General features: G+C 43.0%; 1 protein-coding gene across 1 annotated transcript; it reads right to left on the bottom strand.

Annotated features, from left to right (window-relative positions):
* Nucleotides 1–45,228: 45,228 nt before the first annotated feature.
* LOC118388332 (contactin-3-like) lies at nucleotides 45,229–121,009 on the bottom strand. The gene is made up of 23 exons (XM_035777276.2): nucleotides 120,557–121,009; nucleotides 104,758–104,893; nucleotides 102,521–102,656; nucleotides 89,948–90,123; nucleotides 87,591–87,689; nucleotides 78,589–78,792; nucleotides 77,934–78,036; nucleotides 77,320–77,504; nucleotides 72,748–72,884; nucleotides 72,199–72,328; nucleotides 71,414–71,564; nucleotides 70,807–70,934; nucleotides 68,385–68,560; nucleotides 59,491–59,608; nucleotides 58,110–58,268; nucleotides 57,868–58,017; nucleotides 55,573–55,643; nucleotides 54,120–54,354; nucleotides 53,627–53,736; nucleotides 51,490–51,676; nucleotides 51,104–51,216; nucleotides 50,673–50,838; nucleotides 45,229–50,151 (listed from the first exon to the last, which is right to left on the bottom strand). The coding sequence occupies exons 1-23, from the start codon at nucleotides 120,569–120,571 to the stop codon at nucleotides 50,045–50,047; spliced, it is 3,192 nt and encodes a 1,063-aa protein (XP_035633169.1). The 5' UTR covers nucleotides 120,572–121,009; the 3' UTR covers nucleotides 45,229–50,044.
* Nucleotides 121,010–144,179: the final 23,170 nt, after the last annotated feature.

Here is a 144,179-nt window from a genome sequence, read left to right as displayed (position 1 = left end):
CAAGCCACGGTTTCTGGTTTGAGAATGTTTTAATAGTTGCTGTGGGTATGACATCGCCGATGCACTTGCTAATAAACTCACTCAACGAATCAGCGTATTTGTCAATGTTGTTGTTTGACGCAATGCAGAACATATCCCAATCCACGTGATCGAAGCAATCTTGAAGCGTGGAATCAGATTGGTCGGACCAGCGTTGAACAGACCTGAGCGCGGGAGCTTCCTGTTTTAGTCTCTGTCGATAGGTAGGGAGCAACAAAATGGAGTCGTGGTCAGCTTTTCCAAAAGGAGGGCGGGGGAGGGCTTTATATGCGTCTCAGAAGTTTGAATAACAATGATCCAGGGTTTTACCAGCCCTGGTTGCACAATCGATATACTGATAGAATTTAATGAGTTTTGTTTTCAGATTAGCCTTGTTAAATCCCCAGCTACAATGAATGCAGCCTCAGGATATGTGGTTTCGAGTTTACATAGAGTCAAATAAAGTTTGTTCAGGGCCATCGATGTGTTTGCTTGGGGAGGAATATATGCGGCTGTGATTATAATCGAAGAGAATTCTCTTGGTAGATAATGAGGTCGCCATTTGATTGTGAGGAATTCTAAGTCAGGTAAACAGAAGAACTTGAGTTCCTGTATGTTGTTATGATCATACCACGTCTCGTTAATCATAAGGCATACCCCCCCGCCCCTCTTCTTACCAGAAAGATGCTTGTTTCTGTCGGCGCGATGCGTGATAAACCAGCTGGCTGTACCAACTCCGATATCGTGTCTCGAGTGAGCCATGTTTCTGTGAAGCAAAGAATGTTACAGTTTCTGATATCTCTCTGGAATGCTACCCTTGCTCGGATTTCATCAACCTTGTTGTCAAGAGACTGGACATTGGCGAGTAGTATCCTCGGGAGCAGTGCTCGATGTGCCCGCCTCCGGAGCCTGACCAGAAGATTGCTTCGTCTGCCCCTTTTACAGGATTGTTGTTCTGGTTCACTGGCTGGGATCTGATCCATTATCCTGGGTGGTGGGCAAAGCAGAGGATCCGCTTCGGGAAAATCGTATTCCTGGTCGTAATGATGGTGAGTTGACGTTGCTCTTATATCCAGTAGTTCCTCCCAACTGTATGTAATAAAACCTAAGATTACCTGGGGTACCAATGTAAGAAATAACACTTAAAAAAACGAAATACTGCATAGTTTCCTAGGAATGTGAAGCGAGGCGACCATCTCTCAACAGTGTTTAAACCCTTTACAATTAATATATGTGAGGTTATTTGGATTTTTATAAATTATCTTTGAAAGACTGGGTCCTGGAAAAGGGACTTTCTTTTTTTAGATAACAGTCTTCAGATTAATGAAAGTAAAGTCACAACAGTTATATTATGCTGCCAAAAGACAATATATATATATATTTCAACAATATTTTACAATATTATTTGACATTTTGTGAGAAATGCATCTGAATGATTTCACATTAGCGTGAATGATTTCACACCAGCGTGAATTCTTTCATTGAATATTTGACCAGCAAATATACACAGTTTTTCCTTAAGTCTTACCTCTCAGCATTACGCATTTGTCATGAATGCATAATCCTTTAAAAGTGTGAAGAACATTAAACACCATTTTTTAGAACCTGAATAGCCTTCCTCTGCATTCATTTCAAGCCACACAGATGCAGAGTTTGCAATGCCACTTAGGAGACGATAATTGCTGAAATCCAGGGCTCAGGAAGCATAAAAGTGCTTGGCTTGTTTGATAAATGGATGTTCCGGTTGAACTTTATTTATGTTGAGTGGGCTGAGGTCAAAGCAATATTTCACATGCTTGAGCATGAAAATCAGCATTGACAAGGAATTTTGAGAGTGGTGCACTTTGCATGGAGGCTGTGCTATTTTACAGTCTAAGATGCACACTGAATGTAAATGTGTGCTTGTGATAGTAGCCTCAAGAAATCTTGAGAGCATAAAAAGTTCTCTCTATCTTAAAGATATCTTGGTTCTGGAATACAAAATGATTGCAACGGACAAATGCTTGAAATCTACACAGATGTACAGCATTCCAATCTTCATCATCACACGCATATCTCAACAAACATATTTTTGTTCACCAGATGAGACGGTCAAATTAATCGTCATATTCCTTCCCTGACCTACAAAGGCACATTCCAATCCATTCATTTGACCCTCCCTTTCATGCCTTTACACTTGGTCATCTCACACAACTCCCATATTCATTTCATTCTTTATCATTTTCATGGTCTGCAGAATGTCCCTATGGATACAGAATGTTGCCTGTCCATAGACGACTGAAAATTACAATGAGGCCACCGTTGAATGGACAACAAAAGCTGCTCGTCTGGAAACGCTTGTTGCTGTCTCTTAGAAGAGATATGATTTGGCATGCTCTGTCAAAGCCTGAACTCTGGAAACAAACAATATGTGAGTCTATGACTCAAAAAATCAATGCACTTACACACACGCACACGCACGCACACACGCACACACACACACACAGATACACACGCACACACGTGCACACACGCACACACGAGCATGCACACACACATGACAATCATATCTTAAAAAGGGTACTTTAGATGGGCGGATCGAGCACATAGTTGTTATCACGTGGACATTTGAAGTGTATTCAAAGTGTATTGAAGTGTATTCAGCCCTCTTCAAGTCCCATAGAGACTTGTCTATTGATGGCAAATGCCAGCAAGTACTTCCAAGGCCTCTGCAGTATAACGGAAAAAATATAAAATGCAGCTATCTTAGTGATTCACATGGAAATGCCAGCCAAATATGTTGAAAACTACCAGCATGTGTTGAAGTGTAATATGTATATTTAACAGAATGAGAAAGTTCACAGTGTGGTAAAGGTCAGGTAGCATAGAGTCTAGAGGCCAACACCATGACAGAATTCTAATTCTACTGTTGCTACTAGCACTGCTGCTGGAACACTGCTCATATAGCAGGGGGAACATCCCTGCACTGACAAAAGGAATAAATACTGTCCTAATTGTAGTCCGGGTCATATCATTTAATCTAATTGCAAATACAGCAGGAGAATAAACCTGCAAGGTGCAACACCACCAGGACCAAAGGAAGACAAAGGGCCGTGATGGCAGTGAGCCAACTGTCTCACACACACAAGAACAAGATAACATACTGTGTTGCCTGTTCATTTCCCTACTGGTTGGTGCCTCGAGGGCGCAGCAGCGGCAGTTGGGCAGCCTGATCTAAAGCCATGACCTGGGCCCCAGCTAAACTCTTGGGCAGAGCAGGAACGGGCAGGCTAAACAGCCTCTGCATGCCAAGAGAGATGCATCCCCATTCTGACTACAGCAGGGAGCCTGATAATGGCAGGCTGGAGCAGGTCTCCTCTGTTTACTTTCTCCTGAGCACCTGCTGTCCCTCCGCCTGTAAATTAGGTGGCGAAGCAGAGGTGCCAAACCAGAGGAACTGGAAATGTGTGGGAGCTCAACCCACCAGGATTAATCGCCAGGGTCGTGATACGAGTCTGCAACTCTCTCTTTATCCTTACTACATGCCACATCAGCAACACTTCACACATCCCTCCCCTTGTCCCTGTCTCCCCACCATGAGAACGCAGGTCCTAAAAATAGATGAGCAAAAACGTGTGATGACAGTACTAAAGAGCAGGTCTTCATTCTTTCCTCTTTATTTATCTATCAATTGGACATCTGCTCACTAATTTTGCACAAAGAGAAATAGGCAGATGTAGTGAGAATGGGATGGCTACAGCGGGGTGAATAAAACAAGCCATGGGATAAACACACAGATCCCTCCTCTGTGAAGACTTGTCATCATCCACTCTCAGGGGGATTGAACATTCAAGTCTTTGTTGGCTTTATTTCACCACTCACCAAGCCATGAAAACATCCAAAAGGTGATTTCTCAGATGCACTCACTATGAATAATGGGGAAGTCATTACCGAGTGAAACAAAGAAGAGCAATCCGTAACTCTGATGTTTAAAGTTGAACAATAGGATACACCTATTCAGTGATATCTCACCAAGTTACTCAAAATACAACCCCCTCCTCAGTATATCTGCCTTTGTATTTCATTAGACAGTCATTTGGTGAAGGTATATTACAACCTTTCAGAGAATTGTCAATCAAAAGACTCCCTCTCATCTTTTCCCTCAAGCAAGGCCATGCAGCCTTTTTGTGTGTAGCCACTTAATACGAATGGAGTCACTCAGCCTGAAAATGTATACCAGGACTAATATTTACAAAATGCCAGTTATCTGTAATGCATGCTGCATCTAGCAAAATAGTGTCTGAACATTGGGCTTAAGACTGTCTCTGCATTACAAACATGCCTTTCAGCATACACCACTGTGCCTGATGAATTTACCAGTCTTAATGGAGATCCAATGTTTGGGAATGGACACTCAACCATGTTTGACAGTAATCAAATGAAGCCGTAATAATGGTGTAATCGAAGACAGTATTTCTGCCAATGGGATCTATTCCAAGATAATGTCAAATATACCTAATAGGCCATGGCAACCCAACAGAAATACTCTGTTGCTGTGGTTGTTGCTACCGTGAGCATCAATATATGGGCCAGGAATAAATGCACATAAATATTATTTTGTTGCACATCATCTCAAGGGTATGACTGATAATATAATATGTCTTTCCAAATAATAAACACTAGCAATGCTTCTGCCATGCAACTGAACAAGGTCAATGACAAATAATCGGATAATTGAACTTCGCATTTTTCTCTTATCGTTGCACTGTAAAACCCCACTGAGAATTCCGCTTGGTGTACAGGCAGACCTATTGTTGCTATACTGGTACATTAGTAGCAGTGATTTCTCTGGTGGTGAGGAGAGGATCATAGAGATCCTGATAGTGACCTGGTGCTCATACCAAGATTCATTATTTACAGTCAAAAGCAATTAGGTTTCAAAGGCAGCAGGTGAAATCTCTTCTCTTTGTCTGCTTTGCTCTTTGAAAAAGTGTACTCCCCCTAATGGTTGTTCAATGTGCTCTTCAAAGTCACATAAATATAAATCTAGTGATTTGGTGCAGACATGTTGATGTGTTTACAGAGATAGATGTCTATGAACATAGAGGGGGGTCTGTGGAGCCTTATTAGACAAATCTGTCACTTGACCCGGGGTGGTAGGTACCCTAGTTGTTAAGAGCGTTAACCCATTCATTGAAAGGTTACTGGTTTGAATCCTCATGCTGACTAGATAAAACATCTTCTGATGTGCCCTTGAGCAAGGCACTTAACCCAAGTTGCTCTGGACAAGAGTGTCTGCTAAATGACTGAAATGTAAACTTTAATTACCATGAAGAGCAAACTGCTCCGTAATTAGAATGATAACTAACTCAGCAAAACAATTTCCCTAGCAAACATAGTTAAACCCTTAAGGTGCAATAATATGGAGTGGACTAGACTGCATTGTTTCGGTTGAGACACATTGTCTTGTTGTATAGTAAGCGTTATAATTTCCGAAAGAAAATATCCCCAGTCATGAATGTAGATCAACATGTCATTGATTGTATCTGTATATGTGGGGGAGCCAGGCTCAAATTAACTAATTAATTAACCAAGCTCGTCTCATAACTCAGTGCTTTAATTAGCTGTGAATTACACAATGCAGCCCTATGTCATTTATGTCTGATCAGTGGAATAGATTTCAGCGCCTTCCAATCAGGAGGGGAGAGTAAAAGCATGCTTAAGACACTGTTATAAATCTTTCTATTGATTTGGAGAGGGGATCATGGGGATTCAACAAGGCAGTCCTGAATCATTCTGTTGGCACTGCTCAAACTGTGGAGTTTTTCACACCTGGATGATGGGGTGGGGTGGTGTGATGGAGCGTGCAGATATTTAATTGTTATGTTAATGGTCGTATGAGCCCAAACAGAATCATAATATAGCTTTTGTGCTTTATGAGTACATGGGAAGGACTGCAACTCCTGTTAGAGAGGAAGTGTTAAAGAAACACCTCAGGCTTTTGAACGTGTACTGCACTCTTCAGATCTCTACAGAGTAAGAACAAAGCTGTTTCTGAAGGAGTAGTAAAGATTTTTAAAGAAGAGGGTGTGGTTCAAAGTGAATCTCTGCTGTCCGGTCAGCACCGCAGCATATCAGGATATCTAGGATATCAGGCCCATGGACAGAGTCAATCCAGTCCATTGCTCTGTTCACACTATTGTCCTTACTCTATCTGCAGTAACCTATTCAGTGAAGTGAGACAAAATAATTATATGTCCTTTAAAAATGTGCCAGACTGCCAGGCCAAATTCCAGACAGTGGGTTGGTAGTGGGAGGTGTTACCTTCCACCTGGAACATTTTCTGAACACCTCTGTAGCTCACCAGCCACAATTCAACATAATTTGACAACCTCCACTTCATTCTGTTTTGCCTTCAGGCACTCAAACTGGGGAACAATCGTTGCATGCATTCCGTGCTGTTTAGATCAGACTGCACATTCCCTGCTGATGGAGAATGTGTTTAATTCTAAACCTCCTATGAAAGCATTTTGTTTTGAGGCATTGCCTGGTTATTGTCTAAAACGTAGTAGTATCCTCTGTATATGTGAAGCTTTTTTTCTCTCATTGTAGTGGGTTTTAAGTTTGAGGTCAGTATTGTGTTATCCTTTTAAAATATAAAGAAGAACGTAAAATACAAATGGGGTGTGAGGACAAAATGTAAGTTGTGCCACAGAATTCTGGGTCTGGAGTTCACTCAAATATTTAGTTACATAAAATGGGAAAACATTACAATGCTCAGAGTAATCCTTCACAAGCTGTTCATACAAAAATGTGTGTCTCTTGTGAGTGGCCTTACTTGAAGGAAATACTTTTCAATCTCTGCATTGTAAGCCCAGACTAGACTGGTAGTGCTGGGTAAATGCTAAACCCTGGAATTAAGTCCTTATTCGTCTGCCTGATCTGCAGTCATAGCTAGCACTCTGGAGTGGGATAGCAGTAGTGTCTGTCTCAGCCTCCAGTATTTATGCTGCAGTAGTTTATGTGTCGGGGGGCTAGGGTCAGTTTGTTATATCTGGAGTACTTCTCCTGTCCTATCCGGTGTCCTGTGTGAATTTAAGTATGCTCTCTCTAATTCTCTCTTTCTCTCTTTCTTTCTCTCTCTCGGAGGACCTGAGAATTCAGTGTCTGTGTAATCTTGGTGAAACCAACAACAGCAACATTAACAATTCTTGAATACAGATAAAGAGGAAAGTCAAATTGCTAACTGTGATGGGAAGTTGGCTCTCCTCCCATCAACACAATGAGTTAAAACCAGATCTAAATATCCTTTTGTAACAAGGGCAATTTTCAGTAAACAAAGGACTACCTGACATGATGACTCCTGCTGTCCCCAGTCCACCTGGCCGTGCTGCTGCTCCAGTTTCAACTGTTCTGCCTGTGATTATTATTATTTGACCATGCTGGTCATTTATGAACATTTGAACATCTTGGCCATGATCTGTTATAATCTCCACCCGGCACAGCCAGAACAGGACTGGCCAAACCCAGACTAAAACCCCAAACAGCAAGCAATGCAGGTGTAGAAGCACGGTGGCTAGGAAAAACTCCCTAGAAAGGCCAAAACCTAGGAAGAAACCTAGAGAGGAACTAGCCTGGTTCTTCCTAGGTTTTGGCCTTTCTAGGGAGTTTTTCCTAGCCACCGTGCTTCTATACCTGCATTGCTTGCTGTTTGGGGTTTTAGTCTGGGTTTCTGTACAGCACTTTGAGATATCAGCTGATGTACGAAGGGCTATATAAATACATTTGATTTGATTTGGAGTTTGAGACTCTGTCCGTACCCACCGCGGTGAGCTATTTACCGGCAAACAATGATTCTGTGGTCTACCACAAGCTGCCCCTCTTACACGTCAAGTGAAGTGTTATTAGAGACTGGGGGTCTGGGGGGCTGGGGAGTCTGCTAGCTACAGGAATAGTGCTGACCGAGCTCTTTTGATAGACAGGCTGTGTCTCTGGTCAGACCTCAGGGAAGCTCAGGGACCCTATGGGATAGCAGTAGTGTTTGCCCAGGGAAAAGGCAACAGCAAAACCAAACCCACTGCATTGCTGCTTCACTTACTGCCTTACTATAACCTGGGAACAGTCGCTGCATGGAGACCACATCCCCTTGATCACATTTCCCATTTTGTAAGGAAAGATGAAATAGAGTTTGTTTAAAGAAAGTAAGAAAATGCTTGGGCAATTGACCTCACAGAAAAATGGTATATATCAGGACATTTTTCTCTTGGCTCCATTTTCACTCTCGTTTAATCTGTCTAGTAGGCTGAAGTTTCACTCTTGACACCAACGTTTAAGCATGAAATATGAAATAGATTGGAGTGTAGAGGAAACCTTTGAAGTACCATTCAGACAGACAGACATGCATAATGTCGCTTACAGACAGAGCAGCACTTGACTGTGGGCATAATAGACTCATCGGTGGTGAAAACTGACATTTTGCCAGGAGACAAAAAGGCAGAATCTTCCTCTCTGGCCTATTACCAGAGAATGACTTGTCAGTGAACTGTCTGCCTTTCTATCAAAACTCTCAATACAATGTGCCATCTAACTAAATCTCACACCGCCATATTTCTTCTTTGAATGCTGGAAATAATGAAAATGACGGGTCGGCTTAAAAATCTCCACACCAAAACAGCTTTACGCACAACTATTGTTCATATCTAATCTGCAGTAGGTCACTTACCATCTGCACTGTTCCAAAAAAGACTATTCACCAAACTTCTTACACTTGGTCCACGTGTCGGTCTACCTCCCATAGTATGTGTGTATTCATTAAAGATCTCTGTTGGGAGTGACAGCAGTGTAGCCTCATTGTGTCAGTTCACAGCAGCACACTGAACTGGGAATCTACTGAGTGAATCAGACACCGTTTTCAGTCCTCGTAAGAACAAAATGTTTACATTCATACCTCCCACAGAAGAAAAACTAAAAGACATTTTCAGAAGACTGTGGACGTGGGTCATCGTATGACGCAGTACCTGGTAGATTTAGACGATCCGCAACACACACTGCTCCCCTCAAAGCATTATATTGTCTTAGTGACGGTTGGTGTTCCCTGGGGAGAAAGCATACATTCTGGGTAAAACAGCACTAATCAACACCTTTCACACTTGCAGCAGACGCTGTCATTGGGAAGAATGTTCCACTCGTAGGGTCAATTGCTATTGTAAGGAGTCTGTCAAAACAAAGTACCCATATACCTTCAATTAATAGCTGGGGCGTTTATTGTCCTCAATCACTGAACACGGCCTGCACTTATTATAGACTATTAGCCCTGTGTGGCTCAGTTGGTAGAGCATGGCACTTGCATGGTTGTGGGTTCAATTCCCACGGGGGACTAGTATGGAGGGACAAAAAGTATTAAATGTTTGCACTCACTACTGTAAGGTGCTCTGGATAAGAGTGTCTGCTAAATGACTCAAATGTAAAATGGATCAGAGACTATTTGAGCCAGGTGTCTATTTGTAACGTAGATGCAGGGAGTCAGGAAGCAAGTGCAGTTAGTGAGTTTAATAAAAAGAACATGAAGATATGCAGAATAAGAGACGCGTACTGGACATGTAAAGAAAACCAATACTGCCTGAAGACTGAAGCTACTGAGGGCTAAATCAAGGGGAAGTAATCAAGGTATTGATGAAGTCCAGGTGTGCATAACGATAGGGAGCAGGTATGCGTAGTGATGGTTGCCAGGTATGCAGAATGTGGGTTGCCAGTACCGGTTGTTGGTGGACCGGCGACGTTGAGTGGTAGAGTGGGTGTAGGCGTGACACTATTACCTTAATGCACACAGCTTTTGTGCAATAAAATGTTGAAAAGACTACCACATTGTTTATTGTGACCAGTATGAACATTATAATACCAAATCCATCTCAGAGCAGACTTGCAAAGACTAGGCTGCCTATCATACACCCCTGATTTCGCACTTCAGCACCATGGAGAGTGCTACCATTACTCACTGAAGTTTTGTTTAGCTTTGGGCAGTCTGGTTCCTTATGTCGATGTTAGATTTTTTTTTTCTAATATCAGAGCTGTGTCCATGGTAAGCTCGTAAAAATAGTATTTATTTGAATGGGATTTATTTGCTGAAATATGTGCTGATGCCCGGCTATTAAAAGCGACAGTTTGCTATTTGAGACTGTGTTTGATTTAGGTTTTACGGTACTCTAAAATGATTTAGGTTTTACGGTACTCTAAAATGATTTAGGTTTTACGGTACTCTAAAATGATTTAGGTTTTACGGTACTCTAAAATGATTTAGGTTTTACGGTACTCTAAAATGATTTAGGTTTTACGGTACTCTAAAATGATTTAGGTTTTACGGTACTCTAAAATGATTTAGGTTTTACGGTACTCTAAAATGATTTAGGTTTTACGGTACTCTAAAATGCACAAAATGTTTTAATGCGTCAAATGTCCCTTGACTACCCAAGTGGAAATGCTTGGCATCTCTTCTTCTTTTTTAACATAACTTTGTCGCCCAAAAATGATTTCACCTAATTTGAACATTTTGTCATAAAGACCACATGTTCAACTTAAGAAAAACATGTTTTCCCACCTCAAGAAGTTAAATTAAAAAAATAATATAGTGGGTGTCTATTAAGTGCCAAATAAAGTAACAGGGTTGACGACTTCATCTTAAATCAGACATAAATACCATTGTGACAGTGAGAGTGGAAGCTTGTTGTGTGCAACAAGGAGTGGCAATAGAATGGTATCTTCACAAAATGCAACAAGCTCTCCTGCAACAAGCTCTCCTGCTTTTATACTATGACACTTTGACTATAAGATGCTCAATGTTTCTTTAGAATAAAAAAAGGAATAGTTTAACCATATTAAAATGAGAGTCCAGTTCACGTAACAGGATTAATCTTAAAATGAAAGACAGACATTTCATGTGATTAAATCACTAATCACAATTAAATAAATAATCTTCTTCAGAAATGACTTTGTCAGTGAAAGAAAAATAACTAGGGCTTTACAACGATAGTAAAAACTTGGAGAAAGTTGTGGTTAAGTGGGTTAAAATCTTTCTAGAAGTCACAGAGGGTACGCAGAGGGACGTGTCAAATCCATGAAATTTGGCACTTTAGAAAGTCCTTATTCATATAAAAAAAATCGTATGAATTGAATTTCCCATGTATTCTCTATTAAAGGGCACTTTATTTAATTTAACAGGATTTTAAAATTCAATATTGGTGGACAATTTCTACTTAAAATATCAGCTATTCTTTTCATGGAACGACCCATTTGCCTTGTGCTTTTGTGGTCTGCTTTAAACAATCTGAGACTTTGGTGTTAATATGTAAGACCAAATAAATGTAGTGCAGTGTGTAGCCAAACACTTCTTTAAATATATTCTGGCATTTCATATCTTCTTCTCCTTCACACATTTGTTCAGTGACTATATTCATTAGGCAGGTCAGGTGTGTGTGTTTCTGTTGGACTAGCATCTCTATTTCTGTACATATCTGCGATTGCCCTTAATAATTCATTGCAACTCCATGTTTCCAACCCAGCGGATTAAAGCCAAAATACAAAGATCATGTATAGCTCGAAGGCCAGTGAATTCGGTGTCAGTGAGTCATGTGTGGTGGCTAGGGTCTGTTTCACATACAGAATGCCAGTCCTCCTGAATCCCATGGCCCTTTCTGGCAGGGCAATACATTTCAGACTTGGCATACATATTGACAGCGATTGAATATTTGAAGATATTTATGAGTTGGAGGGGAGAAGTCAAAGTAGTGAGGGGTAATGAAAGTTGATGCTGCTTCTCTGTCAGAACAGAAAACTGTTGAGGTGAATAATGTTACTGACTTACTTGAAGTAGCCTAATCTAGTTTTATGAAATAGAATATATATGGATAAAAAACAAAAACAGGATAAATATGGTAGATATACTATCTATTACGCTTTGTGATAGATATCCATCTTAGGGGGAAGTTAATTCAATTCTCCAGAGGTCAAGTCATGATGATGTGAAATGAAAAAGAGTAGACAGGCTGGAGGCTGGAGATCTGGAGACTAGAGATCTTATCCTTACTGGCAGCCAAGGAAGAGAGCTTCCAGAGGACAGAACCACACAATGGCTTGGATAAATCCCAGGACTCGGTATCTCTCCTGGACATTGTTCAGCACATGCTTGTCCTGAACAGATTCTGGATGTATGTTTGTCTGTCTGAAACAAACATCACAAATTGTGTACACAGCATCAAGTCAAATGTTCATAGCATTGGTACAATTAATTTTCCTTGCTGATTTTCCATCGTGGAAATATTTTAGATTTTTAGCAACCCGGTGTCACAGGTAGAGTGCAATAATGTATAATGTAAATAATTTCAGTTGAATTATGATAAAACCAACATGTTAGAATTCAATGATAGTTACACTGATGTACAACTGAAAATCAATGTGGTATTTGTCTCATTTTATAAGTTTCCCACAACTTGTATAATATAAGAATCCCAGAGCATAAAATCAATTGTAACCTTCATTAGTGTGCAGAAAAGACATTTGTGACACTTTCCCAGTACATGTAGATCACACTGTATTGAATTGGAGATGGATATGAACAGGCTCCATATTATATCTTTGTGGGGGTGTATGCCTCCCACAACATGCCAATAGTAGAGACTCGTGTTTCTAACTAATGAGATTAGAGCATATCTGCTTCAGACATGCTGCTCTCACCCTTCTACCTCCACAGGGCTCTCAGAGCAATCCTGATAAGGTGTAGTAGGATAGATAACATTCTCTCCATCACACATACTCTCATTCTCTCACTCTCCCTCCTCCCCGCTTTGTATCTCCGTCTCTTGTGTAATGCACAGACAAACGTACACTCATTCATTTGCAGTAACTTCCTTTCAAACCACAGCACTTACAATATCAAGCAGCAAAGTGATACAGATAGCTACTCTTACAAATGATGTGTCACGTTCTGACCTTAGTTCCTTTATTATGTCTTTGTGTTAGTTTGGTCAGGGCGTGAGTTGGGGTGGGTAGTCTATGTTATTTTTTCTTTGTTGTATTTCTGTGTTTGGCCTGGTATGGTTCTCAATCAGAGGCAGCTGTTGATCGTTGTCTCTGATTGAGAATCATACTTAGGTAGCCTGTTTTCCCCATTTTGGTTGTGAGTGATTATTTTCTGTTTAGTGTTTTTCATCATCTTACAGGACTGTTCGTTTGACGTTTTGTTCAGTGTTCAGTTGTTTTATTAAAATAATGGACACTTACCACGCTGCGCATTGGTCCGATCTGTCATACTCCTCGTCAGAGGAAGACGAATTTCGTTACATGATGTTACTATATGATGAGCGCTATATCAAATCAAATTTTATTGGTCACATACACATATTTAGCAGATGTTATTGCAGGCGTAGTGAAATGCTATTTAGCAAACAACTAGACCTGCATGAACACATATTGTGGAGCTTTAATCTAAGAAATGATAACCATGACCTGTTTGGAACCTCTTAATGTGTATTGTAATGGAAGCACTCTAAATGCTACGTATCTTAATGCTACAAAATAACATCCATCCAGTACACATGTAATACATGGAGCAAACAGCAACTGGCGGCAAGTAGCCAACACTATCTCCTCAATACGGATTTGAGCTGGGTCTGTCAAGGTCTGGTGCATCTTTTATACTTCTACCTTTAGTCCTAGCAGTCTGGTATCTGTTGTGGGCTTTGTTGGCAGTAGATTGGTGTTTGTGTGGGCATGTGAACTTGGCAGGGCAGGGGGTGAGAGAATGCACAGCTACATTCCATTTTCTTTTCAGTCCCAAGACTGTGCTAGGCAGTTCATCTTGGGTGGTATGTGTTTCTAAGCTCTGCTGTGTACTTATCATCCAAAGGCAGGATTAGAGAAGTACATGCAACAGGATTTGGATTTCCTTTGAGTGGCTCAATTTTCCTATCTCTTAGACCAAGACGTCAGTCTCAGGGTTCAAGACAAGGCACAGATCACAAATGCACACATTGATTTCTGGGGACTTGTCTATCCCATGGTGATTGTGTTCAAAATATATATTTATTTTGCACTGTAGCCTTTAGGCTACTTAAGCTTGACAACAATTATTTCAAAGAAAAGTGTAATTTTCAAGATGCCGATACTCTATAGCCATTGATTTATGACCTACTAGAAACATCCCTGAAATTAATTCGCACCTATAGAAATATGACAGGGATATAAAACATGCATAGACAAGAAACAACACAGAGGACAGAACTTGGGTTCATTACCCCCATCATGTCTCCTGTTGTTTTTTTCTCACAAGGGCGTGTCAGCCAGCTTACTACACCGACGTAACCTACGTACTGCATGACAACTCGCTGGTCTAACCTACCTCTGGGATAGACCAGGGGCAAGGGGATGGGGTCAGCTGATGCTGCACGAGGCTCCTTTATGTCTCCATAATTCACATTGTCAGCTGAACCCAGCGCCAACCCATAGCTGTGTCATCATCACACACAGTCAAGGGCCTGGCCTGTCGCTGCAGATGAAGCCACCAGCTCACCACTGTCCAGGAACATTGAGACCTATTTCACGTTCACGTGTAGACAGTGCTCACCAAAGCCTTGTTCACATTGGCAGTTTGAAATATTTTTTCCCCATATCTGATTCTAATCTGTTATTTTTCCTGCAGTCTGAACAGCCAAACCATATGGAATTTGATATTTCAAGCCACATTTATGATGTCAGATACAAATCTGATTCCTGACCATGCAAACGGTCAAATCTGATTCCTGACCATGCAAACGGTCAAATCTGATTCCTGACCATGCAAACGGTCAAATCTGATTCCTGACCATGCAAACGGTCAAATCTGATTCCTGACCATGCAAACGGTCAAATCTGATTCCTGACCATGCAAACGGTCAAATCTGATTCCTGACTATGCAAACGGTCAAATCTGATTCCTGACCATGCAAACGGTCAAATCTGATTCCTGACCATGCAAACGGTCAAATCTGATTCCTGACCATGCAAACGGTCAAATCTGATTCCTGACCATGCAAACGGTCAAATCTGATTCCTGACCATGCAAACGGTCAAATCTGATTCCTGACCATGCAAACGGTCAAATCTGATTCCTGACCATGCAAACGGTCAAATCTGATTTATTTGCCCTCAAGTGGTTTTTAGACTGTTATTTGGCAATATTTAACAATCTGACAACAACATGTGGTAACTAACTGGCTTGTTAATTGTTTACAAACAAATTAGTGAATGGCTAGAAAGCTAAACAACTACCTTGCTGGCTAGTTGACTGCTGTGGCAAGATAAAAATGACTTGTTTTGAAAGATGGATCATCTTATCATCTTAACTTATCCTTTGATGCTTTAATAAACGTTAATAAATGTTCTTAAACTATGATTTCTTTACACTATAATGTTGAACATTCAAAGCAACTGAGAAATGTTTATGGCAGGCATTGTTGTCACCTTAGCTTGCTTCATACAGTACCAGTCAAAAGTTTGGACACACCTACTCATTCAAGGATTTTATTTTATTTTACGATTTTCTACATAGTAGAATAATAGTGAAGACATCAACACCACTAAATATCACATTTGAAATCATGAAGTAACAAAAGAATTGTTCAACAAATTCAACAAGATTCTTCAAAGATGCTACCCTTTTCCTTGAAGACAGCTATGCACACTCTTGGCATTCTCTCAACCAGCTTCACCTGAAATTCTTGAAGGAGTCTTGAAGGAGTTACCACATATGCTGAGCACTTGTTGGCTGCTTTTTCTTCACTCTGCGGTCCAACTCATCGCAAACCATCTCAATTGGGTTGAGGTCAGGTCATCTGATACAGCACTATATCACTCTCCTTCTTACATTTACATTTACATTTAAGTCATTTAGCAGACGCTCTTATCCAGAGCGACTTACAAATTGTTGCATTCACCTTATGACATCCAGTGGAACAGTCACTTTACAATAGTGCATCTAAATCTTAAAAGGGGGAGAGAAGGATTACTTATCCTATCCTAGGTATTCCTTAAAGAGGTGGGGTTTCAGGTGTCTCCGGAAGGTGGTGATTGACTCCGCTGTCCTGGCGTCGTGAGGGAGTTTGTTCCACCATTGGGGGGCCAGAGCAGCGAACAGTTTTGACTGGGCTGAGCGGGAACTGTACTTCTTCAGTGGTAGGGAGGCGAGCAGGCCAGAGGTGGATGAACGCAGTGCCCTTGTTTGGGTGTAGGGCCTGATCAGAGCCTGGAGGTACTGAGGTGCCGTTCCCCTCACAGCTCCGTAGGCAAGCACCATGGTCTTGTAGCGGATGCGAGCTTCAACTGGAAGCCAGTGGAGAGAGCGGAGGAGCGGGGTGACGTGAGAGAACTTGGGAAGGTTGAACACCAGACGGGCTGCGGCGTTCTGGATGAGTTGTAGGGGTTTAATGGCACAGGCAGGAAGCCCAGCCAACAGCGAGTTGCAGTAGTCCAGACGGGAGATGACAAGTGCCTGGATTAGGACCTGCGCCGCTTCCTGTGTGAGGCAGGGTCGTACTCTGCGGATGTTGTAGAGCATGAACCTACAGGAACGGGCCACCGCCTTGATGTTAGTTGAGAACGACAGGGTGTTGTCCAGGATCACGCCAAGGTTCTTAGCGCTCTGGGAGGAGGACACAGTGGAGTTGTCAACCGTGATGGCGAGATTATGGAACGGGCAGTCCTTCCCCGGGAGGAAGAGCAGCTCCGTCTTGCCGAGGTTCAGCTTGAGGTGGTGATCCGTCATCCACACTGATATGTCTGCCAGACATGCAGAGATGCGATTCGCCACCTGGTCATCAGAAGGGGGAAAGGAGAAGATTAATTGTGTGTCGTCTGCATAGCAATGATAGGAGAGACCATGTGAGGTTATGACAGAGCCAAGTGACTTGGTGTATAGCGAGAATAGGAGAGGGCCTAGAACAGAGCCCTGGGGGACACCAGTGGTGAGAGCGAGTGGTGAGGAGACAGATTCTCGCCACGCCACCTGGTAGGAGCGACCTGTCAGGTAGGACGCAATCCAAGCGTGGGCCGCGCCGGAGATGCCCAACTCGGAGAGGGTGGAGAGGAGGATCTGATGGTTCACAGTATCGAAGGCAGCCGATAGGTCTAGAAGGATGAGAGCAGAGGAGAGAGAGTTAGCTTTAGCGGTGCGGAGCGCCTCCGTGATACAGAGAAGAGCAGTCTCAGTTGAATGACTAGTCTTGAAACCTGACTGATTTGGATCAAGAAGGTCATTCTGAGAGAGATAGCGGGAGAGCTGGCCAAGGACGGCACGTTCAAGAGTTTTGGAGAGAAAAGAAAGAAGGGATACTGGTCTGTAGTTGTTGACATCGGAGGGATCGAGTGTAGGTTTTTTCAGAAGGGGGTGCAACTCTCGCTCTCTTGAAGACGGAAGGGACATAGCCAGCGGTCAGGGATGAGTTGATGAGCGAGGTGAGGTAAGGGAGAAGGTCTCCGGAAATGGTCTGGAGAAGAGAGGAGGGGATAGGGTCAAGCGGGCAGGTTGTTGGGCGGCCGGCCGTCACAAGACGCGAGATTTCATCTGGAGAGAGAGGGGAGAAAGAGGTCAGAGCACAGGGTAGGGCAGTGTGAGCAGAACCAGCGGTGTCGTTTGACTTAGCAAACGAGGATCGGATGTTGTCGACCTTCTTTTCAAAATGGTTGACGAAGTCATCTGCAGAGAGGGAGGAGGGGGGGAGGAGGATTCAGGAGGGAGGAGAAGGTGGCAAAGAGCTTCCTAGGGTTAGAGGCAGAAGCTTGGAATTTAGAGTGGTAGAAAGTGGCTTTAGCAGCAGAGACAGAAGAGGAAAATGTAGAGAGGAGGGAGCGAAAGGATGCCAGGTCCGCAGGGAGGCGAGTTTTCCTCCATTTCCGCTCGGCTGCCCGGGGCCCTGTTCTGTGAGCTCGCAATGAGTCGTCGAGCCACGGAGCGGGAGGGGAGGACCGAGCCGGCCTGGAGGATAGGGGGCATAGAGAGTCAAAGGATGCAGAAAGGGAGGAGAGGAGGTTTGATGAGGCAGAATCAGGAGATAGGTTGGAGAAGGTTTGAGCAGAGGGAAGAGATGATAGGATGGAAGAGGAGAGAGTAGTGGGGGAGAGAGAGCGAAGGTTGGGACGGCGCGATACCATCCGAGTAGGGGCAGTGTGGGAAGTGTTGCATGAGAGCGAGAGGGAAAAGGATACAAGGTAGTGGTCGGAGACTTGGAGGGGAGTTTCAATGAGGTTAGTGGAAGAACAGCATCTAGTAAAGATGAGGTTGAGCGTATTGCCTGCCTTGTGAGTAGGGGGGGAAGGTGAGAGGGTGAGGTCAAAAGAGGAGAGGAGTGGAAAGAAGGAGGCAGAGAGGAATGAGTCAAAGGTAGACGTGGGGAGGTTAAAGTCGCCCAGAACTGTGAGAGGTGAGCCGTCCTCAGGAAAGGAGCTTATCAAGGCATCAAACTCATTGATGAACTCTCCGAGGGAACCTGGAGGGCGATAAATGATAAGGATGTTAAGCTTGAAAGGGCTGGTAACTGTGACAGCATGGAATTCAAAGGAGGCGATAGACAGATGGGTAAGGGAGAAAGAGAGAATGACCACTTGGGAGAGATGAGGATCCCGGTGCCACCACCCCGCTGACCAGAAGCTCTCGGGGTGTGCGAGAACACGTGGGCGGACGAAGAGAGAGCAGTAGGAGTGGCAGTGTTATCTGTGGTGATCCATGTTTCCGTCAGTGCCAAGAAGTCGAGGGACTGGAGGGAGGCATAGGCTGAGATGAACTCTGCCTTGTTGGCCGCAGATCGGCAGTTCCAGAGGCTACCGGAGACCTGGAACTCCACGTGGGTCGTGCGCGCTGGGACCACCAGATTAGGGTGGCCGCGGCCACGCGGTGTGGAGCGTTTGTATGGTCTGTGCAGAGAGGAGAGAACAGGGATAGACAGACACATAGTTATATAATATAATAATAATATATGCCATTTAGCAGACGCTTTTATCCAAAGCGACTTACAGTCATGTGTGCATACATTCTACGTATGGGTGGTCCCGGGGATCGAACCCACTACCCTGGCGTTACAAGCGCCATGCTCTACCAACTGAGCTACAGAGTTGACAGGCTACAGAAGAGGCTACGCTAATGCAAAGGAGATTGGAATGACAAGTGGACTACACGTCTCGAATGTTCAGAAAGTTAAGCTTACGTAGCAAGAATCTTATTGACTAAAATGATTAAAATGATACAGTACTGCTGTAGTAGGCTAGCTGGCAGTGGCTGCGTTGTTGACACTACACTAATCAAGTCGTTCCGTTGAGTGAAATAGTTTCTACAGTGCTGCTATTCGGGGGCTAGCTGGCTAGCTAGCAGTGTTGATTACGTTACGTTGCGTTAAAAGAACGACAATAGCTGGCTAGCTAACCTAGAAAATCGCTCTAGACTACACAATTATCTTGGTCAAATAACCCTTAAACACCATGGAGGTGAGTTCGGTCATTGTACTGTAGAAAAACAAATGATAGTCCCACTAAGCACAAACATGATGGGATAGCATATCGCTCCATCTCAAAAACCAAAAATCTCAAATTTGGACTCATCAGGCCAAAGGACATATTTCCACCAGTCTAATGTCCATTGCTCGTGATTCTTGGCTCAAGCAAGTCTCTTCTTCTTATTGGTGTCCTTAGTAGAGGTTTCTTTGTTACTTCAACTCCGTGAAGCATTTATTTGGGCTGCAATTTCTGAGGCTGGTAACTCTAATGAACTTATCCTCAGCAGCAGAGGTAACTCTTGGTCTTCCTTTCCTGTGGTGGTCCTCATGAGAACCAGTTTCATCATAGCGCTTGATGGTTTATGTGACTGCACTTGAAGAAACGTTCAACATTTTTTAAATGTTCCGGGTTGACTGACCTTCATGTCTTAAAATAAATGATTGACTGTCATGTCTCTTTGCTTATTTGAGCTGTTCTTAACATGATATGGACTTTCGTCTGTATACCACCCCTACCTTGTCACAACACAACTGATCAAACGCATTAAGGAGGAAAGAAATTCCACATATTAACACAAGACACACCTGTTCATTGAAATGCATTCCAGATGACTACCTCGTGAAGCTGTTTGAGAGAATGCCAAGAGTGTGCAAATCTGTCATCAGGCAAAGGGTGGCTACTTTGAAGAATCTGAAATATAAAATACATTTTGATTTGTTTTTTTTGGTTACTAAATGAGATGTTTCTCCAACTTGATTGGAGTCCACCTGTGCTAAACTGACTTGATTGGACATGATTTAGAAAGGCACACACCTGTCTATATAAGCTCCCACAGTAAGAGCAAAAACCAAGCCATCAGGTCAGAGGAATTGTCCATAGAGTTCCGAGACAGGATTGTGTCAAGACACAGATCTGGGAAAGGGTACCAAAACATTTCTGCAGTATTGAAGGTCCCCAAGAACACAGTGGCCTCCATCATTCTAAAAATGAAGAAGCCTCAATAAAGTACTGAGTAAAGTACTGAATACTTCTGTAAATGTATTGCAAAGATGTAAAAATATAATCGATGACCTATGATCAAGATTATCCTACCAAAGGGACATTAAAAACTGTAATATCTTGTCTTTCACTGAGTCGTGGCTGAACTACGACAAGGTTAATATAAAGCTGACAGGATGTTCCATGCACCGGCAGAGCAGAGAAGCTATGACTGGTAAGATGAGGGGTGGGGTTGTGTGTCCAATTGTCAATAACAGCTGGTGCGCTATGTCTAATGTTAAAGAAGTCTCGAGGTATTGCCGGCCTGAGGTAGAGTACCTTATGATAAGCCACACTATCTACCAAGAGAGTTCTCATCTATATTATTCGTAGCCGTTTATAACTACTACAGAACGATGCTGGTACTAAGACAGCAGTCAACCAACTCTGTAAGGCCATAAGCAAACAAGAAAACGTTCATCCAGAAGCGGCACTCCCAGTTCCCAGGGACTTCACTGCAGGCAAACATAAATCCGTTTTACCAAATATCTACCAGCATGTCACATGTGCAACCAGAGGGAAAAAAACTCTAGATAACCTTTACTCCACACACAGACATGCAAATAAAGATCTCCCCCGCCCTCCATTTGGAAAATCTGACCATGAATCTATCTTGATTCCTTCTTACAAGCAAAAACTAAAGCAGGGAGTACAAGTGACTCGCTCAATACGGAAGGGGTCAGATGATGCGGATGTTACATTACAGGACTGTTTTGCTAGCACAGACTGGAATATGTTCTGGGATTCATTCAATGGCATTGAGTAGTATACCACCTCAGTCATCGGCTTCATCAATAAGTGCATCAATGACGTCGTCCCCACAGTGACCGTACATACATATCCCAACCATAAGCTATGGATTAGAGGCAACATCCGCATCGAGCTAAAGGCTAGAGCTGCCACTTTCAAGGAGCGGGACACTAATCCGGATGCCTATAAGAAATCCCGCTCTGCCCTCAGATGAACCTGTAACGTCGTTCTTCGTTTGTAGAAAGAGAGTCGGACCGAAATGCAGCGTGGTGGTTACTCATGACTTTAATGAAAAAAGTGACACATGAAATAACTATACAAATACAAAAACAACAAATGGAATGTGAAACCTAATTACAGGCTATCTGGTGAAACTACACAGAGACAGGAACAATCACCCACGAAATACACAGTGAAACCCCGGCTACCTAAATACGGTTCCCAATCAGAGACAACGAGAATCACCTGACTCTGATTGAGAACCGCCTCAGGCAGCCAAGCCTAACAACACCCCTACTCAGCCGCGATCCCAAATACTACAAACCCCAATACGAAAATACAATAACCCCATGTCACACCCTGGCCTGAACAAATAATAAAGAAAACACAAAATACTAAGACCAAGGCATGACAGAACCATCAAACAAGCAGCGCGTCAATACAGGATTAAGATTGAATCCCACTATACCGGCTCTGATGCTGGTCGGATGTGGCACGGCTTGAAAAGTATTATGGACTACAAAGGGAAACTCAGACGTGAGCTGCCGAGTGACGCGTGCCTACCAGACGAGCTAAATGCCTTTTATGCTCGCTTCGTTGCAAGCAACACTGAAGCATGCATGAGAGCACCAGCTGTCTGGACGACTGTGTGATCACGCTCTCGGTAGCCGATGTTAGCAAGGCCTTTAACCTGTTACTCCTACCCCCTACTTTTTCGAACATTCTGTTAAAAATCGCGCAACATTTCAGCGCCCTGCTGCTCATGCCAGGAATATAGTATATGCATATGATTAGTATGTGTGGATAGAAAACACTCAGACGTTTATAAAACTGGTTAAATCACGGCTGTGACTATAACAGAACGTGCGTTTCATCAAAAAGTGCAGGAAAATCTGATCACTGAAAATGGAAAAATATATCCATGCGCGACTTGAACCCATTGATAAAGGTGAACCACATTTAATGGGGCTGAGGTTGCAATACCTACAGCTTCCACACGTTGTCTAGAGTCTTGTCATTTGCCTACTATTTGTTTCTTGTTCAAAACAGATGCAAGGCAGCGCAGTTCTTCCGGTCTCCGACCGGATATTTTGGTTGAGATTTACACAGACATTATTTCCAGACGGACAGCTAAAGAATATACTTCGCCTCGTGATCAATTTGATCGCTTATTAACGTTTACTAATACCTAAAGTTGCATTACAAAAGTATTTCGAAGTGTTTTGTGAAAGTTTATCGTCGACTTTTTTAATTAAGAAAAATGACGTTACGTTACAAGACGCTATTTTTTTTCGTTTATCACACAGTCTTCATAGATCGATATCTAGGCTATATATGGACCGATTTAATTGAAAAAAATACCCAATGGTGATTATGGGACATCTAGGAGTGCCAACAAAGAAGATGGTCAAAGGTAATGAATGTTTTATATTTTATTTGTGAGGTTTGTGTAGCGACGACTATGCTAATTATTTTGTTTACGTCCCCTGCGGGTCTTTTGGGGTGTTACATGCTATCAGATAATAGCTTCTCATGCTTTCGCCGAAAAGCATTTTAAAAATCTGACTTGTTGCCTGGATTCACAACGAGTGTAGCTTTAATTCAATACCCTGCATGTGTATTTTAATGAACGTTTGAGTTTTAACTAGTACTATTAGCATTTAGCGTAGCGCATTTGCATTTCCAGATGTCTAGATGGGACGCCTGCGTGTCAGGTAGGAGCAAGAGGTTAAACAAGTCAACATTCACAAAGCCGCGGGGCCAGACATATTACCAGGATGTGTACTCAAAGCATGCGCAGGCCAACTGGCAAGTGTCTTCACTGACATGTTCAACCTCTCCCTGATCGAGTCTGTAATACCTGCATGTTTCAAGCAGAACACCATAGCCCCTGTCCCCAAGGAAGTGAAGGTACTAAACACCTACCTCTGCAACTAGATACTGGACTTCCTGACGGGTCGCCCCCAGGTGGTATGGGTAGGCAACCACATGTCTGCCACACTGATCCTCAACACTAGGGCCCCTCAGGGGTGTTTACTTAGTCCCCTCCTGTACTCCGTGTTCACCCACAACTGTGTTGCCAAACACGAATCCAACACCTGACAACACAAGTGATAGGCCTGATCAGCGACAACGATGAAACAGCCTATAGGGAAGCAGTGTGGTGCCAGGACAACAACCTCTCCCTCAATGTGAGCAAGACAAAGGAGTTGATCGTGGACTACAGGAAAAGGCAGGCCGAACGGGCCCCCATTCAAAACCGACAGGGCTGTAGTGGAGCGGGTCGAGAGTTTCAAGTTCCTTGGTGTCCACATCACCAACAAACTATGGTCCAAACACACAGACAGTCGTGAAGAGGGCACGACAACACCTTTTCCCCCTCAAGAAACTGAAAAGATCCTCAAAAAGTTCTACAGCTGCACCATCGAGAGCATGACCGGTTGCATCACTGCCTGGTATGGCAACTGCTCGGCATTGGACTGTAAGGCGCTACAGAGGGTAGTGCGTATGGCCCAGTACATCACTGGGGCCAACCTTCCTGCCATCCAGGACCTGTATAATAGGCTGTGTCAGAGGGAAGCCCAAAAATTTGTCAGAAACTCCAGTCACACAAGTCATAGACTGTTTTCTCAGCAAGCTGTACCAGAGCACCGAGTCTAGGACCAAAAGGCTCGTTGTACACTGCTGCTACTCGCTGTTTATTATCTATGCATAGTCAATTCACCCTAAAGAACAAGAGGTGGGAGGTTGATCATTAGATTTTGGAGCATTAGATTTTTTGAGCTATTTTAGATTAACTGTCTTCAAAATAATGACTCGGGACGTTGGGTTTGATATGAAAGCTTCTTTTAGTAATAATACTTGTTCACGTTACATTTAACAACTTTAGATTCTACAGAGCAATGCAGGTAAGATGCTAGCGGAAAGGTCAGCTTAACCACTTTGCACCTGCACATAACTGGCGCGTTATCTCTCTCATTCCTGTCGCAAGGCATTCTGGAACTTGCAGACAAAAGCGTAGTTCAATACTAACCAATACAATTACATATGTAAATAACTGTAAAGAAATATCTTTAGATACCTCTCAATTAATTAACTTAAACATTAACTCTGTAACACATTAAAGTTACAACAAGAAGTAATAATGGGCGAATTCATGGAAATACATATTTTCTCTTCTCTCCTCTAATTATTAATTAACTGCCTGCAATACCATAGGGATGTATGAGAATGACCCTGAAATGCCATAAAAAAACACATCTCCCCAGTTGCAAAAGCGTAAAATAGATTGTTAGGAATGGCAGATTTTTAAAAATCACAACTCGCTATTAGAGGGAAGAGAACAGCTGGGGTTGCAAACACTGAAGTCCTGCATACATACATGTCACATTCCTCTGCCCAGGAGATGCTGACACCTGTCAGATCTTACAATGCCTGTCTTTAGTCAATAACTATTCAACCCCTTTGTTATGGCAAGCCTAAATAAGTTCCTTGCACAAGTCAAGGAAATCATGCTGCTTGCTTAGTGAGTACCGCTTCTTCCTGATTCTTCTCATACCGACGCTTGAACCCAGGATCTCTTCCTCGCAAACACGTGACTGCCTTACTGAAGGTCTATACCCAGTCACGCCACCTAAATGCTAGCAATTATGGCAACGCAAATGGAGAGAAAGAAGGCTGAAGAGTGAGTTTTTCACCTTTCCCCATCACCGCTACCCGTAAGGTCATCAGCTGAGGTTCAACATAAAGCTGGTTGATTGTTTAACATAAGCTCACAAATATATAAAGTATTTGTTTTGGAGTATCTTCAAATTAAAAACTATCAGTGAACAAAAGCTTTGAAGAAGTCATGTTGAAAGAGTTGCATCTGTTGAATAGGTTGGTCTATGATGATACCCCATGACTATGCCTGTTGTAACTTGTGGTAAATGGTGTTATTATTATTGAATGCTCCCAGACACAACACTTCAAAGCAGCCAGATAAATACCAACTGCTGTGAAGAAGGTGATACTACCTTCTACTAAGCAAACTTCTTTTAAATTCCCAACTCAACAGCTACTGTACATTATATAGGCTGATTCTATCAACAATAATCCAATTTGATTGGTCACAAACACGTGTTTAGCAGATGTTATTGTGGGTGTAGTGAAATGCTTGTAATATTATATTGTAATTTTTATATTGCTGAAGTAATCATATTGTTTATTCTTAAACCATTGTTAACTGGCAGACGACGTTCATAATATCAATGATTCAAGAAGTCTTAACGTGAACACATTAACCAATTAAGAAAAACTGTGTTGCAAATCATTATTTGTAAAGAGATGACTGATTTGAGAGACCCATCTCCCCTTTGGCTTGACACAGAGAGGAATACTGCTCTTTGCAACAAGAGGCACAGGTGCATTTGAAATAAGTCACTGTAAAAAATAAATAGCAAAACAATTATGAAGTTGGCAAACATGGCCACTCCTGAGGGCTCTTGAATTTATGAGGCCGATCCAATTTGTGGCTTATCGATGTACAAGTTCCCTCTCTGCCACAATGCTCTCATTTTTATTGATCCAAGAGCTAGAAACTATTCCCTTAAGGTCATATAAATGTAAAATATTGCCATAGTTTGACCTGTAGCCCACAACTCAGTGCCAAGATCTCAATATTCATTGTCGGAAGCTTCTTTGTTACAGATTACATTTCACTCCTTCAAGTCACCATGATCTGCAACACCTATTTGCCTGACAACAATGGCTTTGTTGAAGAGAAGCAGTACAAATTAATGCTAATGCTAGTATAGAGCCAACATAAAACAGTCATGAATTTGTCTCATCATAGAGGACCAGAGAAATCTGTGTAATCCTGCACCTCAAAAGCAAACATATTTTATATCTTATAATATAATACATTATAACACAAGAACAAGCTGTGTAGGGCTGTCAACGAACTGCATAACGCCATAAGCAAACAACAAAATTCAAACAGAAGCCATGGATTAAATGCAACGTCCTCAATCCTACCAGGTGAGCAAAATGCCTTCTATGCTGGTTTCGAGGCAAGTAACACTGAGCCATGCATGAGAGCACTAGCTGTTCAGGACAACTGTATGATCTTGCTCTCAGTAGCCAATGTGAGTAAGACCTTTAAATAGGTCAACATATACAAGGCCGTGAGGCCAGATGAATTACCAGGACGCGCTGACCACCTGGCAAGTGTCTTCAGTGACATTTTCAGCCTGTCCCTGACCCAGTCTGTAATACCTACATGCTTCAAGAAGACCACCATAGTCCCTGTGCCCAAAGAAAGCAAAGGTAACCTGTCTAAAACACTATTGCTCAACACGGGGGCCCCTCAGTGGTGCATGCTTAATCCCCTCCTGTACTCCTTGTTTAACCACGGCAGCGTGGCTGCCTTCGACTCCAACATCATAAGTTTGCAGACAACCTGACGGTGGTAGGCTTGATCACTTTCGACGATGAGACAGCCTATAGGGAGCAGGTCAGTGACCAGGCAGTGTGATGCCAGGACACCAACCACTCCCTCAACGTCAGCAAGACAAATAAGATGATCGTGGACTACAGGAAATGGAGGGTCGAGCACGCCCCCATCCATATCGACGGGGTTGAAAAGTTTTGGCCTGGGTCCTGAGATCCTCAAAAAGTTATGCAGCTGCGCAAATTGAGAGCATATTGACTGGTTGCATTACCACTTGGTATGGCATCTGATCGCAAGGATCTACAGAGGGTAATGTGTGTGGAACAGTACAACAATGGAGCCAAGCTCCCTGCCATCCATGACCTGAGGCAGTGTCAGAGGAAGGCCCTACAAATTGTAAAAGACTCCGGCCATCCAAGTCATAGACTGCTCTCTCTGCTACCGCACGGCAAGCGGTACCAATGTACCAAGTCTGGAACCAATAGGAGGCTGAACAGCTTCTACCCCCAAGCCATAATATCCCTAAATAGTTAAACAAATAGCTATCTGGACAATCTGGATCTGACAATCCTTTTGCACTAACTCTTTCGAATGATGAAGTAGGCTGCTGCTACTGCTTATTGTCCATCCTGTTGCCTATCACTTTACCCCTACCTATATATACATATCTACCTCAATTATCTCATACCCCTGCACATCGACTCGGTACTGTACCCCGTGTACAATGCCTTCAGAAAGTATTCATACCCCTTGACTATTCCACATTTTGTTGCATTACTGCCTGAATTCAAAATGGATTACATGTATTTTTTTCTCACCCATCGACACTGTACAGGCTTCCTTCTTTTCACTCTGTCATTTAGGTTAGTATTGTGAAGTAACTACAATGTTATTGATCCATCCTCAGTTCTCTCATCACAGCCATTAAACTCTGTAACTGTTTTAAAGTCACCATTTGCCGCATGGAGAAATCGCTGAGGGGTTTCCTTCCTTTCCGACAAGTGAGTTTGGAAGGACGCCTGTATCTTTGTAGTGACTGGAGAAATGATACACTATCCAAAGTGTAATTGCCCGGCTTTGCATTGGAAAATCTCCCTGGTCTTTGTAGTTTAATCTGTCTGAAATACACTTCTCGACTGAGGGACCTTACAGATAATTGTAGGTGAGGGGTACAGAGATGAGGTAGTCATTAAAAATTCATGTTAAACACCATTATTGCACATGGATACGAGTCCATGCAACTTATTATGGGACTTGTTAAGCAAATGTTTACTCTGAACTTATTTAGGCTTGCCATAACAAAGGGGTTGAATAGTTATTGACTAAAGACATTTCAGCTTTTCATTAGTGTTAATTTGTCAAGTAAAAATGTAAAAATAAAACATAATAGCACTTTTTCCACATTTTGTTGTGGTACAGCCTGAATTTAAATTGGGATTTTGTGTCACTGGCCTACAACCAATACCACATAATGTCAAAGTCAAGGGCTGTAAATACTTTAAGGGAAAGACAAGTTATTTTTACTCACTGTGTATTTCTTCTTCATTATTGTTTTTCTATTACTTTTCTATTTTTCTCTCTGCATTTTTGGTAGGTAAGGAAGCATTTCACTGTTAGTCTACATTTGTTGTTTACAAAGCATGTGATAAATAAAATTTGAATTGATTTAAACAATACTATTAGGTTTAGATTTGTAGCGATTCTTATGGTCTACATGACCCAAAGGCCTTTGCTCAACATGGGATTAACTTTTACATTCACACAATGAAACACATTCATAATGACTTATTCAGTTGGAATACCAGCTTCAAAAATAATTGTTTGTTGAGCGTGGTCATATCTATCAGTTTTGACATGCCCTCAAGAGCTGTGTTTAACTTATTACCCATGGGACTATGGCACCTGAACAATCAAACACATTCATCATGGGTTTGCTGGGAGACCCACAACACTACCTTAGAGGAGAATGCTAAAGACAATAATATATAGGCCTCTATGATTCCTGTCAAAATTCCACTAAACCTAGTCACAAGGAAAAGCGTAGAAAAAGACTGGGCTTACAAGAGACATGGATAAGATCACTGAGACATAGTAGTGGTCCTTCTGTAGCTCAGTTGGTAGAGCATGGCGCTTGTAACGCCAGGGTAGTGGGTTCGATTCCTGGGACCACCCATACGTAGAATGTATGCACACATGACTGTAAGTCGCTTTGGATAAAAGCGTCTGCTAAATGCCATATATTATTATATTATTATTATTATTATTATATTATAGCTCAGAGCTACTTACTGTATATCTGTTACAATAATTGATGTATTCAGTCCCTTACACACACACTACATATTAAGCTTAGACATGTCCTTGGACTGTTTTATTGAGTTAGGTCTTTGCTTGTCATTGTTCTGCAGATGACGCCAACAGAAATGGTCGCCTCCCTTCGCGTTCTTAGGAAACTATGCAGTATTTATTTTTTTATGTATTATTTCTTACATTGTTACCCCAGCAAATCTTAAGTCTTATTACATACAGCCGGGAAGAACTATTGGATATAAGAGCAACGTCAACTTACCAACATTACAACCAGGTATACGACTTTCCCGAAGCGGATCCTCTGCATGGAACATCACCCAGGACTATGGATTTCATCCCAGTAACAGACCCAAAACAACAGCGCCGCAGAAGGGGCAGACGGAGCGGCCTCCTGGTCAAGCTCCATAGACATGCACATCGCTCACCTCTCCCGAGTATACTACTCGCCAATGTCCAGTCTCTTGACAACAAGGTAGATGAAATTTGAGCAAGGGTTGGCTTCCAGAGAGACATCAGAGATTGTAACATTCTCTGGTTCACGGAAACATGGCTCACTCTGGAAATGTTATCAGAGTCGGTACAGCCACCCGGTTTCGTCACGCATCGCGCCGACAGAAATAAACATCTCTCTGGTAACAATTTGTGGTGTAATCATAACAACATACAGGAAATCAAGTCCTTTTGTTCACATGACCTGGAATTCCATACAATCAAATACCGACCGCATTATATACCAAGAGAATTCTCTTTGATTATAATCACAGCGGTGTATACTGTATCTCCCCCAAGCAGACACCTCAACGGCCCTGAAAGAACTTCATTGGACTCTATGTAAACTGGAAACCACATATCCTGAGGCTGCATTTATTGTAGCTGGGGATTTTAACAAAGCTAAACTGAAAACAAGGCTCCCTAAATTTTAACAGCATATCGAATGCGCGACTTGAGCTGGCAGCATTCTGGATCATTGCTACTCTAACTTCCACGATGCATACAAAACATACCCCTGCCCTGCTTTCGGCAAATCTGACTACGACTCCATTTTGTTGCTCCCTGCCTATAGACAGAGACTAAAACAGGAAACGACCGTGCTCAGGTCTGTTTAACGCTGGTCCGACCAATCGGATTCCACGCTTCAAGATTGCTTCGATCACGTGGACTGGGATATAGCCTCAGACAACAACATTGATGTATACGCTGACTCGTGAGCGTTTTTATTAGAAAGTGCATCGGTGATGTTCCGGCGGTGACTATTAAAACTTTCCTTAACCAGAAACCATAGATTGATGGCAGCATTTGCGCAAAACTGAAAGTGAGAACCACTTCTTTTAATCATGGGAAGGCAACTGGAAACATGACCGAATACAAACAGTGTAGCTATTCTCTCTGCAAGGCAATCAAACAAGCTAAGCGTCAGTATAGAGACAAAGTAGAGTCGCAATTCAACGGCTCAAACATGTGGAAGGGTCTACAGTCAATCACAAATTACAAAAAGAGAACCAGCCCTGTTACGGACACCAACTTCTTGCTCCCAGACAAATTTAACAACTTCTTTGCTCACTTTGAGGACAATACAGTGCCACTGACACTGCCCTCTACCAAAAGCTGTGGGCTCTCCTTCACCGTGGCCAACGTGAGTAAAACATTTAATCATGTTAGACCTCGCAAGGCTGCCGGCCCAGACGGCATCCCTAGCCGTGTCCTCAGAGCATGCAAAGACCAGCTGGTTGATGTGTTTACGGACATATTCAATCAATCCCTATCCCAGTCTGCTGTTCCCACATGCTTCAAGAGAGCCATCATTTTTCCTGTTCCCAAGAAAGCTAAGGCAACTGAGCTAAATGACTATCGCCCCGTAGCATTCACTTCTGTCACCATGAAGTGCTTTGATAGACTAGCCAAGGATCATATCACCTCCACCCTACCTGTTACCCTAGACCCACTCCACAGATGACACAATTGCAATCACACTGCACACTGCCCCAACCCATCTAGACAAGAGGAATACCTTTGTAAGAATGCTGTTCATCGACTACAGCTCAGCACTTAACACCATAGTACCCTCCAAACTCGTCATTAAGCTTGAGACCCTGGGTCTCGACCCCGCCCTGTGCAACTGCGTCCTGGACTTCCTGACAGTCTGCCCCCAGGTGGTGAGGGTAGGAAATAATATCTCCATCTGCTGATCCTCAACACTGGGGCCCCACAAGGGTACGTTCTCAGCCCTCTCCTGTACTCCCTGTTCACCCATTACTGAGTGGCCATGCACGCCTCCAACACAATCATGTTTGCAGACGACACTACAGTAGTAGGCATGATTACCAACAATGACGAGACGGCCTACAGGGACATGGTGAGGGCCCTCAGAGTGTGGTGTCAGGAAAATAACCTCACACTCAACGTCAACAAACAAAGAAGTTGATTGTGGACTTCAGGAAACAGCCGAGGGATCACCCCCCTATCCACATTGACGGGACAGTAGTTGAGAAGATGTAAAGTTTTAAGTTCTTCGGCGTGCACATCACGGACAAACTGAAATTGTCCACCCTCAGGAGGTTGAAGAAATGTTGCTTGTCACCGAAAACGTTAGAAACATTCCAGATGCACAATCGAGAGCATCCTGTCGGGCTGTATCACAGCCTGGTTTGGCAACTTCTCCGCCCACAACTGTAAGGCTCTCCAGAGGATCACGGGCAAACGTCCTGCTCTCCAGGACACCTACATCACCCAATGTCACAGGAAGGCCAAAAAGATCGTCAAGGACAACAACCACCCGAGCCACTGCCTGTTCTCCCCGCTATCATCCAGAAGGTGGTCAGTACAAGTGCATCAAAGCTGGGACCGAGAGACTGAAAATCAGCTTCTATCTCAAGGCCATCAGACTGTTAAATATCAACATACAGACTCAAATCTCAAGCCACTTTAATAATTGGATGTAATAAATGTGTCACTAGTCACTTTAAACAATGCCAATTTATATAATGTTTACATACCCTAGATTACTCATCTCATGAGTATATACTGTACTCTATACCATCTACTGCATCTTGCCTATGCCGCACGGCCATCGCTCATCCATATATTTCTATGTACATATTCTTATTCATCCCTTTACACTTAAGGTAGTATAAGGTAGTTGTTGTGAAATTGTTAGATTACTTGTTAGATATTACTGCACTGTCGGAACTAGAATCATAAGCATTTAGCTACACTCACATTAATAACATCTGCTAACCATGTATATGTGACCAATCACATTTGATTTGATTTGACTTCAAGACGGGAGAATCAAGGCAATCCACTTGTACCCATATTCAAGGTGCTGCGAAGTTATTATTTTCTCTGCCACCTGTAACGTCGTTCGTCTGTAGTAAGAAGAGAGTCAGACCGAAATGCAGCGTGTAGGTTACTCATGACTTTAATGAAATATATCGTGGTACATGAAATAACTGAATACGAAAACAACAAACGAAACGTGAAACTAATTACTGCCTATCTGGTGACTACTACACAGAGACAGGAACAAACACCCACAAAAACAACGCAAACTCAGGCTACCTAAATACGGTTCCCAATCCGAGACAACGAGAATCACCTGACTCCAATTGGGAATCGCCTCAGGCAGCCAAGCCTAACTAGACACACCCCTAATCATACACAATCCCAATTAATACAAACCCCAATACGAAACACAACATATAAACCCATGTCACACCCTGGCCTACCCAAACATATACCAAAACCACAAAATACAATGACCAAGGCGTGACAGAACCCCCACCCCAAGGTGCGGACTCCCGGACGCACCTCAAGAATCATAGGGAGGGTCCGGGTGGGCGTCTGTCCATGGTGGCGGTTCTGGCTCGGGACGTGGACCCCACTCCATTAATGTCCTAGTTCCTCCCCTTCGCGTCCTGGGATCATCCACCTTCTCCGCCGACCATGGCCTAATAGTCCTCATCCAGATCCCCACATAACTGAGGGGCAGCTCGGGACAGAGGGGCAGCTCGGGACAGAGGGGCAGCTCGGGACAGGCACAGACAGAGGGGCAGCTCGGGACAGAGGGGCAGCTCGGGACAGAGGGGCATCTCAGGACAGAGGGGCATCTCAGGACAGAGGGGCATCTCAGGACAGAGGGGCATCTCAGGACAGAGGGGCAGCCCGAGACTGAGGGGCAGCTCGGGACAGAGGGGCAGCTCAGGACAGAGGGGCAGCTCAGGACAGAGGGGCATCTCAGGACAGAGGGGCATCTCAGGACAGAGGGGCATCTCGGGACAGAGGGACAGCCCGGGACAGAGGGGCAGCTCGGGACCGAAGCAGCCCGGGACTGAGGGGAAGCCCGGTACTGAGGGGAAGCCCGGTACTGAAGGGAAGCCCAGTACTGAGAGGAAGCCCAGTACTGAGATGAAGCTCAGGCAGGTAGTAGGCTCCGGTAAATCCTGGCTGGCTGGCAGATCTGGAAGAGACTGGTTGTCGAGCAGATCTGGAAGAGACCGGTTGTCGGGCAGATCTGGAAGAGACTGGTTGTCGGGCAGATCTGGAAGAGACTGGTTGTCGGGCAGCGCTGGGATGACTGGGAGCACTGGTGGCGCTGGGCAGACTGGGAGCACTGGCGGAGCTGGGCAGACTGGGAGCACTGGCCGCGCTGGGCAGACTGGGAGCACTGGCCGCGCTGGGCAGACTGGGAGCACTGGCGGAGCTGGGCCGACTGGGAGCACTGGCGGCGCTGGACAGACAGGAGACTCCGGCAGGGCAGGAGAGGAGAAAAGCGCTGGCTGCGCTGAACAGGCGAGGCGCACTGGAGGCCTGGTGCGTGGTGCTGGAACTGGTGGCACTGGCTCGAGGACACGCACAGGAAGCCTGGTGCGGGGAGCTGCTATCGGAGGACTGGTGTGTAGAGGTGGCTCTGGATAGACCGGACCGTGCAGGCGCACTGGAGCTCTTGAGCACCGAGCCTGCCCAAGCTTACCTGGCTCGATGCCCACTCTAGCCCGGCCAATAGGAAGGGCTGGTATGTGCCGCAGCTGGCTCTGCACCCGCACTGGAAACACCGTGCGCTCCATAGCATAACACAGTGCCTGCCCGGTCTCTCTAGCCCAACGGTGAGCACAGGGAGTATGCGCAGGTCTCCTACCTGGCATAACTATTCTCCCTTCTAGCCCCCCCCCAATAATTTTTTGGGGGTGACTTTCTGGTTTCCAACCGCGTCGCCTTGCTGCCTCCTCATACCTGCGCCTCTCCGCTTTAGCTTCTTCTATTTCCTCCTTGGGACGGCGATATTCTCCCGGCTGCGCCCAGGGTCCTTTACCGTCTAATTCCTCCTCCCATGTCCAAATCTCCAAGTGGTGCAGCCTCTCCCACTGCAACTGCTCTTCACGATTAACAGGGAGAGTAGGCTCAGGTCTGACTCCTGACTCAGCCACTCTCTCTCTGCGCTTTCCCCGTTACTTTCGGTTTTCGCTCTGCATCGCCGTGCTTTCCTTTTCGACTCCATACGTCTATAGCCCTCTTCGCATTGCTGTAGGGAATCCCAGGCGGGCTCCTGCACTCGCTCTGGGTCGGCCGCCCACCTGTCGATTTCTTCCCACGTCGTATAATGCATGCCTCTACCGTCCATAACGTGGTCCTTTAGCTCCTGCCAGTTTATACACTGCTCGGTCTGTGAGTGGTGGGTGTTTCTGTAATGTCGTTTGTCTGTTGTAAGAAGAGAGTCAGACCGAAATGCAGCATGTAGGTTACTCATGACTTTAATGAAATATATCGTGGTACATGAAATAACTGAATACGAAAACAACAAACGAAACGTGAAACTAATTACAGCCTATCTGGTGACTACTACACAGAGCAGGAACAAACACCCACAAAAACAACGCAAACTCAGGCTACCTAAATACGGTTCCCAATCCGAGACAACGAGAATCACCTGACTCCAATTGGGAATCGCCTCAGGCAGCCAAGCCTAACTAGACACACCCCTAATCATACACAATCCCAATTAATACAAACCCCAATACGAAACACAACATATAAACCCATGTCACACCCTGGCCTACCCAAACATATACCAAAACCACAAAATACAATGACCAAGGCGTGACACCACCAAGCTGCAGTTGGTTCAGATGAAGAAAAATAACTATTTTAATTTAGATTATATCATTATCGATGTAGTTATGGTGTAAATTAAATTCATACTGCATTGATTTATCGAGACCCAGGGCCTGGATGTTGTAGGTGGGCATTGGAATCAGGAGTCTTGTGGCAATCTCAAACATAATTATCCCGGTGGGTAGTTACATCCTACTCAGTATGGTAAACTGTCTACGCACGTCAAGAGAAATCACAAGCCTATGCACAGAAAAAGTGCTTACTCCTTGATGATAGTATTTAAGGAAGGACACACATGCTCATTCTGTATGTCAGAATCATACCACTGGCTGTGGAGCTCTTTTACATGGCATTATTATTTTTTAAGGATCTTCAACCTAGCTAGGCCTATGTTTAATTCAACAACTAGTTTACGTTTGTAGTGCGTCACATATACATTTGGTGAAAGTTAGTTTGCATGAAAATATAGTTGATGTCGCCTATAGATGGGTTGACAACGTCACGAAAACAATGCATTTGCTTCAATGGGGCAGATGTCTGTTCCTGTGATTCTAGATATCCAGATAGCTAGTAACAATGACAAGAAGCTGCCTTGTGGGGAATTGTAAGTGACTCGTTTTAGCTTGTATCTTGTAATTGACATCACGTCTTGTTTTGAGGTGTTTTGATTGATGTCATGTTTATGCTAATATGGCTGAAATTCACTAGCTAAACAACAACTGTAACTCTGTTCACAACATTGACATCTGAAAACCGTTCACTCACACGACGCCATATACGCTGTCTGCCATCTGCCCGGTACAGTTGAAACTGGGATTCATCTGTGAAGAACACACTTCTCCAGCATGCCAGTGGCCATCGAAAGTGAGCATTTGCCCATTGAAGTTGGTTACGAAGCCGAACTGCAGTCAGGTCAAAATCCTGGTGAGGATGATGAGTACGCAGATGAGCTTCCCTGGGATGAAATGCTTTCATTCTTTCATCAGCTGTCCGAGTGGCTGGTCTCAGACAATCCCACAGGTGAAGAAGCCGGATGTAGAGGTCCTGGGCTGGCGTGGTTAAACGTGGTCTGCGGTTGTGAGGCCAGTTGGGCATATTGCCAAATTCTCTATAATAACGTTGGAGGCAGCTTATGGTAGAGAAATAAACATCTGTAGTCAGCATGCCAATTGTAAGCTCTCAAACTTGAGACATCGGTTGCATTGTGTTGTGTGACAAAACTGCACATTTATAGTGGACTTTTATTGTCCCCAGCACAAAGTGCACCTGTGTAATGGCCATGCTGTTTAATCAGCTTCTTGATATACCACACCTCAGGTGGATGAATTATCTTGGCAAAGTATAAATGCTCACTAACAGGGATGTAAACAAATTTGTACACAACATTTGAGAAAAATAAGCTTTTTGTACTTTTGGAAAATTTATGGGATCTCCTGAAACATGGGACCAACACTTTACATGTTACGTTTACATAGTTCCACACATCTCTGTTTTGTTGCTAAGCAACAAACCACTCTATGGTAAATTTGAATATTGTGATGAAAAGAAACATGTTATTGTTCTTATAACAGTGTAATCTCATGACTCACATCCCTAACGAGCAGACCACTTCAACCTCAACCCCTCTTCATTAACATAATTGTATTACCATTACCTGCCAGTGTAGCGTGAACAGATTGATGCCTTTTTATTATAAGATTTATGTCATTCAATCTCGTTGGGTTTCATATCTGTTTTAGGCATACCTAATTTAGGCATACCTAATTGAGTTTGTTAACAAACTTCCATGTCTATTCCGTTCTTCAATTCCCACAAATAAAGATGGTTTCCAAAAGCTGGGCCCAATTTATGTCTACAGTTTAGTGATTGATGAAGCTAACCTCTGATAGTTCACGTCTCATAATGTTGTCTGGCGATACAGAGCAGATAACCTATTAATAAACCTGAGTGATTCATTTCAAAACCTCCCTCCTGTCTCCCCTCCCTTGTAATGTGTTGAAAAGGTGCCCTCCTAATTAGTAAAGCCTGATTGAGTGTCCGTCCTCCCAGAGTCAAAATTCATATTCAGCCTTTTGTGTTGTGAAAATTGGATATTCACACTAGAGGAGAAATGCAGTAAACTCAGAAGCCAAACTGAAATAGAGGATGAATTTGTTCTTCAGGAACAATCATGTCCTTACACATGGACTCCCACAGATTGGATGATTTCATATGTAGAGGGATCATAACATGTCTTTATCCATATATTTTTATGTATTTATTTATTTTATTTAACCAGGATAGTCATTATCCATGTATGACTAGCTAGGGATGCTGGAAAATGTCATACTTCCGTGTCCACTGAGACTACATTCTCAATCATGCATAAACCATATTTGTGATATACTGTAGCTAGTTTAAGTTATAACTAGTATAATACCTGCTAGTTAGTGTTTTAACAACCTAGTAATATGCTGGTAGAGTCCTGCCTGGGCTTAAATATTATTTTATCAAATTCATGAAGACTATAATCGTATTTGTGGATTAGTTTCCTTCTACCTGATGCCTTGCATGAAGGTTTTTTATTGCATTTTCTTTTTGTTAATTGAAAACCTTCATAAAAGGCATTGAGTAGAAGTAAATTAAACCATGAATTGGAATATCATTTTTTACCTGCAGTGCAAATTTTGTTGTGTTACAGCCTGAATAAAAAATTACAAAAATTGATCAACACATAATGTCAAAATTGATTTTTTTTGGTCGAAAATCTTCTAAATTAATAAAAATGAAAACCTGAAATGTATTTTAAGTCGATAAGGATTCAAACCCCTTTGTTATGGCAAGCCTACAAAAGTTCAGGAATAAAAATGTGCTTAACAAGTCACATAATAAGTTGAATGGACTCATTATGTGTTCAATAATACTGGTAACATGATTTTTAATGACTACCCCTTCTCTGTACCCCACACATGTCCCTCAGTCAAGTAGTGAATTCTAAGCACAGATTCAGCCACAAAGACCAGTTTTTTTTCTATGCCTCGCAAAGAAGTGCACCGATTGGTAGATGTGTAAAAAAAAAAGTTTTAAAAAATTACTGAATATTACTTTGAGCATGGTGAAGTTATTAAAAATCTTTTGATAGTGTATCAATTCGCCCAGTCACTACAAAGTTACAGGTGTCCTTCCCAACTCAGTTGCATTAGAGAAAGGAAACTGTTCAGGGATTTCACTATGAGGCCAATGCTGCTTTTATAAACAGTTGCAGAGTTGAATTGTTGTGCTATGAGAAAACTGAGGATGTATCAACAACATTGTAGTTACTCCACAATAATGACAGAGTAAAAAGAAGGAAGCCGGTGTCATGCTGTTGGCCTGGGGGTAGGTTTATGACAGTCAAAAATACCTCTTTCCCCCCCTTTTCCTCTCTCTAACCTACTGATGTGACATTTGAAAATACCTTGGTTAACATAGAGATTCTGGGAACATCAGAAGGTGGGGGGTAAATTAACTATATTCTGGTAATCCGAGCAATTGAACATCTATGCGGTGGTACTAATGAATATGATGTCAGTTCAGTTGTCATCGGAGACATTCTCATCGATGATAGGATGACAAACTCTACAGTGGAAAGTCTACACATCAGAGTTATCGGATTCACATGGAATTGTTGTTCAATTTAAATGTTTGAATATAAAATTATTGGTGAAAAGATTAAATGTCATTTCAGCTTCCAAATGAGAGATTTGGGTTTTCATAAGGTTAGGGCTCTGCTCAATCAGTGGCCCGCCCCTGTGAAGAGACATGGGTTATAAAACTTTTCAAATACACCCTTCTCGCTCCACAATATAAAGCCTTGACAAAAATGTAACCTCCTGTTCCAAGTACGTGAGGTCTGCAGCCTCTGCGTTAAAAGGACTAACATGTCAACTACAGAACTAAGCCAACCTCAGTGTGAGCTTGGGTTGCGACTGGTATGAACTCTTATTCCCTACAGAAGTGATACCTCCTAGCCGTTGAGTTAGCAACAGCAGCTGCAAACGTGGTCTAGGAAAGAACAGACAGAGTATCTAGTCTACCACACAATGACGTTACTACAACATATCCAATTGACCACCAGAGACATTCATCAAAGGACAAAGGACTTGGTTTGGCAACACGGCCTTCCATCTATCACCACCCTACCGAAGAGCAGCTCAGAGTAAATATTTATTGCACTTTCCTTTTCCAAATGGGCGGTAATTTAGAATGCATAAGATACTGTATTTATGATAGCACAGCTTCTCCCTTTGTCCCTCAGTCTTTCCACTCTTTCACTAACACCCAGCCCCTTTTCTTTCGTGTAACCAGCTGTCATATAATTAAACACACTTTTGTATTGCTGATTCAACTTGTTAGCCAGGGTTCGTGAAGATAACCAAGAAATTACAACTTTCAGATGAGACTGATTAAGGTGACGATTAATATTGACTGCTATTGATGTAAAATATTTCTAGGTCTTTAAGAGTTTATTCGGAAGATAACAGCTCTATAAATATTATTTTGTGGTGCCCCGACTCTCTAGTTAATTACATTTACATGATTAGCTCAATCAGGTAATATTATGCTTTCGCTGTAAATATATGCTTTCGCTGTAAAGCATATTTTCAAAATCTGACACAACAGGTGGATTAACAAAAGGCTAAGCTGTGTTTTGCTACATTGCACTTGTGATTTCATGAATATAAATATTTGTAGTAATAGTATTTGAATGTGGCGCTATGCAATTCAGCGGTTGTTGATGACAATTATCCTGTTAACAGGATGGCAGCCATAAGAAGTTAAACACAAGGCCAAATCTACACTGGAGTTGCTTACCAAGATGACATTGAGTGTTCCTGAGTGGTCTAGTTCCAGTGTTGACTGAAACCAGCTTCAAATCTATGGTAAGACTTGAAAATGGCTTTCTAACAATGATAAACAGCCAACTTGACAGAGCTTGAAGAATATTAAAAATAATAATGTGCAAAATATTGTACAATCCAGGTGTGCAAAGCTCTAAACCTCTCTGGGCTAGATGGAATGGTACGTCCCACCTGGCCAACATCTGGTGAAATTGCAAAATAATATTAAACATTCATGAAAATACAAGTGTCTTACATTGTTTAAAAGCTTAACTTCTTGTTAATCCAGATGCTGTGTCAGATTTCAAAAAGGCTTTACGGCGAATGCACACCATGCAATTATCTGAGGACAGTACACAGCATACAAAAGCATTACATACCGTTTTTTCACCACACTAAATGTTATGCATTTAGTTAAGCGAAATGCATAACAATAAATAGCGATAAATAGCGATAAAATAAATCACTTACCTTTGAAGATCTTCCTCTGGTTGCAATCAAAAGGGTCCCAGCTACATAACAAATGGTCCCTTTGTTCGATAAAGTCCTTCTTTATATCCCAAAAAAGTCAGTTTATTTGGCGTGCTTGACTCAGTAATCCACCGGTTTCCCTCGTTCAAAATGCATACAAATGAATCCCGAAAGTTAGCAATAAACTTAGTCGAAACAAGTCAAACAAAGTTTCTAATCAGTCCTCAGGTACCCTAATATGTAAATAAACGATAACATTTAAGATGGAGAATAGTATGTTTATTACCGGAGATAAATAACGAAGTGTGCGCCCTCACCGACTCACCACAACAATACAGCCAAAATGGGAGCCACTTAGAAAAAATACAAATTCTATCAAATTTTTCTAAAAACAAGGTTGAAACTCTTTCTAAAGACTGTTGACATTACTGGAAGCCATATGAACTACAATCTGGGAGGTATTCCATTGATTTCCCCATAGAGAGGCATTTTAAATGGTGTTACCTCCCCAAAAAATAATTCAGGATGGATTCCCCTTGGGTTTTTGCCTGCTATATCAGTTCTGTTATACTCACAGACATTATTTTAACAGTTGTGGAAACGTACAAGTGTTTTCTATTCAATACTACCAATTATATGCATATCCTAGCTTCTGGGCCTGAGTAACAGGCAGTTTACTTTGGGAAACTCATTCATCCAAACTTCCGAATACTGCCCCCTAGCCAAAAAGAGGATTTATCCCGAAAGACTCACAGTTGTAATCAATTCCAAAGGTGTTTCTAACATGTATTTTGTCTCAGGGGGGTGAATACTTATCTAATCAAGATATTAGTGTTTTATTTTCCATTATCTTTAATAAATCTTATAATTTTTCTTGCACTTTGACATTACAGAGTATTTTGTGCACTTTGTAACACTACGAAATGGGGAAAAGGTCAAAGGGTGTGAATACTTTATGAATGCACTGTATATCTTAAAATGACTTTCCCAACATATTACTCTTAAATAAATTAAGCAGACCTGTGATCTATAAGAAAATGTTACAAACAACTTTGTTAGAAAGCTATATTAAGATGCTAAAAACAACTAGCAAGCTAAGTTAAGATAGTCTGCTACCAAATCATGTAAAAATTTGTCAAATGACTCACCTCAGCAAGCCAAAAATACTTGAGTCAGCTTTCTAATTCTTGGTTTGTTAGTTGACAGTTCATCCATTGCACAATCATCTCTTTTTGCGACAAAATCTAAATTACTTTTGAAGCGTTGGAGCCCCCATTGTCTTGCGTGAGCATGAGCATTAGGTAGAAGTGAAGCTATCTGACATAAGACAATGTCGAGCCCCCTCAGACGGTGAGTGATGATGTCACAGCTCCATATTATTGGTCGATAGACCAATCAATCAAGCATAAAGAGCAGATGATGGTAGCCTACCGTATATGCATGTAGTCTAAAAAGTACCATGGGAGATCATATGTGTCTGAGATCATACCTCTGAAGGTACATTATGTGTACCTTCAACCCGGGGAACAAAACTGTGACCTAATTTTTGAATGTGTAAGAGCAAACTATTTCAACCTTTTGGGCAGGCTACTACTTTTAAGTATTACTTCATGCCCAAATAAGAATCAATCATAAGTGAGTTTTTTCACCACACTAAATGTTATGCATTTAGTTAAGCGAAATGCATAACAATAAGTTTAGCTAAAACAGAAACATTCTAAATAAATTGCTTGTGCAATAAGCAAAAGCTAAAGTGAAAGCTGTGAACGTGTATTTAAGGACAGGCCCACTTTACTGACACTTTATTTACAAATAGCTTCAGTGGTTGGCATTCAAACGTTGCGTTGGCCACTGTCTGACGAGCTTGGCATTTCTATTTAATTAGGAAAATGCTCAGTGCTGTTCAACCCCTAATTACACACTATTCAGAGCATTAGGCTGGTGTGAGTGGCAAGGCGATAGCAACCGACTGTAGACGAAAGTCTCTGAGTGAAGTCGGGGGAGGTGCATCTGCGACAGCCGAAAGTCAGACAATGATGTGGTTTTCCAACAGAAAGGCTCAGTACAACATGGTAGTGTTGCCATCGTTTATAAAAGTTGTTCTTTATAATGTAGAAATAAACTCCAACCCTATATCACACACTCCCAAACTGAAGATACATGTGTGTACATTGTACAATCAATAAATTGCATCGAAGTTGGTTCCTGTTTCAGTTACTTCTTTGGTCACGTTCGCGTGGGTTAATCAAAAACATCCTAATGATTGGTTGCTAATAGTACCTTCCACAAAGCAGGTGATGGCGAGAGGATGAAGTTGGTGAAGAGCAACTGCAGAAACTTGCAGTCCATGACAATAAAAACTTCATGACCTTTGATCACATGATGTTTTTGTAAAGTTCATGCAGTTGACATGTAGGCTCAAGTTGGACCATTTTTATCCTCATAATGAAACACACTTTGAAAGGCGGTGAGCAACGATGGTCAATAACTATACAAAAGTGATCTGCTCAAAATTATCTGTAATCTCCCAAAGCCCTCCAAATGTCACAGGGTAAAACGATGCACCAACCTTAAATCAATGTTCAGAATCCACCTGTTTTTCTTATGTTGTTTAAAGTGAAACCAACAAGAAAATGTGCAATTACGTGAAGAGATTCAAATGTAATGACATACACTATATATACTGTAGCTTCTGTACATACTGTACAGGTAACTGCCAAAATAATGAAAACAGTTGAGTAAATGAGGGATAAAATGTATATTGATGTCAGGTGCTTCCACACAGGTGTGGTACCTGAGTTAATTAAGCAATTAACATCGCATCATGCTTAGTTATGTATAAAAATGCTGGGCAGGCCATTATTTTGGCTACCATAGCTATGCCCACATAGGATGATAATGCACCCATCCACCTGGTACAAGTGATCACTGAATGGTTTGATGAGCATGAAAATGATGTAAATCATATGCCATGGCCGTCTCAGTCACCAGATCTCAACTCAATTGAACACTTATGGGAGATTCTGTAGAGCCGCCTGAGACCGTGTTTTCCACCATAATCAACAATTGGGTTGAGAAATTTCTCATGGAAGAATGGTATCACATCCCTCCAATAGAGTTCCAGACACTTGAAAAAACTATGCCATGGTGCATGATAGTTGTTCTGGATTGTGGTGGTCCAATGCTCTATTAAGATACTTTCCACTGGGCACAGACTTCAATTCAATGTTAATTCCGCGTTGGTTCAATGTCATTTCATTAAAATGATGTGGAAACAGCGTTAATTCAACCAGTGTGTGTGTGTGCCCAGTGGGCTTACGTTGCTGTTCCTTTATTTTGGCAGTTACCTGTATGTCTGCATAGATTTTATTCCACTCGTCCGTAACGGACTGTCACGCCCTGACAATTGAGAGCCATTGTTTCTCTATGGTGAAGTGGGTCAGGGCGTGACTGGGGGTGATCTAGTTTGTGTATTTCTATGTGGTGTTCTAGTTTGTTTTCTATGTTGGTGATTTGTATGATTCCCAATTAGAGGCAGCTGGTATCGTTGTCTCTAATTGGGAATCATATTTAAGTCGCTGTTTTTCCCACTTGTGTTTATGGGATATTGTTTTGAGTTAGTGCACGTAGCATCTCTGTAGTCACGGTTCGTTGTTAGTTTGTTCATTTGTTTTTGTCTTTGCTAAGTTTCACATTATTATTAAAATGATGTGGAAACCAAATCGCGCTGCAGCTTGGTCCGACATTGGTCCGATCGTGACAGCCACGTTATGTTCATTAGGTTAGGAATGTCTAGAAATAAGGCTTGAGCATGCATACAGCAGGCTGCATGAATTGCATGCACTGGTTTATAGTTATAATTCAAACTAATTAAGATTAAGGAATATATTGGGCCTGTGTGTGTGTGGTCTTCTAGTTAATATGAGCAGCAGTGAAAGCTCTTGAACACTACTCTCTCTCTGATGTTGAAAAGTGATTACACGCAGCAGCAGTGCTTTGTTCTACAAACTGATATGGCAAAAAGTAATCCTTTCTGGATCCCACTGACTAAAAAGCCTTGCTTATCATTGACGTGTGAATCCCGGGAGCACAGCTTTCCCAAGACGTATTGAACTTTGCAATCCCTGCATGAGATTACATGAGGGAACTGTCTTCGACCCAATTAGGCATTACTATGTGTTACCCATGCATGTAAAAAAATCAACTGCATAATACAGCACTTACATATCTGTAATTCTGTCACCCCTCTCTGAAATTTTGCCAAGTTGTCAAAATGATTTACAATAGCTGTGTTGACAACACTCTCAGAGTGGGGATGCTGGAAACCATCAAAGCTCAAATGGTTGTCAAGAATAAATCCCAGCCTGTAGGCTGCTTTTATATACTAGATGTGCCTTATTATGAATATTAAAAGGTCAAATGGTGCTGGGAAACCTTTATCTGTCTGATGTGGCAGTTGAAAAGACCATACTGTAGGTCACATACTGTATGTGTGAAGAGAGAGAAAAAAGTGGCTCTTTAAAGCAAACAACTTGCTGCAGTTAACGTTTTATTAAGTTAGTTTTAGAAAATTCAACACAAAAGCACAAAACAATGATTCACATGCACAATTTTAGTATACAAGACAAAACAGTTACTTTTCAATATGAAACGCAGTTCTATAGGTCAGTTATCTCATGGAGATCATGGATTAATACATCAGTATTAAAATCAAGGGCCACAAGTTGTATAAAATATCAGTAAATTGTCTTTGTAGGCCATCTTTAAAAATATATATGCAAGCTATTTACATTTGACCAAGCATATTTGTCAGAACTAAAGCGCACTCTAAGTAACCAACATCAGTGTTTATCATGTCATGTTGTAAAAATGTAAACTCAAACGCAACTGACCTGATGGCTACAATAATTTTCTTGGATTGCATTTTGTACTAATTCACAAAGTACAATCCCAAAAAAGGTACATTATTTCTCCTATATTTTACAGTCAGCAGGGTGTAACATACATGTATATAGCTATGTAAATTATAGGATAGTCTGGCCAAATTTGACAAAGGACTTATTTGTAAATCCACATACTCTAGCGCTGCGTGATGTGAAGGTGAACTGGTAAGTATATACTATTCTACTAACCAGCATACAGAAATAATGAGCAGGGAATTGGGCATAGGAATTAGGAAAAAGGTCTAAGAGTTATACTATTTCAATTAGACACTGTTACTGTGTTGTATCCTTACACTTTTTGGACACCTCGCTGTACTTTTGTTTTACAGTAGTATTATTACACAGGCTAAGTCCTCAGACAGTTTGACACCTAAAAAGCCATTGTTCATCATTTGTAGAAAAAGAAAAGATTAGAGTTTTTCAAAAAAGAGCTCAACAGTCAAAAATACATTACAAAAAAGGAACATGACAATTTCCTCTCTTAACCAACTCATAACCTTTAATGATGAACAAAATGCTGTTAATTTTCATATGAATTTCAGTAAGGGAATTTATAAATGTGCAGCACTTAAAAGCCATTAAAGGTAGTCAGAACTAGTAGGGGGATGTTACCTAAAACATCAGTTTGTCACTGTAGCTCTTGTAAAAAAAACATGTAATGTATATTACATTGTATTATTATGATTTTGACTTGTCTCCTCTGGATGGGGTGAACACACAGACAGAGAAAGACTAGGGGAGGACATCTCAAATAGTAACCAACAAAAAAATGTGCAATAGGAAGCCCCAGCATCAGTCAATCAAGCAGCCCAATAGTGACAGGTGCAATAATGGGACAGAGGAAATCAATATCCCATTGACTGGGCTGCAGCAGTCTAATCAATGAGCACAGGCCGTTATGAAACCACTGTAGGAGCAGATAGGTCAGGCTGATTGCGTTCACTGTTTGAGCTTTACGGGCCTCTGGGGCCTGCACACCTCTTCTGGTGGCTAAGCAGGGACAGAGTCACAGTTACCTTGGATCACTTCCTTCTGCTTTCATTGGACGTTGCAGATGACGGGAACAGTCCCACAACCACCTGATCCTAGGTCAGCCAGCCCTAATCAGTAACAAAGTTCAGTGAAGGCACAATACCTTATAGCAGTAGACCCATGTGGACCCATGATGATGGACCCATCGTACAATAACATGAACAGGAAACAGTTTCTCCCTCACCATAAGGCTTGTCACAGTTCTTTAAAAGAGTACTGTAGCAGTTCTCTAGTCTTGTACTTTATACACTCTTAAAAAAGAATGTGCCATCTAGAACCTAAAATGCTTATTTGGCTGTCCCCATGGGATAACCCTTTGAAGAACCCTTTTGGGTTCTGTGTAAAACCCTTTCCACAGAGGGTTCTACATGGAACCAAAAATATTTCTACCTTGAACCAAAAAGGGTTCTCCTATGGGGACTGCCGAAGAACCCTTTTTTCTCAGAGTGAAGTTTGAGAAAGGGACATGACAGCAGCCAACTTTTCCCTTAATTTCCAGTCATGGCTCCATTGACATGACATCATTTATTTAGATGCTTTAATAACTGCTAAATTATGCTGCAGATTCAATCATACATTTATTATGCCCGGGATCTCTCAGGAATTAGGAAAAGTATAGACCCCCCCCACTGATTAATTTTCCAAAAACTGATCCAGAAAGAGTGGATATGTCCGTCAACTTGTAAGACGTTCCAGTGAAGGCACTCATATATGTCCTTTACTTAAACATGTATGATTTATATATATTTTGCCGACTGATGGTCGGAATTCTGAATAATCAGGAGGTCAAATGATAGACGTATTTAGCATTTAGAGATAATTTAAATGCAGAAAATTACAAGTGGGATTTGTTTGACACAATAACTCTACATGATTCTATTCTCGGGAACCTTAACATTTCAGTGTGTGCTGAATGCAGAGTGTGATATGCATCAATTATTAAGAGGAGCATGAGATACAGAACAAAATGTCAAGTCCCATCAGATTGTTTTAAATAGGGGTCTAAAGCTCAGGAGCCAACAGCTCTGTAAGGCACCTAATACTATTTCACTATGCAGAGATGAGTGGCTTAGAGGGACAGGTGACCAAACTGGTATTCAGTTAACACAGCTCAAACACAAATCATTCAAGGTAATGGTTTAGCTACAGCTATAAAATCACTTGATCAAATTATTATGATTCAAACAGTTATCATGTAAAACTGGTTTTATCTGTTATATATTGGCCAATTTGACATTAGTTTGGGCATGTTGTCAGTTAGATAATTAGTTGTACTTCTTCAACCTCATAATAATAACTCAAGATGCCATGTACAGTTAGTTATATCAAAGGACGTCCAACCCATATAAACCACAACACATCTCTCCATTGAGCAGCTGACACCACAATTATGGAACATACCTTCATTAGAAACTCACATTACTTTGAGAACACAAGATAACTAAATATTTTTTTTGTCAACTACTTTGGTATGTAAATGGGTTTAAGGCATTAGTAATCTTCAAGGATCAGTGTCAAACATATATACAGTCGATGTCGGACGTTTACATACACAACTTGGAGTCATTAAAACTCGTTTTTCAACCACAAATTCTAGTTTTGGCAAGTCGGTTAGGACATATACTTTGTGCATGACAAGTAATTGTTTACAGACAGATTATTTCACTTAATCACAATTCCAGTGGGTCAGAAGTTTACATACACTAAGTTGACTGTGCCTTTAGACAGCGTGGTTTTAGAAACTTCTGATAGGCAAATTGACATAATTTGAGTCAATTGGAGGTGTACCTGTGGATGGATTTCAAGGCCTACCTTCAAACCCAGTGCCTCTTTGCATGAAATCATGGGGAAAAAATAAATAAATAAAAATCACCCAATATTTTTTTTGTAGACCTCCACAAGTCTGGTTCATCCTTGGAAGCAATGTCCAAATGCTTGAAGGTACCACATTCATCTGTACAAACAATAGTACGCAAGTATAAACTCCATGGGACCACGCAGCCGTCATACCGCTCAGGAAGGTGACGCGTTCTGTCTCCTAGAGATGAACGTACATTGGTGCGAAAAGTGCGAATCAATCCCAGAACAACAGCAAAGGACCTTGTGAAGATGCTGGAGGAAACAGGTTCAAAAGTATTTATATCCACAGTAAAATAAGTCCTATATCGACATAACCTGAAAGGCCGCTCAGCAAGGAAGAAGCCACTGCTCCAAAACCGCCATAAAAAAAGCCAGACTACGGTTTGCAACTGCACATGGGGACAAAGATCGTACTTTTTGGAGAAATGTCCTCTGGTCTGATAAAACAAAAATAGAACTGTTTGGCCATAATGACCATTGTTATGTTTGGAGAGAAAAGGGGGAGGCATGCAAGCCGAATAACACCATCCCAACCGTTGAGCACGGCAGCGTCATGTTGTGGAGGTGCTTTGCTGCAGGAGGGACTGGTGCACTTCACAAAACCGATGATATCATGAGGAAGGAAAATTATGTGGATATATTGAAGCAACATCTTAAGACATCAGTCAGGAAGTTGAAGCTTGGTTGCAAATGGGTCTTCCAAATGGACAATGATCCCAAGCATACTTCCAAAGTTGTGGCAAAATTGCTTAAGGACAACAAAGTCAAGGTACTGTAGTGGCCATCACAAAGCCCTGACCTCAATCCTATAGAAAATGTGTGGGCAGAACTGAAAATGTGTGTTCGAGCAAGGAGGCCTACAAACCTGACTCAGTTACACCAGCTCTGTCAGGAGGAATGGGCCAAAACTCACCCAATTTAATGTGAGAAGCTTGTGGAAGGCTACCCAAAACATTTGACCCAAGTTAAACATTTTAAAGGCAATGCTAACAAATACTAATTGAGTGTATGTAAACTTCTGACCTACTGGGAATGTGATGAAATAAATAAAAGCTGAAATAAAGAATTCTCTCTACTATTATTCTGACATTTCACATTCTTAAAATAAAGTGGTGATCCTAACTGACTTAAGACAGGGAATTTTTACTCTGATTAAATGTCAGGAATTGTGAAAAAATATATTTGGCTAAACTTCCGACTTCAACTGTACATATATAATGTAGACATCAGTACTCCCAAATAGAAGTATATTCCATTGGAAAAAAAAGATTTCCAAAATAGTTTTACAGCATGACAGCACTTATGATATGAGAGGAAACTGTTAAATATCATGCACACAAATTCATGTTTTCTACAGAACATAATTTATATCCTCAATGCATGGCCCCTTCAAAATTCCTGTTCTGTTCAGCCCTGCCACAGAGGGTTGCATCCATGCCTATCTGAATGCAGGAGCAGGCTGCTAGAGGAGAGGGAGTGAGGAGGGCCACTAGGAGGGCTGTGACTGTGTCCAGACATCACCAGGAGGACTTGAGGAGGAGGAGAGCGCTGATGAGGAATGCGGAGAGATGAGACATCGATAGCGGATTGAGACTAGATGCTCCCGAACCTCGTGCGCCCATGCCTGAAACCACAAACCAGCAGTCAAAGAAGCTCTTCAAGAACTGAAAATTCCACTTTTCAAAAAAAGCAAAAAAACGAAGTCGGGGCAGTTTCTGTCTCTATCTGCTAAATTTGATGACAAGTCGTTGTAAATCAAAGGGCAACTGTGAATTACATAGTGCTTTCCATATCTCTGTTTTAATGGCTTTCAACAGGATAGACCAAGTACACAGAGATGATGAGGCTTATATCACATCAGAGGAGCAGATCTCTTTGGGGGAGGGGGGCATTGTTCTATTTCATATGCCGCAGAACCGGAAAGTCAACAAGGAATAATAACCCAATAGCAGAGATGGATTGCACCACACATGCATTTCTAAAAAGGTCGCATTTCTTGCACCCGAAAGAAGTCTATTACACATGGTTGAAGAGGGATGCAAGAGCCAAAAATAAATGTTCTGTTTGGCTGATTTAATCATCATTAAAGCTTCATCAAGGAACACAGGGAGAGGAGAGGGGAGAGAGAGGAAATGGCAAACGTACTTAATTTGTGGATGTGGATGGGTTCGCTGCCCACACCTTCACCACCCTCACTCAGGGCCTTGATCTGGATCAGGTAGTTGTCGTTGGGAGACAGCGTCAGCTCCATCCTGGTTTTGTTTGTTATGATGCTGTTTACCTCATTGTACCGGTGTCTTCTCAACAGCACCTAGAAACGGCAATGCAAAACACACAATCAAAAATGAAAGATCGCCTGAAATGAGCAGTGAGGAGTGAGGGATTTTAAACTTAATTTGCTGGTTGGATGATAAAATGGCTCCTAATGCTTGGTGACAGTACAGTGAGGTTTGCTGGTTGGAGCTATGGATGTTTTGTCCCTGTGGAAAACCTTACCAAAATGATGGAAAGAGTGGGTTTGAGATGGTCGTGTTGTGCTTGACAAAAGAATAGAGCCACAGTGACATGAGACATACAAGATATCCGATGACCTCTGCCTCTGTCTCCATGGCTATCACAGGACCCCAGTGTAGAGTGAGAAGAGAGCCAATCATGGTCCACTCTACATTCAAAGGAGGCTGGCCTGGTGCTAAGAGAGAGAAGTGATGATGAAAGAGAGATGTTCATATAATACTTGTATAGTTTTACAAAATAATGAGTTTCTGTTCCCCCTAATTGTTTAAGTAAAAATGTATATACAGTACAATCCTCCAAACAGCTGAAGGAAAATGTACTTACTACGACCGTGATAATTGTAGATTCTCACCTAGCTATCTTAAGATAAATGCACTTATTGTAAGTCGTTCTGGATAAGAGCAACTGCTAAATGACTAAAACGTACATGGAAATGAGATTCACTCACCTGGCTTCTTGGTGGTGGCGTTGATGTGTGTAGACTGTGGCCCTGTCCCTGCAGTGTTAAAGGCGCACACAGCTAGATAATACTGTGTGTTAGCGCTCAGTCCAGTCACATTAACCGCCGAGTAGTTTCCAGAGGTTCTGACTTTGCCTACTGTGTCAGGCTTGGTGTCATCTTCCCAGTACACCACCTGTTAACCGATGGAAAGAAAACAACAAGAGGTTGAGATATCAGACACAAGCAATTTAATTCTAGCCAAAGGGACTTTTTTTAAACTCACATTATTAGAACAGCCTCATCATTCAATCTGTAATGCCATTTGGTGTGCAGTGGAGGACTGGCTTCCCAATCAATGATATATGGGTCTTCAGTTTTTTGATACAAATAATCTCTAGCCCATGGTCATTCTACAAAGGCACCCAAGAGTAACCTCAATAAGTCAAATGACAAAGGGCTTGTTTAACACAGTATAGGGATATTCTTGTCACAATAATGTCTTTAAGATCCACTGTTTTTGGTTCAATAAAATGTATTCCCCTTACAAATCTGTATTTTCAATGATAAAAGTACAGTTTCTGTACTTAGAAATGAACACATCCAGCTACAGCATGGAGGAATATCGTATTCTCTTTAACACTCGACAGAGCAATTCATTACTTTCCTTGGGGGTATTAGCTTTCAATTAACGGTGCAGGTGAAGAGATATTTGATGAAGCAAATTAAATAATACAATGCTAGCTTAGGGTCATTTTCAATATTTATGTTTCGGGTATTAAGTGACATAAGAGTAAAGTAAATAATTAGAGAGAAAATGTGAAGTCTGCTCTTGGGATAGGCGCATCTATATTCATGTTATTGGCCATGCAACAAAATTAACCTATCAGATACAAATTTTTCATGCAAAAAACTTAACAATATACCATACTGGAGTAAAAAACTAGATCCATACTCTCTGCTGCCAGTGACTGGAACGAATTGCAAAAATTGCTAAAGCTGGAGACTTACATTTCCCTAACTTTAAACATCAGCTATCTGAGCAGCTAACAGATTGCTGCAGCTGTACATAGTCCATCTGTAAATAGCCCACTCAATCTACCTACCTCATCCCCATATTGTTTTTATTTACTTTGCTGCTCTTTTGCACACCAGTATCACTACTTACAAACCATCATCTGCTCATCTACCACTCCAGTGTTAATCTGCTAAATTTTAAATTACTTTTCTACTATGTCATTTACATTTACTATGTCCTATTTATTGTCATACCTCCTCATGCCATTTGCACACACTGTATATAGACTTTCTTTTTTTTCTATTGTGTTATTGACTGTACGCTTGCTTATTCCATGTGTAACTGTGTTGTTGTTTCTGTTGCACTGCTCTGCTTTATCTTGGTCAGGTCACAGTTGTAAATGAGAACTTGTTCTCAACTAGCTTACCTGGTTAAATAAAGGTTAAATGAAATATATATATATATATTTTTTGAAATTAGATGATGGGCATATTATCAGTTTAGACCTATCCTGCCAGTTTGGCTACTAACACAAACAATACTAATGCATCTGTCTGTAAAAGGTGTCATCTCTTTCAGAATCCTATGACCTCCACTGTACCCAACCTCTAAGGCTCAAGATGAATACTAACAGCTTACCCCCATAAAAGCCCCTCTCTCTCCAATCCTGTTTGCTGACCTGATAGCACTATTGTATCAACACAATAAAGCCAGTGCCATGGCAACCAAAGGGTTTTGTTCCAGGGGGCAGAGGTGAGCAGGATTGAAAGAGCACTGGGAGAAAAGGAAAATCTCTTCTTGCGTACTTAAATGGATGGATGAGAGCTTTTCTCAACCAGCTTTAAAAGCTGCTGCAGCTAAATGGTGGTGGTCGTTAGACACAGCTACTCTAAGCAGTGCTGGGACAAATACAGAACGTATAGGAAGCAACATATTAATAAAATGTTGTCAAGGTTACAGAACTCCTCATGATATCTTATAACGTGAGATGTTACAGTACACAGCACCCCAGGTGATATTTCAAGAACTGTGTTCAAATAGAATAAATTAAGCTACTGCTTTACATATAAACACTAGAAATGGCAATGTGCATGTGTTGTTTTATTGAGGAAATTGAGTGAATCCTACCTCATAACCCAGCACTCTTTCAGGGGTGAAGGGGAGGGCTTCCCAAATCACTTCAACTGTAGCTGCAGATACACTCCTGCCCCAAACCCTCTTAGGAGCCTCACTGGGGACTGCAGAAATAGAGAGCTGGTGAGCACCCCACAGACTCATTCAACACCATCAAACAAACTACTGGGGAAGAGAGGAAAGCAGAGAATAGACCTGTAGATTCACTGGATAGAGCTTTTGCCTCCGCTTGGTTGTTAATGGGATCTGACTTGCATGGCAAATTCAAATAACACAGTACCTCACTGACAGCCCAGTGTAGTAAGTGTCTGCTAGGATTTCCTGTAATCTACCCCTGCAATAACTAATATCAAGTTGACACTCCCAGTTTGAGGGGGAATGTGTCTGAACCAACGTTTTACATCTTTACTATGGAAGGTTGTGCCTCCAGAATGAAAAGATTAGGCGCGGTTTCAGCGTGACTTCCACTGGCATCCGTTTCCTTTACCTTCCTCTGCTGAGAACACTGTGGCTATGGAACTGAAGGGGCCTTCCCCACGGTTGTTGTACGCCCCAACCTTCACATCGAACGGCGAGAAAGGCGGGATGGTGTCGTTGCGGAAGATGTATCGGGCCACCCCGGGCGTGGAGATGACCACTCGTGTCCAGGTGATGGCACCGAGCGGCCGGAAGGCGATGATGTAACCAAAGCCCTCTCCATTCTGCAGTTCCTCAGGCACGGGCTGGGAGCGAAACACAAAACTATAGTGATATTAAAACGCATACAGACAAATACACTGACACTCCTGCGTTTGTCATCAAGCACCTGCCAAAGAGGTCTTCAACCTTGGTTGCAATGATTAGATGTAGTGTTTAAACAATGGTTCCCCAAATGGCTGTGATTTTATTTGGCCCCCTAGTTTTCTGAGCAAATAATTATGAAATGTATTTTTATTTATAAAAAAGACTAAAAACACTAGCAAATCAGCTCCAAGTGATTTTAATTTAGGAAATGTGTTCCAAAGTACTCCCACGCATAATAGAGAGATATATGTGATCATATACAAATCTAAGCAAGGTTTGAAATGATTATGTTTTAGTCAAATATGATATCTGTTTGGGCTTCTTGCTGTCAATTTGCAGTCCACAAATGATTTGTAATGATGTTCAGGCCCCCTGACCATTGGCCGGCGGCTGAATGTAGTTGATGATCCGAAATCACTGATTGTTTAATTTTTTCTCTCCCTGCATTAGCACATAATTGTGGATGAAGTGGGCTTCAAAGAAACAATCGCTGTCCCTCAGTTGAATCACATTGGAAGGGAGAAATGGCACTCAATGGCCAGCACAGAAGAGAGGGCTGGCTCTAGTGCCGATCATAATATTGCTCCATTCAATTCTGCACAATTAAGCAAAACAATTACCTGGCTGTGGAGAGAACAGTAAAACCATTACCTGCCTATGGAGAGAACAGTAAAACCATTACCTGGTTATGGAGAGAACATTAAAACCATTACCTGGCTATGGCGAGAACAGTAAAACCATTACCTGGCTATGGAGAGAACAGTAACACCATTACCTGGCTATGGAGAGAACAGTAAAACCATTACCTGGTTATGGAGAGAACAGTAAAACCATTATCCAGCTATGGAGAGAACAGTAAAATCATTACCTGGCTATGGAGAGAACAGTAAAACCATTACCTGGTTATGGAGAGAACAGTAAAACCATTACCCAGCTATGGAGAGAACAGTAAAACCATTACCTGGTTATGGAGAGAACAGTAAAACCATGACCTGGCTATGGAGAGAACAGTAAAACCATTACCTGGTTATGGAGAGAACAGTAAAACCATGACCTGGCTATGGAGAGAACAGTAAAACCATGACCTGGCTATGGAGAGAACAGTACAACCATTATCCAGCTATGGAGAGAACAGTAAAACCTGACAGATATCTTACCTCCCAAGTTATCACTAATTCCGATTTTGTGCCTCCTCCGCCTCCAACATCAGTGGGAGCTGTATCAGGCACTGTAAGGCAAATCCCAGAAGAGAGCAATTTTCAGGCTTTTAACATAGCTGAAATACAGGACTATATGCCATACGTCTAGTCTCATGACACAGCTTTACAGATTTTCCCAATTGTTTACACACTAAAACTGGCCCATGAGGCACAATGACCCAAACCTGTAACTAATTTAGTTGAACCAGACACCAGATCTGCAATACTATTGGCACATGTTTTGCTTTACACTCAGATTGCATTTCCATAACATTTGACAAAACACAACACACAATTCTCTACCTTTGACACAATATTCACAACTAAAATGTCTTGTGTGCAGATGAAATGCAACAATGTTCAACAAGCTAAGCTCAATTACCAATTGATCTCTTTCTCTTTTCAAACACTAATTGCGATATGTGACCTCTGGCATGGATAAAAAGGCCACAGGTGAGTACTCATGTGTTTGGAGAACAATGGAAGCAAACTTGGCAGAGAAAAGTAGAGGTAGATGTGGAGGTGGAGGTAGAGGTGGAGGAAGACCAAGAACAAGTAGAGTAATCTCTGATGAAATTCGGGCAACTATGGTGGACCATGTGGAGTGGCTGACCTTGAGAGAGGCTGGGCAGAGAGTGCAGCCCAATCTGAGCCACTTCACCGTAGCATCAATCATCCGGACATTCCAAAATGAGAATAGTTATGTACTGCAGACATTGGACCTATCTACGACTTTTACTATTTGACAGTAGTACCACATAAAGCCCAGTAAAGACTGTACATTCCAATACATACTGTAAGGGGAAACAAAGTACATGTTTGGCGTATTAATGTATGTATGAAATTGAGAGCTATACTACTTTGTAACATGTTTATCTTGTGTACTGTACGACTGTAGTGTTTACTGTACTGCATGCTATTTTGTTTTTGTAGAACTGAAAGACGACTATTTACAGACGAATAGGAGGCTGCCATTGTGCAAATGGTAGTTAAAAATTATGCCATAAGACTGCAGGAAATCTAGCAACAGATTATTGAAAACCCTACCATCTTCCACAACAACAGTGAGCTTATCAACCATAGCCCGCATCCTTCAGAAACACCATCTTCCTATAAAGCAAATCAACAGAAACCCATTCGAAAGGAATTCCCAAAGAGTAAAGGATAAATGGTACGAATATGTGCAAGTAAGTGATGTAGTAGTATTACACTCTTGAAACATTAGAGACTCACTGATGTTGACAGTGAACTTTACTATACAGCAATTACAGTATTTACTGTCATATCAGAGAACAATGGAGTTGGATGCAAGTCCCATGCCCCCTGAACTCATATTCATAGATGAGGCTGGATTACACCTGCATTGCTTGCTGTTTGGGGTTTTAGGCTGCGTTTCTGTACAGCACTTTGAGATATCAGCTGATGTACGAAGGGCTAAATAAATACATTTGATTTGATTTGATTAAATTTAGCAAAGAAGAGGAGGAGAGGAAGGAACATCCATGGTCTACGCGCCATCATTGAGGTATTGTACCTGGCCAGCGTGGGGAAAATGTCGCCATATGTTCAGCTATGAGCCACAATGGGGTCCTCTACAGAACACTGCCTATCTCCTTAATTTCCTGAACACCTTACATGACAATCTTTTTCAGCTAGAGCAAAGAGGGCCAGGTGATCCTGAGGGGCAAATGTATGTTCTAGTTTGGGACAACGTGCATTTCCATCTGGCAGCTCTGGTCCGCAACTGCTTCCATGAGTACCTGAGATGTAGTATCAGCAAACGTGTGTTAACAATTGGGAAAAATTGTAAAATGCATTCACAATATTATTTTATTTTACACCCAAGAAACTTCTCCCTTGATATTATCAACCCGGCATGTTTTGGACTACATTGTCCAACTCAAATGCCAAATGTCACAAAGAATAAAACACTTTTTTTAGATTTAGCTGTTCAGTTTAATATTCAGAAAATGCCATTTTACTTGACAACTGTTTCGTGCATAACACTGCAGACCGCGCATGTGCATCCTGATTCCAGCCCAAACTAAATGATCCATCACAAGACATCTGGTTCAAGCAGCCTTTCATGTAAGATGTCAGGGGTCTGTGTATACTGTATCTACAGTATTTATGTGCATGTGTGTGTTAGTGTATGTTAGTGTGTGTGTGTGTATGTGTGTTAGTGTGTGTATGTGTTTGTTAGTGTGTGTGTCTGCGTATGTATTTTAGAAAGACTAGAGGAGAAACACTCACTGGTATCCTCTGTCCTGGTCTTGGCTGAGGCTGGACTGGGCTCTCCCATGCCCACACTGTTGCGGGCCACCACCCTGAACTCATACTCCACCCAGGCGTTCAGGCCCACCACAGTGGCTGTCAGTGTGTTGCCATTGATCACCTCAGGAACTGGAAGTGGAAAGTAGACCAGTATTATCATGATGGATAAACGTAGTTATGGTGTGCTTTGTTATGTACTGTATGGTAGATGTATAAACTACCTGTGTCCACAGCCTGCCAGCCCACAGTGAAGGGGGTCCGGGCCTGGATGATGTAGCCAGTGATAGGACTGCCGTTGTCCCTGCCGGGGCTCCAAGAGAGCTGGGCCGTGCTATCTGTGATCTCCTCCACTGCTACTGTGTCCGGGGGCCCGGGGGGACCTGACTCAATCAGACAATTAGCAAAGTGAGCCTCCACACCGCACCACCACTCCCACCATAAACACCACGCCCCCATTACCAACTCATCACCCTCTTGCCTTTACAGCTGGTCCAATGCCATCACACTCCCTCTTATTAAGCTCTGTGTCCTTTATCCGGCTTCACAGGGACATTTAATGCAGACATGGGATATGTGAGGCTGAGAAGTGATTAAGAGCATGGGATCACTAACGCCAGACAGGAACATGGGAGGGGACAATTTGTGAAACATATGCGTGTGTTAGAAAGATGGACAGTGAGAGGAAGTGATAGAGAAAGAGCGATAGAGAGCGAGAGACGGATTGAGTGAGAGAGACCGCAACACTAAGAGGCAAAGAATAACAGACAGTGTTCATGGATATCTACTCCAAAGATGGTTGCATGTCATGATGTTGTTGTTTGCTCCACTGTTCCATTATTCAGATGTTTCTATGGTATTTTGTCAGTATGTAAATGAGCCAATTAAAGTTCTATGTAATAAACAATGGCTTTCCAAAACACCTGGGACTGCTATTATAGGGTGTTATGGGTGTGCATACCAATGTAAATCACTACAGATAAGCTACAATAATGAGAGATGATACACTACTCCAAACACATATCAACTACCACTGTGGAAGCTGCGTTCACAAAATGTGTGCCTTTTTCAAATTCAGAGATGTCAAATATTGTCTTTCCATTATTTCACAAATATGTCATAAAAATGTTGTTTTCATTACACAAATACAACATGCCATGTCATGAAATGTAAAAAGAAATATGTAAGATATTTATAGATATTATATACATGTACATTTGTCTGCACAGTTCTCACCAAAATATGAATACAGCATCATATTTGTAATAAAGGTTGCTTGACAGCAAGTTTAATTAACCATAATTCTTCATATAGGCCTATAAAATTAAGTATGCCTTCCAGATTCCAATTTCAGCTCCAATTTATTGCATGAATCAATTTGAATTCTGTCCAAGTTCTTACAAGATTTTTCATTGCAAGCTCTAAGGTCAAGTATTCACAGCCGACACTATATTGTATTTCAACATTCAGACTTTTCTAAAGAACTTAAAATGTCATCACTTTTGAGAAATTAGTCACTGTACAAATGTGAATCTCATAGCCAGAGTGAATTGAACATGAATTCCATAAAGGACCCCATCCAACCTTTACAGTCGGTTCTCTTACCTTTCACAACCAAGATGGCCGAAGCGGACAAGCTCTCTACGTCGGTGTCGATAACACAGACATATTTCCCCCCGTGATTCAGCTGGATGTTACGAATCATCAGATCTCCTGAAATGCTCTACAAGGGATAACAAAAACACAATAATAAGAATATCTGGTGTAAGATCAAGAAATCTAAAGGAAATACACTCTGAACTGTTTCATCATTCTCTCTGAGCAATTGCATGTGTGATCCTACTGTAGGTTGACTAATAAATAGATGTATTACATCAGAACAATAGGGGGTGGCGTCCCTACCTTATTTTTCTTTCTAAGTGTGACTGTAGCTTTAACATTGAGGAAGCTCTGTACACAGAGCTGCATGTGGTCCTCAGGCCACTGAGTCTTGTGACACACAGGAACCAACAAGAATGTCAGCTGTGTTCTAATCAAACAATCCTGTCGGCTACCCTTCAGGCACTGCATGTTCCCCTACTCAGCCTCGCACAGGACCCACAAAACAAACAAACACATTTCGGCTAATTGGCAAGATGATCCTAATTATTCCATAATTACATAAACCAGATTAGATAAGAAATTAGTATGTCTCACAGACTAGGAGCTAATATTGTTCTATATAAAACTGTGTGCTCTTTGAGATCCTAAAACTGATAAACTGTTGAAAAACCCAAAGATGAGCAAGATGTGATGAAACAGCTTCTGTACATTTTCCCGTCTGCCATGGAGGTTTAGTATAGTTACATAAATGAATGTGGAAGAGCGATACAAGTAATAGTATTCATATTTTAAAACCTCTTAAGGATCATGCAAATTTTCGCAGCTTTTTGTTAAAAATCGCGCAACATTTCAAAGTCCTGCTACTCATGCCAGGAATATAGTATATGCAAATGATAAGTATGTGTGTATAGAAAACACTCTGAAGTCTCTAAAACTGGTTAGATCGTGTCTGTGGCTATAACACAACGTGTTTAGGAGTAAAAATCCCTCGAAAAACTGTTCCCCAAAAACACAAAAAAATATATTAATCCGCCAGTCAATGTATTGTTTAAGGCGACTGCAAATACATGAAGATGTTCTGTAAACAAGTGAGTGATATGGATCATATTTACAGTGTCTTCAGAATGTATTCATAACTCTTGACTTATTACACATTTTGCTGTTACAGACGGAATAAAAAATGTATTAAATATATATATATTTATCCATCTACACATAATACCCCATAATGACAAAGTGAATTTTTTTTTTAGAAATGATAGCTAATTTATTGAAAAAATATATCATTTACATAAGCATTCACAACCCTTTATTATGACACTTCAAATTCAGCTCAGGTACATCCAATATCCTTGAGATGTCATTACAACAACAAAAAATCCAAGATGGTGTAGCAGTCAGACGTCTTTGTCTTTGTCCTGTCGTGTCCCTTGTATATATATTTTTATTCGCATATATTTAAAAAACAACAACTTCTAAATGCTATCCTGCAACCTGCCTCACCCAATGCGGCGTGGATCTATTTTTTTCTAAAGGATTTCTACTTACTTCAGATCAGGAATCCCTCAACTGAAGCTAGCCAGCTAACTACCTACCAGCTATCAGTCAGGAAACCATTGCTAGTGGTCATCAGCTAACCTTTAGCTCGGAAAGCTCTCGCCAGTTTCGTACAACGTGACTCAAACCAGAGCATAACGGACCTATTTTTTTTCTCGCCATATCCCCGGATTCCTACCGCAAACTCTGAACATTTTCATCTGGATTTTCACAACTACCTAACCGTAATCCCAGGTGACTACTCCTGGCCAGCGTCTCCATCACGGAGCAAGCAAAGGTTTGCTTGAAGCTAGACGGGCTAGGGCTCCTAGGCTACCACTGAAGACCACTCCTGGGCTACAATATCCGGACCCCTTCTACTGCTGGTTCGGGGCACGGAACCCCACCGATCCTCTACGACTGGAATATCGACAATCTGCCCGAGGATTCCAACAGGCCCCTCAGGCACGACGTCCGCTGAAGGCCCATACTGCTGGCCGCGGCCTGCTAGCTACCTAGAGCTACTTGGAACCCTACTAATCCACAACTGGTCTATCGACGTCACCGCACAAAGAGGCAAAAACAGACTTACCTCCATCGCTACGTCCCCCAAAGGCCCTTCTGTTAACTTGCTTGCCCCGGTCTGCTAACTGCTAGCTTGCTTGCCCCAGTCTGCTAACTGCTAGCTTGCTTGCCCCGGTCTGCTATCTGCTTGCTTGTTAGCCCCGGCCTACTAACTGCTAGATTTTTAGCCCCGGCCTGCTAACTGTCAGAATCGCCATGTCCCTAGCCAGCCCAACCACTCACTGGACCCATATGTTCACTTGGCTATGCATGCCTCTCTCTAATATCAATATGCTTCGTCCATTACTGTCCTGGTTAGTGATTACTGTCTTATTTCCCTGTAGAGCCTCTAGAATTGCTCAATATGCCTTAACCAACCATGTTGTTCCACCTCCTACATTTTCGATGACATCACCTGGTTTAAATGTCTCTAGGGACAATATCGCTCTCATCAATGCCTAGGTCTACCTCCAATGTACTCACATCCTACCTTACCTTTGTCTGTACACTATGCCTTGAATCTATGCTATCGTTCCCAGAAACCTGCTTCTTTAACTCTCTGTTCTGAACCGGCTAGGCGGCCAGTTCGTATAGCCTTTTGCCGTACCCTTATCCTACTTCTCCTCTGTTCTTCTGGTGATGTAGAAGTTAATCCAGGACCTGCAGTGCCTTGCTCCACTCCCACTCCCCAGGTGCTCTCATTTGTTGACTTCTGTAACCGTAAAAGCCTTCGTTTCATGCATGTTTACATTAGAAGCTGGTTTTAATCACTGCTTTAGCACACTCTGCCAACCCGGATGTCTTAGCCATGTCTGAATCCTGGCTTAGGAAAACCACCAAAAACCCTGAAATCTCCATTCCTAACTAACATTTTCCACCAAGATAGAACTCCCAAAGGGGGCGGTGTTGCAATCTACTGCAAAGATAGCCTGCAGAGTTCTATCTTACTATCCAGGTCTGTACCCAAACTATTTGAGTTTCTACTTCTAAAAATGAACCTTTCCAGAAACAAGTCTCTCACTGTTGCCGCTTGCTATAGACCACCCTCTGTCCCCAGCTGTGCCCTTTAACCATATGTGAACTGATTGCCCGCCATCTATCTTCTGAGCTTGTGCTACTAGGTGACCTAAACTGGGACATGTTTAACACCCCGGACATCCTACAATCTAAGCTTGATGCCCTCAATCTCACACAAATGATCAATGAACCTTCCAGGTACAACCCCAAATCCGTAAACACGGGCACCCTCATAGATATCAACTAACTCCCACTCCAAAAACACCTCTGCTGTTTTCAATCAAGATCTCAGCGATCACTGCCTCATTCCCTGCATCAGTAATGGGTCTGCGACCAAACGACCACATCTCTTCACTGTCAAATGCTCCCTAAAACACTTCTACGAGCAGGCCTTTCTAATCGACCTGGCTGGGGTATACTGGAATGACATTGACCTCATCCCATCAGTAGAGGATGCCTGGTTATTCTTTAAAAGTGCCTTCCTCACTATCTTAAATAAGCATGCCCCGTTAAAAAATGTAGAACTAGGAATAGATATAGTCCTTGGTTCACTCAGACCGGTCTGCCCTTGACCAGCACAAAAACTTCCTATGGCATTCTGCATTAGCACCTCCCCCCAGCTGCCCAGTGCTCTGAGGCTCGGAAACACTTACCACCGATAAACCCACTATAATTGAGAATTTCAATAATCATTTCTCTACATGCTTTCTACCCCTACCTCGGTCAACTGCCCAGGACACTCCACAGCAACCCGCCAAAGCCCCCACCATTTCTCCTTCACCCACATCCAGATAGCAGATGTTCTAAAAGAGCTGAAAAATCTGGACCCCTACAAATCAGCCGGGCTAGACAATCTGGACCTTCTCTTTCTAAAATCATCTGCCAAAATTGTTGCAACCCCTATTACTAGCCTGTTCAACCTCTCTTTTGTATCGTCTAAGATTCCCAAAGATTGGAAAGCTGCTGCGGTCATCCTACTCTTCAAAGGGGGTGACACTAGATCCAAACTGCTACAGACCTATAGCTATCCTACCATGTCTTTCTAAGGTCTTTGAAAGCCAAGTTAACAAACAGATTACCGACCATTTCGAATCCCACCGTACCTTCTCCGCTATGCAATCTGGTTTCAGAGCTGGTCATGGGTGCACCTCAGCCACACTCATGGTCCTAAGCGACATCATAACCGCCATCGATAAGAGACATTACTGTGCAGCCCTATTCATCGACCTGGCCAAGGCTTTCGACTCTGTCAATCACCACATTCTTATTGGCAGACTCAACAGCCTTGGTTTCTCAAATGATTGCCTCGCCTGGTTTACCAACTACTTCTCTGATAGAGTTCAGTGTGTCAAATGGGAGGGCCTGTTGTCCGGATCTCTGGCAGTCTCTATGGGGGTGCCACAGGGTTCAATTCTCAGGCCGACTCTCTTCTCTGTATACATCAATGATGTCGGTCTTGCTGCTGGTGATTCTCTGAACCACCTCTACGCAGACGACACCATTCTGTATACTTCTGGCCCCTCTTTGGACACTGTGTTAACTAACCTCCAGATTAGCTTCAATGCCATACAACTATCCTTCCGTGGCCTCCAACTGCTCTTAAATGCAAGTAAAACGAAATGCATGCTATTCAATCGATCACTGCCCGCCTGTCCAGCATCACTACTCTGGACGGCTCTGACTTAGAATACGTGGACAACTACAAATACCTAGGTGTCTGGCTAGACTGTAAACTCTCCTTCCAGACTCACATTAAGCATCTCCAATCCAAAATTAAATCTAGAATCGGCTTGCTACATCGCAACAAAGCATCCTTCACTCATGCTGCCAAACATACCCTCGTAAAACTGACCATCCTACCGTTCCGCGACTTTGGCGATGTCATCTATAGAATAGCCTCCAACACTCTACTCAACAAATTGGATGCAGTCTATCACAGTGCCATCCGTTTTTTTACCAAAGCCCCATACACTGCGACCTGTCTGCTCTCGTTGGTTGGCCCTCACTTCATACTCGTCGCCAAACCCACTGGCTACAGGTAATCTACAAGTCTCTGCTAGGTAAAGCCCTGTCTTATCTCAGCTCACTGGTCACCAAAGCAGCACCCACTCGTAGCACGCGTTCCAGCAGGTATATCTCACTGGTCACCCCCAAAGCCAATTCCTCCTTTGGTCGCCTTTCCTTCCAGTTCTCTGCAGTTCTCTGACTGGAATGAACTGCAAAAATCACTGAAGCTGGAGACTCACATCTCCCTCACTAGCTTTAAGCACCAGCTGTCAGTGCAGCTTACAGATCACTGCACCTGTACATAGCCCATCTATCTACCTCATCCCCAAACTGTGTTTATTTATTTATCTTGCTCTTTTGCACCCCAGTATCTCTACTTCATCTTCTGCACATCTACCATTCCAGTGTTTAATTGCTCTATTGTAATTACTTCGCCACCATGGCCTATTTATTGCCTTAACTCCCTTATCTTACCTCATTTGCACTCACTGTATACAGACTTTTGTTTTCTTTTTTCTACTGTATTATTGACTGTATGTTTTGTTTATTCCATGTGTAACACTGTGTTGTTGTATGTCTCAAATAGCTATGCTTTATCTTGGCCAGGTCGCAGTTGCAATGAGAACTTGTTCTCAACTAACCTACCTGGCTAAATAAAGGTGAAATAAAAATGAAAAACTTGTTTGTAGTCCACCTGTCGCCAATTCAATTGTTTGCGCATGATTTAGAAAGAAACACAAATATCTACACAAGGTCCCGTAGTTAACAGTTGAAGTCAGAGCCGAAACTGTACCATGAAGTCCGAGGAACTGTCCGTATATCTCTGAGATATAATTCCGATGAGGCACATGTCTCTGGAAGGTTATAAAACCATTTCTAGAGTGTTGAAAGTTTCCAAGAGCATAGTGGTTTCCAACATCGGGAAATGGAAAAAATATGGAACTACCCAGACTCTGCCTAGAGCTGGCCGTCCGACCAAACTGAGCAACCGGCAAGAAGGACCACTGACAGAAAATCTGAGTTCCTTGGCTGAAATAGGAGAACCTGCCAGAAGGACAAAAGTCTCTACAACACTTCACCATTCTGGGCTTTATTGGAGAGTGGCCATACAGAGACCACTCCTGAGAAAAAGGCACATGAAAGACTATGAGAGCATAAGGCAAATGATTCAGTGGTCTGATGAGCTAAACATGTTACTCTTTGGCCTGTATGCAGCTCATCACCTGTCTAACACCATCCCAACCGTGAAGCATGGCAGTGGCAGCATCATGCTATGGGGATGCTTTTCAGCGACAGGGACTGGGAGACTGGTAGGGATAGAGGGAACAATGAAAGGAGTCAAATACAGGCAAATGCTTGAAGAGAACCTGCTTTCAGAGTGCAAAAATGTAAGTTCCCAACAGGACAATGACCCCAAGCATACAGTCAAAGCAAGACTTACATGGCTTCAGAACAAGAATGTGAAAGTCCTTGAGTGGCCCATACAAAGCCCACACTTGCATCTCACTAAAAATCTGTGGAAAGACTTGAAGACATCTAACTTAACAGAGCTTGAGAAAATCTGCAAGGAAGAATGGGAGAAAATCCCCAAATCCAAAATCCCCAAATCCAGATGTGTAAAGCTGATACAGACATACACAAGACGACTCAAAGCTGTATTCGCAGTCAAAGGTGCTTCTATAAAGTATTGACTCAGGGGTGTGAATACTTATGGAAATGAGATATTTCTGTATTTCATTTTCAATACATTTGCAAAAATGTCTAAAAACATGTTTTCACTTTGTCATTATGGAGTATTGTGTGTAGACGGGTGAGAGAAAAAAAAGAGGTTCTACCTGGACCACTGTATCTGCAGTTAATTATTAGGCACATATCAAGGCTACCATCACTCTCCAAAAATCACATTCCAAAAATCCAGGGCCAATGTTCACTTGGTGAAGTGGTCTGTTACACATACACAGCATGTCATCCTTTAGGACATGGAGTGTGCTTGTGCAGAGATGATTCACCTGAGGGCTAGCCAGGTTAGACACACTCAAGTCACGCCAGATTTCATCAACTCACTGGGCAGTGACCACAACTTGGCTTGGCTGCAATTGGGTATGAACACTAGAGGTCTTCATAGGTCCAAAAAGTTAGACCTCTTCCGAAATGGACCTGGGGCTTTCCCACCCGGACCCGATATGCATAAATATTTGTTTATAGAGAACCATTCTAAAAGGACCTGAAGACACATACCTGAGACCCGTATCAGATCCGACCTAGACCCGGTTCTCGGGTATTCTTGTACAGGTGGATCTGTGAAGACCCGCTAATGAACGGCCTGAGGATCCTCACGTTTCAGAGTCAAAGACCAACCGGAGCAGAGTGGCACTTATGTGAAGATAAGGGATGGCATGGCACTACTCTCCTCTGAGAGGTTAACATGCTTATGCCATGTCTACGTCTGACATACCAGCCAGCAGATGTCTGACCGGAGTACGAGGGGTTAAATCCCATGCTTTGGCAGGCAGGAAGCTATGAGGCAGATCTGGTTTAATTATGTTAATTCATTCATTAGAAGCTGTTGAGAGGAGCTGGTAATCTCCTTGGGCATTGGGATATGGAATCTGTGAAAACTCTTTCTCATTATGTGTGTGTCCACATGTCAATGCCATTTGTAATTTCCACGCAGGAGTGAACTTAGCATGACCACAACATTGGAGGGGTTCAACTCCAATTCCAACCTCAACTTTTATTCTTTCATTAAGTTTTTTTCCAACTATATCCACACAATGAACCTGGGGTGAGGAATGATTCCATAAAACAGTGAAAACATTTCCCTAAAACTATTTGGCAGAGACAAGTGCAGAACAAATGAATATCAAAACTGAACACATATTTTCAACAAAGAGTAGTCTCTTATCGTTAATTCAAGGAATGAGGAATTTTACAGGTGCCAAGGCTTGCCCTTGGTTAATGCCAGCCAACTCATTATAAAACTCTTTCAGGGCACAAGATTCATAAATAGGTATGCAAATTAAATTACAGCAAAGAGAGATGATAACAAAATGTTCTCCCTTGAGGTGGATGGATGAAAAGTAAAAATACTTTTAATTAATCAGGCTTATTCCACCATAGAAACATTTTAAATGATTAGCATGATCTCCTACGAAATACTATGGCTTTTCACCTTTATATTGTCTGATGGATAACATTGCAATTGATATGAGCTGTCCAATAGACAGGGAGACGAAATATGCATGGCAGATTCATTGAAAAAGAGAAACTATAGCTTGAAACAATGGAAATTAAATACAGCCTATTGAAGCAACACTTCAATGAGACTGCTGCGAATATTTGATCCCAACACATCCTTAATTTTGTACTCTTCTTGAATACACATTTAATAAAGTAGCCTACTGTGTGACGATAGGGCTTTTAGATGTTTTTAAGATGTAGCCAACCTATTATACAGAGATTATACAGTTTCCAAATAAGCCATATTGTTTTGCATAGTCTGCCACACTGTGTGAAAAAAATATCCCACACTCTTATAAACAAGGGTACTATCTAGAACCTAAAAGGGTTCTTCAGCTTTCCCAGTAGGAGAACCTTTGAAAAAGCCTTTTGGGTTCCATGTAGAACCATTTCTACAGAGGGTTCTACATGGATCCCAAAATGGTTCTACCTGGAACCAAAAAGGGTTCTCCTATGGGGACAGCCGAATAACTCTTTTTTCTAAGAGTGTAGAATAGCCTCACAGCGGTTGTCCAATGCTGCTGATGACTTACCCCTCCTACTCTGTCGAAATGGTCGGCATCCCCGTGGAAGTCTATGAGCTGCCCGTTGAATTCCCAGGAGAAAGACACATCCAAGGCTGGATCGCTGGCTATCTGGCAGGGCAGCACGATACTCTCGCCAACAATGATCTCCATGTTAGCAGGCCTCTGGGTGATTCTGGTGGGCTCTGTCCAAGCAACGACCATTTAGTATGCATCTTAATACTCTCTGGGTGGGAACCACTAAATTCAAACAACTCTAGTGTTTAAGATTATAACTATATCAAACTATTATTATGACAAGGATCACCATAGCTACATGTATCTAGCTTCTAGAACTTAACTTTCAAACTATTGTTCCCTAACTAACATTTAACCTTTTTGGGATAGGGGGCAGCATTTTCACTTTTGGATGAATAGCATGCCCAGAGTGAACTGCCTCCTATGTCCCAGATGCTAATATATGCATATTATTATTAGTCATTCAAACAGTTTCTAAAACTGTTTGAATGATGTCTGTGAGTATAACAGAACTCATATAGCAGGCAAAAACCGGAGAAAAAATCCAACCAGGAAGTGGGAAATCTGAGGTTTGTAGTTTTTCAAATCAGCCCCCATTGAAGATACAGGGTGATATTAGTTATGTTTGACTTCCCAAGGCTTCCACTAGATGTCAACAGTATTTAGAACCTGTTTTGAGGATTCTACTCTAAAGGAGGGGCTCATAAGGGCTCTTTGAGTGAGCGGTCTGGCAGAGTGCCACAGCCTCGGTCTGGCGCACTCACGTGAAAAGTAGCTATGTTCCACTTCATTTGTACAGACAAAGGAATTGTCCGTTTGGAACATTAATGAAGTTTTGTGTTAAAAACATCCTAAAGATTGATTCCATACTTAGGTTGGCATGTTTCTACGGGCTGTAACGGAACTTTTTGAACTTTTCGTCCGACGTTCGTCGCGACCTGAACACGCTTTTGGATTTGTTTACCAAACGCCCTAACAAAAGAAGATATTTGGACATAACTGATGGACATTATCGAACAAATCAAACATTTATGGTCGAACTGGGATTCCCGGGAGTGCATTCTGATGAAGATCATCAAAGGTAAGTGAATATTTAAAATGCTATTTTTGAGTAATGTTGACTACCCAATATGGCAGGTATCTTTTAGGCTGCTTTGTTGTCTAAAGGCTGTACTCAGATTATTGCATGGTTTGCTTTCTCCGTAAATTAAAAAAAAATAATCTGACACAGCGGTTGCATTAAGGAGAAGTTTATCTAAAGTTTCATGTATAATAGTCGTATCTTTATCAATGTTTATTATGAGTATTTCTGTAAATTGATGTGGCTCTCTGCAATATCAACGCATGTTTTAGAACTACTGAACGTAACGCGCCAATGTAAATCAGATTTCTTTTATATAAATATTAACTTTATCAAACAAAACATACACGTATTGTGTAACATCAAGTCCTATGAGTGTCATCTGATGAAGATCATCAAAGGTTAGTGATTAATTTTATCTTTATTTCTGCTTTTTGTGACTCCTCTCTTTGGCTGGAAAACATGGTTGTGTTTTTCTGTGGCTTGTTGGTGACCTAACAATCGTTTGTGGTGCTTTCACTGTAAATCATTTTTGAAATCAGACACTGTGGCTGGATTAACGAGAATTATATCTTTAAAATGGTGTGAAATACTTGTATGCTTGAGGAATTTTAATTATGAGATGTTTGTTGTTTTGAATTTGCCGCCCTGCACTTTCTCTGGCTGTTGCTAGCGGAACCCCAGTCCTAGACAGGTTAACAACATTTCTGGTTAACACTTCATATTTGCATGGTCAAATTGGGGGAAAATGTTTGAAGTAGGATTATGCAAGCAGAATACATTCCCAATGGTGGCTGCAGTGGAGTATGGGCATTGTAAGAGAAAGGTCAGGATAATTAAATTCCATTAGATTAAAGGGTTCAGTTGTTGGCGTATGACCTAAAAAAGCTAATGAGAAAAACAATGGAAGTAGTGACGGACGCTTACAATACATGTACCCGATAACTGCACCAACACACTACGTCACCACACTCATAAATAAAGACCTTCACTTAATTGCTGTATAATAACTTGTCTATTTCACCACTCTCTCTAGTGAAATCAATTCCAATTGCTTTAATTGCAAAATTACAACCTTGTCTATGTACAGACAAAATAGTAATGACCAATCGAAGTAGTATGGACAAAATTATAACGATCACTTTCATTAAATGTTAGGCTGGAATTACAGTATTGGTACAATAATCAGTACAAGACAGTAGATAAAAATGTCCGACAGTAATGACAGCGGTTGATGTTAAAAATGGCAATTACGTTAAAATCATGAACCAAAATTAATATTTTTTGGGAGATGCATCGGGCTTATTGTGAGAACACGTTATGATATCATACCTGTGATAAGGAGTCTTCCGGTGGCGCTTGCAGTCCCAAACTGATTTTTAGCGATGCATGTGTAGCTCCCTGCATCCCTTCTGGTTGCGTTGACAATCTTCAGTGTCCCGTTGGCAAGCAGAGTAATCCTAGGAGATAAATAACACAGGTTCTGAGCTGTTGCTTGGGTAGAGAATAGAAGAGCCATTTTTGAATACAGTCCAAGTGCTAGGATGCATAATAGCCTTCCGTTTCAACATAATTTCCATTTTTCCTTGTATTCCAACAGAGAAAACTGAAAATTGACTTTGCATTTAGCAATTTCCTGTGAAATTGGTGTCCTAATGCCAATCCTTCTACCCAGGCTTGCCATCCAAGAGATGGTTATCTGCATGTGAATTTTTGAATTTAAACAAAATAAGCATGACTGAAACCTGAATGACTGAAATGTAGGTATTTGCATATGCTAAGCATTCAATAATGCACAGACTCCGCATACAACATTTACTATCTACATCTACATTTTCCAGGGGTTTGTTTTCTTCTCATAGGCCCCTATTCATCCACACATCTGCAAATATTCTAATCACACATAGCTGCCCTTTGTTCATGCTGGGTTTCACTCTACCTCTCGTTTTTCTGCACGATCTCATTGCTTTTCTTCCACAGGCTAATTGCCCGGGGCGAGGCTTGGGGCTTGCACTCCAGAACCACTTCACTGCCTGAGCGAGCTTTCAGCAGGGGCTTCAGTGGATTCTTGGAGAAACTGGGAGGTGATGCTTTAGGAGACACATGGGGGGAAGTGAAGAAGACAACTTGAACCAACTCACAGATCAACTGTGCTGAGCTGAGATTGACTGTCATTCCCTCCCTCCCTTATCCAATGGCATCAAAACCAGGATCTCCATAGGAACTGCTCCAGAGCTTCAGTGATGAAGCCATGTCAGCGATGAAGCCATTTCCCCCTCCCCCATAGAGACCAGTCCTCACTACACACTATGGGCTTCTCTAAACGTTGGGCTTTGTCTGTCATCATCACATTTTGTCAGTCATCATCTGAGACCCCCAGTGTCATTAAATATCAAGACAGAATTGGATTTCTCATCCAGTCAGTCAGATAGAACTCAGCAAAGCTCTCTGAATAAATCGATATGTAATCTACATGAGAAAGCCCTCTGATACCACTGTGCAATGCGTTTGTAGTATCAAAATCAATATGGTGAAATGATTGAAAGTAAAATGAGACACTCCATCAGATTCATATTTTCTTCTCTGGAGCCGAAGTGGCATTAAATGAGGCTGCGAGTGAATGTTGAAAAGGGCAACGGCAGGGTGCTAGTTTTATCTTTAAGAATATGATCAAACACACAGCAATCTAGACACACATAAAAGCAGAGGGGAAAGCTATCTTACCTAACACCATTAGCTCAGCGCTGGAATAAATAATGCCATGTTTGTTTTCAGCCACACACTGATACATTCCGGCGTCTGACAGGTTTAATGCTGCTATGGAGAGAGCCCCGTTTTCGATTTGCACCCGGCCCTGTGGACGAGAAAGCAAGCAGATCTGCATATGTATTGCTGGAGCAGTCTATTATGTCCACAGGCGCAAATGCAATTACTTGTACACTATGAAGAGACAAGAGAGGGGAAGAAATAACACTTTATAGCACCCTGTTCTGGTATGTATGCTCAGGTTGGGACTGGGATAGGGTGAGGGGGTAGAAAATGCTGACCTGCTGCTTCAACAAAAACAAAGAAAGTGATATTGTCAATAGCAGTAGACCACTAATAAGCTATGTATTTAACATGGCCATCAAGTTGGAAAAGCCACTAAAACATTTTGCTGCTGATGTATTACCCAGACTGAATTTGGACCCCATCAGCTGTTCAGAGATCCTGAAGCACAGCACACTATGTGGAGATGCTGATGTGGTTTAACATGCAAAACTCCATACATACCTCTGCCATTAGGTTGTCTCCATTCCTCAGCCAACTGTAGGAGGGCTTGGGTTTTCCGTTTGCCTTACACTCCCAGAACAGGTTCTCCTCAATGGACAGGGCCCCGTCGATCATTGTTTGCAGCCAATGGGGTTTTGCTATGAAAAGAGGGAATATGCAGATGTCAGGGACATGATGTGTCAAAGAAATAATGATGATAACAAGGACAACAGACTGAGCCAAGACTGAAAATAAATTGTTATCGTGGACCGCTGACATAATATCAGAATTGATATCCATTCTCCATTCACCGAGCTGCCAGGACAGTAGACTCAGGGAAATTGAGGGGCATAGGGGTATGCCTCTTCATCAACAGCAAATTGTGTGCTGACTTGAGTACAGTGAAAGTCTCGACACATTGTTCACCCATCTTGGAATGCCTGATGGTCAAATACCGACCCTTCTACCTCCCAAGGGAGCTTTCAGCTGCTATCGTGACTGCTGTATACATCCCACCTCAAGACAAGAAATATAACAAGTTGGCAATTAATGAATTGTTATATACAAGCAGGAAACGCACATCCGGGGTCATTAAGACACAACTTGCCCAACATCCATCAACACGTCAGCTTCACCTCTAGGGGCAATTAAGTCCTGTGCAACTGGGTCCTGGACCTCCTGATGGGCCGCCCCCCAGGTGGTGAAGGTAGGAAACAACACCTCCACTTCACTGATCCTCAACACAGGGGCCCCACAAGGGTGCATACTCATCCCCCTCCTGTAATCCCTGTTCACTCATGATTGCATTGCCACAAATGCCTCCAACGCAATCATCAAGTTTGCAGACAACACAACCATAGTAGGCCCGATTAGCAACAATGACAAGACAGAGTACAGGAAGTAAGTGAGGGACCTGGCAGAGTGGTGCAAGGAAAATAACCTCTCCCTTAACATTAACAAAACGAAGTAGCTAATCGAGTACTTCAGGAAAAAGAGGGAGCACACTCCTATCCACATTGATGGGACTGCAGTGGAGAAGGTGGAAAGCTTAATGTTCCTCTGCGTACACATCACTGACGATCTGAAATGGTCCACCCACACAGACAGTGTTGTGAGGAGGCAGAAGAAATTTGGCTTGGCCCCCAAGACTCACAAACATTTGTATCACTGCCTTGTACGGCAACTGCACCGCCCGCAACCGCAGAGCTCTCCAAAGGGTGGTGCGGTCTGCCCAATGCATCACCGGGGGCACACTGCCTGCCCTCCAGAACACCTACTGCACCCGATGTCACAAGAAGGCCAAAAAGATCATCAAGGACATCAACCACTGAGCCCTGGCCTGTTCACCCCACTATCATCCAGAAGGCAAAGTCAGCACACGTGCATCAAAGTTGGGACCAAGAGACTGAAAAACAGCTTCTATCTATAGGCCATCAGACTGTTAAATAGCCATCACTAGCCGGCTACCACCCAGTTACTGAACCCTGCACCTTAGAGAATCACTGGTCACTTTAATAATGGAACACTAGTCATTTGAATAATGTTTAGATACTGCTTTACTCATTTCAAATGTATATACTGTATTCTATTGTACTGTATTTTAGTCAATGCCACTCCGACATTCCTTATCCTAATATTTATATATTTCTTAATTCCATTGTTTTACTTTTAGATTAGTCTTTGTGAATTTTTAGATATTACTGCACTGTTGAGCTAGGAACACAAGCATTTAGCTACACCCGCAATAACAACTGCTAAATATTCATATGTGACCAATACAATTTGATTTGAACAGATCCATATACGATGGAATCTCAATTGCACTCCACACTGCCCTCACCCACCTAGATAAGAGTGTCATGACTGTCCTGACCAGGTCAGCTTACAGGAGACCACAACCCTACAGATTATCTCTCAACCCCAATAGAGGAGGAGAGATCTAGGGGTCTGAAGATGTGGGGTGTTTTATGAACCCTCACACCCCTAGTAAATCTTAGGCCACAGACAAATTCCTTTGTCCTGTTACTATGGAGAACCAGCCTCAGAACATTAAACATTAAATACAGGGACTTTGGAACAATGGTTACCCATCAGCCACAATGGTGGTCATGACGATAGATGGAATATGAAAATGTATGTCATTTTTGTTTTGTTATTAAAGGTTAATAGATGACGTTATTACGAAAACATTGTAACGTAAAGAGTTTTCCTAGTATATGTTTGATGTTTATACATTGTACATTGTGTGGAAAATGTCCAAATCAAAGGGAATGTTTTGGTAACGATGAAATGTTAAGTTAGTTGTCTAAAATTGGATTTGAGTGAAATCTAGACCTTGCCCTCATTAACTTCGTATGCCCAGAGAATTGCCCTAAAGGCGGTTACGCCCACTTCTGACCCAAGGGTATAAAACCTGTGAGTATAGAATTTACATAGAGGACGACATGACCCAAGCTGCAGCAAAAGTCTAAAAAGTCAACGAACCCAGAACGCAACGCAAGTTTGAAGACAAAGAAATCCTCTTCTACCCAAGCTACGGATGAGTAGCTGTGTCTAAGCGGGTGAATTCAAGTCGAACCACCAAGCCTCCATCTCCCATCGAATCGTGGTATCAAGGGTTTCATTCCTATGCTGTGAGCTCTGAGCTACAGAGCTGTCTGTCCACAGAAGACCCCTTCCAGAGCACAGGGTGAGGGAACAGACTCCTAAGCCAAAAGGACACTGACATCGGGAGGACGATCAGAGAGGTGCGCCGGAGTAGTGCGTCATCGAGCAGCCTGGACGGTCCATGCAGAGAATCCTCTGAGATCATCCCCACGTAATACATCATTATATTCTGACCCATAAGAGCGGCAGTTTGGGGCAAGGCTAGGGTTAGAATAGCATAGCTGACAAATTCACCCAAATGTATATTTCTCTCGTGTACTTTCTTTTTTCTCTCTCTCTTTGAAATCCCCCTTTTGGGGAACACGCACCATAGTGTGTTGGCCCGTTATACTAAGTTCTAATCAATAGCCTATAATGTGTTTTGTCTATGTGTATCTTCTATCATCATTTTACCTTTTTAGTAAATAAATATTCAACTAAGATTGGTGTGGTTTGGCTTGGGAATATGACATTGGAGCTAACCCAGCTTTTTACTTTCTTGTGTTCTTCTTTTTTTCTTGTGTGTTTTTGTTCTATCTTATGTTATTTTTAGTGGTATATTGATATTGATTACTGCATTGTTGGGTTTGGAGCTTGCAAGAAAGGCATTTCACTGTACTTTTGCACGTGACATTAAAACTTGACATTTCACACAGCCAAGTTTTCTAACAGATAACCAAGGCCAAAGCCAGTATTCTGACTCATTGGTGAGACCCGGGTCCGTGCAGATTCACGGGCTATATGACGTTCAGAACGAGTTTGGTAGAGGTAACTGGTTAATTAGCGGCTGTTGTAAAATCGATATTCTGATATTCTGAGTTAATTTGGGAAATAGAAACTCAATAAAAACTAGTTTTCCCATGGTGCACCAGGTTAATGAGTTAATAATTGCTTGATTCAGTTAATCACGCCATTAGAAACTTGTAATCATTCAATGGGCAACAGTCATCACATTAACTAATACAACGTCACGACAAGAGGAGTACTTATAACAGAATGCTGTTCATTTTGTACAGCTCAGAGTTCAACACCATTGTCCCCTCCAAGCTTGTCACCAAGTTTATGACTCTGGGACTGAACATATTCCCTCTGCTACTAGATCCTGGACTTCCTGATGGGCCGATCCCAGGTGGTAAGAGTATCACCTCTGCCACGTTGACCTTCAACACGGGAGCCCCACAGGGGTGTGTGCTTAGTCCCCTCCTGTACTCCTTGTTCACCCACGACTGCGTGGTAACATACAACTCCAACACCATCATCAAGCTTGCTGACGCCACGACGGTGGTAGGCCTGATCACCGGAGACAATGAGACAGGGAGGAGGTCAGCCTACAGGGAGGAGGTCAGTGATCTGGCAGTGTGGTGCTGGAACAACAACCTCTCCCTCAACGTTAGTAAGACCAAGGAGCTGATAGTGGATTACAGGAAACTGGGGGGCGAGCATGCCCCCATCCACAGCGACGGGGCTGCAGTGGAGCGGGTCGAGAGCTTCAAGTACCTCTGTGTCCAAATCACTAAGGACTTAAAATGGTCCACTCACATGTGCACACTCATGAAGACGGTGCAACAGCACCTCTTCCTCCTCAGGAAGTTGAAAAGGTTTGGCTTGGGAATATGACATTGGAGCTAACCCAGCTTCTTACTTTCTTGTGTTCTTCTTCTTTTTTTTCTTGTGTGTTTTTGTTCTATCTTATGTTATTTTTAGTGGTATATTGATATTGATTACTGCATTGTTGGGTTTGGAGCTTGCAAGAGAGGCATTTCACTGTACTTTTGCACGTGAGATTAAAACTTCAAATTTCACACAGCCAAGTTTTCTAACAGATAACCAAGGCCAAAGCCATTATTCTGACTCCAAGCCTTCATTTACAAATGTGGGTATCTATTACAACAGCACATTGACTCATAAGTGTCTCTGGATTCCTTCAATGTAAAATGGATCACTTACCCTGGAAGGCGATACGACCTCGTGCAGCATTTTTCCCCCGGCTATTTTCTGCCACGCACTCATACATCCCTGTGTCTTCCTGCTGGAAATGTGGAATTTCAAGAACAGCGTTGGAGTTCTTCATCTTCACCTTACTGGGAAATGGGACACCGCTGGTTCTCCTCCAACTTATTTCTGGGACTGGGCTGCAACACAATGATGAGAAAAAATCCCTTATGACGACACTCTGTCAGTCTGAGGTGAAAAAATGTTGATTAACTGTACAGAAGCTTCTTCTGTGTAATGGAATTCAATTTTTCACTAAAGAGGAGGCTGCCAAAGCCTTTAGAATTAATGTAACCATACAAATCTGGAAATCTGGCTTTCATCCATTTTCACTGTATCAAATTTCAACAGCTTTGCCTTCCTGGACATATGAAAGGATGCTTGATTTTCACATCCTCACAATGTGCTACTGCTTTCTTTACTCCTCTGTAAGTCTGTGATACTTGACTTCAAGACGATGAGTGATATCACTAATATTCCAGCATCCTATGAACAGCAAACCTTCTAATTACAAAGACCTGCATAACAAATAAACCTGCACTCTCACAAACACATGCACATTCACTTACTTTCCCAGTGCGAAGCATTCTAGTTTTACCGTGGATCCCTTCGCAGCTGGAACAGTGTCAGGGAAATTAACTTCTATTTTCGGTTCGTATTCACCCATTGCTCCTATGAAAGGGAGACAATACACAAACAGCATTTTGACATCAATGATTAATGGCATACACACTTTACGCCTTGGAAGACAAGGCTCAACAATAACATGGGCCCAGAAACACAAAGGTCTTTGTGTGTGGAACAGAAACGATCACTGAGAGGTTGGTTAGAAGGAGAGAAAGGGAAAAGGTTTATTAAAGATTCAAAGAAGAATACACCTGGGGGAGGGGATGGGATGTATTCATCTCCTGTGGAGATGTGACTTCTTTTCAGACTGAATCTAATATTCAAGCTGCTAGGAGGGCAGCAACTCCACCTAATGACTTTTCCCTTTGAGGAGGTAAGGTTACTCTGTCTTTTACCAAGTACAATTAGCATTATAGACTATCAGGAAAGAATGGTCTATTGTAGACTGTGTATAGTCTGCCAATGCTATACACGTTGAGCGAGGTAGACTATTGATGTTGTAGCCTGTGTAGCGCCTATCTCTTTACAAGGGGCTTAATCTGGGTAGCTTGTGCAGTCTGATCAGCGTGTATGTTTACATAAAGGATGGGATCTTACCGTCATTCCTCAGGACCAGTGGTGTAGGAAAGCTGAGGACTTTGCCCTTAGTGATGCTATTGTTGACCACACAGGTGTAGTTGCCCACATCAGAAGGCTCCACTTTAGCGATGTACAGACTTCCTGTCTCCTGGGAGATGAATCGACGACTATCTTGCTGGACAAAGTAGGGGTACTCATTGAAGATCCATGCAAACGTCAGCTCTAGGAGGGAGAGGAATGTGACAGAGGTAAATACAGTTGTAGTACTGAACAGTAACATACATGTATGTAGACGTAGTAGTCAACATTGAAAAATGCCCTTTTGAAAATATAATTTAGCATGTATGTGAAATGTTTGTGTAGATATATCCTATTGTTGAAATACTGTACTAGAAATCAAAATACATTTTAATCTCTATATTTAAAGTTTAAAGATACCAGGCGAATGCAGTAGAACAGCTATTGCTGCACAAGAAAGAGCGTCCAAAGGAAAGAGAGCAAACCAAAATGGATTACAGCACCGCACTGGCACTCTCATGACACATGCCCTGTTCTCTACTCTGAGTGACTCAGGACAGGGCTTTCTTCCAGGCTTGTCTCATGCATGCCATGCTTCTCCTCAGCCAACAGGCCTACCATAATTAAGAACACAGAACACAGCATTACTGACTCATCTTGAAGAGAGCACAGATTCACAGACGTGAGGTACTGTAGCAGTAGCCTATCCAATGTGGTGTGGAGGCGAGAGTGTGTAGGGAGCTACAAGGTGTGTAAGTACTGTCACTCATTTCCTGTCCCCCTGGGAGCAGAACGCCTTGCAACCTTGGCTGCTGGGATCACGCTTTGGCAGTCGGTTCAATGAAGCCAAAACTAATTCATTCTGATGAAGCAAAGCAAGAACGGGTATCCCTGACTCTAAGCTATGTGGCCAGTGATGAACAGTGATAGCATTTGTCAAGCAAATACAAGTAGAGAGGAAAATGAAAATATAGTGCAACAACCTCTTTTCTTATTGAACACAATAGCCATTTATGTAACATGCACAACGTTACAAACATGCCATAGCTGCAACACAAAAGGAAACCATCCCATAATTGAGCCCTCGAGAATAAACAAACATTTATGATGGAGCCCTAATGCAGTCACTTTAGCTAGCAACAATATTTAATTTGTGGCCATGTCTATGTAACATGAGATATAATGTGTCATTTGGGAAAACATCTATTCCAACACTTGAAGCCGCTGAGGCAGAATAAAAACCTGCAGGGATTATAGTCAGTGGGTAACAATGGGCCCAACGAGTTCAAGGTTGTGCGTCACATTCATGCTTCACAATGCAATGAGAGCAGTGCTACGTTTACTGGGTCGTATTCTCTTGTTCAAATAGGAAAACCAAACAAAACACAATACTGCTATGGTGACAACAACATGCCTGGCATAAGATATTTCTGAGCAAGAGGCTGTCGCAGTGTGTTTCAAACTGGCTACACAAGGCCATTATCACCTCCTCCAGCTGTACAGGCCTGTACACACACACACACACACACACACACACACACACACACACACACACACACACACACACACACACACACACACACACACACACACACACACACACACACACACACACACACACACACACACACACACACACACACAATGTGTACTATACAAAATAGAGGAACCTCTAATGGGTCACGTTTAAAAGGATACTTCAGATTTTTGGCAATGAGGCCCTTTATCTACTTCCCCAGAGTCATAGGAACCATGTATACCATTTTTTTTGTCTCTCTAGTATGAAGGAAGTTAGAGTTGGTTCGCGAGCCGTTAGCGCCATGATACCCATAGACTTCCAGTCATGGAGCTAACGCTAGTAAGCAATTACGCTAGAGTTAGTTAGCAACGTCTTAAACTGCACACAGAGATACAAATGATATCCACAAGTTCAAATCAAATTATATTGGTCACATACACATATTTAGCAGATGTTATTGCAGGTGTAGCGAAATGCTTGTGTTCCTATCTCCAACAGTGCAGTAGTATCTAACAATTCACAACAATAAACAAACATCTAAAAGTAAAAGAATGCAATTAAGAAATATATACATCTTAGGACGAGCAATGTCTGCGTGGCATGGACTAAAATACAGTAGAATAGAATAGAGTATATACATATGAAATGAGTAAAGCAGTATGTAAACATTATTCAAGTGAATAGTGTTCCATTATGAAAGTCCATTTCTATGTGCAGTGGCAAGACAAAGTATGTGAACCATTTGGAATTACCAGGATTTCTGCATAAATTGGTCATAAAATTTGATCTGATCTTCATCTAAGTCACAACAATAGACAAACACAGTGTGCCTAAACTGATAACACACAAATTATTGTATTTTTCATGCCTATATTGAATATATCATTTAAACATTAATAGTGTAGGTTGGAAAAAGTATGGAGTCAGAAGTCAGCAAACGTGGAGTCCAATCAATGAGACGAGATTGGAGATGTTGGTTAGAGCTGCCCTGACCTATAAAAAAACTCACAAAATTAGAGTTTGCTATTCACAAGAAGCATTGCCTGATGTGAACCATGCCTCGAACAAAAGAGATCTCAGAAGACCTAAGATTAAGAATTGTTGACTTGCATTAAGCTGGAAAGGGTTACAAAATAATCTCTAAAAGCCTTTATGTTCATCAGTCCACGGTGAACAAATTGTCTACAAATGGAGAAAGCTAAGCACTGTTGCTACTCTCCCTAGGAGTGTCCGTCCTGCAAAGATGACTGCAAGAGCACAGCACATAATTCTCATTGAGGTTAAGAAGAATCCTAGAGTGCCAGCTAAAGAGATACAGAAATCTATGGAACATCCTAACATCTCTGTTGACGAGTCTACGATACGTGAAACACTAAACAAGAATGGTGTTAATGGGACGACACCACAGAAGAAGCCACTACTGTCCCCAAAAAACATTGCTGCAAGTCTGAAGTTCATATAAGAGCACCTGGATGTTCCACAGCGCTACTGGCAAAATATTCTGTGGATAGATGAAACTAAAGTTGAGTTGTTTGGAAGGAACACAACACTACGTGGGGAGAAAAAAAGACACAGCACACCAACATCAAAACCTCATCCCAACTGTAAAGTATGGTTTGGGGCTGCTTTGCTGTCACAGGGCCTGGAAAGCTTGCCATCATTGACAGAAAAATGAATTCCCAAGTTTATCAACACATTATGCAGGAGAACGTAAGGCTATCTGTCCGCCAACTGAGCTCATCAGAAGTTGGGTGATGCAACAGGACAATGACCTAAAACACAGAAGTAAATCAACAACAGAATGGCTTCAACAGAAGAAAATATGCCTTCTGGAGAGCCCCAGTCAGTCCTGACCTCAACCCGATTGAGATGCTGTGGCATGACCTCAAGAAAGAAGCCTCCTCCCTAAGTTATTTTTACTCACTTCTTTAGCACACTCCACCAACCCTGATGTCCTTGCCGTGTCTGAATCCGGGCTTAGGAAGGCCACCAACAATTCTGAGATTTCCATACCCAGCTACAACCTTTCCAATCAAGACAGAACTGCCAAAGGGGGAGGAGTTGCAATCTACTGCAGAGAAAGCCTCCAAAGTTCTGTCATACTTTCCAGGTCTATACCCAAACAGTTTGAACTTCTAATTTAAAAAATGAACCTCTCCAGAAATAAGTATCTCACTGTTGCCGCCTGCTATCGATCCCCCTCCGCTCCCAGCTGTGCCCTGGACACCATTTGTGAATTCATCGCCCCGCATCTAGCTTCAGAGTTTGTTCTGTTAGGTGACCTAAACTGGGATATGCTTAACACCCCGGCAGTCCTACAATCTAAGCTAGATGCCCTCATTCTCACACAAATCATCCAGGAACCAACCAGGTACAACCCTAAATCTGTAAACATGGGCACCCTCATAGACATTATCCTGACCAACTTGCCCTCCAAATACACCTCCGCTGTTTTCAATCAGGATCTCAGCGATCACTGCCTCATTGCCTGTATCCGCGGTCAGATGACCACCCCTCATCACTGTCAAACGCTCCCTAAAACACTTCTGCGAGCAGGCCTTTCTAATCGACCAGGCCCGGGTATCCTGGAAGGATATTGACCTCATCCCGTCAGTCGAGGATGCCTGGTCATTCTTTAAAAGTAATTTCCTCACCATCTTAGATAAGCATGCCCGTTCAAAAAATGCAGAACTAAGATATAGCCCTTGGTTCACTCCAGATCTGACTGCACTTGACCAGCACAAAAACATCATGTGGCGGACTGCAATAGCATCGAATAGTCCCCACGATATGCAACTGTTCAGGGAAGTCAGGAACCAATACACGCAGTCAGTTAGGAAAGCGAATGCTAGCTTTTTCAAGCAGAAATTCGCATCCTGTAACTCCAAAATGTTTTGGGACACTAAAGTCCATGGAGAACAAGAGCACTTCCTCCCAGCTGCCCACTGCACTGAGGCTAGGTAACACGGTCACCACTGATAAGTCCATGATAATCAAACATTTCAGTAAGCATTTCTCAACGGATGGCCATGCATTCTTCCTGGCTACTCCAACCCTCGCCAACAGCTCCACATCCCCCGCAGCTACTCGCCCAAGCCTCCCCAGCTTCTCCTTCACCCAAATCCAGACAGCAGATGTTCTGAAAGAGCTGCAAAACCTGGACCCGTACAAATCAGCTGGGCGAGACAATCTGGGCCCTCTCTTTCTAAAACCATCCGCCGCCATTGTTGCAACCTCTATTACCAGCCTGTTCAACCTCTCTTTCGTATCGTCCAAGATCCCTAAAGATTGGAAAGCTGCCATGGTCATCCCCCTCTTCAAACGGGGTGACACCCTAGACCCAAACTGTTACAGACGTATATCCATCCTGCCCTGCCTATCTAAAGTCTTCGAAAACCAAGTTATTAAACAGATCACTGACCATTTCGAATCCCACCGTACCTTCTCCGCTGTGCAATCCGGGTTCCGAGCCGGTCGCGGGTGCACCGCAGCCACGCTCAAGGTACTAAATGATATCATAACTGCCATCGATAAAATATATACCGTCTTCATCGACGTGGCCAAGGCTTTCGACTCTGTCAATCACCGTATTCTTATCGGCAGACTCAATAGCCTTGGTTTTTTCTCATGACTTCCTCGCCTGGTTCACCAATTACTTTGCAGACAGAGTTCAGTGTGTGAAATCGGAGGGCATGTTGTCCGGACCTCTGGCAGTCTCTAAGGGGGTACCACAGGGTTCAATTCTCGGGCCGACTCTTTGATCTGTTTATATCAACGATGTCGCTCTTGCTCTGGGCGATTCCCTGATCCACCTCTACGCAGATGACACCATTCTGTATACTTCTGGCCCTTCCTTGGACACTGTGCTAACTAACCTCCAAATGAGCTTCAATGCCATACAACACTCCTTCCGTGGCCTCCAACTGCTCTTAAACGCTAGTAAAACCAAATGCATGCTTTTCAACCATTTGCTGCTCGCACCCGCCCGCCCGACTAGCATCACCACCCTGGACGGTTCTGAACTAGAATATGTGGACAACTATAAATACCTAGGTGTCTGGCGAGACTGTAAACTCTCCTTCCAGACTCATATTAAACATCTCCAATCCAAAACAAAATCTAGAATCGTCTTTCTATTTCGCAACAAAGCCTCCTTCACTCCTTCACAGCCACCAAACTTACCCTAGTAAAACTGACTATCCTACTGATCTTCGACTTCGGCGATGTCATCTACAAAATAGGTTCCGACACTCTACTCAGCAAACTGGATGCAGTCTATCTGTCACGCCCTGGTCGTAATATATTGTGTTTGTCTTCATTTATTTGGTCAGGCCAGGGTGTGACATGGGTTTATTGTGGTGTGATTTGTCTTGGGGTTTTGTGGGGTGTTGGGTGTGTGGCTCAGTGGGGTTATCTAGCAAAGTCTATGGCTGTCTGGAGTGGTTCTCAATCAGAGGCAGGTGTGTATCGTTGTCTCTGATTGGGAACCATATTTAGGCAGCCATATTCTTTGAGTGTTTTGTGGGTGATTGTTCCTGTCTTAGTGTTTGCACCAGATAGGGCTGTTTCGGTTTTCACATTTCATTATTTTGTAGTTTCTGCATGTATAGCTTTTTCCTTCATTAAAATATCATGAATCATCATCACGCTGCATTTTGGTCCGATCCTTGTTCCACCTCTTCGTCAGAGGAGGAGATAGAAGAGAACCGTTACACTATCATAGTGCAATCCGTTTTGTTAGCAAATCACCTTATACCACCCGCCACTGCGACCTGTATGCTCTAGTCGGCTGGCCCTCGCTGCATATTAGTCACCAGACCCACTGGCTCCAGGTCATCTACAAGTCCATGCTAGATAAAGCTCCGCCTTATCTCAGTTCACTGGTCACGATAACAACACCCATCCGTAGCACACGTTCCAGCAGGTTTATCTCACTGATCATCCCCAAAGCCAACACCTCTTTAGGCCGTCTTTCCTTCCAGTTCTCTGCTGCCAGTGACTGGAACGAATTGCAAAAATCGCTGAAGTTGGAGACTTTTATTTCCCTCACCAACTTTAACCTGTTAAGTCGACCCTCTACTTTTTCGAACATTCTGTTAAAAATCGCGCAACATTTCAGCGCCCTGCTACTCAGGCCAGGAATACAGTATATGCATATGATTAGTATGTGTGGATAGAAAACACTCAGACGTTTATAAAACTGGTTAAATCACGGCTGTGACTATAACAGAACGTGCGTTTCATCGAAAAGTGCAGGAATATCTGATCACTGAAAATGGAAAAAAATATCTATCCGCGACTTCAAGGAATTGTTCAAAGTGAATCGAATTAAATGAGGCCGAGGTTGCAGTGCCTACAGCTTCCACACGTTGTCTAGAGTCTTGTCATTTGATTCGCAATTGATTCTTGGTCTAACCGAATCAAGTGAATCGATTCCCTCCGGTCTCCGACCGGATGTTTTGGTCGAGCTCTCTCCAAGACATTTTTTCGAAACAGACACCTATAGAATTGACATCGCCTCCTGATGAATTTTATCGCTTATTAACGTGTACTAATACCTAAAGTTGCATTACAAAAGTATTTCGAAGTGTTTTGTGAAAGTTTATCGTCGACTTTTTGAATTTTAAAAAATGACGTTACGTTATGAAACGCTATTTTTTTCTGTTTATCACACAGTCTTCATAGATCGATATCTAGGCTATATATGGACCAATTTAATCGAAAAAAAAGACCCAATAGTGATTATGGGACATCTAGGAGTGCCAACAAAGAAGATGGTCAAAGGTAATGAATGTTTTATATTTTATTTGTGTGGTTTGTGTAGCGACGACTATGCTAATTATTTTGTTTACGTCCCCTGCGGGTCTTTTGGGGTGTTACATGCTATCAGATAATAGCTTCTCATGCTTTCGCCGAAAAGCATTTTAAAAATCTGACTTGTTGCCTGGATTCACAACGAGTGTAGCTTTAATTCAATACCCTGCATGTGTATTTTAATGAACGTTTGAGTTTTAACTAATACTATTAGCATTTAGCGTAGCGCATTTGCATTTCCAGAGCTCTAGATGGGACGCCTGCGTGCCAGGTAGGACCAAGAGGTTAAACATCAACTATCTGAGCAGCTAACCAATCGCTGCAGCTGTACATAGTCCATGTGTAAATAGCCCAGCCAATCTACCTACCTCATCCCCATACTGTTTTCATTTTATTTACTTTTCTGCTCTTTTGCACACATGTATTTCTACTTGCACATCATCATCTGCTCATTTATCACTCCAGTATTGACTTGTTGATGCTACCCATCCCGGTAGCGGGATAATTGTCATCAGCAACTGCTGAATAGCATAGTGCCACAGTCAAATAATATTACAAAAAAACATTTATATTCATGAAATCACAAGTGCAAAATATAGGAAGTTTAGCCTTTTGTTAATCCACCTGTCATCTCAGAATTTGAAATGATGCTTTACAGCTAAAGCAATCCAAGCGTTTGTGTAAGTTTATCGATAGCACAACATAACATTATGTACACTAAGCATTAGGTAGCTAGGTCACAGAAATCAGAAAAGCAATCAAAAAAATTGTTTACCTTTGATGATCTTCGGATGTTTTCACTCACGAGACTCCCAGTTACACAACAAATGTTCCTTTTGTTCCATAAAGATTATTTTTATACCCAAAATACCAACGTTTGTTTGTCGGGTTATGTTCAGAAATCCACAGGAAAGAGCAGCGTAGATCAGTTGGTAGAGCATGGCGCTTCTAATGCAAGGGTAGTGGGTTTGATTCCTGGGACCATCCATACGTAAAATGTATGCACGCATGACTAAGTCGCTTTGGATAAAAGCGTTTGCTAAATTGCAAAGTCCATTATTCAATTCCAAGGAAAGTTTAACTGAGTAGGGTTGCGATCACACACACTTCAATAGCAATCTCAAATGTGCAGAGTCATTCATCTGTACAAGTTGAAAATAGCATGAAAGATAAACAAGATATCCCAGAAAGTTTTTTTGTTTGTTTTTCCTCTAGGGTATAGAATAAATGAGTTTGAAAAATCACTTTGAATTCTACATTCCATTTGAGTTGGGATAAGTTACAATTGATTATGTGATCCAGGTTTTAAAATCACTTTGCTGGGAACGTATTGCCTAAGGATCAGGTTAAGCCTCCAATTTGAGGAACATCTTTTCATTTGCCCCCAGATTTGTCTCTAATTGAAGGAAATAGTTCAGAATGAAAAACAAACAGAGGCCAATCACGCACGGCTTTATTCTGCAGACATCTGTGTGCAATAAGTTTCATTTGAGGTTGCTAGCTGGAATGATTGCTTTGAGGGCTAACAAATACGGTGTTATGAATAAACATATTGTGAACCCCCCGAATAACTTCTGTATATAATACTTAATCAAAGATTTTAATGGGATACAGAAGAGCGGTACCTTTCCAGTTATTCATAGATATCTCTGATAAGGAAAAAACATACCTCCAGAATGCATGGGTGGTCCACATAGCAAAACCACTCCTTGGCTCTCTCGGACATTCACAGCACTCCGTGCAGTTTGGGTCTTGAAGTTATCTAGGTCTAATCAACACAAAAATCAAGCTTTAGTGTTACTACAGAATGGATGAATATGCATAATAAAGCATAATGGACAGTAAGCACTAACATGAGTATGCCTAAATACAGCTGACAACTCAATCAGTATCAGCCAATGTGTTTCCCACTGTGGTTTGAGTTTCACCAATACATGCATCCATTCATTATATTGGTTTCTTCAAAGCTCTAAAATCCATGTGGTGCAGGAAACCATTCACAGGTACAGTGATTGATTGCTTTAGAACACACCCAATGCTATACAATACTTTGAAAGGCAACTGTAACATTGAACATTATTGATGGACTTGAGTATGTGATGTATACCTCACAACACACCGTGGTTATGATAGCAGCAGGAGATTAACTTGCAAAGGGATAATAGAGAGAGGAGGAAACTTGGAAGAACTTAACAAAACACAGAGCACATGACGAAAAACAGGATTCAGTGCCAAGAGCAATAACCAACATCATTATTAAATGCAGTGTAATCTTGCACTTAGCTTCCCCATTGATACTCTGGGCGGCATTCATCCCTGCAAATGAAAGGGGAAAAAGCTGACAGACTGAGCTTGTACCTGGGATGATGAAACGTTACTGTTTCAGTGAGTGATGGGCAAACCACTGTACCCCTGTGCCTAATGACTCCGCACCCTTGGGCTGGCAGCCCTGCAGTCAGGCCCCGAACACAAACAAAAGAAAGTCAATGTGACCGTTAAGACAAATTGGGAAAAGAGAAGGATTATAGAGGGGAGTGGGAGAGCGAAGGGAAGATTAATGAGCCAGTCTCTGATGACCGTGGTGAAATCCAACACGGCCAAGTCATAGCAGGATTCTGTCCAGGCCACGCGGTGGGTGGCCATCTTCCAACAGAGCAGTGGAGAATTAGAACTCTCAGCCAAGGTGCTGATTCTAAAGCAGGAGGAGGTAGGCTAGCTAGGCTATCTACAGACAGGTGGTGCAGGCTGGTTGGAAAGCATAATCACACAGCTGCAGCTGATCATGACGGTAATATTAATTTCTAACAGTGGGGGTTGGTACTGAAATGTAGTAATCAGTTAAGGTAGGGAGAGGAGGCCCTCCTATTCTCCTCACACAGAAAGTCACAGCAGGGACTGGTGCTAAAATGCAGCACTCTGCAGGCTGGCTCTACCCTGTCTGTAGTAGAATGAGTGCTTCCTCTAGGCTAATATGTCTCCTCTGCACAGACTCCAACTCTGAGAGCCAACAAGAATGTGTCGGGAGGGAATCCAGAAAAATATATATAGATAGGTATCTTATCCAACGTATCCAGTTGTGTTACAGTTGTTCAAAAATTCAATGTAAATAGGATGAAGTTGATGGCCATAACACATCACAAAAAAAGAAACACATCGTCAAAATGACGGTTGAATGGTGGAGACAGGAAATGGAGGAAGCAAGCCATCCCGTGGTCCTTCTGTAGCACAGTTGGTAGAGCATGGCGCTTGTAACGCCAGGGTAGTGGGTTCGATTCCCGGGACCACCCATACGTAGAATGTATGCACACATGACTGTAAGTCACTTTGGATAAAAGCGTCTGCTAAATGGCATATATTATATTATTATTGTCTATGGCAGCTTCTTCATTACAAGGAAAAGCTAGCAGCCTATGCAGCAACCTTCATGTATTGCCAATACCTCCTCTGTGCATTCCCCTACTAGACAATAAATATCAAGCAGCTTCCCTCCTCACCTAGGACCCACAAGTGAGATTCATTATCCAGCCCATGAGGGTAAAGGCAGTCAATCTCTTAAGGGGAAGGAAAGGCTCTCTATCTCTAGGACATGATCAATAGTGAGACGGCATGATCAGTGAGAGGGGAGAGGTGTCTCTACACTGTCTGTCTGTTGGCTCTCTATATGGTAGAGAATCATGCCAAAGCTTCATATTCATATAAATGATTGTGTCTGGTTTGCAAAGTCTTAAGCTTTATTTGTGTTGTTTTCCTTTCAAGTCCAGAACGCAGACGCTGGCATAGATTTGCAAAGTATCAGTCAATAACGAGTGAGCTCAGATGCTGTCAAACCTGGAAACACAGCGACAAATGAGAATCAATGGAGTCAGAAGCTGCCTTACCCATTTTGTTGCATCTGACATTTCATTCAATTAACCCTTAAAAAGATATACTTGAAGAACACCAAAAAAGAAATCAGAATGCTAAGGCCACAGCAACAATACTCACACAGAAACACACAGATGTGTTAAAAATAGCCCAATCACTTACATGCAAATTGTAGAGTGGCTCGGCAGCTGAGGATGATCCCCCATGTGTTGAAGGCAGTGCACTGGTATATCCCTGTGTCTTGGTCCCTGTCCAGACTGTTAATGATCAGGTTGCCTCCAGACATGTGACGCCGGTAGTCACTCCCCAGATCAATGAGTGTTCCGTTAAGTGACCATCTGGAAAGACGCAAACACAATCAGCAGTCGGGCCTCTGGAGATGCACACACACAAACATGTATCATATCAATCGATTTGATGGGTGCAGGTGACCATTATTCTGTGAACACCACGAGATAGGAAATATCAAAACATTAGTTTGAATCTTTATGATTCCCTCATGATAAAGACAATTGAATCAAATGAAAGATATTGGATATAATCACCCTGTAATTGTTGGTGTTTTTAGCATGAGATTTTTCATAGTGTATTGGGTTAGCCTAGCTAGCTGCCTTGGCATTTCAAAGACTGGCCTAATTGTTTCTATTGTACATAATTGAATTATGGGAAAAATGTACTTCACATCTCACATTAATGATATAAAATAATTATGATATAAAATTATGTAAAATATATTCTTTGTTTTGAGTCATAGCTCAAAACAAATAATATTTTCAAGTTGTCCAAAAACACCAATCACCAGCTAAGATAAATACAGGGATATACACTGAGTGAGGTCAAATAAAGTAAAATATAAAATGTTTTGGATGGTTTAGTACTAATGATTTGCTGCAATAAACAATTTACAAATAGGAAAACTAATTTTTGTTTTTCCAAAGTGAGACAGAAACCTAAAAACGAAAAAGGAAAATGAACGAAGCTGAGCGGCATGACAAGTATGGATTATTTTCCACTTAAGAAAGCAAGTAATTGTGAATGATTAGGATGAGACTTTGAGCCAGCTAGCTTGAACAATGCCATTCTGGTACAGTGAAATGACAATTCCAATGATGAGCAAAAAAATCTATATTGTTTTCCCCCTTTTCTGTAAACTAACGAGCAGAGAAAATGATTCTTCACACAGCCTTAAAACCAGCCATGACTCTCCCCAGACTCCCGCCTGACAGACTACAAAAGATATAGCTGTCTTTCATGTTGTTGACTGCATTATTCATCTATCACAGTGTGGTTTTCACTTAATCAGACATATTTTGTCATCATTCCAGATACCAAAATTATTTTCAAAATGTTTGAAGTTACAGTGTGTGATGAAGCCTATGTTTCGTGGGCGCACAAATATGAATGCAAAAAACTAGGGAGTTTGATGACTTATTGAATCTCAATTGCTTTAAAAAAAAATGCTTGTTTCTACATGTTCCAAACTGCTCTGTTGATACAGTATGATACATCATGTTACCATAGGTATACAGTCTATAGAAGGAGGATCTCACGTGTAATCTCGTCCTAATATTTATATATTTCTTAATTCCATTCTTTTACTTTTAGATTTGTGTGTATTGTTGTAAATTGATACTACTGCACTGTTGGAGCTAGGAACCCAAGCATTTTGCTACACCTTCAATAACATCTACTAAATATGTGTATGTGACCAATAAGATTTGATTTGATTTATAATAAAGTGGAGAGGGGGAGAGGGGGAGGTGGTCTGGTGGCTAATTATATTCGCAGCCACCCCAGAATATCTGAAGTTAATGGGAGAGGACAGTAGGCAGGCTGAGCAGATCAGACACCCCTGGAGCAGATGGCTGAGCTCTGCCTCTGCTGGGTGTGATGGTGTCTATGCACGACACAGCCAGTCACATTGCCAGCCACCCAATCTAGCAGCAGTAGCAGCAACACCTTAAACTGCAAGCCTGAACAGTGGGACAAGTTGTCAGAGAGACCCCTCACCTGCCACCACTAAATAGCCACCAGAAAAGGCCTGGTATGAAACCCCCCTGAGGGTGAAGGCTAGGTGACAGAGCATGAAACTCCTGTCACATATAGAGCACCCATTCCATGAGAGTAAGAGTTAAGAACAAGGATATAGACCACAGTGCTGCAGCTAGTGTAATTTCACTACAAAACCAGCAGATGTGGAGTTATTTAACCTGAACCAATATAATTGAAATCACACAAATTACCAAGCAGTCATCACACTGAGATGTTATTATCACTCCACCACTTAAACCCCATGCGGACATAACTATCCTTTGCCATCCACTATCCAAAACATGAATTATCCATGTTAGCATAGTCATATTGTATTTGAGTCGTCACCATCATCATCATATGCAGTGATGTGTATCTCTCTAACAGTCAGTAAAATGGTTCTCATCACCTGTGAGGTTGTGAGCAAAACCTCAACTATAGCAAAAACATTAAATTAGACATATTTTTACTGTGAGAGTATAAGATTATTGCAAGCAGCATGCTGTGTATAGAAGTCTGACCTGTATAGAAGTCTGTGCCCTCAAACCTGTTGCCAGCTCCGGACTAATGAGGACTAGGGTTGCAAAGGGTAGGAAACTTTTTGGTAAATTTCCAGAATTCTTCCATGGGAAGTTAAACCCTGGAATTTGGGGTATTTTGCTTAAATTCATCAAAAAAGTTAGCTTATAACAGTGAACCTTTTTTGTTGGGATACACATAAGGCAATTCTAGATCTTGTGGCATATTTTGGTTAAACTATCCACAATTCAAAGGAATTGCAACCCTCTGCAAGGCACAATGAGTTCTTCCATCACATGTGCAGTGAACTCTTTCATCACATGTACAGCAGATTCTCAAGATCTTGCACAATAATGAGATGCTATTGAGCCCACACTACTACACTGTCTGAGCCAAGGACTACATGCTTTCTGGTAAGTTCACAACAAGCAACCTCTGACAAAAGTCCCTCTACTTCTCTTCGAGGTGAAAATGATGAATCAGACACCTTATCGATAGCAACAGCTCATCGTCCTGCTGCAATCAGATTTGTTTTTACTCAATGTAGGAACGTAGTCTGAGAAATGCTGATGAATGTCTTGTTCAAGCTGTGTATGCAACTGGTTCACAGATTCAGAGTTCAAGTGAAGGTCAAGCAAATCATAGCGGTCAAGGTCAAGCAAATCATCTCTGATAGGTGGTCGAATGTTCGTTGGCAAGGAATAACTAACTACATCATCTCCACCCCGCAACCTGTATTATACACGAGCACAGACACAAGGGACAGACACATCATTCTCTACATTGCATATGAGCTGAAGGCAGTCATCAATGACCTTGGACCCAGAAGGTATTTGCACTGGTGAATGACAATGCTGTGAACATGAAGGCTACTTGGTCGAAAGTGGAGGAGTTATACCTCACATCACACCCATTGGCTGTGCTGCTCATGCATTGAATCTACTCCTCAAGGACATCATGGCACTGACAGAATGAATACACTCTACAAGAGAGCCAAGGAAATGGTTACGTATGTGAAGAGTCATCAAGTTATAGCTACAATCTACCTCATCAAGCAAAGTGAGAATAATAAGAGCAGCACATTGAAGCTGTCCAGTAACACCCATTGGGATGGTGTTGTCATCATGTTTGAGAGGCTCCTGGAGGGGAAGGAGTCCCTCCAAGAAATGGCCATATCACAGTCTGCCGATATGGACTCCCCCATCAAGAGGATCAGCCTGAAAATCCTGAAACCTATAGCCGAAGAGGATGGCTGACGTTTTACATGCCCGTAATAAATTGTGATATTATGTTCATTTTTTTTGCGTTGTTTGTAACTTGTCTTTTTACTTATTTTGTACATAACGTTGCTGCTACCATCTATTATGACCAAATATAACTTCTGGACATCAGAACTGGGATTACTCACCACGGACTGGAAGAATATTTTTCCTCAAATCAAATCAAAGTTTATTTGTCACGTGCGCCGGATACAACAGGTGTAAACCTTAGAGTGAAATGCTTACTTACAGGCTCTAACCAATGGTGCCAAAAAAAAAGGTATGTGTGTGTGTGTGTGTGTGTGTGTGTGTGTGTGTGTGTGTGTGTGTATACAGGCCTGTACAGCTGGAGGAGGTGATAAAGAAATAAAACAACAGTAGAAAGACATTTGAAAAAAGAGTAGCAAAGCTATATACAGACACCTGTTAGTCAGGCTTATTGAGGTAGTATGTACATGTAGGTATTGTTAAAGTGACTGTGCAAATATGATGAACAGAGAGTACCAGAAGTGTAAAAAGAGGGGTTGGTGGGTGGTGGGACACAATGCAAATAGTCTGGGTAAAACTGTTGAGAAGCCTTTTTGTCCTAGACTTTAGGGCCTTCCTCTGACACTGCCTGGTTTAGAGGTCCTGGATGCCAGGCAGCTTTGCCCCAGTGATGTACTGGGCCGTACGCACTACCCTCTGAAGTTCCTTGCGGTCGGAAGCCAAGCAATTGCCGTACCAGGCAGTGATGCAACCGGTCAGGATGCTCTCAATGTTGCAGCTGTAGAACGTTTTGAAGATCTCAGGACCCATGCCAAATCTTTTTAGTTTTCTGAGGGGGAATAGGCTTTGTCGTGCCCTCTTCACGACTGTCTTGGTGTGTTTGCACCAATCTAGTTTGTTGTTGATATGGACACCAAGGTACTTGAAGCTCTCAACCTGCTCCACTACAGCCCCATCGATGAGAATGGGGACGTGCTCGGGGCTCCTTTTCCTGTAGTCCACAATCATCTCCTTAGTCTTGGTTACATTGAGAGATAGGTTGTTATTCTGGAACCACCCGGCTAGGTCTCTGACCTCCTCCCTATAGGCTGTCTCGTTGTTGTCGGTGATCAAGCCTACCACTGTTGTGTCGTCAGCAAACTTAATGATGGTGTTGGAGTCGTGCCTGGCCATGCAGTCGTGGGTGAACAGGGAGTACAGGAGGGGACTGAGCACGCACCCCTGGGGAGCTCCAGTGTTGAGGATCAGCGTGACAGATGTGTTGCTACCTACCCTCACCACCTGGGGGCGGCCTGTCAGGAAGTCCAGGATCCAGTTGCAGAGGGAGGTGTTTAGTCCCAGGATCCTTAGCTTGGTGATGAGCTTTGAGGGTACTATGGTGTTGAACGCTGAGCTGCAGTCAATGAACAGCATTCTCACATAGGTGTGTATAATAATTAATAATACTTACATAGAACTGATTTGATAAATTAACAGTCTTCAAAGACACAACAACCTACACCACTTTTAACAGCACATTACTCAACACTAGTGAGACTCATGTCACCTACGGTAGGCCGACAGTATATCTGTCACACCTTGGTCTTAGTATTTTGTGTTTTCTTTATATATTTGGTCAGGCCAGCGTGTGACATGGGTTATTGTGGTGTGTTTTTTGTCTTGGGGTTTTGTGGGGCGTCGACGTAGTCTGCGTGAGGCGGTTCTCAATCAGAGTCAGGTGATTCTCGTTGTCTCTGATTGGGAACCATATGTAGGCAGCCATATTTTGAGTGTTTTCGTGGGTGATTGTTCCTTTCTCTGTGTTAGTTGTCACCAGACAGGCTGTATAGGTTTTCACGTACCAAGCGGCAGTAGGACCCAAAAGCATAATCAGTGCTCTAACTCCCCCTTGCGCTGGTCTGGAGAAATTAAGTGGTGATGAAGGGTACCGTACTAAACCTCAAATGACCTATAAGTCCCCCGGCGTAAGCTCACAACTTTTAAAGGAGGAACCACTGTACCTACAGTTTCAAGCAGACCACCACAGTCCCTGTGCCCAAGAAAGCGAAGGTAACCTGCCTAAATGATGACCGTAGCACTCATGTCGGTAGCCATTAAGCCATTAAGTGCTTTGAAAGCTGGTCATGGCTCACATCAACAGCATCCTCCAGGATACCCTAGACTCACTCCAATTCACATACCGCCCCAACAGATCCACAGATGACGCAATCCCAATCGCACTCCACACTGCCCTTTCCCACCTGACAAAAGGAACACCTATGTGAGAATGCTGTTCATTGACTACAGCTCAGCGTTCAACACCATAGTGCCCACAAAGCTCATCACTAAGCCTGGGACTAGGACCATGGGACTAACACCTCCCTCTGCAACTGGATCCTGGACTTCCTGACGGGCCGTCCCAGGTGGTAAGGGTAGGCAACAACACGTCTGTCATGCTGATCCTCAACACTGGGGCACCTCAGGGGTGTGTACTTAGTCTCTTACTGTACTACCTGTTCACTCATGACTTAACGGCCAGACACGACTCCATCACCATCATTCAATTTGTCAATCACACAACAGTGGTAGGCTTGATCACCGACAACAACGAGACAGCCCATAGGGAAGAGATCAGAGACCTAGCCCTGTGGTGCTAGGACAACCACCTCTCCCTCAACTTGATCAAGACAAAGGACATAATTGTGGACTACAGGAAAAAGAGGACTGAGCACGCCCCCATTCTCATCGACGGGGCTGCAGTGGAGCAGGTCGAGAGCTTCAAGTACCTTGGTGTCCACATCACCAACAAACTAACATGGTCCAAGCACACCAAGACAGTCGTGAAAAGGGCACGACAAAACCCATTCCCCCTCAGGAGACTGAACATATTTTTCCATGGGTCCTCAGATCCTCAAAAGGTTCTACAGGTGCACCATCGAGAGCACCCTGACTGGTTGCATCACTGCCTGTTACGGCAACTGCTCGGCCTCCGACCACGAGGCACTACAGAGGGTAGTACAAACGGCCCAGTACATCCCATCACTGGGGCCAAGCTTCCTGCCTTCCAGGACCTCTATACCAGGCGGTGTCAGAGGAAGGCCCTACAAATGGTCAGACTCCTGTCAGACTCCTGTCAGACTCCTGAACCTCTAATCGAATGGTTACCCAGACTATTTGCATTGCCCTGCCACCCTCTCCCTCTCCCCCTCTTTTACACCGCTGGTACTCTCTGTTGTTGTCATCTGTGCATAGACACTTTAATAACTCTACCTACATGTACATCATACCTCAACTAACCGGTGCCCCCGCACATTGACTCTGTACCGGTACCCCTCATATATAGTCTCGCTATTGTTATTTTACTGCTGCTCTTTAATGACTTTTATTTCTAATTCTTATCCGTATTTTTAAAACTGCATTGTTGATTCGAGGCCCGTAAGTAAGCATTTCACTGTAAGGTCTATGCCGGTTGTATTCAGCGCATGTGACTAATAACATTTGATTTGATGAACTCTGGTTGACCTTAAGGTTTACATCAATGTTGCATGAGGCCTCTTCATCAAATACTGGCAGGGAATGAAGCCACGCTCAGGGCTGTCTCCAGCTGCAGACCTCACCTGGTTTCCCCTGAGGCCACACACACAGGCAAAAGTAGGCCCACACACTCACAAGCACACTCACACACACATACACTACATGACCGAAAGTATGTGAACTAGACACCTGCTCGTCTAACATGTCATTCCAAAATCATGGGCATTAATGTGGAGATGGTTCCCCCCTGCGCTTCTATAACAGCCTTGACTCTTCTGGGAAGGCTTTCCAATTGATGTTGGAACATGGCTGCAGAGACTTGCTTCCATTATTCGCATAAGTGAGGTTGGGCACTGATGTTGGGCGATTAGGCCATGCTCGCAGTCGGTGTTCCAATTCATCCCAAAGGTGTTTGATGGGGTTGAGGTCAGGGCTCTGTGCAGGCCAGTCAAGTTCTTCCACACCGATCTTGACAAACCATTTCTGTATGGACCTTGCTTTGTGCATGGGGGTATTGTCATGCTTAAACAGGAAAGGGACTTCCCCAAACTGTTGCCACAAATTGGAAGCACAGAATCATCTAGAATGTCATTGTATGCTGTAGCATTAAGATTTCCCTTCACTGTGTTTCCCTTCACTATGTAGGGTGGTGTGGAGTGACATGTTGGGTGGAGTGACATGTTGGGTGGTGTGGAGTGACATGTTGGGTGGAGTGGAGAGACATGTGGGGCGGAGTGGAGTGACATGTGGGTGGAATAGAGTGGCATGTGGTTTTGTGTGATATGTGGGGTGGTGTGGAGTGAAATGTGAGGTTGGGTGGAGTGACATGAGGTGTGAAGTGGAGTTACACGTGGAGTGGAGTGGAGTTGCATGTGGAATGGAGTGGGGTGGAGTGAAGTGTGGGGTTGGGTTGGGTGGAGTGACATTTGGGGTTGGGTAGAGTGACATGTGGGGTGGGGTGGAGTGACATGTAGAGTGGGGTGGAGTGACATGAGGTGTGGAGTGGAGTTACATGTGGAGTGGAGTGGAGTTGCATGTGGAATGGAGTGGGGTGGAGTGAAGTGTGGGGTTGGGTGGAGTGACATGTGGGGTTGGGTAGAGTGACATGTGGAGTGGGGTTACATGTGGGGTGGAGTGGAGTGACATGTGGAGTGGAGTGAAGTGACATGTGGAGTGGAGTGACATGTGGAGTGGAGTGACATGTGGAGTGGAGTGACATGTGGAGTGGAGTGACATGTGGGGTTGGGTAGAGTGACATGTGGAGTGGAGTGACATGTGGAGTGGAGTGACATGTGGAGTGGAGTGACATGTGGAGTGGAGTGACATGTGGGGTTGGGTAGAGTGACATGTGGAGTGGGGTTACATGTGGGGTGGGGTTGTGTGGAGTGACATGTGGGGTGGGGTTGTGTGGAGTGACATGTGGGGTGGGGTTGTGTGGAGTGACATGTGGGGTGGGGTTGTGTGGGGTGGGGTTGTGTGGAGTGACATGTGGGGTGGGGTTGTGTGGGGTGGGGTTGTGTGGAGTGACATGTGGGGTGGAGTGACATGTGGGGTGGAGTGACATGTGGGGTGGAGTGACATGTGGGGTGGAGTGACGTGGTGTGGTGTGACATGTTGGGTGGGGTGGAGTGGAGTTGTGTGACATGAGGGGTGGAGTGAAGTGACATGTTGGGTGGTATGACATGTGGGGTGGTGTGAAGTGACATGTTGGGTGGTATGACATGTGGGGTGGTGTGAAGTGACATGTTGGGTGGTATGACATGTGGGGTGGTGTGAAGTGACATGTTGGGTGGTATGACATGTGGGGTGGTGTGAAGTGACATGTTGGGTGGTATGACATGTGGGGTGGTGTGAAGTGACATGTTGGGTGGTATGACATGTGGGGTGGTGTGAAGTGACATGTTGGGTGGTATGACATGTGGGGTGGTGTGGTGTGGGGTGGGGTTGTGTGGAGTGACATGTGGGGTGGGGTTGTGTGGGGGGGAGTTGTGTGGAGTGACATGTGGTGTGGTGTGGTGTGGGGGGGAGTTGTGTGGAGTGACATGTGGGGTGGGGTTGTGTAGGGTGGGGTTGTGTGGAGTGACATGTGGGGTGGGGTTGTGTGGGGGGAGTTGTGTGGAGTGACATGTGGGGTGGGGTTGTGTGGAGTGACATGTGGGGTGGGGTTGTCTGGGGTGGGTTGTGTGGAGTGACATGTGGGGTGGGGTTGTGTGGAGTGAAATGTGGGCTGGGGTTGTGTGGAGTGACATGTGGGGTGGGGTTGTGTGGAGTACATGTTGGGTGAGGTGGAGTGGAGTTGTGTGACATGAGGGGTGGAGTGGAGTGATGTGGGTTGGAGTGGTATGACATGTTGGGTGGTGTGAAGTAACATGTTGGGTGGTATGCCATGTGGGGTGGAGTGAAGTGACATGTTGGGTGGTATGACATGTGGGGTGGTGTGAAGTGACATGTTGGGTGGAGTGACATATTGGGTGGAGTGACATGTGGGGTGGTTTGGAGTGACGTGGGGTGGTGTGGTGTGGAGTGACGTGTGGTGTGGTGTGGAGTGACGTGTGGGGTGGTGTGGAGTGACGTGTGGGGTGGTGTGGTGTGGAGTGATGTGTGGGGTGGTGTGGAGTGACGTGTGGGATGGTGTGGTGTGGAGTGACGTGTGGGGTGGTGTGGAGTGACGTGTGGGGTGGTGTGGAGTGATGTGGTGTGGTGTGGAGTGACGTGTGGTGTGGTGTGACATGTGGGGTGGAGTGACGTGGTGTGGTGTGACATGTTGGGTGGGGTGGAGTGGAGTTGTGTGACATGAGGGGTGGAGTGAAGTGACATGTTGGGTGGTATGACATGTGGGGTGGTGTGAAGTGACATGTTGGGTGGTATGACATGTGGGGTGGTGTGGTGTGGGGTGGGGTTGTGTGGAGTGACATGTGGGGTGGGGTTGTGTGGGGGAGTTGTGTGGAGTGACATGTGGGGTGGGGTTGTCTGGGGTGGGTTGTGTGGAGTGACATGTGGGGTGGGGTTGTGTGGGGTGGGGTTGTGTGGAGTGACATGTGGGGTGGGGTTGTGTGGAGTGAAATGTGGGCTGGGGTTGTGTGGAGTGACATGTGGGGTGGGGTTGTGTGGGGTGGGGTTGTGTGGAGTGACATGTGGGGTGAGTTTGTGTGGAGTGACATGTGGGGTGGAGTGACGTGGTGTGGTGTGACATGTTGGGTGAGGTGGAGTGGAGTTGTGTGACATGAGGGGTGGAGTGGAGTGATGTGGGTTGGAGTGGTATGACATGTGGGGTGGTGTGAAGTAACATGTTGGGTGGTATGCCATGTGGGGTGGTGTGAAGTGACATGTTGGGTGGTATGACATGTGGGGTGGTGTGAAGTGACATGTTGGGTGGAGTGACATATTGGGTGGAGTGACATGTGGGGTGGTGTGGAGTGACATGTGGGGTGGTGTGGAGTGACGTGGGGTGGTGTGGTGTGGAGTGACGTGTGGTGTGGTGTGGAGTGACGTGTGGGGTGGTGTGGAGTGACGTGTGGGGTGGTGTGGTGTGGAGTGATGTGTGGGGTGGTGTGGAGTGACGTGTGGGGTGGTGTGGAGTGACGTGTGGGGTGGTGTGGTGTGGAGTGACGTGTGGGGTGGTGTGGAGTGACGTGTGGGGTGGTGTAGAGTGATGTGGTGTGGTGTGGAGTGACGTGTGGTGTGGTGTGGATTGACGTGTGGGGTAGAGTGGTGTCGTGTGACGTTGTGGGGTTGGGCGGGGTGAGACTGGTAATGAAATATACAAAATAAAGACTGTACTAAAGAGCATCACTTTAATGGTAAAAAAATGAATTGGGAAATTAAAAAAAAAAACAGACAAAATATCAATCTTGTGATTCCAGTATTATTTGACAAGAAACTGAGTTATATTAGTTGATACGTTCCTGCAGAATCATGGAGGTCAAAGCTTGTCCATTTGCAGCTCTGAGGGACAGCTAGGGCAGTTCATTGGGGGTATTTGAGGTCTTGAGTATTTTGTGTTATGAAACGTAGGCCTATCGCTAAACATTATTGTTTTGCTTTTAATCATCAAGACAAAATTCCTTTCTTTGCCGGGGGGGACACAAGTCAAGAACAGTCAGTGTCAAACATACACTCTGGTGCAAACCAAATAAAGCCACAAATGATCCCTTCTCTTGCAGTGAGTCCAAGGTCTAAACGATGCAGGCTTGGGGGTTTGCTTCATTATTAATAAAGTGACTCACTTCTATTCTAAGACCTGTGCTCTGTATTCATTTTGTTTTATGACAAATAGCTTACGTAAAATGTGGGCTTGAAGTCCTGCTTTTCAATTGATTGACTTGGGTTCTGTCTATGTTCACAATGAAAGCGTGGACTGTCTTTCATTTGTCTTGGATTGGATTTCAGAACTGACATTAATCATGTGAAATAGCTCATTTAGACACACTTGGAGTAAGTTATTAGCCTGCATAAAAAACAATCATAATATGTTTTATTTCTTATGATGACTAATGTTTTATCCATCCAATATTAAACCAGCGATAACATATCGATGTTACTTTACTAATGCAGGAAACTTTTGAGCTGCACTTAAACATCTAGTCGAGTCTTTTACTCACAGCATGCAAGAGCTATTCCACTTCATGTGTCACAGTTGACTATGGCATAATTTAACAACATATTCATAACCACAATATATGCTTGTACCTGTGCAGAAACACTTAAGCCTGAATAGTCAGAGCAGTACTAAAAGTCACAATTGTTTAGCTTGATGGTGGGAACGCATCCACTCAATTTATTTTTCAAACAGTTCAAGTTGTAATGGTTCAGCTCATCCATGGATCGCTCAGCTTGCACAACAAGTATAATGATAACCCCTGCTGCTGCTCTAAGACCATGTTTTCAGCACAGACGCATTAGAGGAAATGTAAGCATTTAAGAAGGGAATGTCACTCACAAGGTTATTGCCTCTCTCAACTGCTTGCTGTGCATTTACATGATGCTGACCAAGCTACGAAACACAATCTACCACAAAACCAGTGCGGGTTGCCATTTACAGGCACACTCACCACCGGGGAATAACCGGAGGGATATTAGAGAATCTAGTCATTGAAATCTCCCTACATTACTAATGATTTCAGTGCAGCGCACATTAGCTTCAATCCAAGAGCAACCTAAATGAAATCTGTAATAAAGATAACTACACTCACATATCTGAAGTAGTTATAAGCTAATGGTTGGCGACTTCCCTTCTAAATCATAGCTAAACGCGTTCGTTATTTTAAAGTTTCTGTGGGTTTTGGAATGAGCATGCCCTATGAATCATTTTCTCTGTCTGGTTAACTGTCTGGCTTGGATGTTATGTTCTTCATGTTAAATGAATGCTAATGTCAGTTCCACACTGACTTGTGGAATTATAATGTAAATAGATGGAATCCATTACCTGTATTGTGGGGAGGGTTTCCCCTCTGCCTCACATGTAATGGTGGCTTCCTGGTCAGGGGAGTTGTTGGGGAGAATGAGGTCACTGGGCTCTGTTCTCCATCTTGGCCCTTGGAACAGGACATCTTGTGCATGAGCTGGAGAACATAAGAAACACAGGCTGTGATACTCAGGCGTTAAACAATTGGCTTTCGTCAATGTGTGACATTTCAGTCATCTAACATCTAAGGATAACAAATTAGTCTGAACAAACAGGTAGAGGTGAAAACTTGCAGATCCTGACACGCCAGCACTCACCAACAGAGGTGACAAAAATTGATGACACATTTGAAAACCATGTTTTTGATTACAAGATGGTAAGACACTGTACAAGAGCGACGGGGCCATTAAAATATTTGATTTTGACGAGAGATAAGGAAACCATTATTTTATGAAATAGTATGCTACTAACCCTGATGATTCTAATAGTTCATCCATGAAAAACCTTGTTGGCAGAACTAATTCAATGTTGGCACCACAAAAAAAGCATCTGAGCAGTGCAAAAACCATGGAGACTTTATGTGCCGTTGAAACGTCAGTCACATGCTTGCAGCCGTGTGAATCCATTTGGAAGCAAGACGATTTATGATAAGCAACAGATCTCTCCCGCTTTGTTAGTGTTACATCACTGTGCAAACCTCAAAATATGTTGGACGTTTTTATTTGTAATCTAAGACCTTATGTTTCGGATACTTGTGTTGATTGTTGAGACCCTTAAAGCCTAACACATTCAATGTTGTAATGCTGCATCATTCGGAAGAGTGCAGTCCATCAAAAGTGGCCCATCAATAACTCAACACTTTCAACTTTTTGGCCATCCGATTTCGATGTCTCCAAACCCTGCTGCATCAATCTCTCCTATAGGACAGTATACTTATTGAAGAACATTGGAATCCCAGTGTGCAGCGGCTCTTACATTTTCAAAAGTAAGGAACGGTTTCAACATGATTTAGACATGTAATACCTAGTGAGGTTGATTGATCTGAATATCCTCTGGACTTTTTCACATACAACCCCAGTGCTTGCAGTGTTGCCTTCCCCAGGAACCATTTGACTGAGGTCATAGATATTAAAGTCACATGCTAAGTTTGATGGTTATATTAGCTATGCTGATTTAGTCTACACCACCTTCCTTTGAGAAATAGCTGTGAATTAGCTATAAGCTATGTCAAAACTGTCACACCCTGACCATAGTTTGCTTTGTATGTTCTATGTTTTGTTTGGTCAGGGTGTGATCTGAGTGGGCAGTCTATGTTGGATGTCTTGTTGGTCTGTTTCTGTGTTTGGGCCTGATATGGTTCTCAATCAGAGGCAGGTGTTAGTCAATGTCTCTGATTGGGAACCATATTTAGGTAGCCTGTTTGGTGTTGGGTTTTGTGGGTGATTGTTCCTGTCTTTGTGTTTGTTACACCAGATAGGGCTGTTTTCGAGAAAGAGAAAGAGAGAAAGAGAGAGATTTTCATCCCAATCCCAGTTGACCACAGGGTCAGTGTGGCAAGTGGTTTGGGATGAAATACAGGCGTAGTTCCATCCCAAGGATTCTGATAAGGATCTCTGCTATCTCATACACAGGAATAGGAATGGAATCCCAGATGTCCCTGGAGGTGCAAATGCAGTAGGCTGCCCAAGAGATGGCTGAAGGGCAACAGGGGAAGTAGCCTAGCGTAAATGAAAAACTGCATTTTAATCAATTTAACCTTGTCTGTATAAAATATAACATGGTTGGTTGCAAATACTAGGCTTGGAATCTGCCTGCCATCCAAAGTAATGCAATACAGAATCTGTAGAATTGTGTAGTCAGTGCATAGAATGGTTCCTTTTAGTTCATAGCACGCTGTCAAGCCGAATACGGAGAATGCATATAGCACTTTAAGATGATGTAGGCAACACCATAAGCATGAGATCTCTTACATTTCCATATGAGACCAAATAGACAACATAGGGCACACACATCAGTGTCATACTGTCAACTTCAAACAGTGCCCCAATGAGCGGTATTGCAGTAAACCTGCCAAAAATGTATAACAGTTTCTCATTTGTAACAAAATGAGCAATAAGGCCTACTTACATTTTGCAAGTAACAACGTTAATATAAACATGAATCATTCCACTGATGGAAAATCATACAGGATTAGGAACTTGTAGAATGATAACTGTAAATACCTCTTCCTGAATAAAATGTGTAGTAGAACGTCTTACCGGCAAGGCAACCAATGATTGATAGCAGCAGAAGTCGTTTCCATAGTAACATCATCTTCAGTTGCCAAGGGCAAATACGACTCTCATCCAATTGCTTGTGAATGGAATGTTCTCCCTTGATTACGAGAATCTTAATCTAAGGGGAAAGTAATTATAGAAATAATTAAAATAAGACATTTTGAGCCAAATATGACAAGCATTCAACAACAGAACATGATTCCAGTATTGCAAAAGTTGCACTATTCATGTTCTTTATTCTTCAATAGTTTTTAGAAGACTTGAAGTAAATTAAATCCACTCACTAAGGACAACACATGCACATTACAACATTACTGTATGCAATGGTTGATTAATTACATTATTAATTATACTCTATGCCCTTTGATGACTACATGTACTGTAAAATACAAGTGTTGACAAATTGAGGGTAAGTAAGAAATATGTATAAAAAAAAGCAAATAGGCACGCATCACTTTTCAATACCAGATGGATACATAGCCAGCCATCATGGGGCGGCAGGGCAGCCTACTGGTTAGAGCGTTAGACTAATAACCGGAAGGTTGCAATTTCAAACCCCCGAGCTGACTAGGTACAAATCTGCCGTTCTGCCTCTGAACCCACTGTTCCTAGGCCGTCATTCTAAATTAGAATTTGTTCTTAACTGACTTGCCTAGTTAAATAAAAAGTCAAATAAAAGAAATCAATAAAAATATGTGACACTTTAAAATGTTCTCCATAATACCTGGTCTAGACAAACTCTATGGAAGATAATATGTATCAAACTTGGAAAAAGTGTGGATATGATTTAGCTGCAATGAATCAAAGCTTAAAAAAACAGTACCTATTCTATGGAACTACTGTTTATCTTGGACAAAGTAATGGAATAGTGACACAAATAATTGCTAAGTGGGCTTGTTTTTTCATGACTAAACCATCTCAGTGGATTTCTTGTGAATCTGAGCAACAAGCACAAATCTGCTAAACATCACAGGAAAGAGGGGGTTGGAAATGATTGACCTCAAAATTGACTTTCCTCCGCCGATTAATAGAAACTGGCAGACACCAGATACTAACATATAGCCTAATATGTGGCACATACTGTACAGCATACAATGAGATAAACTTACGCATTTGTGAATAAATACTATAGATAAATGTTCCTTTCAAAACACTACCGGTCTTCTGTATCTCCTTTGACTAGCAGAAAAAAAGTTTATTCTCTCAATATGCATCCCATTTTTGCAGAGGTGGGATATATATATATATTTTTTTTTTAATTGAACAATACGTTTATAGATTTTTATTTAACAAGACATATATAAGCAGAGATATTACATGGAAAAAATGATAGCAAAACCACACCAAAAGTTAACAGATACAAAAAAATGTCAATAAATAAATGATGAAACAACTAAGACAAAACAAAAGTGTTTACAGAAGCATGAAACCACCAAAATCACGTTTTACAGTGGTCTGATCCAATAGGATAGGACATAATTGGGACAAATTTCAGATGAAACACAGCGCCACAAGCCAAATCGGATATCTCTCACCACCACCCCACATGCAAAAAAACAAAACCTAACAGAACACCTTCTGTCCACTTTACAAAAATACGATCTCAACCTATTGTAATGATACGTTCAGCTCTATACAATATGCTAGAGTCTGGCTCAACTGAATCCTCTGTGCACAAACTGAACTCTTGGAAGGAATAGTACACTACCCAGAGTTCCCTTCATTAGCCAATATTTCACACACATCGCTCTGCTCAACAAAATCCAAAAATGGCCCCCAAATCTCTTCAAAAGTGTCTTGTTTACCTTTAACCGTATATGTTATCTTTTCCATAGTTAGGCAATACATTTCCCTAAGCCATTGGGCAATGCTAGGCCTGTTCACACTTCTCCAGGCAAGAGCTATCAAGCGTTTTGCTTGCAACAAGCACATATCTATAAGTGTTTGAACTTGATCCTTTAGATGATGACTGATTGGGTACAACCCCAGGATAAACACTTTGGGACGGAGAGGCAATTTTACTGACACTATTTGGGATATCATATGTGATACATCCTTCTAAAAATCTTGGATTTTCTCACAGTCCCACAGACAATGAAACAGTCCCTTTAGACTGATTATTTAACTTTAGCAGGGGTTACATATGTTCACAACCACCAATTGTACTGCAATAGTTTTAGCCGAGCATTCACAGTTTGTGTCTGAGCCTTAGTACATACATGTATACTACTCTATTCGTCCAAGTCTATGTCCTTCCAAATATCTTCCTTTCAAAAGTTTGGTGTGTGCGCAGAGGATTTGGTTGAGCATATTGTGTAGAGCTGACATTCTACCCTTACCATTCCATGGGTTGAGATCGTATTTTCTAAAGTGGACAGAAGGGGTTATGTTAGGTTTTGGATTTGGGCAGCTGTGAGGAAGCTCCTTTGCTGTAAATATTTAAAAAAATGTTTTCTAGGAATGTCATACTTTGTTATGAGTACTTCAAGTGACATAAAAATACCGTCTTTATACAGGTCTCAAACTTTCCTTAAAACCTGTTTGGGATAGGGGCAGCATTTTCACGTTCGGATGCAAAGCGTGCCCAGAATAAACTTTCTGCTACTCAGGCCCAGAAGCTAATATATGCAAATTATAAGTAGCATTGGACAGGAAACCGGCTGAAGTTTCTAAAACTGTTTGAATGATGTCTGTGAGTATAACAGAACTCATATGGCAGGTGAAAACCTGAGAAAAATCCAACCAGGAAGTGGGAAATCTGAGGTTTGTAGTTTTTCAACTCATTGCCTATCGAATATACAGTCATCCACTAGATGTCAACAGTCTTTAGAACATTGTTTGAGGCTTCTACTGTGAAGTGGGAGCGAATGAGAGCTGTTTCAACCATGAGCTGATCATGCGCGCACCCGTTAGAGTGACCTGCATTCCATTGCATTTCTAAAGACAAAGGAACTCTCCAGTTGGAACATTATCGAAGATTTATGTTAAAAACATCCTAAAGATTGATTCTATACATTGTTTGACATGTTTCTATGAACTGTAATATAACTTTTTGAACTTGTCGTCTGAACTTTCGCCTGGACTTGTTTACTAAGTGCGCTAACAAAAAGGAGGTATTTGGACATAAATGATGAATGTTATCGATCAAAACAAAAATCTATTGTGGAACTGGGATGCCTGGTAGTGCATTCTGATGAAGATTTTTTTAAATCAAACACAGCGGTTAAGGAGAAGTATATCTATAATTCTGTGCATAATACTTGTATCTTTTATCAAAGTTTATGATGAGTATTTCTGTAAATTGATGTGGCTCTTTGAAAATCCGCCGGATGTTTTCGACCATAATGCGCCAATGTAAACTGAGATTTTTGGATATAAATATGAACTTTATTGAACAAAACATACATGTAAGTCCTGAGTGCCATCTGATGAAGATCAAAGGTTATTGATTCATTTTCTCAATTTCTGTTTTTTGTGACTCCTCTCTTTGGCTGGAAAATGGCTGTATGTGTTTTCGTGACTAGGCTCTGAACTAACATAATTATATGGTGTGCTTTCACTGTAAAGCCTTTTTGAAATCTGACACGATGGGCAGATTAATAAACACTTGCTGGCCCATAGTTGGAAACCTGGATCAGCTCTCCCAGGAGGGAAACTGTGGTTTCACCAGATAGGACTAAAATGTGAGGCTGGATGGGCGGGCAGGCAGGTGCGGGCAACGATCGGTTGAAGAGCATCCATTAGTTTTACTTGCATTTAAGAGCAGTTGGAGGCCACGGAAGGAGAGTTGTATGGCATTAAAACTCGTCTGGATGTTAGTTAACACAGTGTCCAAAGAGGGGCCAGAAGTATAAAGAATGGTGTCGTTTGCGTGGAGGTGGATCAGAGACTCACTGGCAGCAAGAGCGACATGATTGATGTGTATAGAGAAGAGTGTCGGCCCAAGAATTGAACCCTGTGGCACCCCCATAGAGACTGCCAGAGGCCCGGACAACAGGCTGTCCGATTCGACACATTGAACTCTATCAGAGAAGCAGTTGGTGAACCATGCGAGGCAATCATTTGAGAAACCAAGGCTGTTGAGTCTGCTGATGAGGATGTGGTGATTGACAGAGTATGAAGCTTTCCAAGTTTTAGGAGCAGATTGATCAGAGCTCCTCTCAAAAAAGGGTGCAGGAGACCATGTTCATAAGATTCCTAAAACATATCCAGGAGGAGAGTGCACAGTTTGTTTTTAAATCTCTTGTAGATGTATGGGCCAGATGCCCTTCCCACCCTCATACTATCAATTGCATTGGAAATTTCCGACACAGTCAGCTCAGCATTAAAAATATCCTTAGATTCATCAGAAATGTTGGGAAACTCCAATCTATCTAAAAAAGCTAGCCTGGGTATCAGTTTCAGGAGGATACTCTGATGCATATCATTTTTCATAAAAGGATTTAAAGGTATTATCTGCCAAGGGTCTACCGTCACTGCTCCCCCTGCATCCTGAATTGAATTGATTGCTCTCTCGGTTTAGTGCTGTTTGATTCGCCAGGCCAACAGCTTCCCAGCTTTTTCACCCTGGTCATAATAAAATTGGTTTAGTCTCAATAAGCTTGCTGCAGCTCTACCCATAGAAATTATGTTATATTGAGCCCTGAACAAGAGCAACTTCTTGTGTGCACCTGTGGAACTGGTGAGGAAATTTCTCTCTCCAGAGTTTTAATTTCGGTTTCAGGTCATTTCCTTTTTTGACAAGTATTTTTTGACTTGGAGTTGGTGAAATGTATAATTTGACACCCTTATGAAACCTTTAGAGGCTTCCCATCTAGTACAAGTTTAAGTCTGTTGTATTAAATTGAAAAGTATACGTCAATTTGCTGTCCAATGTATTCTGTAAAAATTGTATCTTGCAGCCATTTAGGTGGGAAGCGCCGTTTAGGTGGGTCACCTACTAAATTAGAAAATATAATAATGCTATCGTTGAAGCAATTTTCAATTGTAGAGCATAATGCTGCTGAGATCAAACAATTATCGATTCAGGAATAGGTCTGGTGAGTGCTAGAGTAACAGGAGTATTCCACATCATCTGGTTTCATTTCTCACCAAATCGCTGTTAAGTTTAAATCCATCATAAAGCGTAATGTGGGAGTAGTTCGAACCTGAGGTGCGATCTTTAACAGGATCCAAAGTGCAATTAAAGTCTCCTGCAACAATATAATTACCTGGAAGTGTGGAAAGGTTTAAAAACAAATCATTAAAGAATTCAGAGACATCTTCGTTGGGAACAGAGTGATCTTCGTGAACTGCTCGGACAGCAAGGTACATAATAATAATAACATATCTGCCGGCGGGATCACAAATTGTTTGCAATATCTGATATGGAATGGACTTATGGATAAGAATAATAACTCCCCTTACATGGGAACTAAGTGAGGCTGCAATGATTTGCCCAGGCCACCCAGGCATATCTTAGGAATGTCGCCAGATAATAGATGTGATTCTTGCAAAAATACGATCTTCGCCTGAAGTTGTTTTGATCTACTTATTACCTGTTTTATTTTGCCGATTTTATTTAATCCCATTCAGTTCCAGGATGTAAAATGAACCTTAACACTATGAGTCATCGACTTTACCAGGTACACATGAAATAGAACATTACCCCATAAGAGCACATTGGATCAGCCTAATATACCAATAGACCTCTGTTACCACCATAAACAAAAACACATAGGATGCTTTTTAGCACGTCAATGTACAAAAACACATGCCTAACAATCAAGCACGAACGTGTGATTAACCATCTTACCTCAGTCTCTAACAGACCTCCCCCTCCCAGTGACACTCCGTATAAGGTGCTCAACAGATCCACACACAGGTGAGTAACGTCGTCCACTGCAGACAGTACATTTTCGAATTTGATAGAGAATTCTGCATATCTTTGATGGCCTTGAAGATATCTTTGGAGCTAACGGCACTGCACATGTTTGTCGCCTCAGTCCTGCTTCCACCTCTAGCACATGAAGCTAGCACGACGCCTTCGTCCTCAGACTTTAAACTTTCACTTATTAAGTCTGCCTTTTTGGTATGACTTTTCTTTGTCGGCATTGTGGGTTTTCGAAGCTAATAAACTATCACTGCCTTTCCTGGTACATTAAGCTTAAGGGTGAACTTATATCAGGATGTATTTCAAATTTGTAGCGGAGCTGAAAAAGATACGACTGATCAGCTCTGCGCAATACCGGAAGCCCCTTGCTTGTCATTTTAACTTATAATCCATCCCTGCTCTGATGAAGGTCGCATGACAGAAATCTTAGCCCAATTAAATTAAATGTGTGAGTCCTGAGTTTGTGGATATTTATTCCATTACCTCATAATCCATTGAAATGATACATGATACATATATTACATGAAATTACTCCTAAATTAATTGATTATTTTTTGCATTGGGTTACTTACTAAGGTTTTCAATATTCCCTTTCAAAAGCTTTTAAACCTGGTTTCACAGTCAGAAGCTGGAGAGAAGTTTTTCCATTGAGCCTATGCCATGCTCACAAAGTCTGAACTGAGCATCAATACAGGACTAACATCAAGTCGTACTACACCGGCTCTGACGCTGGTCTGATGTGGCAGGGCCTGCAAACCTTTACAGACTACAAAGGGAAGCACAGCTGAGAGCTGCCCAGTGACACTAGCCTACCAGACAAGCTAAACTACTTCTATGTTCGCTTCGAGGCAAATAACACTGAAACATGCATGAGAACACCAGCTGTACCGGAAGGCTGTGTGATCACGCTCTCCGCAGCCGATGTGAGTAAGACCTTTAGACAGGTCAACACTCACAAGGCCGCAGGGCTAGACGGATTACCAGGACGTGTACTGCGAGCATGCGCAGGCCAACTAGCAAGTGTCTTCACTGATATTTTCAAACTCTCCCTGTCCGAGTCTGTAATACCAACATGTTTTAAGTAGACCACAATAGTGCCTGTGCCCAAGAACACTAAAGTAACCTGCCTAAATGACTAACGACCCGTAGCACTCACGTCTGTAGCCATGAAGTGCTTTGAAGGGCTGGTTATGGCTCACATCAACACCATCATCCCAGAAACACTAGACCCACTCCAATTTGCATACCACCCCAACAGATCCATAGATGATGCAGTCTCTATTGCACTCCACACTGCCCTTTCCCACCTGGACAAAAGGAATACCTATGTGAGAATGCTATTCAGACTACATCTCAGCGTTCAACACCATAGTGCCCTCAAAGATCATCAATAAGATAAGGACCCTGGGACTAAACACCTTTGTCTGCAACTGGATCCTGGACTTTCCGATGGGCCGCACCCATCCTGATGGGCCGTAAGGGTGGGTAACAATACATCCGCCACGCTGATCCTCAACACTGGCGCCCCTCAGGGGTACGTGCTCAGCCCCATCCTGTAATCCCTGTTCACTCATGACTGTACGGCCAGGCACGACTCCAACACCACCATTACATTTTCCGATGACACAACAGTGGTAGGCCTGATCACCGACAACAACAAGACAGCCTTTAGGGAGGTGGTCAGAGACCTGGCCATGTGGTGCCAGGACAACAACCTCTCCCTCAACATGATCAAGACAAAAGAGATGATTGTGGACTACAGGAAAAAGAGAACCGAGCACGCCCCTATTCTCATCAACAGGGCTACAGTGGACCAGGTCGAGAGCTTCAAGTTTCTTGGTGTCCACATCACCAACAAACTAACATGGCCCAAGCACACCATGACAGTCATGATACGGGCACGACAAAACCTATTCCCCTTGGGAGACTGAAAATACTTTTTATGGAACGGTCTGCCTACCCATGTCAGAGACGCAAACTCGGTCTCAACCTTTAAGTCTTTACTGAAGACTCATCTCTTCAGTGGGTCATATGATTGAGTGTAGTCTGGCCCAGGAGTGGGAAGGTGAACGGAAAGGCTCTGGAGCAACGAACCGCCCTTGCTGTCTCTGCCTGGCTGGTTCCCCTCTTTCCACTGGGATTCTCTGCCTCCAACCCTATTACAGGGGCTGAGTCACTGGCTTACTGGGGGTCTCTCATGCTGTCCCTGCAGGGGGTACGTCACCTGAGTGGGTTGATTCACTGTTGTGGTCATCCTGTCTGGGTTGGCGCCCCCCCCTGGGTGTGGGGGCTGTGCTTTGGCAAAGTGGGTGGGGTTATATCCTTCCTGTTTGGCCCTGTCCGGGGGTGTCCTCGGATGGGGCCACAGTGTCTCCTGTCCCCTCCTGTCTCAGCCTCCAGTATTTATGTTGCAGTAGTTTGTGTCGGGGGGCTAGGGTCAATTTGTTATATCTGGAGTACTTATCCTGTCCTATTCGGTGTCCTGTGTGAATCTAAGTGTGCGTTCTCTAATTCTCTCCTTCTTTATTTCTCTCTCTCGGAGGACCTGAGCCCTAGGACCATGCCCCAGGACTACCTGACATGATGACTCCTTGCTGTCCCCAGTCCACCTGGCCATGCTGCTGCTCCAGTTTCAACTGACCTGAGCCCTAGGACCATGCCCCAGGACTACCTGACATGATGACTCCTTGCTGTCCCCAGTCCACCTGGCCATGCTGCTGCTCCAGTTTCAACTGTTCTGCCTTACTATTATTTGACCATGCTGGTCATTTATGAACATTTGAACATCTTGGCCATGTTCTGTTATTATCTCCACCCGGCACAGCCAGAAGAGGACTGGCCACCCCACATATGCTCTCTCTAATTCTCTCTTTCTTTCTCTCTCTCGGAGGACCTGAGCCCTAGGACCGTGCCCCAGGACTACCTGACATGATGACTCCTTGCTGTCCCCGGTCCACCTGACTGTGCTGCTGCTCCAGTTTCAACTGTTCTGCCTTGTTATTATTCGACCATGCTGGTCATTTATGAACATTTGAACATCTTGGCCATGTTCTGTTATAATCTCCACCCGGCACAGCCAGAAGAGGACTGGCCACCCCACATAGCCTGGTTCCTCTCTAGGTTTCTTCCTAGGTTTTGGCCTTTCTAGGGAGTTTTTCCTAGCCACCGTGCTTCTACACCTGCATTTCTTGCTGTTTGGGGTTTTAGGCTGGGTTTCTGTACAGCACTTTGAGATATCAGCTGATGTACGAAGGGCTATATAAATAAATTTGATTTGATGATTTGATTTGACTTGGCATGGGTCCTCAGATCCTCAAAATGTTTGACAGCTGCACCATAGAGAGCACCCTGATTGCTACCCAGACTCTTCACATTGCCACCCCCCCTCTCCACACCAGTTCTGTTGTCATCTATGCATAGTCACTTTAATTAACTCTACCTACATGTACATACTACCTCAACTAACCAATGCCTCCGCACATTGACTTTGTACCAGCACCCCCTGTATATATTGTTATTTTACTGCTGCTCTTTAATTACTTGTTACTTTTATCTCTTATTCTTATCCGTATTTTTTGGTTAGGTGTTCGGTTAGGGGCTCGTACGTAAGCGTTTCACTGTAAGGTCTACCTGTTGTATTCGGCGCATGTGGCTAATAACATTTGATTTGATTTGAATGCACATGCACCATACATAATATTGTCTGACAAGTAATCTAATGGGCATTTAAAGCATTTCTGATCTGGAACTTGTGCCTAATTTCTACAATTCCAATTTAAGCATTATTCCAATGGTAAAAGCTTTCTTTCCTAAAGCTTTGACCGACAATACATCCCTGTTACCACAGGTAACTGATATGCCTCTCAGGATTAAGCATCCTATCCCTTCTCCACATTCTTAGAACGTGACACTTTTGTGGATTAACCCAATAGGGTACTACTATCTTTTGCATTCTTAATATAGCAGTAACATGGCATATAAAACTATGGTTTCATCGTCTTAAAATGTTTTACAAACCAAGACAGAATTGTGTATGCAGTTTTAAGGGAACAGTATAGGCCTAGCAGTTATTGTATATCCATTGTAATGAGTCACATTTTGCAAGAAGCACCAGCCACCTGAAGCCACCTACACTGTCGCCTAGAACACACTCTTCAGGGGGGTGATCTCATTTGGTTATAAATTACATAATCTTCCGGCCAGTGCTGGTTTAGCACCATGGTCCTAGTGCCAGCAATTGTTCCTCATCTGCTGTAATTACGGGGCACAGTGTGTCTCAGAGTGGATTTCCTGGTGTCTTTCAAGTTTTAGGGGGCATTTTGCCACTGTAAAATTGTGTCACATTGGATTACACGCTTTGAGATCATACTGGGTAGAAATGTGTGCCACATTCCTCAGTGTGTCTGGTTTGCTCTGCTCCCTCCCAGTCATCCCATCCTATCCTTCCCGGTCTAATGCAGGGACCCATGGAGGACAGACTGTACCTCTAGTATTTTCAAGATGAGCTCTTTATTTTGACAACCTGAGTGGAGACCAGAGTATATGAGCGGAGATGAGCTGTTGGAAATCCCGCTCATTGCTCATGGAACGGTGCTTGGGCTCCATGTCCTTTCCTACCGCTCTGCTAAAAGCCGCTCCATGCTCACAGGAAAAACAACTCCCGCTCCAATTTCAATCCATTCATTAAAATCCCAATTTAACCAACACCCATCTATTTGTGTGACCAAACCATATGGATTTGAATGAAAAGCATTTGAATAAACATGAAAAAAGTGAATTTAAGAAGCTCACTTAATTTCAAATAGGTTACATGTCATATTAAACAGCATATAAACACTCTAAATAGGTCAGGAGGCCGGACAAGGAGCCTAAGAAGGGGGAAAACTGAATTATTTAGGCTAAATTATTTCAATTATTTCAAGGCTATAGCCTACTAAGAAATACATTGTATTTATACACAAAATGTATACACAATAGGCTGGTAGGGACATAAGCGCGCAGCATTTAAAAAACATTTCATTGTATTAAATCATTATAGTCTATAAATTGTGCATAGTCTGTGACTTACTTAGAATTAAATACAAATTAAACGAAAAATGACTTATTAGTGACTTTGAATTCATTTTTAGAATTCATTTTTAGAAACACGAGTTTGGCCAGTCTGTGGCTTCAGGGTCATGCGGTGGTACCTGGAGAGCCGGTCAGCAGCGGAGAATATCCTCTCCACATTTAGCCACTGGGGATGCTAAACACCCTTTTGGCCACTCTTTCCAGGCTGAGCAGAGAGGTTGGTCTAAATGGTTTTCGCTCACATACTCTGGTGAAGACTTTGCTTGCATTGTTGGAACCTCTGCTTGTGGGAGAAATCAAGTTGGGCAGTCAACATGTCAAGCAAAATATCTCCACTGAGTTCATCAAAAATGAAGAGCTTATACTGCAAATACAAAACATTAAAGACACCTGCTCTGTCCATGACAGGTAAAACCAGGTGAAAGCTATGACCCTTTATTAACGCTACTTGTTTTAAAACATTTAAAAAATAAAAATGTATTTAACTAGGCACGTCAGTTAAGAACAAATATTATTTACATTGACAACCTACACTGGCCAAACCCGGACGACACTGGGCTAATTGTGCGCCGCCCTATGGGACTCCCAATCACGGCCGGTTGTCATACAGCCTGGATTCAAACCAGGGTGTCTGTAGGCCCAAGTGAATCCACTTCAGTCAGTGTAGATGAAGGACAGGAGACAGGTTAAGAAGCATTTTTAAGCTTCGAGACAATTGAGAAATCGATTGTGTATGGGTGCCGTTCAGAGGGTCAAGACAACAAATGTAAGTGCCTTTGAACAGGGTATGGTAGTAGGTGCAAGGCGCACCAGTTTGTGTCAAGAACTGCAACGCTGCTGGGCTTTTCACGCTCAACAGTTTCCTGTGTCTCAAGAATGGTCCACCACCAAAAGGACATCTCGCCAACTTGACACAACTGTGGGAAGCATTGGAGTCAACATGGGCATTGGCACAGCCGTGGGAAGCATTGAAGTCAACATGGGCCAGTATCCTTGTGGAACGCTTTCGACACCTTGTAGTGTCCATGCTCTGATGAATTAAGGCTGTTCTGAGTGCAAAAGGGGGGTGCAACTCAATTAGGAAGGTGTCCTTAATGTTTTGTACACTCAGTGTAGTTATGCATTATAATGACAGTATGTCTTCTATTTGGCCATGTACTATAATGGTAAGGATGGCTGGATATCATTATGCACTGGCGGAGGTGAAGTGAAATTATGAATACGAGATTGCTCTGCCAAATGTAATGAGGCATCACAGTTTCACCTTCACAATAGCTCAGCCTAATGAAAGTCAATGGCTAAACGTATCCCAGAGTAAATTAGATGACTTCTTGGTTAGAGGGGCTGTTTTTGTGCATAAATGATAGGAGAGGTGGTTAAAGGCATTCGTTCTCCCCTGAGGGGATGCATAACTCCAAAGAATCTAATAATGGCAGGAGTAAAGGAGCGAGGTTCCATCACAACATGAGAGAGAGGGTGAGCTGTTTTCTGATGCAACATGACCTATGGCAAACAAAGCTATACTGTAGTGTACACCTCAAAAGGAGACACTGTTACACAGTTAGATTAGAAAAACAGATCATAGGTAGGCTATTCACTGTATGACAAGACAAGCCCCATCTAAAACCTCATTCATATTGAAGATGGTCTCTTTTTAGAACAGGATACATCATATATCATTGTGCTGTAATCACTATTATTGCACTCCGTTGGAAAATCTCTAAGGGCAGCATCGTCCAGAGACATGATTTCTGTTCTAAGTTCCACCATGCGCTGTGATTTACCCAAGAAAGATAATGAGCTCATCGTCATCTGAGTGTGCCTCACTGTTTAGTTTATCCAGCGATCCGGCTACTGAGTAGACTTAATTTCACATGGGCCAATGAGGATGAATAAATGTTGCATTGCACATGGTTAGGATATCAAAGTTGGGTATTAAAGAACGGAACAAGGGCATTGAAAGAAGTCTTTGAGATTGTTACACAATGATGTTCTAAATGCACTGAGCTGAATGGTGTTTGTCCAAGACCATTTCAATGTAGTGACTTGGAATATATTTTGTAACCTCTTACTTTACTGCCTCCCTTGCTCTCCTTAAAACTTTGTTCCATTTCCATCCAATTAAATAATGGTTTTACATAATCATATGAATGCCTCTCCTGAGATGGCTCTGTCTGCTGTTTTAAGTGCAGCTGCCATGGAAGCTCATCACATAATGCAGAACACTGAGACGCTCCATAAAGATGACTGATTGACATGTCGTTAGATACATGCGCGCATAAGATAACATATGATTAGAACGGACAAACTGGCTGTGACTAAGACCAAAAATGCACAGATCACATCAATGAGTAATATAGACAGAGCCCAAAAAGAGGCGAATGTTATTACGTTTCTCACTTCTGTCACTCAGAGAAACAGTATAGTGACGTTGAGTCACAATTGTTTTATGTAGCTACAGTACAGTATAACAGATGAATGGTTAACTGAAAATGAGAAAGTAACGCCAAACCTCAAAATTGAAAATTATTTGTAAAGATTAAGGTTTTTAAACAACAATATTGCATTTGAAGACAATCAATATGTCACAAATGTAATCCATTAAACTACATTTTATGTAGCAAGATATTTTCAGGGGAAGAAATTAAATGTTTTCACACATTAAGTGAGAGAATTTGTTTAACACCCCAATAACAGCTGTGCACAAAGGGTGGGTGATTGACAGTTATCTGGTGAAAAAATGTTGCCAAAGAAGGAAGGTTCTTATAACTGTGAAAAACAAAATAATTCCTGGAAGGCCACACTGTTCAAAAGACAACAAACAGTATAATCCAGCCATTCCCTCAGATGTTAACAAAGGGTCCAATGCATTTGTGAACCCAGCAGCTGCTGCAAACCATGGGGCCAGGCAGAAGAGTAAATGCACTTAAAGAGGCAGTCTGGGATCTTAAGCACTTACAAATGTGTAACATATCGTAAGAATACCAACGACATAACATATCATATGAATGGACAAATGACGTAGTACACAACTGTGCACAATTTTCGAGGACCTGTTTTGGCTCGTGAGCACTGCTTTCAAGACTACTGGCTGAAATGATACAAAACCTCTGTAGCATCACTTTATCAGACAGTGAGAAGTGATCTGTTCCACAACCCCATCATTGTGGTCGCATATCTCCAGACCCACATCCCAATAGCCATAGATACATCACTGTGTTGGAGGTGTGGGATGTGTGGAATGAAGAGGTAGAGGGACAGATTATCTCTAGACTAGAGCTAGATCTCTGTGCATCCATGTACAGCACTATATTCAAAACAGAAATGCACTTACTGTAAGAAGATTGCCTCTCTGATGTTCTTCAGAAGGGATTTCAAAACCAATTGAGCTCAAATAAAGGGACACAACCCTTTCCTCTGTAATAATAGATGTCAGGGGTATATTGCAGTGTTCAGGAATAACTCAGCACCATAGGCGCTTATGATGTTTTCACCTCTCATTTGGCTGTTCTTGTTAGCCACAAAATGAGATGAGCAAATCATGCTAAAGAAATCTATAAATAAACATGAATAGAGGAGAGGGATCAAAATCCCCCATGAATAGCTCATACTTTGAAGATGTGTATTGGCTGAGCATGTGCAATTCTGCTGCAGCTGGTGTTCTATCTTTTTTAAGGGGTCCACTATATGGTCAAAACAGAAGAGACAGAGTTTTGAGACATTTATATATGCATTTAGCTAGAGAAAATAGAACAAACGTGACACGGTTTTGGTCACAAAGGTCCCCCAGAGGGCAGCCTGTAGACAATCATTCCACACAGTTAGAGGAGTCAAAGTACTTATCAGGAAAAATACAATACAAAATACAATGCCAGCAACATAATTAAAAGCATAACAACATAATTAAAAGCATAATTGAATTGTGTTGGATGACTAATCACAGTTTAATATGGAAAAGATTGTGTTCAAGAGACACAAGGTGCATCTGACTATGTGGAGAAAGGGGGCTCTGTTGCAACCAACCTCAGCATTATAGCCTATCTGCAGTCAAGAGCTATGAAGACTACTGTACCTTCCCTGGTCGCACCGCACAAAGCAGAGCAGCCCCTTGTGCCCTAGATGAGTTAACAGAGCTGCCTGAGCACCAAGACAGATCTCAATAGCCTGAAGCAGCCATTCACGGCTCAATTATGCATGAGATGATCATGCACAACCATTATATATCCCGTCTGATGGTTCCCCCCTACACACTTCAATATATTTGTTTTTAACATGAAATAGCTTTTTCTACAATTCAGAAGACAGGAAGTGTAATAAATTATTGAATCAGGGGGTTGTTTCTGTTTCACCTTTGCCACTGCCCATAAGTGAAAATGTGAAGCAAGAAAAAGATTGCCACTCTTCAGAAGGGATTTCAAAACCAATTGAGCTCAAATAAAATGGACACAATCCTTTCCTCTGTAGTAATATATGTCAGGGGTATATTGCAGTGTTCAGGAATAATTCAGCCCCGTAGGTGTTTTTACCTCTCATTTGGCTATTCTTGCTAGCCACAAAACCATCCATAACAATGGACCGTGTGATTTACGTTGCAGTTGCCATAACATTGCTAACTATAAAATAATTCGGATATTTCTCACTGCCTTTTCATTTATTGAAAATTAAAAATAAACTTCCCAGCATTTCGAAAAATACTTGTAGTCTAATAGCCTATGAGGAGCGATTGTGGAATGCATAGACACTCATACTGACATGCACTGTATCCACTATTATGAGAAACATTTAAAGTAGCCTTTTGACATATGTAGAAGCTTATCAAGTCAACTAATAAATACTTACTGAGTTCCTCTTCATGAAATTGTATGATCAGAGAAATGAGCCGGACATAAGTGGTGGTATTCTAAGTCCTTTAAAAATATATATACATTTTCGTAGCAGCTTTGGCTCTCATTCAGAATCCCATCGAGAGGTTGCGCGTAAACGCTGGTCCACAGAATCCCAGTCCGTGCACACTACACTCGTAAAAGGTCCCGCATATGCCTCTCTCCTCTTGGTTTGGTGGAGATGATCCTCGATGTAATCCCGAGGCACCCAAACAATTAGCTCAGCAGTGACAGAGCTTCAACTCCGACGTCGCCTTCTCACTCACAGGTGCTTTGGTTTAGTCTTTCAGCAACCAAGACACTCAAAAAATGCTGCCAGTCTGGAGGAATACTGTGACAGAGTGATCTCTGAGTCGAGATGTATTAACATTCTGCGCATCCCCGGGCTTCAGCGGTAGTGCAGAGGTGGTGAAGCGCTCACTGATGACACTTGAAAACGCGTGCAAATGAAATGCAGCACCGGTCAGGCTCTCAATACACACCCTGCATGCTCTAATTTCCACATTCAAAGCCAAATAGATCGTTTTTTTTATTACATGGCACACGGTCATTTATATGCGTTGGCCATTTGGAATTAGTCACAGCCATCCAAATGGAGGGAGTTACAGCTGTAGTTTAATTTCACGACTGTCAGGGTAATTTGTGTAATACCTCATGGTAATTGCGTAGTGAATGTTATGAGCATATCGTCCTGAGATAATTATTCAATTAGGACCAGTATTCAAAGTCAACAAACCAATTCAAATATATTCCACTGTAGGGCTGGTGCATCTAGTTATATCTACTACATCTATTTATCTCTCGGCCTAAATGCAATATCCTACAGAAAACCTATCACAAATTGTGTTGAAAGCTCAATGTTTCATAAAGCTGTAGGCAAGGCTTCTAACCAATAAACAGGACATCTTCATTAAATAGTACATGCAAAACACCAGTCTCAATGTCAACAGAGTAGAGGCGACACCGGGAGTTGCAAAGTTGCAAAGAAAAAGCCCTATCTCAGACTGGCCAATAAAAATAAAAGATTAAGATGGGCAAAAGAACACAGACACTGAAAAGAGGAACTCTGCCGAGAAGGCCAGCATCCTGGGTTCGTCTCTTCACTGTTCACGTTGAGACTGGTGTTTTGTCAGTACTATTTAATGAAGCTGTCAGTTGAGGACTTGTGAAGCGTCTGTTTTTCAAACTAGATACTCCAATGTACTTGTGCTCTTGCTCAGTTGTGCACCGGGGCCTCCCACTCCCCTTTCTATTCTGCTTAGAGCCAGTTTGTTCTGTGAAGGGAGCAGTACACAACGTTTTGAGCATATAATCAAATCCACAAGTGCTGATGCTCTAGATACTAGTCTAAAGAAGTCCAGTTTTATTGCTTCTTTAATCAGGACAACAGTTTTCAGATGTGCTAACATTGTTGCAAAAGGAGTTTCTAATGATCAATTAGCCTTTTAAAATGATAAACTTGGATTAGCTAGCACAACGTGCCATTGGAACACAGGAGTGATGGTTTCTGACAATAGGCCTCTGTACGCCTATGTAGATATTCCAATAAAAATCATCTGTTTCCAGCTACAATAGTCATTTACAATTTAAGCAATGTCTACACTGTATTTCTGATCTATTTTATTTTAATGAACAAAAATGGTGTTTTTCTTTTAAAAACAAGGACTTTTATAAGTGACTCCAAACGTTTTAACGGTGGTGTATGTGCGCGCATTTTATATGTGTGTGGGCATATGTAGTGCATGTGTGTATGTGTGTGTTATGGTGTCAGTGTACATATGTGTGAGTGTGTGGGTAGAGTCAAGTGTATGTGCATAGAGTCAGTGCATAAATGGGTCACTGTAGGTAGCCCAGGTAGCCATTTTATTAGCTATTTAGCAGGTGTATGGCTTGGGGGTAGATGCTGTTCAGGGTACTGTTGGTTCCAGACTTGGTGCATTGCTCCACTTGCCTTGCAGTGGCAGAGAGAACAGTCTATGAGTTGGGTGGTTGGAGTCTTGGAAAAATGTTTGAGCCTTCTCCTGACACCGCCTGGTATAGAGGTCCTGCATGGCAGGGAGCTCAGCCCTAGTGATGTACTCATCACCCTCTGTTGCACTTTGCAGCAGGGTGCCTTGCAGTTGCTGTACAAAGCAGTGATGCAGCCAGTCAAGATGACCTCAATGGTGCAGCTGTAGAATATTTTGAGGATCTGAGTGCCCATGCCAAACCTTTTCAGCCTCCTGAGTGGGAGAGGTACTGCCGTGCCCTATTTACAACTGTGTTGCTGTGTGTGGACCATGTTAATTCCTTAGTGATGTTAACAGTGAGGAATTTGAAGCTCACGACCCGCTTCACTTCGGTGGGGCGAGCTCACCCTTATTTTCTTTGGTCCACAATCAGCTCCTGTGTCTTGCTGACGTTGAGGGACTGCCAGGTCACAATGCCAGGTCACACTCCTCCTCCCTATAGGCTGCCTCATCATCTTTGGTGATCATTCCTGCCACCATTGTTTCGTGAGCAAAGTTGATGATGATGTTGAAGTCGTGTGCAGCCACGCAGTTGTGGGTGAACATGGAATAGGAGGAGGGGACTAAGGGGACTAATCGCACACCCCTGAGGGGCCACTTTGTTGATGTTCTGTGTGGTGGATATGTTGTTGCCTACCTTCACTGCCTGGGAGCGGCCCGTCAGGAAGTCCAGGATCTAATTGCTGAGGGAGGTGTTCAGTCCCAGAGTCCTGAGCTTGGTGATGAGCTTGGAGGGGACTATGGTGTTGAATGCTGAGCTGTAGTCAATCAACAGAATTTTTACATAGGTATTCATTTTTTTCAGGTGGGTCCAGGGTGACTGGGATGATGGTGTTGATGTGAGCCTTAACCAGCCTTTCAAAACATATAAGAAATTAGCATAGAAAGAAATTAGCTTGTCTGGTAGGCTTGTGTTGCTGGACAGTGGCTGGGTTTCCCGTTGTAAACCATGATAGTTTGCAAGCCCTGCCACATCCGTCAAGTATCAGAGACAGTGTAGTAGGATCTGATTTTAGTTCTGTATTGATGCTTTGGAGGTCGTAGCAGGATTTCTTATAAGCGTCCAGATTAGTGTCCCGCTCCTGACAGTGACAGTTCTAGCCTTTAGCTAAGTGCACATGTTGATTGTAATCCATGGCTTTTGGTTGGGGTATGTACGTACGTACATACGATCACTGTGGGGATGACGTCGTCGATGCACTTAATGAAGATGGTGACTGATATGGTAAACTCCCCAATGTTATTGGAGAAATCCCGGAACATATTCCAGTATGTGCTAGCGAACCAGTCCTGTAGCTTATCATCCGCTTGATTGGGTCACTTCTGTATTGAGCGTGTCACTGGTATTCCTGTTTGAGTTCTCACTTGAAAGCAAGAAGCAGGAGGATAGAGTTATGGTCAGATTTGCCAAAAGGAGGGTGAAGGAGGTCCTTGTATGCATTTCTGTATGTGGAGCATATGTGATTTAGAGTTTTGTCACCTCTTGTAGCTCAGGTGACATGCTTGTAAAAATGAAGTAAAATGTATTGAAATTTTCCCTGCATTAAAATCACCGGCCACGAGTAATGCCGCCTCTGAATCTGCATTTTCTTGTCTGCGTATGGCCCAATACAGCTTGTTGATTCCAATCTTAGTGCCAACATCAGTTTGGGATGGATATACAGCTACGAAAAATATAGATAAAAACTCAGTAAATAGTATGGTCTGCAGCTTATCATGAGCTATTCTAACTCAGGCGAGCAAAAACTAGAGACTTCCTTAACATTAGAGATTGTGCACCAGTTATTGTTCACAAAGAGACACACACCCTCCTCCCTTCATCTTACCTGAGTTTGCCTTCCGGTCTTAAGGATGCATAGAAAAACAAGCGAGATGTTCAGTATGTTATCCATGTCTCCGTTCAGCCACGGCTCAGAGAAACATGGGATATTAAAAATGTTCAGGTCCCGTGGATAGGATAGTCTCTAATGGAGCTCATCCAGTTTGATCTCAAGTGACTGGACGTTCGCCAATAGAACAGAAGGCCATGGCGATCTATTTGCTCACCTACGTAGTATCGTCAGGATGTTGCCTCACTGGCCTCTCTTTTGACACTGCTTCCTTTTTCGAGACCCAGGGATTAGGGCCTGGTCCAAAATAAGCACAATTTCCAGAGCTTCGGACTTGTTGAAGTAGAAATGTTGATCCAATTTGAGGTTAGTGATTGCTTCTCTGATGTCCAGAAGCTGTTTTCGGTCATAGGAAATGATGCCGGAGACATTATGTGGAAAAAATAGTTGAGATCAGTGTTAAAAAAAAACACAAAATAGCATAATTGGTCAGGAGCCCGTAAGACAGCTGCTATCCACTGCAGCACTACTACTGAGGTATAATAAGAACTGAGGACTGCGTCTAAAATGGCCAACAGTTGTTTCCAAGATAATCTATTCACTTTCGCATACCCCAATTCACGGACCATCTATATTGCATCCGGTTTATTCGGACCAACATCACATGCACACTAGCACTCAGTGCGCAAAGGGAGCAGTGCAAGCAGCGATGACGCATGGCAAGACATGGTGGAATATAACATTTTTACACCTTCGGCTGTGAGTGATGGAAAAAAATGTGTTCTCAGCTACAATTATTTTAGTATTTCAATGAATGTTCTGTGCACAAAGGTGATGACTAAAGTGTCTTATTAGGAATTTTGTCTTTCTGGACCAGGCGTCAGTTGAACTGCAGTACTGAAGCAAAACTGTAGGAGTATTCGAAACTGTGCTTCTTGACAGGAACTCTGGCCCCTTAGTAGAATTCAAAGGACTGAAACCAAATGAATTAAATACCCTCTATGTCAGGAAGCCGGTGTTAGTGGAATATACATGTTGGAACAAAACAACTAAATGCATGAACATGTACCTGACAAATGATAAAGGCTATGAATAAGGAAGGAAATACATGACAATAAACACTGTTATGAGAATTACACACTTTTCTCAAAAGTAAACTCACCTGTTTCAGGTCGACAATAGATAGGCCTACGCCCCTTCCCAAACTTTTACCCACTCTCCCCTGTTTCTTACCTGATACAGGTAAGATTTATTATTGGAATTATATCTAACTCAAATTACTCAAAGGTAGATAAAATAAAGACCTTGACAAAAATGTTACTGTGATTAGCTACAATCAGGGGATATGGCTGACATGAATGTTGCTAAACCGCGGTTTGCTCTCGCAAACAACATTTGTGATGTAATAAACTAGGCATTATTGTCACACCCTGGCCATAGAGAGGCTTTTATTCTCAATTTTGGTTAGGCCAGGGTGTGACTAGGTTGGGCATTCTAGTTTCTTCATTTCTTTGTTTTCTCTTTCTTTGTGTTTGGTCGGGTGTGGTTCTCAATCAGAGGCAGTTGTCTGTCGTTGTCTCTGATTGAGAATCATACTTAGGTAGCCTTTTCCCCACCTGGGTTTGTGGGTAGTTATTTTCTGTTTAGTGTTTTCTGCACCTGACAGAACTGTTTGTTGTCGTTTCTCACTTTGTTATTTTGTTATAGTGTTCAGTGTTAATAAAATTCATGAACACTTACCACGCTGCACTTTGGTCCGATCCTTCTTCATCCGACGACCGTTACAGAACTACCCACCACAAGCGGACCAAGCAGCGTGGTAAGGTGGACTGGACATGGGAGGACATCCTGGACGGCAAAGATCCTACACGAGATCCTGGCCGGAAAAGATCGCCTGCCATGGGAGCAGGTTGAAGCAGCAAGGAAGGCGGAGGCAGCTGGTAAAAGGGCCAAGGATTACACGGTGCCTGACCAGTACGACACTCCCTCCGGTAAGCACGGAGAGTTGGCTCAGGTCTCCAACCTGGCTCAACCAATCTCCCCGTGTGCCCCCCAAAAAATATATTTTGGAGTGGCACTAAAGACCGGGAGGCCACTCTGTGTCTCCAGTGCGTCTGCACAGCCCAGTGCGTCCTGTGCATGCGCCCTGCACGTACCGGGCCAAAGTCACGATCCAGCCAGGACGGGTGGTGCAGGCTCTTAGATCGAGACCTCCAGTGCACCTCCACGGCCCAGTGTATCCGGTGCCTCTGCCAAGTACAGGGCCTCCTGTATGTCTCTCCAGCCTGGTGAGTCCTGTGCCTGTGCCCAGAACTAATCCTCTTGCATGTCTCCCCAGCCTGGTAAGCCCTGTGGCAGCTCCACGTACCAGACTGCCCATACATCTCCTCCCTCCAGTGATGATCCATGGCAAGAAGCCTCCAGTGATGATCCATGGCACGAAGCCTCCAGTGATGATCCATGGCACGAAGCCTCCAGTGATGATCCATGGCAAAAAGCCTCCAGTGATGATCCATGGCAAGAAGCCTCCAGTGATGATCCATGGCACAGAGTCTCCAGTGATGATCCATGGCAAGAAGCCTCCAGTGATGATCCATGACATAAAGCCTCCAGTGAGTAGTCCTGGCAGGAAACCTCCAGTGAGTAGTCATGGCACGAAGCCTCCAGCGGCGGTCTCCAGTCCGGAGCCTCCAGCGACGGTCTCCAGTCCGGAGCCTCCAGCGATCCTTCTTCATCAGACGACCGTTAGAATTAGTGTAAACAATGCTGCAAAAAAACATGTTTTCAGTGTGGGGCATAAAGTAGGCCTACACATTTTAATAGCCAAACTCAGACAATCTTTATCGACATGAGTGAGTGGATATTTAGATTGGGAAAGTGACACGCAAGTCACAATCCGCATGTGATTAATCAAATGTTTTCATGAAGCCCTTTTTACATAAGCCGATGTCACAAACTGCTATACAGAAACCCAGCCTAAAACCCCAAACATCAAGCAATGCAGATGTAGAAGCACGAGGGCTAGGAAAAACTCCCTCGAAAGGCAGGAACCTAGGAAGAAACCTAGAGAGGAACCAAGCTCTGAGGGGTGGTCAGTCTTCTTCTCGCTGTGCCGGGTGGAGATTATAACTGCACACGGCCAAGATGTTCAAACTCTCATGGATGACCAGCAGGGTCTAATAATAATAACAGAGTGGTTGTAAAGGGTGCAACAGGTCCTCACCTCAGGAGTATACAGTATGTCAGTTGGTTTCTCATAGCCCAGATTAAGAGTTCGAGACAGCAGGTGCGGTAGAGAGAGAGAGTCAAAAACAGCAGGTCCGGGACAAGGTAGCATGTCCGGTGAACAGGTCAGGGTTCCATAGCCACAGGCAGAACAGAAATTGGAGCAGCAGCACGGACATGTGGACTGGGGACAGCAAGGAGTAATCAGGCCAGGTAGTCCTGAGGCATGGTCCCAGGACTTAGGTTCCGGGAGGGCAGGGAGAGAGAGAGAGAGAGAGAGAGAGAGAGAGAGAGAGAGAGAGAGAGAATTAGAGGGAGCATATTTAAATTCACACAGGACACTGGATAAGACAGGAGAAATACACCAGATAAAACAGACACCCTAGCCCCCTGACACATAAAGTATTGCATCATCGATACTGGAGGCTGAGACAGAGGGGGTCGGTAGACACTGTGGCCCTGTACGACTATACCCCTGGACAGGGCCAACCAGGCTAGATATAACCCCACCCACTTTGTCAAATCACATTTCCCACACCACTAGAGGGATATCCGCAAACCACCAACTTACTACCCTGAGACAATGCTGAGTATAGCTCACGAAGATCTCCACCACGGCACAAACCCGAGGGGGCGGCATCCTAGCCAGGAAGATCACGTCAGTGACTCAACCTACTCAAGTGATGCAGCCAGTGACTCAGCCCATGTAATGGGGTCAGAGGCATGGAATCACAGTGGGGATTTACTTTAGATGTTTTGCTTTAGGCCTGAAATAGAGACCAGATTGTTGTGGTATAGGGGTACTCACAGACTAATATTGTCATAGTAGGCCTACGTTCATTATTTAAAATCAGAAAAGGTGTTGCTTTTCACAATCACATGTTGTTATACCAGCACAGCAAATGTAAGAGCTTAACGTTCATGCAGATGCTACAGTTAGGCCTACTGGAGGAAATGTTGATGAATTTAGGTCATAATTATGGATTGAGCGTAAGATTCTATTTAAACGCTCAAGCTTCCATAGGCTGAGTAGTCTATCCTTTAACCTCAAGTCAGAGCCAGACAGCAGGCTAAATAACAGATGCACCGTGTTTGTGAAAGGGAGCACTAGGTTTGTAAAAACAGGGTGGTCATCACTATGGCACATTTGACAGCCCAGGTCATTTGAGTGCCATCTTGTAATCCGGTGAAAAGGTTGCATTCCAGGGCAACAATAAGGTTGTGAGCACTGCAGTGTACGTGGTTGCTGCTGCCATATATGATATCATTCAATCTAGAAACATTCTAACAGAATCACTAACTTACCAACAAGACACTACCACACTTAAGAAAGTAGTATGAATGACTGGATGACATGATGTCAGCCTTTCTGAAATGAATGGCAATGTCATGTTCTAATTTCCCATAACATATCTGTGTCACTCGATTCTTTGTTCATAGAATTTATAGTGATTCTACATTTTTACATTGACATTTTAGGAATTTCGCAGATGCTCTTACCAAGAGCGACTTACAGTTAATGCATTCGTCTTAAAGATAGTTTGGTGGGACAACCACATATCACAGTCATAGTAAGTACATTTTCCTCAACAAAGAAGCTATCAGCAACATCAGAGCTAGCAAGGGGGAAAAGGAAAGGATTTAGCAAATCTGAGCTGAGCATGAATCTAAGTTCCTTCACTTCCTTTGCTGATAGTTAACTAATAGCTACCCGGACTATCTGCATTGACCCTTTTTGCACTAACTATTTTGATTCATCCATATATAATGCTGCTACTGTTTATTTTCTATCCTTTTGCATAGGCACTTTATCCTTACCTATATTTACATACACTGCATGGCCAAAAGTATGTGGACAACTGCTCGTTGATCATCTCATTTCAAAATCATGGGCTTTAATATGAAGTTGGTCCCCCCTTTGCTGCTATAACAGCCTCCACTCTTCTGGGAAGTCTTTCCACTAGATGTTGGAACATTGATGCAGGGACTTGCTTCAGCCACAAGAGCATTAGTAACGTCAGGAATTGATGTTGAGTGATTAGGCCTGGCTCGCAGTCAGCGTTCCAATTCATCCCAAAGGTGTTTGATGGGTTTGAGGTCAGGGCTCTGTGCAGGCCAGTCAAGTTCTTCAAAACTGATATTGACAAACAATTTCTGTATGGACCTTGCTTTTTGCACAGGTGCATTGTCATTCTGAAACAGGAAAGGACCTTCCTCAAACTGTTGCCAAAAAGTTAGAAGCACAGAGTCATCTGGAATGTCATTTTTTTCTGTAGCGTTAAGATTTTCCTTCCGTGGAAGGGGCCTAGCCCGAACGAACCATGAAAAACAGCCTAAGACCATTATTCCTCCTCCACCAAACTTTACAGTTGGCACTATGCATTCAGGCAGGTAGCATTCTCCTGGCATCCGCCAAACCCAGAACTGTGTGTCGGACTGACAGATGGTGAAACATGATTCATCACTCCAGAGAATGTGTTTCCACTGCTCCAGAGTCCAATAGCGGCGACTATTACATCACTCCAGCCTATGCTTGGCATTGCGCATTGTGATCTTAAGCTTGGGTGCGGCTGCTCGGCCAGGGATACCCATTTCATGAAGCTCCCGACGAACAGTTATTGTGTTGACATTGCTTCCAGAGATAGTTTGGATCTCGGTAGTGAGTGTTGCAACCGAGGACAGGTGCTTTTTACTCAGAACATGATTCAGCACTCGGCGGTTCTGTTCTGTGAGATTATGTAGCCTACTACTTTGCGGCTGAGCCGTTGTTACTCCTAGACGTTTCCACTTCACAATGTCAGCACTTAAAGCTCTAGCAGGGCAGAAATTTGACAAACTGACTTGCTGGAAAGGTGGCATCCTATGACGGTGCCACGTTGGAAGTCATTGAGCTCTTCAGTACAGGCCACTCTACTGCCAGTGTTTGTCTATGGAGATTGCATGGCTCTGTGCTCAATTTTATACACCTGTCAACAATGGGTGTTGCTGAAATTGAAGGTTGTCCACATACTTTTGCCCATGTACTGTATCTACCTCAATTACCTACATGTAGTACACCTGCACATCGACTCGATACTGGGACCCTGTGTTTATAGCCAAGTTATCGTTACTCATTGTGTATTTATTCCTTCTTTTATTATTTTTCTATTATTTCTTTATTTTATCTCTCTGCATTGTTGGGATGGGTCCTGAAGTAAGCATTTCACTGTTAGACTGTTACAGCTATTGTTTACGAAGCCTGTATCAAATCAAATGTGATTTGATTTAATTTAATAGTCAGGTGCTGAGTTGCTTATTGTTGAGCATTGTAAAGACATAATAGACCATTTTCCCTGTAATTATCTTGAGAGATGCTTTTGAATGTAACAAACGTTATTGCCTAGAAACCCAGTGAAGTAGCCTAACACACATTTCTTCTGAAGCATCATTAATTAACAGGTCTTCATTCAACCATAATAGATAGAACATTACTGTGGAAATGTATTCATGCAATTTTAACAGAGCCACTTCGAGAGGAACTGCTGCCTCTAGGAATTTTGGCCTAGACCCTCTACACTGACAGGTTAACAACAGCTGCAAGATACAGCCATGGGCATCAACAATGGCGGGGTAGTAAATTCACACTGTGAATGGTATTATACCATGGTACGTCAAAGGTGTTGCTATCATTATTTGTCTGTGGAGAAATATGCTGTAAGTTAAAGCCCATCATTGTGATCCATTGTCAATGTTGCTGCTCCTTATCCAATAAAATGCATAATTGCATAATTATATAATCTAAACAAATAATCAACATAAATAATAGTGTTTTATCTATGTATTAGGCGTATGTGTAGATAAAGGTAAATCTGAATGAAAGACTTGTAATACCCATATTGTACTATGTACAGTTAAATTTTCCTTTAGACATTCAGCAATTGCATTACTGTGGCTACTCTCGCCACAGATGCAGAGATGCACAGATGCAGAGGAAAAATGAGAATCTGAGGATCTGAGGACAGGTTAGATAGGGATAAAGACATGAGCTACAGATAAAATATGACAATACAAATTAGACTGCCTTGGAAACATGAACCATTAGACACCTCCAGCAGTGTCTGACAAACTAATTCACTGCAGGCACCCATCAGAGATGGATGCAGAAAAAGCCCAGACAAGACTTCCTCTAAAGTCAGGAAATTAGCTTCGCTGTTTGTTTAGAGGTCTGGATGACTAGATATCCCACATGGGCATCTCAATAAATACTGACACTTGGAAGAACAAACAAGATACAGTCAGTTAATAATGTCACTAACAATGCCACAAGATGCAATGAGTTTGTAGAATTTCTGATATCCTATACTGCTTGTTTTATCGTTACAACCATTCCGATGCAGTGAATGACAATATACAGTATGCCGTGTTGCATCGACTTCACTCAGCACGAAGACCTTTAAAGAGCAAAGCAGATCATTTATCATATCTCTAGCCTAGAGCTTGTAAGATAGATCCCTTAATGAAGAGATGGGCTGAAACAGTTCAAACAAGTCAGTAGTCATCACACATCCAAAATGAAACCACAATAAAGAAAGACTTTTATTCATTAAAGCTCAGAGATTCCAAATCCTGTCAACAATAAGATAACATGAAGTGATCAGATTCACTTCGGTGCTAAAACCATAACCTGCTGTGGTTTCACACCCAGTCAATTCTGAAAGCATTGCTATCTCCTACTAAGCAGTGTTCTCATTCAAATGTACCATTCTAAAGCATTTTTATTTTATTTTTAATTTGACCTTTATTTAAACAGGCAAGTCAGTTAAGAACATATTCTTATTTTCAATGACGGCCTGGGAACAGTGGGTTAACTGCCTGTTCAGGGGCAGAACGACAGATTTGTACCTTGTCAGCTCGGGGGTTTGAACTCACAACCTTCCGGTTAATAGTCCAACGCTCTAACCACTAGGCTACGCTGCCAGGTGATAAAGGCATTCTGAGTGCTCCATAACATGCATGGGTCCATGCAAGTCAAGGATTCCATTCCCTCGCTGGCGATGTGCCAACCTACAACCCAATGCCGGAGAGAGAAGTAGTATCAAACTCCAATCATTTGTTCTTCAGTCAGAGAAGGCACCCACTGGGCACACCACGTCATTTGAATGTGGATAACTGGGTAATATTTGGTTGTGACGTTGATCAATGAGATTAAAACCTATATTCACTCACTCAAAAAGACAGCCAAAAGTTAGTTGAATTTCCAGTATGTTATCACTATGCTTTCCACAATCTAAAAGCACAACCAAATTCCAATGGAAAAACAATGACTGATATTCGGTTTAGTTTGTCACCCAAATGTCTATCACTGAGCTTTCAACCATTTAAAAGCACAGCAAAATTGAAACGGGAATAAAATGTCAGAATTATGTACATTTATTCAACAGATTCATGTCATTTCACTGTGCTTCATCTAATATCACAACCAAATGACATTAATTGCAGTTGAGATTACATACATAAATGGTGCAAGTGATCAATGCTGCTCGAGATTCTGCACAGATTATTACAGGAATTGTGAAGATCTCCACTGACTTACAATAACCTATGCATGCTATGTTGAACGTGATTACATAAGAAGAAAATGTATAGCTACAGTAAGCTCAAAATGTGGCCATGGGATGTTACACTCATTTTCAGGTTGAATGTTACATTAATTAGATAGCTTTAACTTTAAGCTATTTACTATATTCAGCTTTTAACACCATATTTCCCTCCAAACTCGTCACTAAGCTAGGGGCCTTGGGTTTGAACTCCTCCCTGTGCAACTGGATCCTAGATTTCCTGACAGGCCAACCCCAGGTGGCGAGAGTAGGCAACAACAACGCTGTTCTCTGCAACGCTGATCCTCAACGCCCCGTTAAAGCGACTTAGGGTTTAAAAAATGAACTAATCCTTGGTTCTCCTGTGATTTGAAAATCCTTTTTCTGCCAAAGAATCAAGCATGGGCCTTGGCGAGGACAACTGGTGAAACAGCTGATTGGCTGCTTTTTAGGCAATTGATAAATAAATGGACCGGAGGAATAAAGAAGGCAAAATCTAGGTATTTTCTTGTTGCTATGACAGAGTCTGCTGAAACTCCTTGACTTCCCTGCCGAAGCAAATTACATCGGAATCTGTGATCATCAGTGACCGAACTGAAATTTGTGATGTTTTTAATAAGCATTTTATTTATGCTGGTTTTCTTTTTGAAAGATCCTGACCGGTCTATTGTTTCAGCCCCTCTACCTTCAGCTGATGTGAAAAACAGTAAGCCGTTTTTTAAATTTCAAAAAGTCACAGAAGATGAGGACTTATATGCACTATCTGCTATAGATTCTAAGAAACCATTAGGCCCTGACAATCTGGATCCATATTTACTCAAGTGTGCAGCACCTATTATTGCTGGTTTTGTGACGCATATCTTTAATCAAACATTTGTCATAGGAAAGATTCCTAAATCTTGGAAAACATCTTTTGTTTTACCACTCCTCAAGGGAGGTGATGGTAGTGAATTGGATAATTATCGGCCCATCTCTAAGCTCTCCTGTTTGGCTAAAATTCTAGAGTCCTTGGTGAATAGGCAACTACAATCTTTTTTAAGTGTTAACAATACTCTTTCTAGTAATCAATCTGGCTTCAGACCTAAACACAATACTATTATGGCCACTGTACGTGTTGTAAATGATATTACTAATGGCCTAGATAATAGAAGGTACTGTAATGCCTTGTTCATAGATTTATCGAAAGCTTTTGACACTGTAGACCATACAATACTTTTGGGTAAACTGCCGTCAATAGGACTGGGATTGGATGCCTGTCGTTGGTTTCATGACTATCTAAAGGATAGAAGTCAGGCTGTTAGAGTCGACGGAATCCAGTCCGAGCCATTGGAGTTGGATAAAGGGGTCCCACAAGGTCCATTACTGTTCACTCTCTACATAAACAATACCAGTGATGAGATAAGAAAGTGTCAAATTCATTTATATGCTAATGACACTGTCATGTACTCTATCGCTTCAACGGCTGACCAAGCATTATTATTATTGGAGACAGATTTTAAGATATTACAAGGGTCTTTTATACAGCTGAAACATGTTTTAAGTGCAAAGAAAACACATTTTATGATTTTTAATGTTCAAAAAGTTGGTTGAAAATACACTTGCACTTACGGGCAAATTAATCAGGTCTCTGCATATAAATACTTAGGGATATGGTTGGATGATAAACAGCCTTTTAAAATGCATATTGACAAACTTTGTATATGGCTCAAAATCAAGCTAGGCTTCCTCTATAGAAACAGGACATGTTTGTCCTCTACAAATAGAAGACAAATTGTGCAAGCTACTTTTATGTCTGTTACATATTATGGGGATATTATTTACATGCATGCTACGGCATCAAAACTTAAATCGCTGGATGCTACTTATCATTGCGCACTTAGGCTTATTACGGGTGCTAGTTACAGAACTCACCACTGTGTTTTATATCAAAATGTGGGTTGGATTTCACTGTCCGTTAGACGAGAACAACATGCTCTCTCTCTCACTTCTGAATAAACTACCTTCTTATTTATCATCACTCATCAATATTAGAATTATAATTCCTAAAACCAGGTCGCAAGCATGGATTACACTTGAGGCCCATGCGATTTCCACAGAGTTGGGTATGGCTGCCTTTTCCTGTTACGCTCCTTGCCTATGGAATAGCCTGCAGACTAAACTTAAACTTGAGACTCTTGTCCCCCTGTCGCCCATTTTATATATTTATTGGAGGATTTTTATTTTTGTATTGTTTCGTTTCGGGTAATGCAAGTTCTTGTGCTGTTAGGGGAAGAACCTGTGTGTAAATGTAATCTAATGCTGTATTTTTTTGTATTATATGTGATCGTTTTGTTTGCCTTGTGTCGTTTCTTAATCATTGTACCTAAACTCTGTGTAAACATGTATATACAGGGCCCGGCTGTAAAAGATACCTTGGTCTCAGTCTGTGTTCCTTGTTGAAACAAAGGTATAATAATAAAAAAATACACGGGACGAGACCCGTAATAACAATACACGGGGTGAGACCCGTAATAACAATACACGGGGTGAGACCCGTAATAACAATACACGGGGTGAGACCCGTAATAACAATACACGGTGTGAGACCCGTAATAACAATACACGGGATGAGACCCGTAATAACAATACACGGGGTGAGACCCGTAATAACAATACACGGGGTGAGACCCGTAATAACAATACACGGGGTGAGACCCGTAATAACAATACACGGGGTGAGACCCGTAATAACAATACACGGGGTGAGACCCGTAATAACAATACACGGGGTGAGACCCGTAATAACAATACACGGTGTGAGACCCGTAATAACAATACACGGGGTGAGACCCGTAATAACAATACATGGGACGAGACCCGTAATAAGAATACACGGGGTGAGACCCGTAATAACAATACACGGTGTGAGACCCGTAATAACAATACACGGTGTGAGACCCGTAATAACAATACACGGTGTGAGACCCGTAATAACAATACACGGTGTGAGACCCGTAATAACAATACACGGGACGAGACCCGTAATAACAATACACGGTGTGAGACCCGTAATAACAATACACGGGGTGAGACCCGTAATAACAATACACGGGACGAGACCCGTAATAACAATACACGGGACGAGACCCGTAATAACAATACACGGTGTGAGACCCGTAATAACAATACACGGGGTGAGACCCGTAATAACAATACATGGGACGAGACCCGTAATAACAATACACGGTGTGAGACCCGTAATAACAGTACACGGTGTGAGACCCGTAATAACAATACACGGTGTGAGACCCGTAATAACAATACATGGGACGAGACCCGTAATAACAATACACGGGGTGAGACCCGTAATAACAATACACGGTGTGAGACCCGTAATAACAATACACGGGGTGAGACCCGTAATAACAGTACACGGGGTGAGACCCGTAATAACAATACACGGGGTGAGACCCGTAATAACAATACACGGTGTGAGACCCGTAATAACAATACACGGGGTGAGACCCGTAATAACAATACATGGGACGAGACCCGTAATAAGAATACACGGGGTGAGACCCGTAATAACAAGTGCACACTAATATGGTAACATGCAAGCCGATACAACAGAACACAGGTACTCACAAGACCAATGGACATGGAGCAATAATCAACAAGGACAATGGGGAACAGAGAGCATATATATACACATACTAATCAGGTTGAATGGGAATCAAGTGTACGTAATGAGACAAGACAGTCCGGATTTGGTGGTAATGCGGTGCCGGACGGCCTGTTCCTTGTGTCGACAAGAGTGTACACAGCATTCCAGATCTCCTCAGCATGACAAAACCACTCGTCTACGGCAGGGGTCTCGGTCTGGCTCAGATGCCAAGGTGCCAGGGCTGGCTGATACCCCAACACGCACTGGAAAGGAGTGAGGTTAGTGGAGGAGTGCCAAAGGGAATTCTGCGCATATTCAGCCCAAGGTAGAAAATCTGCCCCCTTGCCCGGCCGGTCCTGACAGTAACACCTCAGGAACCTGCCCACTTCCTGATTGACCCTCTCCACCTGCCCATTTTCTGGAGGATGGTACCCAGAGGTGAGACTGACCGTGACCCCCAGGTGTTCCATGAACCCCTTCCATATGCGTGAGGTGAACTGAGGGCCACGGTCTGAAACACTGTCCTCCGGGATCCCGTTGTGGCGGAAGACGTGGGTAAAAAGATCCCAGGCAGAGGAAGGAGGTGACAAGCTTTGGAAAAACGGTTCACAACAATGAGAACGGCGGTGTTCCCCTGGGAGGGGGGAAGGTCAGTGACAAAGCCCACCAAGAGGTGAGACCAGGGTCATTGTGGATCCGGCAGTGGAAGAAGCTTTCCATAAGGGAGGTGTCTGGGTGTCTTAGACTGGGCACAAATGGAGCAGTTCTCCGGGAACTGTGCAGGTGCGGGTTCCGTACCCAGGGCCTGATGTATGTCGGCGTCCACATCCCACACCACTGGCGCGATAATACGGAATGGAGGGATGATGTGGGTCTCCTCTCCCTGCCTCTCGTCAACATCATAGAGTTGAGACAGGGCATCCGCCTTCACATTCTTTGAACCTGGCCTATAGGAAAGTATGAATTGGAACCCGGCGAAGAATAGAGCCCACCTGGCCTGTCTCGGGTTTAGCATCTTCACTGCCCTGATGTACTCCAGGTTGTGGTGGTCCATCCACACCAGGAAAGGGTGTTTAGACCCATCCAACCAGTGCCTACACACCTTCAGAGCCTGCTTGGAGTAGAAGGCGCAGGGCCTCCGGGACGTTGGGACAGCACTGCCCCAAGTCCTACTTCGGAGGCATCCACATCAACGATGAAGGGGGGTGAGGGGTCGGGATGTGCTAGCACGGGAGCAGTGGTGAAGCAGGCCTTCAGCGTCTTGAACTCCCTCTCCACCTCCGCCGTCCAATGAAGCAGCTGGGGAACTCCTCTCAGCACAGAGGTAAGAGGCTCGACCACAGTGCTGAAGCATCCAGATGAACCTCCGGAAATAGTTGGCGAACCCTAGGAATCGCTGGACTGCTTTCACGGAGTTGGGGATGGGCTATGACCTGACTGCGCTGACGCGTTGCTCCTCCATCTCCACTCTCTTCATGGATATGAAGTAGCCCATAAAGGACATGAATGGCTGGGAAAAAAATCTTTCTTGTTTAACATGTAGATGATGTTCCAAAAGTCTTCCCAGCACAGACCAGACCAACGAGACATGCTGTGTGCGGTCAGCAGAACAGACCAAAATGTTCTATATACACTACCATTCAAAAGTTTTTTTGTCCATTTAGAAACCATCAAATTGATCAGAATATAGTGTAGAGATTGTTAATGTTGTAAATGATTACTGTAGCTGGAAACGGCTGATTTATAATGTAATAATAATAATAATATATGCCATTTAGCTGACGCTTTTATCCAAAGCGACTTACAGTCATGTGTGCATACATTCTACGTATGGGTGGTCCCGGGAATCGAACCCACTACCCTGGCGTTACAAGCGCCATGCTCTACCAACTGAGCCACAGAAGGACCACGTAATATCTAAACAGGCGTACAGATCTTCAGTTTATTGGCATTTTTTTGCATGGAATAGCCTTCATTTCGTAGAACAAGAATAGACTGACAGGTTTCAGAAAAAAAATATTTGTTTGAGCCTGTAATCAAACCCACAAATTCTGATGCTCCAGATACTCAACTCGTCTAAAGAGGCCAGTTTTAAGCTGTGCTAATATAATTGCAAAAAGGGTTTTGTAATGATCAATTAGCCTTTAAACTTGGATTAGCTAACACAACGCGCTATTGGAACACAGAAGTGATGGTTGCTCATAATGGGCCTCTGTACGTCTATGTAGATATTCCATTAAAGAATCAGCTGTTTCCAGCTACAATAGTCATTTACAACATTGACAAGGAAATTTGTGACTTCAAAGTTTTGAACGTTAGTGTTAAAACCCCAACGCCCCGTCCCAGCATGTCCCGAAACACAGGCCGGACTCCGACGCGGTCCTAGATACCTGGCGTAGTCAGAGTAGGCACTCACCTCCCTCTCGGCCTTCCACAGGATGATCAAACACAGAGCGGAAGAAGAGGGTGAAGTGCTTGTAATACTCGACCTTGGGTCCACCCGTTTCCCAGACCGCGGCACCCCAGTCCAGGGACCATCCAGTCAGTGCTAAGATGACAGTGGCATCCACGTCTCTCCCGGAGACAGCCTTGGCGTAGCGAGCGAGGTACAGGGGACGGAGGCATGTAGTGTTGGTGTGGTTAGCTGGTGCCGGAACCGGTGCTGGAGACTTGAGGGACTGCACATTCCCCTCCAAACGCAGGATGGTTGCCAGTATGCTTCCATGGCGCTGCCGAGTCTGGAGAGATAATCCTTGTGATGCTGGACTGTCCCTACGATGGTTGCCAACTTGGCCTTTGTCATGCATAGGTGTAATAGGTGGCAGGGAAGTCAGGCGCAGGAGAGTCAAATGGAGTGTAAAATGGAGTCTTTTAATAAAGTCCACGGAGTGTGCTCCGTAACACTAAACGTACATAAACAAACAAACATGGGTACGAGGACTCGACGCGCACCTATACACCAATCACACTACACTGACAATAAAACAATCTCTGGCAAAGACATGAGGGGAAACAGAGGGTTAAATACACAACAGGTAATGAATGGGATAGAAAACAGGTGTGTGGGAAGACAAGACAAAACCAATGGAAAATGAAAAAAGGATCAATGATGGCTAGAAGACTGGTGAAGTCGAACGCCGAGCACCGCCCGAACAAGGAGAGGCAACAACTTCGGCAGAAGTCGTGACAGTACCCCCCTGATGCGCGGCTCCAGCTGCGCGTCGACACCGGCCTCGGGGACGACCCGGAGGGCGAGGTGCAGGGCGATCCGGATGGAGACGGTGGAATTCTGATAACATGGAAGGATCTAACACGTCCTCCACCGGAAACCAGCATCTCCCCTCCGGCCCGTACCCCTCCCAGTCCACGAGGTACTGAAGGCCCCTCACCCGACGTCTCAAATCCAAAATGGATCGAACAGAGTACGCCGGAACCCCCTCGATGTCTAGAGGAGGCGGAGGAACATTACGCACTTCAGCCTCCTGGAGCGGGCCATCCACCATCGGCCTGAGGAGAGACACATGGAACGAGGGGTTAATACGGTAATGAGTGGGTAGTTGTAACCTATAACATACCTCGTTCACTCTCCTCAGGACTTTAAACGGCCCCATAAACCGCGAACCCAGCTTCCGGCAGAGCAGGCGAAGGGGCAGGTTTCGGGTCGAGAGCCAGACCCTGTCCCCTGGTGCGAACACTGGAGCCTCACTGCCAATTTTCTGGCGCCTTATGGCACGCTGAAGGTGGACGTGGGCTGCCTCCCAGGTCTCCTCAGCGTGCCGAAACCAATTGTCCACCGCAGGGGCCTCGGTCTGGCTCTGATGCCAAGGAGCCAGAACCGGCTGATACCCTAATACACATTGAAAGGGAGTAAGGTTAGTGGAGGAGTGACGTAGCGAGTTCTGAGCCATCTCTGCCCAGGGCACGAACTTCGCCCACTCCCCCGGCCGATCCTGGCAATAAGACCGCAGAAACCTACCCACATCCTGGTTAACTCTCTCCACCTGCCCATTACTCTCGGGGTGAAAACCTGAGGTAAGACTAACCGAGATCCCCAGACGCTCCATGAACGCCTTCCAGACCCTTGATGTGAACTGGGGACCCCGATCAGACACTATAACCTCAGGCATCCCATAGTGCCGGAAAACGTGTGAAAACAGGGCCTCTGCAGTTTGTAAGGCCGTAGGGAGACCGGGCAAATGGAGGAGACGACAGGACTTTGAAAACCGATCCACAACGACCAGGATCGTGGTGTATCCCTGTGAAGGTGGAAGATCAGTCAAAAAATCCACCGACAGGTGAGACCACGGCCGTTGAGGAACGGGTAGAGGTTGTAGCTTACCTCTGGGCAGGTATCTAGGAGCCTTGCACTGGGCGCACACCAAGCAGGAAGAAACATAAATCCTCACGTCCTTAGCTAAAGTGGGCCACCAGTATCTCCCGTCAAGACAGCGCATCGTCCGACCTATCCCAGGATGACCAGAGGAGGGTGACGTGTGGGCCCAATATATCAATCGGTCGCGGACAGCAGACGGAACGTACAGTCGACCAGCTGGACACTCAGGGGGAGAAGGCTCTGCAAGTGACGCCCGCTCAATTTCCGCGTCCAGCTCCCACACTACAGGCGCCACCAGACACGAAGCTGGGAGTATGGGAGTGGGATCCATGGACCGCTCCTCTGTGTCATACAGCCGAGACAATGCGTCTGGGAGCCTGGTCTGTAAGAAAGAGTAAACACAAAACGAGTGAAAAACATGGCCCACCTTGCCTGGCGAGGATTCAATCTCTTCGCCTGCCGGATATACTCCAGATTGCGGTGGTCAGTCCAGATGAGAAAAGGGTGTTAAGCCCCCTCAAGCCAATGTCTCCACACCTTCAAAGCTTCTACGACAGCTAACAGCTCTCGGTTCCCCACATCATAGTTTCGCTCCGCTGGGCTGAGCTTCTTTGAAAAGAAAGCACAGGGGCGAAGCTTCAGTGGCGTACCCGAACGCTGAGAGAGCACTGCTCCTTCCTATCCCAGCTTCGGATGCATCCACCTCCACTATGAATGGCAAAGAGGGATCCGGATGAGCCAGCACAGGCACCGAGGTAAACAGAGTATTCAGGTGCTCAAAAGCCCTGTTCGCCTCAGCCGACCACTGCAAGCTCACCGGGCCCCCCTTTAGCAGTGAGGTAATGGGAGCTGCCACCTGACCAAAACCCCGGATAAACCTCCGGTAGTAACTGGAAAACCGGTCGCTCTCCATCTCCACTCCTGAAGTGGAAATCCGATGCCCTAGGAAGGAGATGGATTGTTGGAAAAACAAGCATTTCTCAGACTTGACATATAGATCATGCTCCAACAGGCGACCAAGCACCCTACGCACCAGGGACACATGCTCGGCGTGTGTAGCAGAGTATATCAGAATATCATCGATATACACCACTACACCCTGCCCGTGCAGGTCCCTGAAGATCTCATCTAAAAATTATTGGAAAACTGATGGAGCATTCATCAACCCATATGGCATGACCAGGTACTCATAATGACCTGAGGTGGTGCTAAATGCCGTCTTCCACTCATCACCCTTCTTAATACGCACCAGATTGTACGCACTCCTGAGATCCAATTTTGTGAAAAAACGTTCCCTGTGCATTAACTCAAAAATCGTATTGATCAGAGGTAGCGGGTAACTATATTTCACTGTGATTTTATTAAGACCTCGATAAACAACGCACGGGTGTAAACCGCCATCCTTTTTTTTCACAAAAAAGAAACTCGAAGCGACGGGTGAAATGGATGGCTGAATGAACCCCTGATGCAGGGATTCAGAGACAAAAGTCTCCATAGCCTCCGTCTCCGCTTGCGACAGGGGATACACGTGACTCTTGGGATATGCAGCATCTACCAGGAGATCTATCGCACAATCCCCCCATCGATGGGGTGGTAATTGAGTCGCCTTATTTTTATAGAAGGCTCGCGCACGGTGGAGACCTGGTCTGGACTTTCCACCGTAGTAGCACCAACGGAAACCCCTAAACACCTACCTGAGCATTCTCGCGACCACCCCGTGAGAGCCCTCTGTGGCCAAGAAACAGTGGGGTTATGACAAACTAACCAGGTTAGGCTTAGCACCACAGAATACGCAGGAGAATCAATAAGGAAGTTACTAGACTAATCTTCTCCTTGTGACCCTCCTGCGTTATCATACACAAAGATGCGGTTACCTCCCTGATAAACCCTGACCCTAATGGTCGACTATCTAAGGCATGAATAGGGAAAGGCATATCCACAGGAACAATAGGGATCCCTAAACTATGAGCTAGACTTTTATTAATGAAATTCCCAGCCGCACCTGAATCTACTTGCGCCTTATACTGGGAATGCAGTGAAAAATCAGGAAAAGAGACAGAGACAAACATTCGTGCAGCAGAGGGCTCTGGATGAGAATGGTGCCTACTCACCTGGGGTGACGCCAGAATGCCCTGCCTGCCCTCTCTATTCCCAGAGGAACCAACCTGGCACCGACCAGCAGTGTGCTCTCTGCGACCTTGAATGGTGCTCCAGCGGGAACCCCCTCCGGTCTCCCTGCACACCATCCCTCCCAATTCCATAGGTTCGGAAGAGAGGGTGCGGGAGGATGGAACAACCAGACCCCAATCTAGACGTCCACGAGTGGCCAGCATGTTGTCCAGCTTGATGGACATGTCCACCAGCTGGTCGAAGGTGAGGGTGGTGTCTCTACAGGCCAGCTCCCGACGGACGTCCTCGCGTAGACTACAACGGTAATGGTCAATCAGGGCCCTGTCGCTCCATCCAGCGCCGGCAGCCAAGGTCCTAAACTCCAAAGCAAAATCCTGTGCACTCCTTGTCTCCTGCCTCAGATGATAGAGAAGCTCACCCGCTGCTTTGCCTTCAGGTGGGTGATCGAATACTATCCGGAATTGGCGGGTGAACTCCCCACTACACACAACGCTGGCCCATTCCAGGGCTTTCCCGGTGAGGCATGAGAGAGGGCGTAACTCTTCTCACGGTCAGATGGTACTGGGGAGGCCGTGGCTAGATACAAGTTCAGTTTAAGGAGGAAACTCTGGCAGCCGGCAGTATCCCCGTTGTATCCCGTAGGTAGGAATAAATGGATCCTCTGGAGAGGAAAAAACGTTCACGGGAGATTCCGGTTGTGGTGGTGGTGGAGCTGGAGAAACTCCCTGTCTCTCCCAGCAATCCATTTTCATGACAATTTGATCCATGACGGAGCTGATAACGTCAAGCTCCCTTGCTTGTTCCTGAACGCGTTCCTCCAGCTCCATGGGCATA

This window comes from Oncorhynchus keta, chromosome 10 (genome assembly GCF_023373465.1).
Source record: "Oncorhynchus keta strain PuntledgeMale-10-30-2019 chromosome 10, Oket_V2, whole genome shotgun sequence".
NCBI classification, from domain to species: Eukaryota; Metazoa; Chordata; class Actinopteri; order Salmoniformes; family Salmonidae; genus Oncorhynchus; species Oncorhynchus keta.
The sequence above is the reverse complement of the archived record's forward strand: the minus strand, read 5'-3'. Positions and strand labels throughout refer to the sequence as shown.

Bases quoted from the DNA above. Each gene is read 5' to 3' on its own strand.
- LOC118388332 (XM_035777276.2), bottom strand. The intron at 90,124-102,520 runs GTAATGGATTCC...GCGTCTTTCCAG, and splicing joins AAACCCTCCCCACAATACAG to ATGGTCACTTAACGGAACAC. The intron at 50,839-51,103 runs GTATGTCTCATG...TGCCGTTTCTAG, and splicing joins CAGAGGTCATCGGATATCTT to GTGCTGTTGAGAAGACACCG.